A 144,179-nucleotide genomic window follows, 5' to 3' on the forward strand; every position below is an offset into this window, starting at 1 on the left:
AGAATTTAAGCTAATGCGACCGCTTGCTGGGTTTTATTTGACTTTATTTTCAGAAAAGACAAGTTAGGGAGGGACTGGGAAAACGACACTGGATATCAGGGACTTATTATCTCAGCTTAGGTACAAAATAATATATGTCACACATATTCTCACCCTTAATGTACAGAGAGGGCAGTTGAACTTCAGAGCATTGAAATGACTGCCCAAGGTCTGTGGAAAGTAAGCAGAGAGTCCAATATTCAGACCCCAGCTAGTTTGTTTCCAAACCCCATGCTCTTTCTATGACACCATGCCGCTGAAGACTTAACATGGAAACAGTGTCCAAGAGATGATTTAACTTGACTTCAATGTTACATCTACCTGTTTCAGATTTTAATAAGCTTATTTAGGAATACTTTCAGGATTATCTAACCCACCCACAGTCCATTGCTGGTAAAATCCAGACCGATGAATATCTTTTCATAAGGATTTTATTCCAAGAAGAGAGAATCCATTGCCATGTTCAATGCTAGGAGGATGGAGAACACACACTGGGGCTCAGCTGTGCCTTCTTCACTCAGGAGGTCAGAGTAGGCTCCTCACGTGGGTCAGACTTTGGGGAGACTCTGAGGGAACTCAGCCAGCAGGGACTTGATGAGAGGCTAGCTTTCCCCTGAGCACTTTGGGGTATGTTCACCCATAAGACAGAACACTATTCTTGAATGTACTATTAACTTTAGTAGTTCAGAAAAGAGGAAACGTCAATGTGAATTGAGTGTTTGGAGAAAATTTCATGACCAAGTGGATTTTAAACTTGGCTTTGCAATAGGAGAGGGGTTTTCACAGAAAACAGAGGACAAGAGGATGTAGACACAGCCCTGGTGGAGGGCTGCCCTCAGGCAAAAATGCAGAAACAGCCATGAGCCAAGTTGACTGGTGCATAGTGAAAAACGCTGGAGTAGTGGAGTCAAAATGACAGTGAGGGCCTTAAAGAGAGAAAAGTGCGATTTATCGTGAGAACTAGACCATGGCTATTTTAGGTTTTAGAAGAGAAGGCTGAATAAAGTTTTGTTTTGGGAAAGTTGCACAGGGAGAGATGGGTGTTCTTGCCCAGGATTGACTGTGATCCACTGACTCTTTGGTCTTCAGGGAATGCCCATGGAGGATCTCAGGGTGGCAGAGTTCCATACTTTTGGGCCACTGCAGTGGACATGCAGCTTGTACAGCTCTCAGTGTTCCCTATGGATATGTCTTGTTCTGTCTGGAGGTGTGGGAAGAAGTAATATTCTGCGTAAAGACTCACAGAGACAGATAATCCTGCACGTTGAGTCCTAGGCAGAGAAATCCTAGTCTCAGAAATCTATTTCATGTTTATGACAGCCTGTGATGGGTCCCTGTTGCTGGTGGAAGTCTTCTTGTTAACAGAATCTCGGTGATGCGGCGACTCTAGGGTACTTTTCCAATAATGTTCCTGACTTTCCCACAACTGTCTTCCCTCGTCTTTCTGCTGCAGTTTCTGAAGCAGGTCCCATTCTTTCTTACCTCTGTGCCTTGCTTATGCTGATCCCTTAGCCCCCAAAATCTGAACGTCTCTCCTCCTTTCCCACTCCCATCTATCTTGGCCTTTAATTTCTTTCTTTCCTGTCCCTCCCCAATGGGAGTGTTCTTTTTCCAATGACATTTGTCAGTGCTGCCTTGTCTTTTGTAGCGTAGCCGTTTGACTTCCTACATGCTCTTGGCTGTGAGGTTATGGAGGCAGCACTCACGTTTGCGTTCCAGCGTAGGCTCGACCAGACTGCCTGCGCTTGCATTCTGGTTTCACCTCTTGTTAGTTACACAGCCTTTGGGCAGTCGCTCTTCGTGCCTCAGGGTTCTCAGCTGTAGAACTGAGGTGATAACAGTCACTGCCTCATAGTGTAATTATGAGGAGAAATTGAAATCATGCCTGTGACTCATTTAACCTAATGCATGGGCCATATCAGTGTTCCATAAATATTGCTGTCATTGCTATTCTGATAGCTGCTTGTTTATGGCACACGTATAATAACTAAACATTGAATTGACTTGTGTTTAGGAAGTGGTTATCGTATTTTCAGGGGTTGGAAGGAGGGAGGAGGCCCCCGAGCTCCTGCATGATCCAGACATGGGGCCACGGGGTCTGGGGAAGGGGCTTGGCTGGAGAGTTCTGAGGAGGAGGGTTTGTCCTCACATTACTGGTTCTCATAGTTGCATGGCCCCCATGGCTCCCAGACAGACATGTTTTCCTGACCTCCTCAGGCTCAAGTAAGGCTGTGTCACCAGGGTCACAAACCACTCTCAGCATCACAGTTCTGTACATTGGTCTGTCCTGAATCATCTCTTTTTTAAATCCAGTGGCTACACTTTTCAAAAGCTCTAGTCAGGCAACATCATAGAGTCAGTGAGTAGTATAGGGCCTTGGGCAAAGTATATAGCTGCCAAAAAATTTTCCCTTTTAAATGTTAACACGCACGTACTACATTCCATTATTAGACTAATGCAAACCTCACAAAATTGCTAGGTCCGAGGCTCCCCGTCTGTAAAATGAGGGGGCTGTATGTGGTGATCTTTGAAATTTGTTCGGGCTTATACTAAACGGTCTGCGTGGGCTCTGATGCAGAGTGGACAAGTATCCGCATGGCAGTTCAGACCCTTGCAGCTGTCAGGCCGTTGTGAATACTGATGAGATAATGTGGGCAAAAGGCGTCAGTACCCAACAGGCCTCCATACACCTTAGTTTTCCTTTGCTTCCTCTTTTAGTTCAAAATTCTTTGTCATTGTGATGCCAAACAAACGCAGTAGGTCAGACCTGGTCTGCAGGTCTTACTGGTTCCCAACATTTCTTTTTTTTCTTTTAATGTTGTGTTTTATATTGGAGTACAGTTGGTTAACAATGTTGTGTTAGTTTCAGGTGTACAGCAAAGTGATTCAGTTATGTATATACATGTACCTATTCTTTTTCAAATTCTTTCCCCAATTAGGTTGTTACAGAATATTGAGCAGGGTTCCCTGTGCTATACAGTAGGTCCTTGTTGGTTATCCATTTTAAATATAGTAGTGTGTACATGTCAATCGCGAACTCCCTTTTTATTTATTTAATTTTTTAATTGGAGTGTAATCGCTTTACAATGTTGTGTTAGTTTCTGCTGTGCAATGAACTGAATCAGCTCTATGTATACCTATGTCTCCTCCCTCTTGGACCTCCCTCCTACTGCCCCCCCCAGTCCCACCCATTTAGGTCGTCACAGAGCACTGAGATGAGCTTCCTTCTCTGTTGTTGGTCGATGAAATGAGAAAAATAAGGACAAGAAAGTGAACTTTTCAAAAAGATAAATTCATTCCATTTTAAGAGTCTGTGTCCACAATGAAATAATGATAATAGATCATTATTTATTTAGTTATTTGTTTAGTTTTTCTCAGTGATACACAGGTTATAAATTTAGGTCCCTTGGCCTAAGTTTTTCTTGAATTTTCACTGATCCATAAAAGCAAATGACCAGGAATAACAGTAGTTGAGCAGAGCTTTTAAAATGATCCGTGGTAAAAAATCAGGTTTTTGTAAAAACAAAAATTTCCATTATGTCACAGACTGAGACTTTTGTAAATTTAAAATAAAAATAAATTACTAGAAAAAGAAAATTTAAAAACATATATATACACAAACACAAACTCCAGTTTTTAATTATTAGGGTCAATGGACATAAGTTACCATGACAAGTGGCAATAGAAGCTTCTAAATATTTATCCTCAATTTTGGTACTTATTTCCTTGGGACTGGCAATAATGGGTTCATGGATTACTGGCATCACTTGGAGTGGCACCCAGGCAAGGACACTGCCCTACTTTGAGGGAGGGTCTGCCTAGCAATAGACTGGAGTTCTTAACCTGGGGTTTGTGCATTTAATTCAGTGAGCAGGTGAACTTGGAAGGGGAAAGTGTTTATGTTTTTTTCTTTGCTGAAATACTGACATTTAATATGTCTTTCAAAATATAAAGTTAGGCCACAAATCACAGTAGTGTGAGCAGTACCTAAGACTGATTCCAAGAGAGGTCATGGATACTTTTATATGTTGAAGATAATCTCTAAGTACTGTTTACACTATTTTGAAACTGCAGTAGCTATTAGACCAGCTGCTAGATTTGTTAGTTAATACAACATACATTACTACAATTTAAAAAGTATTCTAGTAACTGTAATTCAACGAAATTGGTTTCTTTTGTATGCTTATTTTGTATTTTGTCTCATGCATTTAAAAATGTAATTCTAAGGGCTTCCCTGGTGGCGCAGTGGTTGAGAGTCCACCTGCCAATGCAGGGGACATAGGTTCGTGCCCCGGTCCAGATAGATCCCACATTCCGTGGAGCGGCTGCGCCTGTGAGCCATGGCCGCTGAGCCTGCGTGTCTGGAGCCTGTGCTCTGCAACGGGAGAGGCCACAACAGTGAGAGGCCCGCGTACCACAAAACAAAACAAAACATATATATATATATATATATATATATATATGTGTGTGTGTGTGTGTATATATATATATATAATTCTAAAAAAATGTAATTCCAAGAGAGGTACCCTAGGAGGTACCGGATGGCCAAAGGGTCTCTTTAACACAAAAAAGCTTTAGGGTACCCCTCCTAGAGGCAGGAAAAGAAGAAACTATTTTGAAAACATTTTCAGAATTATTTCCTTCAAACACAGATCAGTGGATGAGATTAGGGGCCATTGGGAGAGATGGGGCTCTTCTGGGGTACCAGGATCATTTTTTTTTTGCTCTTTATCTTCTATACTTTGTGTCAGTCTTGTTCTGCTACCAGGCACAGGGAGCGTCCTCACTGCAGCAGAGACATTCAGTGCCCCAGGGGTCAGGGTGGTTACTTCTTGCCCCAAGGTCTTAGGGATGACTGCCTCAGGGAGACCTTGATTACTAATTAACTAGCAAATCTGATCCTGGAAAAGAGCTGGGCCGTCATTTGCTTTTGAACTCCATTAACATCAGTACAGTAACCAGTTACCAGGGCTGTGGCTGCTTTCTGTGGACTGTGCTCTGCCTTGATTGCCAGCCCATCCTTCAGAGAAAGAGAGCAGCAGCAGGGGTGATGAGGTATGTACCTAAACTGTGTGCTCTCTTACGACTACAGATGTATGTGTGCAAGTGTGCCTGGACTTGTGCTCATCTCTTTCAGTCAAATGCCCTTGTGAATTGGTTAAACACAGACAAAAAAACCCATCAACAACAAACCACAAAATTACACAAACACATAGTAAATAAAATTCAGCTCTTTTTTTCTTGGGATGTATGTGTGTGTGCATGTCTGTGTGGTGAAGAATGATTTAATATTCAGGGTGAGGTAACTGGTAGAAATTCTTTCTGATTCTTGAGATGAGGTGGGGGAAGCGAGGGGAAGGAATTGGGAAGTTAGAGTAGGGCATTTGAGGATGTTCCTCTAAAAGGATGTGGAGCTGTGACTGAGAAGTGGTATTTAGAGAACCCATCACGGTCAGGAAATTGAGAAATCTATATATTTCTATCCCTGTGAGTTTGGTGCCTTTATTTATTTATTTATTTATTTATTTATTTATTTTTGCGGTACGCGGGCCTCTCACTCTTGTGGCCTCTCCCGTTGCGGAGCACAGGCTCCAGACGTGCAGGCTCAGCGGCCATGGCTCACAGGCCTAGCCGCTCCGTGGCCTGTGGGATCTTCCCGGACCGGGGCACGAACCCATGTCCCCTGCATTGGCAGGCGGACTCTCAACCACTGCGCCATCAGGGAAGCCCTTGGTGCCTTTATTGATCAAGTAAAGAATTATTATGGGGAAGAGTCTAAAAGTGTGTGTGTGTGTGTGTGTGTGTGTGTGTGTGTGTGTGAAGCATTGGGGTGTGTGCACGCTTTGGTGTGTAGTGATTTCCTGTGGGGTCTGGAAGGAGGTTCTGAAGGGAAAGATTCGGCTCTGAATTGTCTCCTGTCAAAATGGAATGAAAGTGCCTAGGGGAAGGGGGAAGGTGATGGATTGTTGCAGGCTCCTCTCTGGTAAAACAAAGTAAGAGAGGGTGGTATCCTCACTAGTTGTTGAGAGTCTAGCTAAACACACGTGGGCATTCCTTTTCTGATGGGCCGTGGAGGTGAGAAGGGAGAGTTACAATTGGAGAAACAGGAGACCATGATCAGTCCCACAGGTCTCACTACAAAAAGCTTCCATGGGTTCCTGATGGAGGGTCTGAATGGCAGCTTTCAGGTGCTAAAGAGACCTCCAGATCTCCAAACTGTCTATTGCTCTTTGTCACGGTGTGGAGCAGTGTGTATGTGTGGTGGGCAGGTAGGAGGAAGAGGGAGGGGTCTTTGGTTTGCTGTGCTGAGAAGGACCAAATGATATGGAGGACCTTCTGTCCTGTACCCCCAACTGAAGATAGCTCATCGCTGTTTCACTCACGCTTCCGCAGATGCCAATGATTTTCATTATCCGGCATCCCTCACAAATGAGAGTTTTGATGGGCTAATAACGTTACTCTATGAACTGCTCCCTGAGCATGGAATACTAAGGACTAGATGGCCCTAGAAGAAGAAATTTTCCATCTAAAAATTTCCAAAACTGCAGAATGTGCTGGAGCAGATAAGCCTTTGCACTCCCTGCTGCTAGGGTCGCCGTAGGTCATAGCTGTCTTCTAGACACAATCCCTTTGGGTTCAGATGGGGAAAATGAGGCCCAAGTTTTTCCAAGGCCACACAGCTAAGTTGGGTCAAGCTGGCTTTTAGATCTTTGCACTTTGGATGTGACCAGACTAGGGAGAAAAAGATCGTTAGCTCCTTTTTTCCTTCCCATTCTCTAAATATCCGGATGACAATGTACAAAGTCAGTAAATTTTGCCCGGGAGTTTTGAGGAATAGCCGTGACTTGCTGGGGTCCTCTTTGCAAGTTATTCTCAGCCTCTGTAAAACTAACCCTCTCTTTTCCACGAGAGCTCTTGCCTGGTGTTATCAAAGGATTTTTGAAAGAAAGGCTTAGAATGCCATATGTAAATCAGCTAATGGCTATAATTCAGAAAAAAATGAAAATTGATTATCCAGTTTTTCCTAAGGAATTCAGATAGCCATCTCAGTAGTTTGGGCCCCACCTGCTTTACCCATCTACTTTGCCTAAATGATTATAACAGTACGAGGAAAATGAACTTTGGCAATTATTCGTATAACCATTTTAATTCAAGGAAAAAATTACCGTTGGAGTCTGCACAACTTATGTACAGTAATAATTTGCAGCTTTTCCGTGAGATTTTCTCTAAGCAGCCTAATTAAAATTGCAACCCTGGGCTTCCCTGGTGGCGCAGTGGTTGAGAGTCCGCCTGCCGGTGCAGGGGACACGGGTTCGTGCCCCGGTCCGGGAGGATCCCACATGCCGCGGAGCGGCTGTGCCCGTGAGCCATGGCCGCTGAGCCTGCGCGTCCGGAGCCTGTGCTCCACAACGGGAGAGGCCACAACAGTGAGAGGCCCGCGTACCACAAAAAAAAAAAAAAAAAAAAAAAAAAAAATTGCAACCCTCATTCACGTTCCTCGTCCTCCCCCCACCCAAGCTTTATTTTTCTCCACAGCATATTCATATATTTTTTGTCGCTTTTTTTCTACCCATAGGAATATAAGTCCCATGAGGGCAAGAATTTTTACGTTTTTGTTTGTTGTTGCATAACCAGCTCCTGGAAGAGTGCTTGGCACATTGTAGGAGCTTAATAAATAATTGATGAGTGAATAAATAAACTGCCAAAAGACAAAGGATTGATAAACATGGGGAACTCGTTCTCCTGGCTCTCACAGAAAATTTAAAAGTCCTGTGGGTTGTAAACTTCAAGTGAATTGACTACTACAACAGATGCTTAGAAAACCGCTTTGAAACCCCCCAGGGGCTGTGGAGACTGAAATGTTGCAGAATTCTTTCCTTTTCTTTCTGTAAGCCTCCTAACAAGAGGTTGTCTTTGGAAGGACACAGGCATCTCCCATGCATCCTCCATCCTCTTAAATTAAAAACTTTTATCATCACGAATGTGTAAGTTTTCTGTACTTGCATCATATGTGGAAGTGGGCTTTGAATTCAGACTGCCTGGACCTCAGGCAATCTGGAGTCTCTGAGGCTCAGTTAGCTCATTTGTCAAATGGGGATAATACAGTCTCAGCTTAGAGGGTGGTTGTGGGGACGAAATGAAATAATGCACCTAAGTGTTTCGCCCAGTGCCACACACGTTCTACGTACTTGGTTAGTGACCCAGGTACTATTTGACGAAAGCACAATCTCACCAAAAGCCTATAAGCTGGAGTACACTGCGGGCATTATTACATGGAATACAGAGTAGCGCTTACAAGTTCTGGCTGTGACGTCCAAAGGGCGGGCATTCAAATTGTGGCTTTACTCATTATCAGCTGTGTGACATTTGGCCTTGCTAAAGCTTAACTTCCTCATCTGAAACCGAAGATGGTAGCAATAACTCACTGGGGGTTATAACAAAGATTACATGCAATGGATTATGTAAACCTCTTAGAACGTTACTCAATTACTGGTAGCGATTATTATTAAAATTGCACAGTTTATGTTTGTCTTTGTCATATGAAATAGAATACCAAAGATTGATGACAGACTGCCAAGTAACAGTTTTTTAAAATATTTTTTCTTTGATCTTGATTTTTTTCTAAATTGCATTTCAAATTGAGATTATAGGTTTCACCACTGAGATCCATATAATTTGGGAAGTAAGGTGAATCAGATGATGCTGATGAGGGTTTTTTTGGTCTTTAAGGTTTAACGAAATGTCTCTCTTCTATAGCTAGAAAGTAATTATCGTTGTTCCATAGAGCCAGTAGCCATATTTGAATATGATGCAAAAGGACTTTTGATAGGAGGCAAACAGATTTTTTAAAATGCAAGTGATATTTTTTCAAAAGTTATATTTACCCATGTATATTAATCATTTATTGCTGCATAGCAAATTACCCCAAAATTTCACAGCTTGAAGCAATGAACATTTATTATCTCACAGTTCCTGTAGGTTAGGAATACTTAGGTAGGTGGTTCTGGTTCAAGGTCTCTCATGAGGTTGCAGCCAGGATGCTGCCCAGGGCTGTCATGTGAAGGCTTCACTGGGGCTGGAGAATCTGCTTCTGAGATGCCTCACTCACATGGCTGTTGGCAGGAGGTCTCAGTTCCTTGCTGGCTGTTGGCCCTTTCTGTAGGTCTGCTTGAGCGTCATTATGGCATGGCAGCTGGCTTCTCCAAGAAGTGATCCAAGAGAAGGAGGAAGGAGGAAGATGTAATGCCTTTTGTATCCCAGGCTTGGGAATCACACACCATCCGCTCTGCTGTATTCTATTTGTTAGAAGTGAGTCACTAAGTCCAGCCCACTCTCATGGGGTGAGGGATGGGGGGCTTGGCTCCACCTCTTGAAGGGAAGAGTATAGAAGAATTTGTGTATCTTTATTTAAAAAAACCACCATATCATGATTTTGAATAATATTAAGTTTTATTTTATTTCATAATTTACTCCATCCTCTCTCTATAGATATCTACACTATTCGCAATCTTTTGCTGTTATATATCATGTTACAGTGAAGAACCTGTATCTGTGCATACATTGCTTTCCACACATGCAAGTGTATTTTTTTAACATTTTTATTGGCGTATAGTTGCTTTACAGTGGTGCGTTAGTTTCTGCTGTATAACAGAGTGAATCAGTATAACAGAGTGAATCAGTGAATCAGTATATATATATCCCCATATATGTATAGGGATATATGTATCCCCATACATATATCCCTCTTGCGTCCCCCTCCCACCCCTCTAGGTGGACACAAAGCACCGAGCTGATCTCCCTGTGCTATGCAGCTGCTTCTCACTAGCTATCTGTTTTACATCTTGTAGTGTATATATATCCATGCCACTCTCTCACTTCATCACAGCTTACCCTTCACCCTCCCCGTGTGCTCAAGTCCATTCTCTACATCTGCGTCTTTATTCCTGTCCTGCCCCCAGGTTCTTCAGAAGCTTTTTCTTTCTTTTTTTAGATTCTATATATATGTGTTAGCACATGGTATTCGTTTTTCTCTTTCTGACTTACTTCACTCTGTATGGCAGACTCTAGGTCCATCCACCTCACTACAATAACTCAATTTCGTTTCTTTTTATGGCTGAGTAATATTCCATTGTATATATGTGCCACATCTTCTTTATCCATTCATCCGATGATGGACACTTAGGTGGCTTCCAGGTCCTGGCTATTGTAAATAGAACTGCAATGAACATTGTGGTACATGACTCTTTTTGAATTATGGTTTTCTCAGGGTATATGCCCAGTAGTGGGATTGCTGGGTCGTATGGTAGTTCTAGTTTTAGTTTTCTAAAGAACCTCCATACTGTTCTCTATAGTGGCTGTATCAATTTACATTCCCACCAACAGTACAAGAGGGTTCCCTTTTCTCCACACCCTCTCCAGCATTTATTGTTTGTAGATTTTTTCATGATGGCCATTCTGACTGGTGTGAGGTGATACCTCATTGTAGCTTTGATTTGCATTTCTCTAATGATTAGTGATGTTGAGCATCTTTTCATGTGTTTATTGGCAATCTGTATATCTTCTTTGGAGAAATGTCAGTTTAGGTCTTCTGCCCATTTCTGGATTGGGTTGTTTGTTTTCTTGATATTGAGCTGCATGAGCTGCTTGTAAATTGTGGAGATTAATCCTTTGTCAGTTGCTTCATGTGCAAATATTTCTCCCATTCTGAGGGTTGTCTTTTCATCTTGTTTATGGTTTCCTTTGCTCTGCAAAAGCTTGTAAGTTTCTTTAGGTCCCATTTGTTTATTTTTGTTTTCATTTCCATTTCTCTAGGAGGTGGGTCAAAAAGGATCTTGCTGTGATTTATGTCATAGAGTGTTCTGCCTATGTTTTCCTCTAAGAGTTTGATAGTGTCTGGCCTTACATTTAGGTCTTTAATCCATTGTGAGTTTATTTTTGTGTATGGTGTTAGGGAGTGTTCTAATTTCATTCTTTTACATGTAGCTGTCCAGTTTTCCTAGCACCACTTATTGAAGAGGCTGTCTTTTCTCCATTGTATATTCTTGCCTCCTTTATCAAAAATAAGGTGACCAGGGGCTTTCCTGGTGGTGCAGTGGTTGAGAGTCCGCCTGCCGATGCAGGGGACGCGGGTTTGTGCCCCAGCCCAGGAAGATCCCACATGCCGCTGAGTGGCTGGGCCCGTGAACTATGGCCGCTGAGCCTGCGCGTCCGGAGCCTGTGCTCCGCAACGGGAGAGGCCACAGCAGTGAGAGGCCCGCGTACCGCAAAAAAAAAAAAAAAAAAAAAGACCATATTTGCATGGTTTATCTCTGGGCTTTCTGTCCTGTTCCATTGATCTATATTTCTGTTTTTGTGCCAGTACCATAATGTCTTGCTTACTGTAGCTTTGTAGTATAGTCTGAAGTCCAGGAGCCTGATTCCTCCAGCTCTGTTTTTCTCTCTCAAGATTGCTTTGGCTATACGGGGTCTTTTGTATTTCCATACAAATTGTAAAATTTTTTGTTCTAGTTCTGTGAAAAACGCCATTGGTAGTTTGATAGGGATTGCATTGAATCTGTAGATTGCTTTGGGTAGTAGAGTCATTTTCACAATGTTGATTCTTCCCATCCAAGAACATGGTATATCTCTCCATCTGTTTGTATCATATTTAATTTCTTTCATCAGTGTCTTATAGTTTTCTACATACAGGTCTTTTGTCTCCATAGGTAGGTTTATTCCTAGGTATTTTATTCTTTTTGCTGCAGTGGTAAATGGGAATGATCTTTTATTGATCTTTGCTATTGTTTCCTTAATTTCTCTTTCAGATTTTTTGTTGTTAGTGTATAGGAATGCAAGAGATTTTTGTGCAGTAATTTTGTATCCTGCTACTTTACCAAGTTCATTGATTAGTCCTCGTAGTTTTCTGGTAGCATCTTTAGGATTCTGTATGTATAGTATCATGTCATCTGCAAACAGTGACAGTTTTACTTCTGCTTTTCCAATTTGGATTCCTTTTATTTCTTTTTCTTCTCTGATTGCTGTGGCTAAAACTTCCAAAACTATGTTGAATAATAGTGGTGAGAGTGGGCAACCTTGTCTTGTTCCTGATCTTAGTGGAAATGGTTTCAGTTTTTCAGCATTGAGGATGATGTTTTTATCGTAAATGGGTGTGGAATTCTGTTGAATGCTTTTTGTGCATCTACTGAGATGATTATATGGTCTTTTTGCATTCCTGGGATAAACCCCACTTGATCATAGTATATGATCCTTTTAATGTGCTGTTGGATTCTGTTTGCTAGTTGTTGAGGATTTTTGCATTTATGTTCCTCAGTGATATTGGCTTGTAGTTTTCTTATTTGTGACATCTTTTTCATGACATCTTTTTCAGGTTTTGGTATCAGGGTGATTGTGGCCTTGTAGATTGAGTTTGGGAGTGTTCCTCCCTCTGCTATATTTTGGAAGAGTTTGAGAAGGGTAAGCATTAACTCTTTTTTAAATGTTTGATAGAATTTACCTGTGAAGCCATCTGGTCCTGAGCTTTTGTATGTTGGAAGATTTTTAATCACAGTTTCAATTTCATTACTTGTGATTGGTTTGTTTATATTTTCTATTTCTTCCTGGTTCAGTCTTGGAAGGTTGTGCTTTTTTAAGAATTTGTCCATTTCTTCCAGGTTGTCATTTTATTGGCATATAGTTGCTTGTACTAATCTCTCATGATCCTTTGTATTTCTGTACTGTCAGTTGTTACTTCTCCTTTTTCATTTCTAATTCTATTGATTTGAGTCTTCTCCCTTTTTTTCTTGATGAGTCTGGCTAGTGGTTTATCTATTTTGTTTATCTTCTCAAAGAACCAGCTTTTAGTTTTATTGATCTTTGCTATTGTTTCCTTCATTTCTTTTTCATTTACTTCTGATCTGATCTTTATGATTTCTTTCCTTCTGCTAACTTTGGGGGTTTTTTTGTTCTTCTTTCTCTAATTCCTTTAGGTGTAAGGTTTGGTTGTTTATTTGAGATGTTTCTTGTTTCTTGAGGTGAGATTGTATGGCTATAAACTTCCCTCTTAGAACTGCTCTTGCTGCATCCCATAGGTTTTGGGTCATCGTGTTTTCATTGTCATTTGTTTCTAGGTATTTCTTGATTTCCTCTTTGATTTCTTCAATGATCTCTTGGTTATTTAGTACTGTATTGTTTAGCCTCCATGTGTTTGTATTTTTTATGGATTTTTTTCCTGTAATTGGTATCTAGTCTTATAGTGATGTGGTCAGAGAAGATACTTGACACGATTTCAATTTTCCTAAATTTTCTAAGGCTTGATTTGTGACCCAAGATATGATCTATCCTAGAGAATGTTCCATGAGCACTTGAGAAGAAAGTGTATTCTGTTGTTTTTGGATGGAATGTCCTATAAATATCAATTAAGTTCATCTTGTTTAATGTATCATTTAAAGCTTGTGTTTCCTTATTTATTCTCATTTTGGATGATCTGTGCATTGGTGAAAGTGGGGTGTTTAAGTCCCCTACTATTATTGTGTTACTGTCGATTTTCCCTCTTAGGGCTGTTAGCATTTACCTTATGTATTGAGGTGCTCCTATGTTGGGTGCATAAATATTTACAATTGTTATATCTTCTTCTTGGATTGATCTCTTGATCATTATGTTGTGTCCTACTTTGTCTCTTGTAATAGTCTTTATTTTAAAGTCTATTTTGTCTGATACGTGAATTGCTACTCCAGCTTTCTTTTGATTTCCATTTGCATGGAATATTTTTTTCCATCCCCTCACTTTCAGTCTGCATGTGTCCCTCGGTCTGAAGTGGGTCTCTTGTAGACAGTATATATAGGGTCTTGTTTTTGTATCCTTTCAGCCAGTCTATGTCTTTTGGTTGGAGCATTTAATCCATTTACATTTAAGGTAGTTATTGATATGTATGTTCCTATTACCATTTTCTTAATTGCTTTGGGTTTGTTATTGTAGGTCTTTTCGTTCTCTTGTGTTTCCTGCCTAGAGAAGTTCGTTTAGCATTTGTTGTAAAGCTGGTTTGGTGGTGCTGAATTCTCTTAGCTTTTGCTTGTCTGTAAAGTTTTTAATTTGTGCATCAAATCTGAATGAGATTCTTGCTGGATAGAATAATCTTGGTTGCAGTTTTTTCCCTTTCATCGCTTTAAATATGTCCTGCCCCACCCTTCTGGCTTGTGGAGTTTCTGCTGAAAGATCAGCTGTTAACCTTATGGGAATTCCCTTATATGTTATTTGTTGCTTTTTCCTTGCTGCTTTTAATATTTTTTCTTTGTATTTAATTTTTGGTAGTTTGATTAATATTTGTCTTCACGTGTTTCTTCTTGGATTTATCCTGTATGGGACTTTTTGCACTTCCTGGACTTAATTGACTATTTCCTTTCCCATATTAGGGAAGTTTTCACCTATAATCTCTTAAAATATTTTCTCAGTCCCTTTCTTTTTCTCTTCTTCTTCTGGGACCCCTATAATTCAAATGTTAGTGCGTTTAATGTTGTCCCAGAGGTCTCTGAGACTGTTCTCAATTCTTTTCATTCTGTTTTCTTTATCCTGCTCTGTGGTAGTTATTTCCACTATTTTATTTTCCAGGTGATTTATCCGTTCTTCTGCCTCAGTTATTCTGCTATTGATTCCTTCTAGAGAATTTTTCATTTTATTGTGTTGTTCATCATTGTTTGCTTGCTCTTTAGTTCTTCTAGGTCCTTGTTAAACATTTCTTTTATTTTCTCCATTCTGTTCTCAAGATTTTGGATCATGTTTACTCTGAATTCTTTTTCAGGTAGACTGCCTATTTCCTCTTCATTTGTTTGGTCTGATGGGTTTTTACCTTGCTCCTTCATCTGCTTTGTATTTCTCTGTCTTCTCATTTTGCTTAACATACTGTGTTTGGGGTCTCCTTTTTGCAGGCTGCAGGTTTGTAGTTCCCGTTGTTTTTGGTGTCTGCCCCCAGTGGGTAAGGTTGGTTCCGTGAGTTGTGTAGGCTTCCTGGTGGAGGGGAGTGGTGCCTGTGTTCTGGTGGATGAGGCTGGATCTTGTCTTTCTGGTGGGCAGAACCATGTCCAGTGGTATGTTTTGGGGTGTTTGTGAACTTATTATGATTTAGGCAGCCTCTCTGCTAACAGGTGGTGTTTTGTTCCTCTGTTGCTAGGTTTTTGGCATGGGGTATCCAGCACTGGAGCTTACTAGTTGTTGAGTGGATCTGAATCTTAGTGTTGAGACGGAGATCTCTGGGAGAGCTCTTGCTGATTGATATTACATGGGTCCGGGAGGTCTGTGGTGGAACAATGTCTTGAACTTGGTTCTCTCACCTAAGAGACTCAGGCCTGACACCCGACCGGAGCACCAAGACCTTGTCAGCCACATGGCTCAGAAGAAAAGGGAGAAAAAAAACCAGAAAGAAAGAAAAATTAAATAAATAAAATAAAGTTATTAAAATAAAAAATATATTATTAAAATAAAAATATAAAAAAGTAATTAAAAAAAAGAAAGAAGAGAGCAACCAAACCAATAAACAAATCCACCGATGATAACAAGTGCTAAATCCTATTTAAAAAAAAAGCAAAAACGGACAGACAGAACCCTAGGACAAGCGGTAAAAGCAAAGCTATTCAGACAAAATCACACAAAGAAGCATACACATACACAGTCACAGAAAGAGAAAAAGGAAAAAAATATATATATTAAAAAAAAAGGAAGAGAGCAACCAAATTAATAGACAAATCTACCAATGATAATAAGCTCTAAATACTAAACTAAGATAGACATAAAACCAGAAACAAATTGCATGCAGAAAGCAAACCCCAAGTCTACAGTTGCTCCCAAAGTCCATCGCCTCGATTTTGGGATGTTTCATTGTCTATTCAGGTATTCCACAGATGCAGGATACATCAAGTTGATTGTGGAGATTTAATCCGCTGCTCCTGGGGCTGCTGGGAGAGATTTCCCTTTCTCTTCTTTGTTCGCATAGCTCCTGGGGTTCAGCTTTGGATTTGGACCCGCCTCTGCGTGTAGGTCACCTGAGGGCAACTGTTCTTCGCCCAGACAGGAGGGGGCTCTGGCTCACTCAGGCCGGGGGGAGGGAGGGGTACGGAACGCCAAACGAGCTTGCGGTGGCGGAGGCCGGTGTGACGTTGCACCAGCCTGAGGCACACCGTGTGTTCTCCCGGGGACATTGTCCCTGCATCACGGGACCCTGACAGTGGCGGGCTGCACAGGCTCCCAGGAGGAGAGGTGTGGATAGTGACCTGTGCTTGCACACAGGCTTCTTGGTGGCTGCAGCAGTAGCCTTAGCCTTTCATGCCCATCTCTGGTGTCCCTGCTGATAGCCACGGCTTGCGCCCACCTCTGGAGTTCGTTTAGGTGGTGCTCTGAATCCCCTCTCCTCGCGCACCCCGAAACAATGGTCTCTCGCCTCTTCGGCAGGTCCAGACTTTTTCCTGGACTCCCTCCCGGCTAACTGTGGTGCACTAGCCCCCTTCAGGCTGTGTTCGTGCAGCCAACCGCAGTCCTCTCCCTGGGATCTGACCTCCGAAGCTGCAAGTGTATTTATGGGCTAAATTTCTATAAATGGACATCCAGATTATGGGTGTAAATAACTTGAGTAGCTTTTGCCAAATCTTTATTGAGCATATAGCGTTTATAGTTTGACTAGTAAATGGTGGGTGACTCTTTCTTCATAGCGTGTAACCAAGTATGTTAATAACCATTTGGGAAAATTTTAAATATTAGTATGAAGAACAGTCTCCTATTTCACAGCTGTCAGCAACCACCAAAGAGAAGGAGACATGGTCACTTCCATAGGCATTCTGATAACTCTGCTCCTTGCCAGTGAACATGAGATCGCTCTTGATCTCATTAGTTACTTTAATTATATCAGGCATGGAAGGCTATTAATATTTATGGAGTTTTACATGCAAGATTAGTATTATGGAATCTCTTATAAAGCCTTTGGGAATGTGATGTACCGGGGACAGGACAGGTATGAAAGATTAGAGCTGGGTCATTTACTTTAGAAAAACCAAGGCAATCCTTGTTGTAGAGAAGGGTACAGCCCGATTTCCTTTTGCATGTTAAGAGGGTATTACGGTGACAAATAGAGATTTCTCATCAGTGTATGAAAAAGGTTTCTTCTGCCTGAGGACCATCTGGAGGTTGTGTGAGGACACATTGATTGGGGGGACAGTGAGGCTGCAAGAAAATATCAAACAACTAAATTGAGCTGAGGATTTAAGATTCGCAAGCTGGGGATTTTTGAATGAAGACTTCAGGGAAGAAGAGAAGGGATGTGCTTTCTGAGTAAAAATAGTGTGATTTACAAGGCAGCCTGGGAGAGGAGCCGTGAGTGGGCTGGTGGAGAATCGGACTTTGAATGGGCAAGATTGCTGCTCATAGCTCCTGCTGCTGCTTCCTAGATTTCTGCACCTGTGTCTCAGGTACCACGTGAGTCACCTGACACATGGGGCCGTAAAGCACTTAGCAGATAGGAGTTCATATCAGAACAAGTTCATAAGGACAGCTGCCAGGAACGTGCATCTTCCACTTTACAAAGCACTGAGTAAGGTGGGGTGCCACCCTCACGGAGAGAGGGATTGACACGGTTCTTAGGAACATGCTGTTTCGTACCCAAGAGTATATTCTCTATGGTAAGTAATAAATAAGGATATGTAATGCTTTATTATTTAAGATGTTTTTATTTGATTCTCACAATAAGAAGATGATGATGGATAGTAGTAGATATTCTTAGTTCCATTTTTACACACCAGAAAACTGAGATTCCAGAGTGTTAAATAAATTCCTTGGCGACCACAGCAAGAAATAGTAGGGCTAAAAAGCAAGCTCAGGTCTTCTCAAGCTGTGCTTAGCATGCTTTCACACTGAGAAAGAGAACTTGGGCATATAATGAAGAAGGAAAATGCCAATGATGTGTTTGGCACAGGGATCTTCTGTGGAAGAGAAGAGTGAAGTAGCAAGCGATTTGGGTGACTCACTCAAACATGACATATAAAAGCTGTTGTGAATTTTGTAGATCTTCTCGTTCAACCTCTTTAATTTGTAAGTGAGAAAACAGAGAACCAGAAAGCTTAAGTAAATTTCTTAAGGTCATCTGGCTAGTTATTTTCAGAATGAGGAATAAAATTAAGGTCTTCTGATTTTCAAGAAAGAGCACATCCCTTCTCTTCTTTCTACCGTACATTGCCTTTACTGGGTAGAAGGAAATAGTGGTATTGGAATTTAAGTCCACTTAAGGCAGGTGCCATCATTATATCCTCTAAAGTGCCTTCATGGTGTACTATAATTAGGAAGTATTCAGTCAAGGAATAAAATGTTATTGGTCAGTAAGTATTGATTATGTAGATTCTGCTTGTAGGTATTTAAGAAGAAGCAGGCATAATTCTCACACCCTAAGAGCTTACAATTTGAAAAAGAAAAGGGGTGTTGTAAACCTAAGAAAGTAGACATACCTTTGGGGGAAAAGCCTTAGGAAAACTTATCCTTGGTCACAAATGGGCTGAGGTTAGAGAGGGCGCATTGATATACTGGAGAGACTGGAAGAGTTGGGAGGGGCGCTTTAATGGGGTTGAAAACTTTCAAGGAGCCACCCATCCCCCACTACTCCCTCCAAATGCACTTCATTTTTCTTTATTACTGTCTCCTACTTCATTTTTGTCCCTTATTGCACTGTCCTTAATTTACACCTGGTGTTCCCCCTCCCCCTCATAGGATAATGCCATTCAATGTTATTAAATCCACTGAACTCAAGGTTTCCCAAGTGATTCTCAAACAGGAGTGGAGGGGAAGTGAATATCAAAGTGATCTAGGGAACTTTTAAAACCTACATAGAAGGGCTCCAGATGGTAGACTGATCACAGGATTTTACCTTTTTTCCTTTCCAGACTTCCCTTGACATTCTAATAAAGATGTACTAAATGAAGTGAGTCTTCATATGCATGAAGAAAAGCAGACAGAACCATTGTGCTGGGGATTCAGAGCAGAGAACAGCTCAGCTCATAATCAGCCTGGGAAAGGGGGTCTGCAGTGGAGTTGGGGGCAGTTCTGAGCTGGGAGTAGGAGGGTACAGAGAGCAGGACAGGGATGTGGGGCTGTGTTCAACTGTGGTTGGGCTTAAGAAGGTGCTGTGAAGAGTGTTGTTTTCCAGAAAGTGCATTTACTAGGATATATTCTGGTGAAGAATATAAACTATTCATTTATAAAGAGATGGTTTTCAGCTATTTCTTTGTATGTTATAACTCACATGAAGGCCATTACTGGTTATGAGCAATCGTTACGCAGGTCAGATGGAGAGGGAAGTAGCTGTATATTCTTAAAAAAAATCTCCCTGGAGATATTGATGTACCACTCCTTCACACTTCAGAGATTGATTTAAAGAAAGCTTGACTTGGATCCTTTTGTAAAATAAATAACTGCCCTCTAGCTTATATTAATTTTTAAATCCAAATTTTATTTTTTCTTTCCTTTTCCCTAGCGCCCCTATGATTACTGGTGAGGTTCCTGGGATGAAGGCACACTGTTCCCCATTCCTTCCCCACCTTTCCTCTTGGGAAACAGGAACGAGGACCCTGCAGTACACGCATGGCCAAAGGATCCTGTGGTGGTGTTTCCACTCAGTCTTGCTCCCCAGTCAGCAAATACTCGCTTAGAGCACCTGCCAGGTAGCATGCACTGAGGCATGGTGGAGTTCTTGCCAGCACTGTCCACATCACAGAACACAAGGAAAAGGGAAAAAAAAACAATTATTAAGAAAAAGATACAGTGATAACAGACTTAGAGAATGAACTTATGGTTACTGGGGCGGGGGTGGTGGTGGGATAGACTGGGAGATTGGGATGGACATAAACACGCTGCTCTGTTTAAAATAGATAAGCCATAAGGACATATGCTATAGCACAGGTTTGTAATAACCTAAATGGGAAAAGAACTTGAAAAAAGAAAAGATATGTGTCTATGTATAACTGAATCACTATGCTGTACCCCTGAAGCTAACACAACATTGGCAATCAGCTATACTCCAATATAAAATAAAAATTTTAAAAATGATACAGTGATTTTAAAAAAAGGAAGGTGGCATCACTAGGCTAATTGAAAGGGATCTGGATTTCCCGGGGCGGCAACTGCCGGCAGAAGAATGTCCCTGGACTCCGCCCTGGCTCCGCTCAGCTGCCCCAGAGCCAAGGGGATCGGCATCTGAGGCTCTCAGGCCGAGAGATGACTTGGGGAGGGGTAAGAAACTCGTACTCACTTTCCTCTCGTAGCTTCAAAGTTAGTAGGGAAGACAGATTCTCCTCAGGGTTATAAATCTAGATAGAGTGCTTGGGAGCGAGAGAGGGAGGGTTATTAATCTGAAGTCCTGGAGGAGATGTGTGACCTGATAAGTGGAGAAGGTGCTGTCGGGGAGTGTGTGTTCCGAGAAGCCGGTCCCTGGAGCGCAGACTGGTAGTGGATTTCAGCTCCACCATTTGTCTGTGGTTGCTGACAAGTTTTATACCGTTTTGACCTCTGTTTTCTCGTTTATAAAATATCTGCCTTTCAGGGTTATACAGATATCTAATCAAGCTTGGAAAATACCTGGCACATAGAAGACCAGAAACTTAGTGATAATGATTATTAAGAGTCAGATGGTAATAGATGACACGCCATTTAGTCTCATAAGCAATGGAAACCATTTTAAACTTGTGAGGCCTCAAAACCAGTGGCCCATTAGTGTAGATAATTCTGCTCCTTCCACTCTCTTCTCTCCTCTTCTTTCTCTTTACACTTTTCAGTATGTCTGATTCTAGATACGGCTAATGTACAATTTTTCATAACTTGAGGAAATACAAGAAGCTAGTTAGGTCAATGAAACTCATTTTAGGAATCATTCCAATCGCACCACTCAACTTGACAATGGATTTGTTTGCTTCTTCTTTTGACAAGATATTTCTCCCTCCCTCTGGTTTGTGTATTGATTGTGACTAGCTGTAGGTTTCCCTCCCTATTGAACAATGCATTTCTGCATTAAAGTATGACTCTACGTAGTTTCTCATGCTTTTGGAGAAGTGCTATATCTGTGACCACATTCTTGTACAAAACATGAAAGACGGTGTGCCCTCCCCTAAGAGACAGTGAAGTCCTTCTAAAGAAGGACAGTAGTGGGGTCAGAGGAAGGAGGTACATGCAGTCATATCTGGGCCATCCAGGGGAAGGATGTGAAGGGAGTGATGGGGGGTTTATTTACTTGCTGCCCATGGAGGGTAGAGCCACAGCTCAGTCCAGAATCAGAATTGATCCAAACAAAGGACCAAGTCCAAGGATGGAAGCACTGGGGAAGATTTCTAGAAAGGACTTCATGTGAGGCATAACCCCCATTTGAGTTTGTGCATGGTGGTCTGTGCCTTCCTGGTCAAAGACTAAGGGAGTCTGCACAGAGGCCCGGGTGACACTGATGGTCCCAGTGGTCCCTGCTTTAATAGCTGTCCGGTTTTTCTGTCCTCAAGTCCTGTTTCTGTGTCGATCACAATACTCACCCTTAGGAACGTGGTATTTTATTTCTTCGTTCAGACACGTGCTATGTTGCTATGCTCCGTATCTGGACAAATGATATCAATATTCATCCCTCTGAGCAGTTGAGTTGATCTCTGGGCTCCCTGGGTTTCCCTGTAACCTCCCATAGCCTGGAAAGAGTAAATGTGGATGACTTTGCCGAATCCTTCCTCATGAATAAGAAGATACTTCAAAGCCCAATTTATGGTGGATCTTTGAATATAAAGGATAATGTTTTTAGGTTTTGAACTTCATGAATCTTTACTTCAAAGCCAAATTTTGGCTTAAAGTACTCTAAATTTAGTATCCCAACAAGAGGAGCTTCTTGTGTTCGATCTCAGTGTTCTATATACTTGAAGAGCACGCAGGATTCCTAGTGCATTACAGGGATACTACAGTTTGTTCAGCAGGGAGTCAACAGCGAACCTATAATAGATGGGGTTCACTGCTTTTGAAACATGATTGCATATCAGAATCATCTGTGGAGGTTTTTAAAAAAATCAGATACCCAGGCCTTAACTCCGGAGATTCTGATTCAGTAGGAGTGGGGCAGGGGCAAGTGCTGAGTGTTTGATTTAAACTTCTTGACAAAATATTCTAATCCCTAGCTAGTGTTCATAATGAGTCTAACATAGATAACTGTGTAATTTCTGTATTTTTTTTGAAATTAAAAATCCTCAAGGACCCCTTGGGGCTCCAAAGGCAGCACTGGTCAAGATGATCCATAAGGTCCCTTCAATTCTGGAATTCTAGGTTAAATTTCACAGACTCTATCCAGATTAGTTTCTAAATACTGTTGCCACTAAAAGGAGCCAGGACTCCTTAGAAATGTTTGATTTGAGACGAGGGGCAGGAAATGTACAAAAGGAGCCTAGGTTATCATGTTAAACCAGCAAGCAGGGAAAGTACCAAAGTGTACCAAGAACCACCTTGAAGAGACTGTCAATGGGTAGAGATGGGACAATATGAGCGTTAATAATAATAACATCAATGGATTAATACAGATGAAATGTATTTAAATCTATGAGTTCATAAAGATATTGGACCAAAAAAATCTCATTGATCCCCTTTGGAAGATGCTAGGGAAACTACTCCTTATTACTCCTTATTTTAAAAACCAGTAAATAGTCAAACATTTATCCTGCCTTTCCTATACAAACTGTACCTTTATGAAACAAATGATAGATGAGGGGAACTTTCTTTCTATAGGAACATTTCATTTAATAAGTGAACAAAGAATGATAAAATCACAGTGTCACTGCATCACAACTCCTAATGAAATAATGGATTGAAGAAATGCTCGCCAATGGCTGTGAACTTTTTTTTAAAAAAAGGAGACTGCTAGATTTTATGTTTCTCTTGCTGGAAGATGTTGTACCATCTATGCACCATTCTTGCTAAAAAGAAACCAACCTGTATCTGTCAAAACTGTAGATCTAATAATTTATAGGAAATACAAGGATAGAGAAACGTTGACATGCATGGAGATGCAATCAACAAAATCCGGATTGTGGGCAGATCTACAGAACAAACCTTACTGGTTAAAAAAGACAACAGACACAAATCAATTAGTCATATATAGATCTTACTTGTATCCTTATGAGAGTAGAACAAACAAACTATAAAATGCTTATCAGACAATGAGGGAAATTTTTTTAAAATAATTCTTTAATTTGATGATTAAAGAATTATTTTTAAAATATTTTAAGTGTGATAACAGTATTTTGCTTGGCTTTTGTGAAATTTCTTATTTTTAAAAAAATATGCTTAAATATTTTCAGAATAAAAGATATGAAATCTGAGATTTGCTTCAAAATAACCCAAGGTTAAGGAGAGACATGAATAAGAATAGACATAAGAAAAATAAAAGTTTTTATATTACCTTTAAAAAAAAAAGACAAAATGAGATTGGCCACTTGATAATTGTTTAATCTAGTTGATGGGTACCTGGGTGTTTATTACGTTATCCATTTCTCTTATGTATACATTTGAGCTTTTCTCAAGTTAAAAAAGTTTGCTAACCACGTGTTAAATAAAACTCGAATCTAAAATTGTTTTCTCTTTCTTTGTAGATGGCAAGAAAGAAGTTGAAAAAGTTCACTACTTTGGAGCTTATGCTCAGTGTTCTTCTGCTTGTGGTGTTTATCATCACTATTCCTCTCTTTGTGCTTTCAGCCAGAGACTCTTTGGAATCAGAAGGTAACAAGGAACTCTGGTGTTGCCCCCTCCATATGTTGCTCTTATCAGAGCAAACACCTCAGAAATGGCAGGGAAGTGATGCTTTCGTATTCACTGGTGTGAACGTGTGTGTGTGTGTGTGTGTGTGTGTGTGTGTGTATTATAAGTGTGTGTTGGGGACCACCTGACTCAAACTGTGACAGCACAATAGGTATTCACTGTAGGCCTAACTGACACTTTCGTTTCCCAATTTGGCACAGCGCAGGATTCCGCAACTGGCACTTGAAATATATTTGCTGAATTTCATTGAATAATTGTAATTTTGTTAACAATAGTAATCAACAATACCCTTACATGAAATGTAGTCAAATAAGTATATGATCAATTAACGTACCTTCAGCCCAGGTTTGGTTCTTTAAAAAAATAACAGCTACCAGAGTTTTTTTTATTAAAAGTTTATTGAACTGTTTTATTTTAACAGAAGGGCTGGATTGTGCTGAGTTATCCATAATTTCTTATCTGGGCTTCAGCTAGGAACAGCTTCCTAGGTGGGGCACGTGATGAGGGGCTAGTGTGTTGCCAGAGGAAAACCTTTGCCCCCTCCCCCTACCTCATTTTCAGTCACACCACTTCTACTTCTGTGGGAAGTTAGATTAAATCATCTCAAAGGTTGTTCAGTTCTTAAAATTCTATGATCCTGAAGATGAAACTAAAACCCTTATGCGGAAACTGACACAAATATAAAGTTCTAGTACTCCACCACATTTGAATTGGAAACCTTAGTGAAAAGAAAACTTATTAGAAGCCTCATTGTTTTGTCTTAATATTGTTATTAGCTTATTGTAGAGTGCCCTAAAGAAATCTAACATCCTTATGTTAGAATGCAATAAATGTGCCTTCTTTATTTTACTGACTTTAAAAAAAAAATTTATTTATTATTTTTGGCTGTGTTGGGTCTTCGTTGCTGTGCGTGGGCTTTCTCTAGTTGTGGCAAGTGGGGGCTACTCTTCGTTGTGGTGCGTGGCCTTCTCATTGAGATGGCTTCTCTTGTTGTGGAGCATGGGCTCTAGGTGTGCGGGCTTCAGTAGTTGTGGCACACGAGCTCAGTAGTTGTGGCTCGTGGGCTCTAGAGCACAGGCTCAATAGTTGTGGTGCACAGGCTTAGTTGTTCCACGGCATGTGGGATCTTCCCGGACCAGAGCTCGAACCTGTGTCCCTGCATTGGCAGGCAGATTCTTAATCACTGCGCCACCAGGGAAGCCCTATCTAACTGATTTTTAAGTCTGAATCCATCAATCAACTGGCATAGATTCTAGCTGCCAGTTTCTAGTTTGGTGGCCTCCCTTTACATTTTTTGTCCTATGAGATTTTACATTTGTATCAGAATACCATCACTCAGAAGTGTTCCTTGTCAAGGGATTGCCTGTTGACTGAGCAAGGAGAATTGAGGTTACTATGATTAGGGTAACATTCAAGAGAACAACATATACTGCACGTGATCTGTGTGCAAACATTTCGTGAACCAGCTGCCTGGGTGGAAGTACAGGACCAAAGCAGAATGTACAGACATCTCTGTAAAGGGCCATATACTTAGTACTCCAGATTTTGTGGCCCATACGGTCTCTGTCCTACCTACCTAATTCTGCCTATAATAACAAAAGCAGCTATAGACAATACATAAAAAATCTGGGTGTGGCTGTGTGACAGCAATATTTTATTTACAAATCAGGCTGTGACCTGATTTGGTCCACAGGACATAGTTTACCAACCCCTGGAGTAGAGAAGGTAGATTTGGTTCCCACTAATGTTGGAGTCCAACTCCTTGCTCTTGTATGCACTGTCTCATAGGGGAGGGCCTTGCTGGTAGAAGGAGATGGTGCAGGTATATGTAGAGTTAAATACAGTCAACAAGAACAAAATGAGGCTTTATAAAGTGAATGTGCACATTTCAGGGTCATAGAGCGAAGCCCAATCAGTAGTGGAGTCCATATAATTGGAGGTCTTGAGAACTATGGGGGTATCGAATGCCTGTGATATTAATTCTGTCATCTTATGTTTGCTTTTGGGATTATCCCAGGTCCTGGGACAACAGTTACCTCAGGTCCTGGGATGACAGTTACTCCAGATCCTGGGAAAAGTACCACTCCTGGTTCTGCCGAGTGCCCAGTGGTAAATGAATTGGAACGGATAAACTGCATCCCTGACCAGTCACCAACAAAGGTTTGACTTACAGACCTTGTTTTCATTTAAGAGTTTATGCCATTGGATAAGGGTTTGTTTTCTGTTTTCTGTTTGTAGCCCCCAGAGTTGTTTATTGTTTGCATTGCAATTATTGGTGGCTCAGGAAAAGAAATCCTGTATTCATGCTTATATGACAGCTCAGCCTTGGGAGAGGAAGAACTAGAAAATTTCCTTGTGTTGACAGATTCAGCAAATAAAAGTACATGCTGTCCATATAGGTTTGAATTTCAGATAAACAATGAATAAATTTTTAGTATATTTATGTCCCGTGTAAGACTTGGGACTTACTTATACTAAAAGTATATTTGTCTTTTATCTGGTAACACTACTTGGTTACTAGTTCTCTCTGACTCTGTTTCTTGGCCTCTCTCTATCTCTCTTTTTTCCTTACACAATTCTAAAAAGTTATCTAGGATCTACAATAAAAAGTCATCCATAGGCATAAAACAGTATTTCAAATAAGGATAAAGCTTCAAGAGCCAAGTTTTGAAGGAAGAGGTAATAAATACCAGATTAAAGATAGTGCAGGGGCTTCCCTGGTGGTGCAGTGGTTGAGAGTCCGCCTGCCGATGCAGGGGACACAGGTTCGCGCCCGATGCAGGGGACACGGGTTCGCACCCCGGTCCGGGAGGATCCCACATGCGGTGGAGTGGCTGGGCCTGTGAGCCATGGCCGCTGAGCCTGCGCGTCCGGAGCCTGCGCTTCGCAACGGGAGAGGCCACAACAGTGAGAGGCCTGCGTACAGCAAAAAAAAAAAAAAAATAGTGCAGGCATCTGAGCATTTACTTTTGGGCAGTGTTTCCTGACCATCACCTGAAGTCCAGCTGAATATATGATTACAAAATGCATTGCACACACCATATCAGTCATGTTTCGTGTTGAGAGTGAATAAAAACAAAATGCAGCCTTCTGAGTGAAGTCCACTGACCTGAAATGGCAGATTTGTATCAGACACAGAAAGGATGCTTGCTGCATGCGATTCTTGGGCATGTGGCACTCTCACATTTATCTCTGTAGCCATCCTATTGTTCACGGGCTGGAATAATCTGTGATGTTCTTGAGAGTTACTATTTTGGTTTGTCTAAAGGTCCTAATACCAAAAGACATTTTATTTCTGCATTTTGTTTTCTTTCATACTTCTGGAGGCTAGAAGTCCAAAATCAAGGTGTCATTAGGGTTGGTTCCTTTTGAGGGCTCTGAGGAAGAATCTGTTCCATGCCTTTGTCCTAGCTTCTGGTGACGGCCACAATCCTTGGCGTTTCTTGGCTTGTAGCTACATTACTCCATTCTCTGCTTCCATCTTCACAAAGCATTCTCTGTGTGTGTCTGTGTTCAAATTTCCCATTTTTATAAAGACACAGATCACATTGGATTAAGGGCCCACCCAACTCCAGTATGATCACACCTTAACTAATCACATCTGCAACAATCCTATTTCCAAATAAGATCAAGTTCTGAGGTACTGAGTATTAGGACTTCAACATATCTTTTCTGGGGACACAATTCAGCCCATAACTTGGACAGAGTCACAGAATGTGAACTGTGGAAAGTGAGAATGGTTACACAATTTGAGCCTTTGGTATTGATTGAAATAGCATAGATGCTGAGTCAGAGAGAACCAAGACGGCAAAGAAATAACAGACGAGAAATCAACCGTAGTGATAGACTGGGGTTTTGGGGAAGCTGGAAGTTAAGGCAGAAAAAAAGAACCAGAGCCAGATAAATAGCTTGGAGTAGAGAAAATGCCTGGGAACTGTAGTTAGGAGCAGAGTGATTGGACAAAACTAGTCAGGAAGCTCAGAGGCTATGTTGAAGGCAAGAGAGAGCACCAATATGGTAAATAGTCAAGGATCAGGAAATCCCCAGGACAGGACAAAGCAGTGAGAGCACAGAAGGGCATCAGCCTGGACAGCAAGGCTGCCAACGTGGGAAGGACTCCCAGTTAGAGCAGTTCATCTAACCAAGACTATTGCAGCATTCAGTCCCCTTCATCTGGCGTCTTACCCTGACTGAATGAATGTAACTTTCTCTTGGATTAATGAAGAGACATGCCTGCTTGGAGTAGGAAGAAATGTGTCTGAACAGAAAAGGTGGATTCAGATTTTGGAAGACCTTGGATTTCAGATAGAGGAGGTTGGCTTTTTATGTGATACATAGCAGCTAGGAGCAGCCACTTAGGGCTGAATGAAATCACGAAATGGGAAACCAAGAAGAGAGAGAATAAAAGAAATAAAGGAAAAAGAAGATAGAAGAGAAAAAGAAAAAAAAGAGCTTCAGTATGGGGCCAAATGTCATAAAGTTTGGTATTTTAGATGATAGGTTCAATAGGTAGAGGAGATAAGCTAAGTAAATACATAACTAGAATATAAAACAAAAATGTATAAGATATAAACGAAATACTATGTGGATCACAAAGCAGAAGAGATTATTATCAAGGACAAGGTGACAGTCTGGAATTAATGATAAGCAGGATTTTGACAGAGGTGAGAGGAATGGAAAGTGAATTCAGGATAGAGGAGACAATGCACACAAAGTGACAGAAGAGGAAGTTGTGGGGCACCTACATGACATATTGAATGGTCCCATATGGCCAAGATACAGGATGGGTGCCAGAGAGCATATAATGTTTAAGACTATAAGGTAGTTTGGAGCTTGATGATAGAGGACCATTCATTAATGTGCTGCTTTGCCAATAGGAATGGGATGTCGTGGTCTAGATATTGCTGTACCTAAACAGGACGTTTCCAGAAAGTTGATCCGCACCCATTTACTTGCCCCTGTCATAGTGTGCTAGGAAACTACTTGCTCAGAGCCCACCTGGAAGACTAATGCATCCTCAGTCTGTCCACTTTCCTGCAACAGCCCATCTTGTTATTGGCTATGTGAACTTCAGATGTCATTATTGCCTCAGTAATGCTTCTTTGGTTTTATAATAAGGCCGTTTAATACTGTGGTATCAAGACTGTAGTTCAGTAAGCAACCTTTGCCTTTTTTCTAAATGTTATACCCAAGTGAATTAATCTCTGACCTTCGCATGCATTCACTGGCCTGCTCCCCTTTAGTTCAGCCAGAGAGAAATACTCTGGGAACACCTTCAAGTGACCTGGTTTTTCATAGAAGGTATTTCTTAGGTATTTTGTTGTGTGTTCCAAGTATCCTGGGTGCCATATGCTAATCTAAAGTGTTGTTGAGGGGCTGATTCAATGGATAATGTTGTGTATATGTATATAATGTGTTTGTTGAAGGAAAGTATATGGCTGTGTGGAGGAGGGGAGTGGGAAGAAATTATGAATATGACACTAGGCTAGGCAGAATGTTTTACTGCTGAGGCCATTGCTATATCATTTTATCATTCCTCTCCTCTGGGATTAAAGAACCAAGAGTATAAATTTCCCAGATGATTCTTTGTTGTAAATTCCATTGTTTCTTATCCCAGTAAAAGGAGGGAATTCTGTGTCTAAAACAGGACACATAAAGGCTGTGGAGAGACACTGGACAGTACAGAAAGAACAGGATGGAGGGGTACAGGGTTAGAGGAGCCAGCACCTAGGACAGTACAGAAAGAACAGGATGGAGGGATACAGGGTTAGAGGAGCCAGCACCTAGGACAGGACGGTTGGCAGGGCTGAATGAGCAAGGTCCACTGTGGTCCCATTCCCTCCAGTGGCAGGAGATGGCTAATTCTGATTTACTCAGGCCGACTCTCACTGCACCTGGGACACTTCCTTTTCACGTGTTTGCATTTGTCCTTGCAACTTTGCTTTCTGTCTTTTAAAAATGCTGCAGTTGCTGAGGTCCTGAATTTTTTTTTAATCTTAGATATGCTGCTTCCTAATGACCTAATGATGCACATATTCCAAGGCATATGTAGTCTTATCAGTAAATTATTTTCAACTCACTGATTTGTACACATTTCTTGTTTGTGTTATTCTAGGTTCTATTTCTTATTTTTATTATACATGCTGCAAGTATCTTCTGCTGTTATGAGGCTGTGTTCACCTATTTTATGCTGTCTTGATGAACAGATATTTTATATTTTAATGGAGTCAAGCTTATATATTCTTATATTACATCATATCTCAAGGAACAATACCAGGAAGATTAAAGGCAAAAAAGAAAAAGTTATGACTTTAAGAAGAAAATAGAAGATCTAATATAATAATAATAATTAACTTATTTAGTTTAAATTTATTTCTATAAATTTTCTTGGATTTCTACTTACATAATATTATGTCAGAAAATAATGATAACTTGGTTTCATCCTTTTTAGTTTTACAAATTTTCTTTATTTTCTTGTCTTATTAGTCTTGTAGTGTTAGGACCTCCAATATATATTTAATTATAAAACAACATAGACATGGTCACCTACTCTTTTTTTCTGATTTTAAAAGGAATGTTTCTAACATTTCAGAGTTAGTGAGATGGATATTATAGGCTTTAGGTATCTACCCATTATCCAACTAAGGAACTTACTTTATATTCCCAGTTTGCTAAGAATTTTATCATGAATAGGTGATTAATTTAAATGATTGTATTGTGTACTTTCTTTAATAAGTTATGAAAAATTATACAGTGGATTTTTTAGTAGTAAAGAATCCCTGTGTTTCTGGAAGAAACACCACTCACTTATTATTTATTTAATATGCTGCTGATTTCCATTGTTAAAATTGTGTGCTCTTTTCTTTTAGGTTTTTGCATTTGTATTCGTGAATAAAACTGGATTCTAGTTTTCCTTTTTCTCTCATGTCTGATTTTGATATAAAATATTTCCTTTTTTGTTTCTTCTCCTCTCTCTCTAAATGTTAAGAAGCATTGGGGGTTGGAGGAGAAAAGGACTCCAGTGGAGCAGAGCTTGACTAGGTCATAAGCAGTGTCTTCAGCATCTGATTTCTCACAATCTCTGAGTTCAATCCAGTCCTTCTCTTTGTGTTGGTGCAGGAGCCTGTATGTATCTATTATGTAAAAAGCAAAATATCTTTACTTTTTTGTCTACTTTATCTATCAATTACTGAGGGAGTTCTTTAAAAATATTGCATTATGTACTTACTATCTTTTTCAATTTTATCTTGTGATTCTTTAAGGTTTTTCTGTAAATATTTTGAGTCTTTATTATCAGGTGTGTATCAGGTTTGAGATGTCATATCTTCCTGGTGAACTGAAGCTTTTGTCATCATGTAGTGACTCTATGTCTCCCTAATAATTAATATTGACTTAAAGTCTATTTGTCAACTATCACTATAGCTGTACTAACCCTTGGTAAGAATTCTTCTCACATAGCTGTTTTCCCCTGTTTTAGTGCTTTTGTGAGCTTAAATTTTAGGTGTGCTGCCTGTAAACAGCTTCAGTTGAATTTATTTCTGTAAATGTAATCTGATTATCCTTGTTTTTTAAATTAAGTATTTAAGCCATATGATAATTGACATGAAAAACTTTTTTCTATGGTCTCATTTTGTGTTTTCCATTTGGTCTGTTTTTTATGTACTGCTCCCCATTCATGCCTACCCTCGTATACATGTTTTCTTTCCTTATTTTTTGTATTGAGAATTTTTCCCCTTAGTTTTCCCCCCAATACTGTATTGGAAATCATACACTCTATATTATTTTGGCAGCTTCTCTTAAATTTTATTTCTCATGTTCAACTTAAAAGGACATTTTGTGTCTCATGTTTGGGTTTAATTATTTTTGGGTGCCTTCAGTCCTATTCATGTTGTCATATTTTTATAGCTTCTCTCTACAACTCTTTTCTGAGGTTTCACCTACTTTTTACTCCCTTGTCTATTTGCCCCGCTCTCTGCTTCTCCCCACATTGCTCCCCATAACTGCTTAGCTCCGCTGCAGGGCCTGGGATTTCCAGGTGGCCAAGAGGCTGTTCACTTTTCATGCTGCTTTGGCCACTCTTTGATCTTTGCCCTTTCCAGTTCAGTGAAGAAGTTATTAAGCTCTGGGGAGCATGCAGAAACCGTTCTGCTTACCACTCTTTTCGACACCTTTCCCTTTTCAGGTTATACTGAAGTTTCATCTGAGTGGGTTTTGAAAAGAAAAAACAAAAACTGCTGACTAGTTGAGTTCACAGTTCACTGATTCCATAGCAATGGAAACCACAGATGGACACTGTTTTTCGATCCTTAATATTGGTTATTATATTAGCATATGATTACCCAAAAAATTAGCATATGATTAAATCTAATTGTTCATATATCTAAGCAATTTTTTTTGTCTTACATTTGTAAAGCATTACCATATCCTCCTGAAAATATGCTCAGCAGATACTCAACCCAGACTATAGAGAAAAAGAAATGCATAGCAAGAGAACTAAGTTTTGGTCCTTGTCTTCTCAATAGCTAAGTGACCTTTGGCAGATCACTTCACCACTGTGAACTTTTACCTCTGTGGCCTGAGGTTCTTCATCTGTAAAATAATATAGCAGGGTATGTTAGTTATCTATTGCTGTGTAACAAATTATCCCAAAACTTAATGGCTTAACACAACAAACATTATTTTCTCACAGTTTCTATGGTCAGAAATCTGGCCTTGGTGTATCTGGGTGCTTTTGGCTCATAGGCTTCCAGAAGACTGCAATCAAGGTGTCTTCTGAGACTCAGGGATGATCCTTTTCAAGCTTGTGTATTGTGATTATTAGCAGAATTCAGCTGCTCAAGGATTGTTGGGCTGAGGACCTCAGTTCCTTGCTGGAGACCTCCCTCAGTTCCTCACCATGTGGGTCATTCTGCAGTGCAGCACCTCACTTCTCGCAGAGTGAGAGCTCCAACAGAGCAAGTGAAAGGGAGGGAGCAGGCTAGACAGGAGACACTCTGTAATCTAATCCTGGAAGCCACAACCCATAATTTTTGCTATAGTATTTTATTAGTTACACTCAAGAGGAGTGGTTTCCTTGTACTTTTTTTGTATTTAACCTGACTGCTTCTTCCAAATTAGTTATATGAGAAAGAGATTGTATCCATTTTAGTCTCCATGTAATTCAGTCATTAATTGTAGTAAAAGACAGGTACCTTTCTTAAATAAGAATCAGAATCTATTTGGGTTTCAAGGAACAATTACTTACTGCCTTGGGGGAAGTTAAGAGACTATATATACACACATATATATACACACACACACATACATGTATATACTGTGTATATATGTATAATATATATGTATATATGTCACATATACTAAACATACCCATTTGTAATATACACATTTAAAATTCAAAGCAAAATTGCCTTAATTTCAAAGCTTCTGAATAAAGTTAATTGCAAAGTTTTTTTTTAGAGCCCAAAGCCAATATCAGTGAAACTCCATTTGTCATTTTGGGTTACTGGTGATATAACTATATAGTAGTTTAGAATATTTAAATAAATTTACCAGGTTTATCGTGATGACAGGTAGAGAATGCATTGTGATCATATATTGTTATATGATAACAACAACAAGGAAGGATATTGGCCAGAAAAGTGAGTTTTGAGTGCAAGCACCGCATTGACTGGGATACAGCACAATTTCTTTAAATATCAGGTCCCTTATTTGTAAAACAAGGCTCATGAGACTGCAAGCTCAAAGTATATTTATCAATGATAGTGTTCTACCCATAGTGGAGTTACTCTAACTAATCTCTTATTTCAGGCCATCTGTGACCAGCGTGGGTGCTGCTGGAAACCTCAGGGACCCATAAGTGTGCCCTGGTGCTACTATTCTAAGAGTCATGGCTATCAAGTGGAGGGCAACCTTGTGAACACAAATGCAGGTAAGACAGACTCAGCCTTGAGGAAGGAGCTCCAGATCCTCTGGGGAGGGAGGTTTGCAAGCATTTATTGTAGGCCAGGCACTGGGCTGTGTCCTCTGCAGGTTGGCTCTGTACGCTGCAGAAGGGAGCTGTAGCAGCAGGTGGGGTGTTACTCTGTACGGCTACCACAGCGTGTGACAGGAGGTGGGCACTGCCCTTGAGCAAGGACTAGAGTCTATTTTGGCATCAAGGAAAAATATCACTCTCTGTCTTGGGAGTTAGGAGACATGTTCTGTTCCTGACTCTGTCTTTATATACCTTTGTAACCTTGTCCAAACATTGTAACTTCTTCGTTCCGCAAGTTTCTAACTTTTAAGAGAGGGATTTGAACTCAGTTACCTCTGAGACTACTAACGACTCTAATATAATGTAATTTTAATGATATGGAAACAATTCCAATTTTATCAATGTTTTATGAAAGTTAGCTAGCCAGTGTCAGTGTTCATGGACTAAACATCTCCCCTTCTTTCTCCCACCTCAAAATGCAGACATAATAATGAACATGCTAGGGATACTTGGGGAGGCTCTTAGCATAAAGGAAGAGGCATGCTCCTCTTCCAGGGCCTCTTGGCCTGATGGGCTTTTCTAATAAGGCCTCGACTCTCACCTGGCTTGTCACATAACTGGGGAGATGGCATCAATGCATACGATCACCTGTGGCATAACATGAAGATAACTGAGAAGGAATAATGGATGTGAACACCTCGAGGGCTCAGAATATAAAGGCTATATGAGTGATGGATGGGCTGGTGTAACGACAGTTTGGCCTTTGCGGGATGTTTCCAGTCAGATTTTGGAGAAGAGAGGCATGGTTTTTGAATAAGGTAATGACAATACCTAGCTTCAGAATCTGGCCCAAGACAGTATGTGTGTATGATGAGGTACACATCCGTGTCTCCTCTTCTTATGGGAAGTAAAGGCTTTTCGCCACCCCCTTTGACATAAAGCTTAATTGTACGTGGCTGTTTGTGAATTTACACAGCCAGCTATGAAAACTCTTTACTCCCTTCACATTAGGATTCACAGCCCAGTTGAAAAGGTTGCCTTCTCCATCTCTTTTTGGAAATGATGTCAACAACGTCCTTCTCACAGCGGAACACCAGACGTCTAACCGTTTCCACTTTAAGGTTGTAGTTTGTTTCTTTTTTTCATATTCTTTTCCATTATAGTTTATTACAAGATACTGAATATAATTTCCTATGCTCTACAGTAGGCCCTTGTTGTTTATCTATTTTATATATGGTAGTTTTTATCTGCTAATCCCAAACTCCCAATTCATCCCTCCCTACCCCCCTTTCCCCTTTGGTAAGCCTAAGTTTGTTTTCTGTGTCTGTGTGTCTTTCAGTTTTTTGAATAAGTTCATTTGTATCATATTTTAGATTCCACATATAAGTGATAGCATATGATATTTGGTTATTTAAAATTTTTTTGGAGAAGTTCTTGTTCCCTACCTGATGACTGCAGTTACTACAAAAGAGAAAAATTTGCTAATGGAGGTATTTTTCTCTACTATCATTATTCTTACTTAGCATGTGTATGTTGAAAGCATTTATAGCCTTCCTTCAGTGTGATAACTTCCTAAATGTATATTATAGAGTTCACAGGTGAGCTTTGGCTTTCATTTATTTTCCCTTTATACCATGTGAAATGATATAGGGAAGGAAAAAAAGAATGATCACAACTTTGAAAATTCTAGAGATAGTTTATGTCTGCAGACTTGTAGTATATATTTCTACCTAAAGACTAACTTATGTCCAAGTGTTAAACATCTGAATTTGGTGACATAATTTCAGACATAATGTCATTTGCTGCACAGGTTCCTGTACCAGGAGCACAGGTGTTGGGAAGCACTGGTGTTGGTAGGCATGCTTCTATTTTAGAAAAACAGAGACATTTTCATTTTGACTGTCTTTCCCTAATCTCTCTGGACAGTTAACTGACCAAAACCAGGACAGGTACGAAGTGCCCCATGAACATGTGCAACCCTTCAAAGGAAATGCTGCGGCTTCCTTGACCTATAAACTTGAGGTCTCCAAACAGCCATTTAGCATCAAAGTGATCAGAACGAGCAACAATCGCGTTCTGTAAGTTTTGCAAACCTATCTGGAGATTTAGTACGAAGGTTATGGGGGAGGGAGGTTTGAAGCCTGAAAAAGGATGCATTGCTCCAATATTCCTGAAGGTTGTGAGCCCACTGTTGGTGACCAGACTCTCTACCTCCTAATGTATACTTTTTTCTGCCTTCCTTCCTCTTCCTTCCTTCCTCCTCTTCCTCATCCTCCCCCTCTTTTATTACTAAGCACTTATTGTAGGCCAGGCACTGGGCTGTGTCCTTTTTCTCTTTCTTCCTTCCATTTGGTCATTTTTCCTCCTTATTTTCCCTTTTTTTCCCTCCGTCCATCTAACACCTATTCAGCAGTAACTCTCTATGGAGAATCTACTATACTGTACGACTAATATTCTGGTCATGTGATAGAGAGTCAAGGGGACAAATCTAAGAAATGTGCCAAATGGTACCTGCCCTCAGGAAATCCTGATCTCTTGATGTCCATGGAAAAATGTCACAGGAGGGCAAACGGGGCCGATTAAACAGGGAGTATTGAGTCTCTGAGATACAAGAACAATTTTCTAAGCAGTTGCATTCCCTCCACTCCACTTGCCCACCCGTCCCTGTGTTTTCCACCCACGTCTAGGTTTGACTCCAGCATCGGGCCCCTGCTGTTTGCTGATCAGTTCCTGCAGCTCTCCATCCGACTGCCTAGTGCTAACGTGTATGGTCTGGGAGAACACGTGCACCAGCAGTACCGGCATGATATGAATTGGAAGACCTGGCCCATATTTGCCAGGGACACAATCCCCAAAGGGGTAACCTTTCAGTATGGGACCCTTTCCACTGAATATCATAGCCTCTTTCATGAAGGTCACTCCTAGCAGTGCAGTATAACAGTTAAGAGTCAGGTGCTCGGGTGAGGCTATCTGGATCTGAATTCTGACACTGCTACTCACCAGTTTTGTGGTTCTGGGCAGGTTTCCTCTCTGTGTCTTTAGTTCCCCATCTATGAAATGGGGGTAATATACTTACTTCATAGGGTTGTGATGGGAATTAAATGAATTGATACATGTAGAGTCTCTAGAAGAGTGTCTGCCACATAGAAAATTCTCAATAAATGCCAAATATTTTTCATCACATTTTCATTTTGAACTAACTAGTTGTGGAGAAAACTAATATTGATTTGGCACAATATGCTGGTTATGGTTACCCTACTTTAGGTTGACCTTTACAAATCACCAACTTACCAGGTTTGTCAGCAAAATAGGATAAAATATCAACTAAAATTCTGTATTAATCATTCTTTGTGTGAAGAATGTTTGGGGCAGTGGAAGAATAGAAGGAGTAGAGTTTCGTTGTTACTATTTTATTTTGTTTTTTCTCTCTTGGTTTTGTTTTGACTGCTAAAACTCAAAGCAGAGGTATTTTCTAGACTCAGCAATACTACATTCAGGTCTTGTTCAGCAACTGTCCCAATTACGCAGAACTAGTGGCTGGATGAAAGGAAATTAGAGGAATAATTTATTCAGTGAATTTTTAAATATATTATCTCTATTTACCAAAAGGACTCTGAGAAAAATAAGTCTAATTTACTCCATTTAACAGACAAGGAAACTGAGGTTTGGGAAAGCCAAATGAATAGCCCAAAGTAAAAAAAAAATAGTTCGTAAGGAGCAGAGATAGGATCTAATCCCTGGCCATGCTCCTCACCATACCATAGGCCTATCAGAAAAACAGGAAAGGTGTTGGGTCCGAGCAGCTCATCTGGGATATGGCTGGTGATGCTTGTTTAATAAGGAGCCTTAGATCTTCGCTGCTTGAAGCGTGCAGTATGGGCACCACCGCGTGACAAATTTGGGCTCTCAGCTTCCTCTTCCATCTACTAAATTAGACCCCACACTGAAATGAGGTTCCTTTGTAATTTGTATGCACACCAAATTTTGAGATATGCTGTCCCAGAGCAGTGATTCTCAAACATGATTACATATTGGAATCAACCGGGGAAATTGAACAAACTATCAATGTCTGCTTCTATTCCCAGAGATTCTGTTTTAATTGGGGTGGGATGCGGCCCAGGTTGAGAACTACCGTTCTAAAGTCCGGAAGACCAGCTCAAGTTCTAATGTATGCTGTTGTAAAGACTAGAAGACCAGATATCTTAAGTAGAGCTCCATCTAGTTGCAAATTAAGAAGGTGCCCGATTTATATTAGGGCTCGATGGAGTTTTTGCAGTTGAGGTTAGGTCAAGACTCTGAGTCAAGGTCAAGCCTCTTTGAGAGAACAGCTCTTTTTTTAAAAAAAAAATTTTATTGGAGTATAGTTGCTTTACACTGTTGCGTTAGTTTCAGATGTACGGCAAAGTGATTCAGTTATACGTATACATATATTCATTCTTTTCTCATGTAGATTATCACAGAATATTGAGTAGAGTTCTCTGTGCTATACAGTAGGTCCTTTTTAGTTACCTATCTTATATAGTTCACCCCAAGCTCCTGATTTATCCCTACCCCCAACGTGTCCCCTTTGGTAACCATAAGTTTGTTTTTGATATCTGTAGAGAAGAGCTTTTTTGAACTACAGTTTCAAACCTCCTGTTCTCCCACATCCTAACATATCACAAGTTCTCACATTTCTATTAGATAAATGGTCATAGCTGGCTCATTCTATATGAAAATGCTAATTCACTTGATTAACATCAACCAAGTATAGACCTTATATTAAAAATTTGTGTCTTCTTTGACATGAATTCCTTGTCAATTACTCACATGATTAACATCGATTTCCTAAGCTCTTTCTGGCCATGTGGGGTTTATTTGTAAATTTTTGGTTTTAAATTATCTTTCTGCAGGATGGAACTAACTTGTATGGTGCACAGACATTCTTCCTATGCCTTGAAGATGCTAGTGGATTGTCCTTTGGAGTGTTTCTGATGAACAGCAATGCCATGGGTAAAAGACTAAAGGAATATTCACACACAAGGATGATTTTCAGTCCCTTTCTTACAGCATTATGATAAAGGAATGGCGCCCTTTAGGAATGGCTGAGCCGTAGCTTGGGACCTTGTATGTTCTCTGCTTGTGCCATTCATACTTCATTACCTGTTGACCCATGGAAGCCATGAGTAGAGTCTTCTCTCTTAGCTTACGATTTTCTTGAATCTGGTTGACTCTGTTGGAGTACTTACTATTATAGTGTTAAAACAGCTAACCCTTTCCTATAATCTGTTCTAAGGCAGTTTCTACCAATTTGTTCTTCTCCTTCCTCAGACTTTCGTCCAGTACAGGGGTTAATAAAAGCTCTGGTAAGAAACGGGTAATGGCTCTAATAGCAGCGTGTAACCAAGGAACCACAACTGAGCTGTGAATGTCACATCGAGACATCCAGGGGTAGCAAGGCAAAGTGGAGTGTGAGGGTCAGACAGAGTACAATCAGATTGTTTAAGACCCAATGGTATAATATCATAGGATTCCAGGAAGTAGCTTGCTTCCTTATCTTTGAAGGTTTTAGATCAGATCAATGATTCTCAACTGTTTTTCTGCTTCCACCAGTAACAACCAATCCCAGGGCAATGAATCAATCCCTACAGGGAAAGAGGAGTTCTGTCAGAATCTCCCAGGGTTGATGGTCAGCACAGGATATTGATCCCCACCCTCTTCTCAACTGGGCTTGATGGACTAGATCAGTACTCCTTAAAGCGTGACCCATGGAGTGTTCAAAGACTGTTTCAGGTCTACAGTAAGATGAGTATAAAATTAAGAGTAAACATTGCTGTAGCGTCCAAGTGCATGTATGAAACTTTTTCTAATAATTCATTTTCATGTTATTTTGTAAAAGTATCAGTTTGCAAAGAACTGGAAATTAAAAAAATAAAGATCTGATCCTTTACCACAGATTGTTTGAGAATCACTCTAAGTGATCTAAGATGATTCTAAGATACCTGATAGTCAAAGAATAGACTGAGATAATACAAGGATTGTACAGCTTCAGGTGGCTGAAAGGAACCAGAAAATAATCTGTGTCAGGCTTGGAGGGAAAAGTCACAGAATCCTAGATCCTCCGTGTGAGTTGTTCTTATGCCTGAAGAGTACATTTTAGTCGATCTTGAGACCTTTTATCCCTAATGCAAATCAAAGCTATGGGGAGACTTCATCTCTGAAAATTGCATGTGGGGCTTAGAGGGATTTTGAATGTGTAGTATCATCTCTGACATCTTTTTAGTTTGGCTCTTGCTTGATGTGAGATCTGCTGACGCTAGTACCTCCATGTGTCTAGCCAGGTTATGTTCCTTCAATAATGATGGGATATGGGGTGGGAACAGCATATTCTGTAGTTGTGAATGTCAGAGAAGAAAATATTTTTCTCTGTCCTCTTAGGTTTGGTATTTGGGGGCCTGTGAATCAGTCTAACAAAAGACAGGTTAGCAAGAGAGAAAATTAGGTTTATTTATGTGTGCAACCTGCATATACACAAGAGTGCTCGGTGAGTAACTCAAAGGGGCGGTTAGAATTTGGGACTTAGAAACAATCCTAATAGGGGAAGAAATGTACTTAGGATGAAACAAATGGCTTCTTAGAAGGGGTGAGAGGGATAAAGGGCATTTAATGGAACAACAAATGACGTTTTGGAAAGATCAGCGAGCCCTTAGGAGAGTAGTGGGGGCTGGGTGTTCTTGTGTGCTGCCAAGTTATTGTCTCAGAGGAGGTTAGTTTTGCTCCAGGGCAGGGGGTTTATGACAGCTGAGTCTGTATGGGAGGCTCTGCTTTCAGGTGGATAAGGGATTTCAGAAACTCAAACTCATTCCGCTTACAATCATTTTTATGCCCCAGTGGCTTATTCTGGACCCCTTCCTGAAACTGGTTGCTTTTTCATGAAATCCTGACACAGCAGTTAAGACACTGCAGTCACCAGTTATGGAAATCTGTCACAGAACAAATGCTTTGGCCTCTCTTGTGCTGTGAGGGTGGACTTTGATTGTCAGAGTTTGTCCCTTTTTATACAAAAACTGAGGCATTAGGATCACTTAATTAGTGTTCAGATGACTGGTGATCCTCTGGTCTAAAGCTTTGTAATTATTACTCTAGAATAAATTCTAATGTTTATGTGCTTCATTTTTAATCTTTCAAGAGGTTTCCCTCCAGCCCACCCCGGCTGTCACTTACCGCACCACTGGGGGCATTCTCGACTTCTACGTGTTCTTGGGAAACACGCCAGAGCAAGTGGTTCAAGAGTATCAAGAGGTAAACTTATAATGTTATGGTTATGACTGAGGAAATTGTAAATAAGAGCAAAGAAATGTAAATTTAATATGCAAGTGTGACTCACAAACATATGCTATTATAAGTAGCTATTATAAATGTGCTATTACAAATTGATCCGAACCTCAATGATTTATTAAAGGGCCTAGCATTCTAATATTAAGGAAATAGTGTGTTGGAAAGTGGGGTATGTTTTGTGCCCCCAAACTAATGTGTAGAAAAAGTTTTGTTAAAAATAGAGTATTTGCTAACTTCCATTTCACATCATTCTTTCAGCTCATTGGACGGCCAGCCCTACCCTCATACTGGGCACTTGGGTTTCATCTCAGTCGTTATGACTATGGAACCCTGGGTAACATGAAAGAAGTCATGGAGAGAAACCGTGCCGCACAGCTGCCTTACGTAAGTAAGGCAGCAAAAAATCCTCCAAAAATAAAAGAATTTTCTTGGGGAATAAGAACAACTCTTTATACTGTCTCCTCCTGAGTTTTTAAAAAAAATATACGACAAAAATATTTTTATATATTCACAATGCTGGACTTTATTGTTGGGCCAACCATTCCTTGAAGGAACTGGTTTTCTTATACTTACTGTATTAATAACATTCTACACAATGCCTTCTTATTTGTATTCTCAAGGCATTTCTTTCCCTAGTTTAAGGGAACAAAAGAATACAGTTTATACATGTAATAAAATATTTTTATGATTTAAGTGGCTAAATTTGAATGTGTCTAGTATATAATGAGTAGCGAGGTCTTACAAGAGATGCAAAGAGAAGCACCCAGTAGTCTCTGGAAGAATCCTCTTCTCTCCCTTACCCCATTCCCTTGGAGGCAGACACTTAGGTCTTGGAGCAAGAGTCAATTTCATTCTGGGCTCCACTATTTTCATACAAGTAAAATAAGGAAAGAGCAAATGCCAAAGAAGGCTTGAAGTAGAAGAGAAGCAACAATACAAAATGTGGTGTAGTCAAATGCGGGAGAAGTGGGAGAGACAGTCCCTTCTCTCCTTTATCTTGTGGATGACATAGCATTTAGGTAATGGATGTGTTTTGATAGCCTTAGTGATATTTTTTGTAACTGTTGTGGTTTGTTTGTTAGATTGGTTTTCAATGCCGGAGCGCCAGGCAACAAGGTAGGGTGATGCAGCTCATCGGATTCCAGGGGTAGGCTCATAAATTGTGGACGTTGTGTATTCTTTCAGGACGTTCAGCATGCTGATATCGATTATATGCATGAGAGGAAGGACTTCACTTATGATCCAGTAAATTTTAAGGGCTTCCCTGAGTTTGTTAAAGAGTTACACAATAACGGACAAAAATTGGTCATCATTGTGGTATGTGCTGTCCTCTTATTCCCCCACATCAGGTCCTTGCTCTTCCTTGTCATTACGCCTCCTCCCCCTCCCTCATCCCTCAATCCCCAGTTCCCTTTCAGTGCTTCTAGCTCAAAGCTAGGTCCCTCATTGTATTTTTCCCCTTCTTAGGATCCAGCCATCTCCAACAACTCTTCCCCAAGTAATCCCTATGGCCCGTATGACAGGGGTTCAGATATGAAGATATGGGTGAATGCTTCAGATGGAGTGACTCCACTCATTGGGGAGGTATCTTAATGGGGAGGTGGGGGCTGGTGGAGGGGCTGTGGCAGTGTGTGTGTGTGTGTGTGTGTGTGTGTGTGTGTGTGTCTGTAATTGTTTTGTTTTACATTTTCAGTTGCTTATATATGCTGGGGATCAACTTGCCCTTGTCCTTTCATCCTCAAATACCTACTAGTCATCCCAGTTCTTACATTCCCTTCACAGAAAAGTCCCTTTAAACAATAGACTTAGATACTGAATGTCCACCTCCTCACCTCACCCCCCATTCCCTTTTTTTTTTTAATTTATTCATTTTATTTATTTATGTTTGGCTGCGTTGGGTCTTCGTTGCTATGTGCGGGCTTTCTCTAGTTGCGGCGAGCAGGGGCTACTCTTTGTTGCGGTGCGTGGGCTTCTCGTTGCGGTGGCTTCTCTTGTCGCAGAGCATGGGCTCTAGGCACACGGGCTTCAGTAGTTGTGGCACGCAGGCTCAGTAGTTGTGGTGCACAGGCTTAGTTGCTCCGCGGCATGTGGGATCTTCCCAGACCAGGGCTCGAACCCATGTCCCCTGCATTGGCAGGAGGATTCTTAACCACTGCACCACAAGGGAAGTACCCCCCATTCACTCTTCAGCTGACTGCAGTCTACTTTCCTCCCCCGTCACTCCACTGATGCTGCTTTGGCACCAGTTACCTCCTAACTGGCAAATCCAATGAAATTATTTCATTCCTCTTCTTACTCAGTTTTTCTGTTATTTGGCAAGTTTGACTAGTTCTTTCTCAAACTTATTTGTCCTTGTTTTCCATGAAGGTGTTATCTGCTGGTTCACTTCTAACACCTCTGCTGACCCGAGTGCCTAGTGTCTGAGAAGAAGTGGATAGGAAGAGAATAGAGAAGAGTAATTGATGGTTAGAACCCATAACTTGTCATGGGTCAGTTGAAATTATACAGTAGTCTCCCTCATTTACCATTCCTAGGATTAGGAGTAGAGAAAGTGTGAGGAAAGGGTGAGGCATAGTTGAAGATTAGGAAAGACTTAACCATTTTTTTGAAATAAGTTTTTTCTCAAGTGACTATTTGACTCCTCCTATTTAGTCTAAATATTTAAAGCACTTTACATTCCTAATTGAAAAGGACCTGTGCCTGGGCACCTCTGTTGCCATGATTGTATTAGGAATTTCTTTGTACTCTGTTTTACTCTGCATTCATTTAACTTCCTTTGATCAATGTTTTTCTTTTCCTCCTGCAGGTCTGGCCTGGAAAAACTGTGTTTCCTGATTACACCAACCCCAAGTGTACTGCTTGGTGGGCAAATGAATGTGAGCTTTTCCACAATCAAGTAGAATTTGATGGAATCTGGATTGTGAGTTCTTAACATTTTGATTACTAGGCGGCTAACATTCAGACTGTGTATCTCTATATCATCGAGTCATGGAGCACAGGGGGAAGAGGAGGAGAGGAAAGCAAGTATGGCAATAATTCTAGGTATTCTCTCTCTTACTATTCAAATAATCTTACCAAAACATGTAGCTTAGACTTCAAAATCAGATTGTTAGAAGTGGAAGAAAGTAAACCGAGATATTTTTTTTTTCCGAGTCTAGCTCTCCTTTTACAAATGAATGAGCTGAAGTAAAAATAGGTCATGCACTCCTTACATTGTCACAAAGTACACAAATTGTTCAATTGCCCCTTCAGGGCTCTTTCACTTGGACGTGTTGGATAAACTGATCAAAGCCAAAGTACTCAAGTGAGCGACAGAACTGTGGCTGCAGAAAGGACAAATGTCTCACATGATGTCAAATGAAAACAAATGCAAAGCAGCAGGTGTCTGGCACAATTTACAGAGCTCTAGAGTTGAACTTTTTTCTATTTATAAGAGAAAGGTAGAAAATGCAAATACAAAGAGCTAAACAGATGAGGAGAGCTAAAGTGATATCAACCAAAGACATCTACCATCAATATTTCAGCATGCATGTTTCCAGAGCCCTCACTTGCACAGCTGTGGGTACATGCTTGTTCTCTCACTCTCTCTGCATGTGTTTGTATTATATATGTATATGCATTTATATGTGTGTGTATTCATAGCTATATTTGAATATTTAGAGAATGTATGAGTTGATATACATGGGACCATATAAATTGAAATATTTTTCACCTAATATTTTTGGAAATTTTTCATTTTCAATGATTATATACATATATCATTTTGAAGGGATTTTAAGAACCTTCTCCACAAAGCCTTCAATGGGTAGAGAAGGCAGGACAGGAACATCTATTTCTCTCCTTAACATAAGAACCTCGTTAAAAAAAGAAATATCTAGAATCATTTCTCTGAGTCCTAAACAAAAAGAAAGACACCATCAGTACAACATACCAGGATATGTTACTTTTTCTTAATAGTCTTTGTTCTTTGTCTTCTAGGATATGAATGAAGTCTCCAACTTCGTGGATGGTTCAGTTTCAGGATGTTCCACAAACAATCTAAATTATCCCCCATTCACTCCCAGTAAGTGCTGATTAGTTTGATTAAAATGGCAATGAATATCTGGTATTTTAAATCCATAAGGATATATATGAATAACCTGGCAAGAGATTTTTTACATAAATTGCATAGGAGAAGGAAAATGTGGGTACTATATAAAGAAAACTAGGAAAGAAAATCAAAACACTCTATGCTTTCCTAAATGAGGCATAAATTCAAAAGGGGCAATCAATCTAGTCCTTCTACCTACATCTGAGCTGTTTCTGTTCCAGAGAAGATATGGTGCAGAAGCCAGAGGTTAGTGGTTAGTTCATTTTCCTCTCAAGTGTGTACCCAAATAGGTTAGGGCTAACCAGAGAGAGACTAGGTAACCAGGTTAGGTCTTCATATGAAGGTCAAGTCTGGTAATGTCAAGAAGAACAGATGTCAGTGAAGAACAGATTTGGACCATAAAATGAAAGGAAGCCAGAACCCATTGGTAGGGTGGGAGGGAAGAGGGGGGCGGGTCAACATCAGAGTCAGTGAGTATGATGCTAGTGAGTTCTGACTGAACTTTGAACAACAGTGTATCCCAGGGTGTGGCCCTGGAATCACAGCATTTATTGTAGTTTGAAGAAATCTAGAGGCTCACAGATAAATTGTATCTTGATTAAGAAAGGAATGAGCTGCTAGAATTATAGCATCTTATGAAAACTTCCAGTCTGATGGAAAAATAGGAAATTAGGGCAGTTGGGTCAGGATCAAATGCTGAGAGACTCAGATGGGAGGCTTCATTCTTTTGGTGATAGAAACTATTTAAGTTTTAGAGGGAAACATAACAGTCAAATGGTTTTAGAAATATTGATCTGGCATTAATGTGTGCTTCTAATGTGAATTAGAAGATCAGTAGATCAGAGTTAAATAAGCCATTAAGAAAACAATTGCAATGATTAAGACAAAGGTAATTTGGATCTGAACCATAGTGGTGCAAGGGGAGCAGAAAAGATTGGATGAATGAAAGAGAGATTGGTCAGTCATCCCTTATGACAGCTTAGAGAAAGGGTGAGAAATTAATTTACGCTTTCATCTAATATTTTTATTCTTGGACCACTTAATTTAGCTCAGTTTGAAGACTTCAGATCTAACTTCAAGTCTAACTAGATCCACTTACTTCCAAATACTTGCCTCTGGTCACCTGTGCACCCAGGTGGGAGAATGTGTATGGGTCAGCACAATTTTTTTGTATATCAGAGAAACTACTGAAAGTATATATCCTTCTGATAGTGAGGAAGCTGTATGATCATTTCCAGGATGGCCACAAAAAATGCCTGCCTAGGGAGCCACAATTTCAGGTGATAGTCGAGAAACAGGGAATATGCATCTCAGGCTCTCATTGACTGATCCCTCTTTTGTCATAGGAATCCTGGATGGGTACCTGTTCTGCAAGAGTCTCTGCATGGATGCAGTACAGCACTGGGGCAAGCAATACGATGTCCACAATCTGTATGGCTACTCCATGGCAATTGCCACAGCAGAGTAAGGCCATTATTGCTATGGACTTAATATATGATCAGATTTACTTAATACATGATCAAATTCTTAGTCTCACTAGATGCCGGTTGCCAGTGTGTTATTTTTAAGAACTCAGCAAGGGAGATTGGTTCAAGATGGCGGAGTAGAAGGACGTGTGCTCACTTCCTCTTGCAAGGGCATCAGAATCACAACTAACTGCTGAACAATCATTGACAGGAAGACACTGGAACTCACCAAAAAAGACACCCCACATCCAAAGACAAAGAAGAAGCCTCAATGAGACAGTAGGAGGGACGCAATCATAATAAAATCAAATCCCATAACCACTGGGTGGGTGACTCACAAACTGGAGAGCATTTATACCACAGAAGTACACCCACTGGAGTGAAGGTTCTGAGCCCCACGTCAAGCTTCCGAAGCTGGGGGTCTGGCAATGGGAGGACGAATTCCCAGAGAATCAGACTTTGCAGGCTAGTGGGATTTGATTGCAGGACTTCGACAGGACTGGGGGGAACAGAGACTCCAGTCTCACAGGGCACACGCAAAGTAGTGTGCGTATCAGGACCCAGGGGGAAGGAGCAGTGACCCCATAGGAGACTGAACCAGACATACCTGCTAGTGTTGGAGGGTTTCCTGCAGAGGCGGGTGGCAGCTGTGGCTCACCACAGGGACTAGGACACTGGCAGCAGAAGTTCTGGGAAGTACTTATTGGCTTGAGCCCTCCGCCATTAGCCCCACCAAAAAGCCTGTAGTCTCCAGTGCAGGGTCACCTCAGGTCAAACAACCAACAAGGAGGGAACTCAGCCCCACCCATCAGCAGACAAGCAGATTAAAGTTTTACTGAGTTCTGTCCACCAGAGCAAAACCCAGCTCGGCCTACCACCAGTCCCTCCCATCAGGAAGCTTGCACAAGCCTCTTAAGATAGCCTCATCCACCAGAGGGCATACAGCAGAAGCAAGAAGAACTACAATCCTGCAGCCTGTGGAACGAAAACCACATTCACAGAAAGATAGACAAAATGAAAAGGCAGAGGACCATGTACCAGATGAAGGAACAAGATAAAAACCCAGAAAAACAACTAAATGAAGTGGAGATAGGGAACCTTCCAGAAAAAGAATTCAGAATAATGATAATGAAGATGATCCAGGACCTTGGAAAAAGAATGGAGGCAAAGATCGAGAAGATGCAAGAAATGTTTAAAAAAGACCTAGAAGAATTAAAGAACAAATAAACAGAGATGAACAATACAATAACTGAAATGAAAAATACACTAGAAGGAATGAATAGCAGAATAACTGAGGCAGAAGAACGGATAAGTGACCTGGAAGGCAGAATGGTGGAAATCACTGCTGCAGGACAGATTAAAGAAAAAAGAATGAAAAGAAATGAAGACAGCCTAAGAGACCTCTGGGACAACATTAAACGCACCAACATTCACACTATAGGGGTCCCAGAAGGAGAAGAGTGAGCGAAAGGACCCAAGAAAATGTTTTGAAGAGATCATAGTCGAAAACTTCCCTAACATGGGAAAGGAAATAGCCACCCAAGTCCAGGAAGTGCAGAGAGTCCCAGGTAGGATAAACCCAAGGAGAAACACACTGAGACACATAGTAATCAAACTGACAAAAATTAAAGACAGAGAAAAATTATTAAAAGCAACAGGGGAAAAACAACCTACAAGGGAACTCCCATTAAGGTTAACAGCTGATTTCTCAGCAGAAACTCTACAAGGCAGAAGGGAGTGGCACCATATATTTAAAGTGATGAAAGAGAAGAAACTACAACCAGGATTACTCTACCTGGCAAGGATCTCATTCAGATTCGATGGAGAAATCAAAAGCTTTACAGACAAGCAAAAGCTAAGATAATTCAGCACCACCAAACCAGGTCTACAACAAATGCAAAAGGAACTTCTCTAAGTGGGAAACAGAAGAGAAGGAAAAGACCTACAAAAACAAACTCAAAACAATTAAGAAAATGGTAATAGGAAAATACATATCGATAATTACCTTAAATGTAAGTGGATTAAGTGCTCCAACCAAAAGACACAGGCTCCCTGAATGGATACAAAAACAAGACCCATATATATGCTGTCTACAAGAGACCCACTTCAGACCTAGGGACACATACAGACTGAAAGTGAAGGGATAGAAAAAGATATTCCATGCAAATGGAAATCAAAAGAAAACTGGAGTAGTAATACTCATATCAGATAAAATAGACTTTAAAATAAGAATGTTACAAGAGACAAGGAAGGACACTACATAATGATCAAAGGGATCAGTCCAAGAAGAAGATATAACAATTGTAAAAATATATACACCCAACATAGGAGCACCTCAATACAAAAGGCAAATGCTAACAGCTATAAAAGAGGAAATTGACAGTAACACAATAATAGTGGGGGACTTTGACACCTCACTTATAACAATGGACAGATCATCCAGATAGAAAATTAATAAGGAAACACAAGCTTTAAATGATACAACAGACCAGATAGGTTTAATTGATATTTATAGGACAGTCCATCCCAAAACAGCATATTACCCTTTCTTCTCAAGTGCACATGGAACATTCTCCAGGACAGATCATGTCTGGGGTCATAAATCAAGCCTCAGTAAATTTAAGAAAAATTGAAATCATATCAAGCATCTTTTCCGACCACAACGCTATAAGATTAGAATTAAATTACAGGGGAAAAATGTAAAAAACACAAACACAGGGAGGCTAAACAATACGTTGCTAAATAACCAAGAGATCACTGAAGAAGTCAAAGAGGAAACCAAAAAATGCCTAGAGACAAATGACAATTAAAACACGGATGCAGCAAAAGCAGTTCTAAGAGGGAAGTTTATAACAATACAGTCCTACCTCAAGAAACAAGAAAAATCTCAAATAAACAATCTAACCTTATATCTAAAGGAACTAGAGAAAGAAGAGCAAACAAAACCCAAAGTTAGTAGAAGGAAAGAAATCATGCATATCAGAGCAGAAACAAATGAAATAGAAACAAAGAAAACAATAGCAAAGATCAATAAAACTAAAAGCTGGTTCTTTGAGAAGATAAACAAAATTGATAAACCATTAGCCAGACTCAACAAGAAAAAGAAGGAGAGGACTCAAATCAATAAAATTAGAAATGAAAAAGGAGAAGTTACAACAGACACTGCAGAAATACAAAGCATCCTAAGAGACTACTACAAGCAACTCTATGTCAATACAATGGACAACCTGGAAGAAATGGACAAATTCTTAGAAAGGTATAACCTTCCAAGACTGAACCAGGAAGAAATAGAAAATATGAACAGACAAATCACAAGTAATGAAATTGAAACTGTGATTAAAAATTTTCCAACAAACAAAAGTCCAGGACCAGATGGCTTCACAGGTGAATTCTATCAAACATTTAGAGAAGAGCTAACACCCATCCTTCTCAGATTCTTGCAAAAAATTGCAGAGGAATGAACACTCCCAAACTCATTCTATGAGGCCACCATAATCCTGATACCAAAACCAGACAAAGATACTACAAAAAAAAGAAAATTACAGACCAATATCACTGATGAATATAGATGCAAAAATCCTCAACAAAATACTAGCAAACACAATCCAACAACACATTAAAAAGATCATACACCATGATCAAGTAGGATTTATCCCAGGAAAGCAAGGATTCTTCCATATATGCAAATCAATCAATGTGATACACCATATTAACAAATTGAAGGATGAAAACCATATGATCATCTCAATAGATGCAGAAAAAGCTTTTGACAAAATTCAGCACCCATTTATGATAAAAGCTCTCCAGAAAATGGGCCTAGAGGGAACCTACTTCAACATGATAAAGGCCATATATGACAAACCCACAACCAACATCATTCTCAGTGGTGAAAAACTGAAACCATTTTCTCTAAGATTATGAACAAGACAAGGTTGCCCACTCTCACCACTATTATTCAACAGTTTTGGAAGTTTTAGCCACAGCAATCAGAGAAGAAAAAGAAATAAAAGGAATACAAATTGGAAAAGAAGAAGTAAAATTGTCATTGTTTGCAGATGACAAGATACTATACATACAGTATCCTAAAGATACTTCCAGAAAACTACTAGAGCTAATCAATGAATTTGATAAAGTAGCAGGATACAAAATTAATGCACAGAAATCTCTTGCATTCCTATACACTAACAACAAAAAATCTGAAAGAGAAATTAAGGAAATGTTTACCATTTACCATTGCAACAAAAAGAATAAAATATCTAGGAATAAACCTACCTATGGAGACAAAAGACCTGTATGCAGAAAACTATAAGACACTGATGAAAGAAATTAAAGACAATACAAACAGACGGAAAGATATACCATGTATTTGGATCGGAAGACTCAACATTGTGAAAATGACTATACTATCCAAAGCAATCTGCAGATTCAGTGCAATCCCTATCAAACTACCAATGGCATTCTTCACAAAACTAGAACAAAAAATTGCATAATTTGTATGGAAACACAAAAGACCTTGAGTAGTCAATGCAGTATTGAGAAAGAAAAACGGAGCTGGAGGAATTAGGCTCCCTGCCTTCAGACTATACTACAAAGCTACAGTGATGAAGACAGTATGGTACTGGCACAAAAACAGAAATAGAGATCAATGGAACAGGATAGAAAGCCCAGAGATAAACCCACACACCTATGGTCAACTAATTTATGACAAAGGAGGCAAGGATATACAATGGAGAAAAGACAGCCTCTTCAATAAGTGGTGCTGGGAAAACTGGACAGGTACATGTGAAAGAATGAAATTAGAACACTCCCTAACACCATACACAAAAATAAACTCACAATGGATTAAAGACCTAAATGTAAGACAAGACACTGTAAAAATCTTAGAGGGAAACATAGGAAGAACACTCTTTGACATAAATCACTGCAAATTATTTTTCACCCATCTCCCAGAGTAATGGAAATAAAAACAAAAATAAACAAATAGGACCTAATGAAACGTAAAAGCTTTTGCACATCAAAGGAAACTATAAACAAGATGATAAGACAGCCCTCAGAATGGGAGAAAATATTTGCAAACGAATCAACGGACAAAGGATTAATCTCCAAAATACATAAACAGCTCATGCAGCTCAATATTAAAAAAAGAAACAACCCAATCCAAAATGGGCAGAAGACCTAAATAGACATTTCTCTAAAGACATACAGATGGCCAAGAGGCACATGAAAAGCTGCTCAACATCTCTAATTATTAGAGAAATGCAAATCAAAACTACAATGAGGTATCACCTCACACCATTTAGAATGGGCATCATCAGAAAATTTACAAACAACAAATGCTGGAGAGGGTGTGGAGAAAAGGGAACCCTCTTGCACTGTTGGTGGGAATGTAAATTGATACAGCCACTATGGAGAACAGTATGGAGGTTCCTTAAAAAACTAAAAATAGAATTACCATATGACCCAGCAATCCCACTAGTGAGCCTTTACCCAGAGAAAACCATAATTCAGAAAGACACATGCACCCCAATGTTCTTTGCAGCACTATTTATGATAGCCAGGTCATGGAAGCAACCTAAATGCCCATCAACAGACGAATGGATAGAGAAGATATGGTGCATATATACAATGGAATATTACTCAGCCATAAAAAAGAACGAAATTGGGTCATTTGTTGAGACGTGGATGGACCTAGAGACTATCATACAGAGTGAAGTAAGTCAGAAAGAGAAAAACAAATATCGTATATTAACGCATATATGTTGAATCTAGAAAAATGGTACAGATGAAGACACATATAGAGAACAAACGTATGGACACCAAGGGGGGAAGGCAGGGTGGTGGTGGTGGGATGAATTGGGAAGTTGGGATGGACATGTATACACTGATGTGTATAAAATAGATAACTAATAAGAACTTGCTATATTAAAAAAAAATCAGCAATACAGAAAAAAGAATGTAAAAACAAAATTCGGCAAGATAAGTATGGTTGTTATTATTGAATGAAGAAAATCCTGATCACATTGGGAGGAAGGAATCCAATAAGTATTTGTGTACTGTGTATAATGAAAGAAAGAATGAATAAATGAATGAATGAAAGGTTGGAAGAAAGGGAAGTAATTTGACCAAGGTGAAACAGCTAATAAAATGTAAGAGCAAAATTTGGATTCATTTCTGCATGAGTCCAAGGCCCATGTATTTTCCTCTCTGCCATACTGTTATAGACTGGTGTATGGAGGGTTAAGTAACTTATAGACTTCATGTGCTTTGGGGTTTTAGGTACTGGCTCAGTATCCTTCTACTGAACTTTGAAATTATGGAGTTAATAATGTACATAAAATGTCTAAAACAAAACAAAATATAAACATACTCAGTGGTACAGTCTGCTCCCAACAGCAACTCTAACTCTACAGGAGAGAGCTAGAAGGGAAGAGTGCGGTATTAACTTGAGATCCTCGATATTATCACTCTGTCCTCTGGGCTAAGGCACGCTAAGGTCACACATTGACTCCCTAAGTCTCTCTCCCTCTCTAGAGCTGTCAAGACTGTGTTCCCTAACAAGAGAAGCTTCATTTTAACCCGTTCTACCTTTGCGGGGTCTGGCAAGTTTGCAGCCCACTGGTTAGGAGACAACGCAGCCACCTGGAATGACCTTCGATGGTCCATCCCTGGCATGCTCGAGTTCAGCCTTTTTGGTATCCCAATGGTGAGTCCACATCCCAGTCCCCAGAATGCCTCATGCTAGAAGTTTTTCAAATGATAAAGCTCCCCTCTACTGCCCTCCATGGCCCAGGGATTTAAAGTCTGGAGGGTTATGTGCTTCATCCACATCAGTATGACACTGATACCACGACATTCTTTCCTGTACTGCCTTATAAGGATAGAAGGTGCAAGCTTGAAGTGGTAGTGTTGGAATTTTTTTTTTTTAAGTACAACATACGCACAAAAAAGTGTACATGTCCTTAAGGTTACAGTTGGCATCTTTTAGTTAAATTTAGCGTATCTGTTTATTGAGCTCTTACTTCGAGCAAGGCATTGAGCTAGGTATGCATGGTGAGGGTGGAGAGAAACATAAATATAGTAACAGAAACACCTTCCTTCCGCACACCCCCAAAGTCTCTCAGTCTCTCTCTCTCTCTCTCTCTCTCTCTCCACACACACACACACACACACACACACACACACACACAATTATGACAAGCTAGGGTAAAAGTGCAAACAGGAACATATCATTTAAATGTTAAAAGAAATCCTGAGAAAAGTACTTAACAACTGTAACAAGATTACAAGGAAAAATGGGAGTCCCGGGAGGGAGTAAATAGTAACTTCATGCAAAAGATGGCACTTGAGTTTAACCTTGAAAGTGGGTATGTTTTATCAGACTGATGGGGAGGAGGTCATTTTAAGACTGAGAAATTTTAAGACTGAGACCAGCAAGTGGCAGAATTTGAGTGTCCCTAAGGATTGGAGTGTAGGACTGAAATGAGAAATGATGCTGGAAAGGTGGGTTGGAACCAGGTTTTGAGGTGTTAGTAGGGCAGGCAGCAGGAGACCCTGGGGATTTTTGAATAGATGAATGACCTGATCAGAATTAGGCTTTGGAAAATTAATTCTCCTAGTGCTGTGGTCAAAGTAATAATATCAACGGTATTTCTAGTTGCTATTCACCAAAAAACTATTGCGCATCAAGTGTTTTACTTCCATTATCTCATTTACTAAAACCCTAGAGTGCCCACTTTAACAAAATGAGGAAACTGAGGCACAGAAGTGTTAAGTAATTCATTTGCATTCACCTGGCAGTACAGAGTGGACATAGGATTTAGCCCAGTTCCATCACACAGAAGTAGCCTTCTCAGGAAGAGGTTAGTACAGCCAAGTACAGCTGGTAGGTCCCTGGTAGAAAGCAAAGCCCAGGAGCAGGGGGTGGTAATGGAAGTGAGGTACACATGCCGTCGCTGTCTGTGTGTCCTTCCAGGTGGGTTCTGACATATGTGGCTTTACATTGGATGCTTCCGAAGAGCTCTGCAGGAGGTGGATGCAGCTGGGAGCGTTCTATCCATTTTCCAGGAATCACAATGGCCAAGGCTACAAGGTAAGTCTCCCAGGAGATATGATCAAAATAGACTTGGTATACATGAGGACTGGATCTACCTGCATCCTGTCCGGGAGATCCGTTGAGCCAGCTTCCTACCTGGTGCTTCACGTAGGCTAACTGGGACCACCGTTTGCAATTAACCAGGACTCACGATGCACCATTAAAATGCCCTCTGCCGACACAACCCCTGCTACCTCTACCGCGGCAGTCAAGGAAACGGCGAGTGTGTGAAGGTTTTTAATCAAACCTTTATACACTTTATTTGCATTGCTCATTTTGTAGTGAAAATCAAATGAGGAAATACTTCAAAGTTATTTAAATGGCAGTCTACTGAGAGCACCCATAGAATGAATGAGGGGGGATGCAGTGCAGGGTGAAGAATGGCCACTTAACTTGGTGGAATGATCTCCCTTTGCCCAACCCTACTGCTCAGAGGCAAAGTTTGCAAGGTAGGCCCCAGGTCTTGCAGGAACAAAACTCTTGGTTGTGATGAATGGGGTCTGATATCTCCAGAGGCTTTTCTTATTTGTAACCAGGTGTCAATTGCAACCTCTCGTTTCTTCCCAGGCCCAGGATCCTGCCTCCTTTGGAGCTGACTCTCTGCTGTTGAATTCCTCCAGGCACTACCTTACCATCCGCTATGCTCTATTGCCCTATCTCTACACCCTCTTCTACCGTGCTCACAGCCAGGGGAACACGGTGGCCAGGCCCCTTCTGCATGAGTAAGTTCACCTAGCCCAAAGGAATTTTGTTAATGTAACTGGGTGACATTGACTGTATCATCAAATATAAGAGTGAAGGGACTTCCCTGGTGGTCCAGCGGGTAAGACTCTGCACTCCCAATGAAGGGGGCCTGGGTTCAATCCCTGGTCGGGAAACTAGATCCTGCATGCAAGTCAAAACCAAGAATTCTCACTCAACTAAGAGTCTACATGCCGCAACGAAGATCCCGTGAGCTGCAACTAAGACCGGCAGCATCCTAAATGAATAAACAAATATTAAAAAAAAAATGAGTGGGGCATCCCTGGTGGTGCAGTGGTTGAGAGTCCGCCTGCCGATGCAGAGGACACGGGTTCGTGCCCCAGTCCGGGAAGATCACACATGCTGCGGAGCAGCTGGGCCTGTGAGCTATGGCTGCTGGTCCTGCGCGTCCGGAGCCTGTGCTCCGCAACGGGAGAGGCCGCAACAGTGAGAGGCCCGCGTACTGCAAAGAAAATGAGTGAAATTAAAAAATCCAAACAGTTACTCAGATATATTTTTTTAACTTGAATAATGAGTTGGTATTTGCAAGGCTATTGCTGCCTATGTACTATTTTAGGTATATTTAAGTATTATAGCCTGTTCCCTTTTGGGGAGACAACTAGACTAAAAGTTGTGGAATTTGGGGTCTTTGTTCCACCAACTAACTCTATACCTTAGACAAATCGTTTAAGTTCTTTCATCCTTAGTTTCTTTAACCTTAATTTAAAGGATTTGATAGCTTGAACCTGATGGTCGCTTTTGTAATGCACCATGTTCCAGCTCTAGGTCATTTACATACTAATAAGAATAGTATGGAGGATTTTCCTGAATTCAGAATTTTTATTGTCAGCCAATGAGTATCTCTAATTTGACTCTAAAAAAAGAACACTTAAGAGACTTTCCTTAAAGCTGGCCACTTAGTATGAACTGATGCCTCTATAATATTAGCCGGCAAATAGTTCTGGGGTTTCCAGGCAACCCTGTTTCGGGGCTGGAATCTCGGGGAAGCTACTGTGAGGCACCGGGGAAATTTAAGCTTGGTGGAGATTTGTAGTAGGAGAGTGTGTGTCCTCGCTTCCTAGCTAATGCTGTGGGACCCTCTGGTGGCTGCAGAGTGAGTAGCTCTGCAGTGGGGTTTGCTTTCTTATGACCGGCCCTGGCAGAATAAGGAGCCGGAAGCCTTGTTTAGAAACCCGATTATTGAAGATGGTGCTGGGAAGTGTACGGAACTGGCTTGAGACGGAGGCTGTGATTTAGGTGAGGACCCTGCCCCAGTCGCTCATGCCTTTGGTAGCATTTCTCAGGGCTTGAACAGTGGGAACAGTAATGCTCTGTGTACATGATGCAAAAAAAAAAAAAAAAGCATGAAAATAGAGATATTAGGTTGAACTATGTTTGATGCTATGTAGATAAAAGCCTCAACCAGTTTTATTGGTTGGCTTTTAAGTGAATTCATTCTAACAGTTTTGAGCACAGATATTCTGAAAGTCAAAGTGCTTGGATATTGGAGGATATACTTGCTGGTCATCAATGGGGGCATCTTTGAGGTCTATGTTGGTCATATCATAGAAAAAGAAAAAAGTAACCCAGGTCTCGCTCATTAAAAATTAACAAAATAATTTTATAGTCTACGAAAAAGAGACTTTTTCTTGTCAAAATCAAAATAGAGTTAATTCCCTTCTGTGTCTGACATTTTAGGCCCTCAGGCATATATTATTATAATATATATTATATATTCATTATTGTGGGTAAGTTCTTGCTATCTCCCAGAATTCTCTATTAAAGGTAGGTATCCTAAAAGAGAAAAAAGTTTTTGTCTGCTTTTTTTGGGTGATCAGATCTAGTTCCTTTTGGATAGTCAGCTGAAGTTTTAAAATGTCTTGCTTGTTTTACTTATTTTTTTAAGGGAGATATGACAAATAAAATTATAGCCTGGAACCTGCCTTAGCATAGAGATACTGAAATAGGAACTTCCGTCCAAATTGGGGAAAGAATAGGAGGGTGCAGGGGCTAGGGAAAGTGGATCTGCCTGCAGGAGTGGGGAGACAGGGATTGAATAGGTGTCACGGAATAATTTTGGGAATTTGCCCCAGGCAGGGAGCCTGCAAGTCTTAGACAGGCTTGGGGGAGAGCTGCCAGAAAGCACCGGCCCAAATGTCATTGAACATTTCTCTCTCTAGGTTCTACGAGGACAGCAACACTTGGGATGTGCAGCAACAGTTTTTATGGGGGCCCGGCCTCCTCATCACTCCGGTTCTGGCTGAGGCAAGTGTTCCCGCCGAGACACACTGGTAGTCCCTGGTCTTGCTCCTGGTAACTCCAGACTCCTCTCTTCTTGGAACCCTTTGTCCTCTTTCTATTCCAAACCCATTTCCAACATCTGTGGCTGGGGCAGCCTTGAAGACGGTGTGTTGGAGTTTGGGGAAGATGGGTATTTGATGGGTACACATTTTTGTCGCTAGAAGTCTTTTGTCCTTGACCAAGTTTCCAATCAGTATAGAAGCATCTACGGGTGACTCTGGGTTTAAGAATTGTCCTATGTGTTGTCAGATTCTCATAGCAGATCATGACTTGTTCCAGGATGCAGAGGCAGGAGGGAGCAGTGACCCAGCACTCACTCTAAGGTCAGGGTGATCTGGGTGTGTTTGTTGTCTCTGCCACTTGGTACCAGTTCCATCTGGGGGAAATTATGTGCTGCTTCCTCAGCTGTAAGATGAGATAATAATAGTATGTATCACTGGAGAGTATTGGGAAGATTAAATGAGGTACGCAGTGTAAAGCTGGAATTTTTTTTTAATTATTCAAAATCCCACCCTCCAGCCCTGCCCTCTCAAGCCCAGCTTCACAGCACTGATGGCTCACGGCACTGCACGTCCTTTCCTCCAAGCAGAACTTGCCTCTCAACCAGTGAAGGGAGTCCCAGATTTTCCTGGTTCTTGTTTCATCACTTCTATGCACCGTCGTGTCCTTCTTCCTGTTTTCCACCTGGCTGCAGTTGACTCTGCTAACTGGTCTGGTTTGTGTCTAGCGAGGCTGTATTAGTTTCCTGTCGCTGCTGTAACAAACTACCACAAATGCAGTGGCTCATAACAACAAAAATCTATTATCTTACATTTCTGGAGGTCGGAAGCCCAACATGGGGCTCACTGGGCTAAAATCACCATGTTGTTGGGGCCGGTTGCTTCTAGAGGCACTAAGGGAGAAATCCATTTCCGTGCCTCTTCCACCTTCTAGAGGCTGCCCGCATTCCTTGTTCTGTCTCCCTGCCTCGCTGTCATCACATCTGCTTCTGTGCCTCTAAAGCTGGAATTTTTACCACAACACCTATTTCAATACTATGATTATTATTCCTAATATGGTTCCATCTGGGATTTTTCTTTGAGTGGCAAGGTTATTGCCTCTGTTAGAAGAAAAGCACAAGTTGGTAGAGAAAAGAAAGGCCATTTATGCATTCTCAGTATGTGATTAAGAAGTTTTATCCCCTTCAGAGGCTGGGCCATAAAGGACAGTAGTTTGTTTTAATTTCAGGGTGCAGAGAAAGTGACAGCATATGTGCCTGATGCCGTCTGGTATGACTATGAGACTGTAAGTAGCTTTGACTTTTCTTAAACTCTTCAAGCTGCATAGACAAGATACGTCTGGGTAGACAGAAACATCTATCCATGCACTGAGGAATGTTTCTGTCGTGTTTGCAGTGATTTCATAGCAGAGTCAATAAAGTGAGACGAAGTCACTCGACATCAGTCATGATGAAATCTGAAAAAGATACTTTCATACACTTTATTCAGCAGCAAGATAAAGATGGAAGTAGAATGTCTCATGGGCAAATATTGGGGCCGATGGACAATTTGAGCCTGGTTATAAGTGAGATTCTTGTTCAGAAAACTATCCGTTTGTATAATGTATGTCAAATAGCCTCAGCGTGATATATGTTCCCCAAGCGCCCAGCTGATCACAAAACCCATTGTTCTTAAGTTCTTTTCCTTTTCTTGCTTGGTGCCTGACTAGATAGCAATTCAACTAGGTGGGAGAAGGAAAGAGCTGGAGATAACTCCGCGTGTGGTTAAGAGGTAGCGGTGATGTGCTCATGCCACTGTGTTTGATTTGTCTGCGTGCGTCAGGGGGGCCGTGTGAAATGGAGGAAGCAAAAAGTGGAGATGGAACTTCCTGGAGACAAAATTGGACTTCACCTTCGAGGAGGCTACATCTTCCCCACACAGCAGCCAGCCACAACCACTGTGGCCAGGTATAGCATGGCTGGGAGTTTCCTTTAAGGGGGAGGCTGACACACCTAGTTGTTTCTGTTCCCATCTGTTGCCCATGTAGAAGATGCTGAAGCATTACGTGGAATGTGGGGAGGAAGGGCGTGTGCGTGTGTGTGTGTGTGTGTGTGTGCGTGCGTGTGTGTCATCAAACTCTGTTCCCTGGATTTCTTTGGGCCTCTTCTGGGGAAGCTGTGATTTAAAGCTGCATCCAAATGGATTTTGAAAGACCTTAATCCTGTCCTTCCTTAACCCCCCCGACTTAACCCCGCCCCCCGCCCCGAGGGTGGTGAACCTTGCTAGTTTTCCTAGGAATATGTCAGTTTTAGCCCTGAAAGTCTCATGTTTTGGGAAACATCTCAATTCTGGGCAAACGGGGTCTGTTGATCACTCCACCTGCCTTTATCAGACCATCATTCTACCGTGCTATGCACTCGACTCCTCATTCTCATTTCTAGGGAGTGGGGTCCACTTTCCACTCCCCTATAATCTCAATTTCCTGTTTCTTTCTTCCCACTGAGCCATTCTTTCTTGTGATGCAAAACGGGGTTCAAAAATTACTTCCTGTGCACTTCAAATCTCCTTCATGTCACTCATTCTCCTTGATGATTCTTTGATGTTCAAATTATAGACTCCATCTGTACTAAAGAGGCACACATTCACATCTGTGTCTCTAAATGTATTAGCTAATTTGCTTTTAATAGATGTACTTTTTGGAGGTTAGAAGTCTTTTTCTTTTGAACCTTCCTTACTGCCATAATCTTTCAAGTTTAAACTTTTGTGATACTGATGGAAAATACTTACATATCCAAATACCACCTGGGTTCCTTTTCTCTAACTATTCAGCTTCATGCTCTTCTGCACACTGATACCAAAATTGTCTTTCCAAAGTGAAGATCTCAATTTGTTGCTTCCCAGGTTAAAGTCTAAATTCTATGATTAGTAGGTTGTTCAAGGCCAATCATAATCTGGTTTCAAGTTAACCTGTGTCTCCTGACACACCTTACCACACACCTATAGAACAGCCATGCCAAAAATCTTGTTATTCTCCAAACATACTCATCTATTTCCCTGCATCTGGGCTTTAGCACTTCTTACTCTTCTCAGCATTCTTTGCTTGATACATTCTTAATCATCTTCCAAATTACACTCTGATTTCATCTGCGAGAAATCTTCCCCAACAATTCCAGCAGAGGGTGTGCTGCCACTTCCAACTCTCTGGTCATTTTTTTTTTTTTTTTTTTTTTGCGGTACGCGGGCCTCGCACTGCTGTGGCCTCTCCCTTTGTGGAGCACAGGCTCAGCGGCCATGGCTCACGGGCCCAGCTGCTCCGCAGCATGTGGGATCTTCCCGGACCGGGGCACGCACCCGCGTCCCCTGCATCGGCAGGCGGACCCTCAACCACTGCGCCACCAGGGAAGCCCTCTCTGGTCATTTTTTAATACATTTTTCCCCTTAATATTGTTAAGTATTTCAGTCTTAGTTATTCTGTACTTTGTAACTGAAAATTCTATTATCTAAAATCCTTAGTGGAATCTAAATCTATTGTTAGTTGTTTTTGCCAACTTTCTTTCATGTTGGCTTGTTACCTCGTGTATTTAGTAATTTTTTGGTTTTTCAAATGTGGTGATCTCAAGGATCCAAATAGGTCTCATTCCCCCAGAGAGGATTAGCCTGCTCTTTGGTTGCAAGCCAGGACTGCTGTCAACTTGGGTTTCACGTTAGCACCCTTCAGGGACCATGTGTTTAATTTATCTAGGGCCAAGTAGTATTGTAGTGGGTGAGCCCTTAAGAGTATGTAGTGTCCTCAAGAATATCTAGGCCACCTACTGCTCCAAGTGTCACTGTGGACTCCTGTAAGGATTTTAACTTTTGTGCCACTCTTTACTTTCTGTTTGGACTACTTGGTGAATATGTTTAATCTTTCTTACCATATTTAAGGTCATCAGTGTCGTTCTGGTCTATTTGTTTTTGTATCTCTTAGACTTCCTAGCAATGAAAGCTACTCAGTACATGCGTGTTAAGTGAAAGCAGGTGATTTTGTTGACCCTGGAACCTGGCTTGCACAGGGCACAGTGGAAGGCTGACCTATGAAAGAATATAATAGGGAGTGTGAGGGATGCAACAGGAGTAGGAAATCGGGAGGTGGTCTAGAGGAGGGGTGGAATAAGGAGAGATTTAAATGCAGTTGCTCCTTCTTTCTCCCTCTTTCTCTATGTGCATCTATTTCAGCATCTTTTGAGTAGTGTTTTGTGTTTTATATTCTGAGTTATAAAGCAGATAATTAGAATGTTCTTTTTCTCTCTCGAAATGAACTGATAATAAATAATCAAATTAGGAAAATTGCCATTATATAGATGGACCTTATTGTATTTTCTTGCTTTCTGAGTCAACATGGTTCTTAGGCAGGGAACAAATATATCCCCCTGACTGCAGTCAATACTTCTCCTGCATGTATCAGCTGTAAAATGATGAGGCTGAACCAATTATTGTCTCGGATTTCTTTCTCTTCTAATAGTCTGTATTCAAAATAATAATAGCATCAGCAGGTTTTATTGTAGCTATTGCAGTGATCCTGGTGATTAAATTCTTGCCTCCTTCATAGATGTTTATTGCTAATGTTTGGAGTGGTGCTCTCGCCTGTGACATTACTTCTAGAAAGTGATGCCCCTGTTGCTTTTGCCTTTGTGCCTGAAGAAAAGCAGAGCCATCTGCTGCTAGTGACTTGTCCCATTTGAAATCTGATAGACTCCTTCACAGCTCATTTAGCAAAATTCTTTGAGTCCCAAGTCTTTGCCTCTCACATAAATCTTGTTTCTCACAGTCGAAGGAACCCTCTTGGTCTTATCATTGCCCTGGATGACAACAAAGAAGCAAAAGGCGAACTTTTCTGGGATGATGGGGAAACGAAAGGTGAGCACAATGTTGCCGTTTCCAAACCTGCATCTTTGAGTTACTCCTGCTGGTCATTCAGCGGTGGGAGAAATCTCACCAGGCCCAGTAACATCAATCACTTGAGAGGAGAATTTTTATTTCGGTTGTGCTGTTCAGGAATAGTGGTAGTTGGACCACAGGGGAAGGAAAACACATCTCTACCTCTTAGAATTCTCCCACTGGCCAGCTGCATATAGAGGCTCTCATTTTATTATCAAAGGGCACCTGAAAGAAATGTTTTCTAGACTGTTTCTGCCATTCAGTGCAGACATCTTCCCTCCAAATACTTGTGAACAAACGTGGATGATGTGTAAAACCTACCTGTGCTAGTCAGGCAGTGAGAAGACACCTTTCTAGTGCACCCGAATCTAGCCATGCTTCTTAATCTGTCTCCAATACATTAAAGATTCTTGTGGCTCAAGCTTAGGAAATAGCTTCGCTTGAGGCATATGCCTTGGAAGCACTTGGAAGGGAACCTTTTCAAGGTTAAGGTAGGAAGGAAAAGTGAAAACAGTGTCTTGGCCTTGGACACTCTCTCTCTAATCTTGTCATTCTCAACATGTAGCTTCAAGGAGTGCCAGGATGAAATCTGTCCTTCTGTAGTGGGCAGGCCAGAGTCTGACTTGTTTTAATCTCACTTTCAGATACTGTGGCCAATAAAGTCTACCTCTTATGTGAATTCTCCGTCACCCAAGTGAGTAGTATATTTTTATGAATCTTAAGTGTGGGCTTTTGTCTGACCGTTAGCTCATATGTGTTTGTGTATGTGTGTAATTTTATTTGTAGCTTCATTTATGACAATAGGTGACCACATTTCAGTTTATGACTTAACACCTAATAATTGAATCATTAATGTTAGTAAAAGGAGGCAATGATATGGATAAATCAAAGCAGTCTTTTTAAATGAAGTTTTAAAAAATTTCTCTCTCTGTATGTGTGTTTCTCTCTCTCTCCTTTTTCCGCCCCCCGCAGGGGAAAAATAAGTTTGTACTTGAGCACACATTAGTGGAGACAGCTAAGAGCCATTTGGAGCAGTTTTGAATATCCGGTCTAGGGTGAAGTATTGGAGTGATTTGAGAATCTGTGTATTTAAGGCAGATCCTTGTACTTAACTGTTTTGCAGAACCGCTTGGATGTGAAGATTTTGCAATCAACCTACACAGACCCCAATAATTTAGCATTTAAAGAGATTAAAATCCTTGGGACCCAGGAACCTACCAATGTTATAGTGAAACACAACGGTGTCGAAATTCAAGTTTCTCCTAATGTCACTTATGATTCTAACCTCCAGGTAAAACCCCATTTTGCTGAGATAGTTTGTAAAGAATTCTTCATCGCTTATGATGTTCCTTCTTGCCAAGGTTGCATGGGTTTCTTTTTTTTTTTGCGGTACGTGGGCCTCTCACTGTTGCGGCCTCTCCCGTTGCGGAGCGCAGGCTCAGCGGCCGTGGCTCACGGGCCTAGCCACTCCGCGGCATGTGGGATCTTCCCAGACCGGGGCACGAACCCGTGTCCCCTGCATTAGCAGGAGGTCTCTCAACCACTGCGCCACCAGGGAAGCCCTGCATGGGTTTCTGAAGGACCAGAGCACACTCTGAAGACTGGGGTGGGGAGTCAGAGGGTTAGGACAGAAAAAAATAAAGAGTGGGCCAGAGCTGGGATTAACAAAGGAGCTGCTGAGACATGGGAGGAGGTAAACTGGTCCTTTCATCTTTATTCCCTTATCTGTCCCTCAGTCTTCTGTCCTCTCTGACTCGAACAGAAGAAGAGCGAAGTCAGGAGTGTCAGGAACAGGATTGGAGGAAAACCGGGTCTGAAAGCTGCTGATTGATTGATGCTAGAAGGGTTGAGGTGGGAGGTGGGATTCCAATTCATTAAAATTTCGAGGTGCTTTTTTTTTTTTCTTTTACTGTATTGAGCTATATAGATTCTCACTCCAACACATACATTTTTAGGAAATATTTTAAGTCAAAGAATTGGATAAGCTTAGCTAATGGCTACTCACTTGGTTAGGTGATAATAATAAAATAATTTTCCTCACTTTTAATGAGGCCTGAAGTTCCTGGATAGGCTGTAACCAGCTCCTCTGAAATCTTAGTGTTATGAGGAATCCTTTCCCCCAACACCCCCTGCTACAGGTGCTCCAAATGATCTGGGATTGGGAGCTGCTGGGTCAACGTGGTTTGTGAGGGACCGTCCAAATTTGGAGAAAATAAGTAAATTTAATCTTCTACTATAATGATATATTGGTTGCATTTGACATTTTGTCTTGACAACATACATTGAGGGTGCATACATTATAAAGTTAGAAATAAAGTATTGTGTGGCTAGTTGTGTGTACAGAAAAGTGCAAGCCATTTGAAAGATGCACATATAAAAGTAAACTAATTAAATGTTTGATAAATATATTAATAAATATATAACCAAAGGAACTCTTTTATTGTTTGAATTTAGGTGGTGGAGAAACACATGAAACTATTGGGAAGGGGACAGGCAACCCAACCCTCTAGGAAATGTTAGTGTATATTCTGCCCAATTTCATGTTCAAAGCTTAACGGAGTAATTGAGCAAACCTTTGGAGACATCAGGGCTAGAGCTGGACCTTGAAAGGTGGTACATCTGGTAGAGATTTGTTCAGCTACAAGTGACAGGAGACTCAGCAAATTGGTATTTTAAACAAATTGGGATTTTTTCCCTTATGGGACTGGAAGTTTAGGAAGTAGTCAGTTGCTGGCATTGGTTCAGTGGCTCACGGTTGTCAGGGTTGAGGTCTTTTCTTCTCTTGTGATTAGAAATGGTGGCTTAATTCCAGTCACTCTAGCCTTGTTAGAGAACAAATAAAAATAAACAAAGAAGAAGAAGCTGGAAGGAAAAGGGAAAGGTGAAGGTGAAGGGAAGGGAGGGTCAGGCCCTTAAATCAAGAAAGAAATACTTGGCCAATGGACTTGCACTTACCTATTAATGGCCACAGCTGTGTTACATGGCTTCAAAAAATTAGTTCTTAATCGAGAACTTTAGTGCTCTAAACTGAAATAGTAAGAAGGGAGTTTTACAGAGGGCAGGCAGCTAGCAGTAAGTTCCCCAGATAAGCACCATTTTCCTAGAAAGGGCATTTGCTTAGATAAAGCAGTCAAGGTGGAAGTATCAGAATAAGCCAGTCTCGGGACTAAGAATAGCCTTCTGTTAGTCTGTGAGTACCGAATAACTAGAATGGGTAGGATCCACTTTTGGAAGGGGATCAGTTTGGACAGATTAACTTGTGGTCAGATTTTGGAGGGTTTTAGGTGCCAAAATAAGAAGGATCTGATCTGATTCTCAAAGGGTCTCATATTGATCCTTGAGTCCATATGTGCCATTGTGAGAGCATTGTTCTGGGGTCGGGTTTGAGGTACAGGGAAGAGCAAGATGAATGTAGACTGGGGAGAGGCTGGAAGAAAGATGATAATCCTTAGCATGAGATTTTATGCCTCTAGACAAATGAGAACTTTCACTATGGAAATTACTAATTAAAGAGGAGATGACCATAAGAAAAACACATAGAAAAATATTAAATGTTTGAATTAGGGGATGGGACTCAAAGAAAATTTCAAGTCTTGAGGCTCTGAGCTTGGGGAAATTAAGAGGTTGGGATGTTAGAAATGAAGGAAATGTAATGATTTTGCCAACTCACCAATTTTGCAGTTGGTGAAACTGAGACCCGAGGAATTGAAATAGTTTGTCTAAGTTTCCACAGCGGAATGGAGGGGAGAACCCAGGCCACACATGATTCTTATTTCTGTGTTCTTGCCCCTACTCCAGACCAATGGGGAATGCTGTTTGGGGAATGGAGGACAAAATGATGAGCTCAGTATGGGGTGACACCACGTGCTTGTGTATGCTGTGCTACAAGGGGGCTGCAGGAGAGAGCCTTCCTGACAAAATAAGGGACAGAAGAGGAGTCAGGGGAGGAAAGAAAGGGGTGATTACAGAAGGTTGTAGTTGACCTGATTCTTTTCAAAATGTTATGTACAAATTCTGATAGAACTGTGCCATTTCCCCTGTGGTTACTGGTTAGATCTCTGCCCTCTCTCGCTTTGTGTAAGCTCCGGTGCTATGTTGCTTAGATTGTTGAAAGTCTGGTCTGATTTCTATTTTCTTTCCTAAAAGAAGTTTCAGACCTTACAAGGTCTTTGTCCTGAGGGTACATTTGCTTGATACTTTCCCATTCTTACAGGTGGCCCTTATCACAGAAATTGATCTTGTCCTGGGAGGAATATACACGGTGGAGTGGGATGTGAAGATAAGGGATGCAGAAAAAATAGACTGTTATCCTGACGAGAATGGTGCTTCTGCAGAAAACTGTACTGCCCGCGGCTGTGTCTGGGAGGTAACCATAGTGACGGTGTTAATGTACATCAAGATCCCAGGATATTGAATATAGTTCCCTGTGCTATAGAGTAGGACCTTGTTGTTTATCCATCTTCTATATAACAGCTTGCATCTGCTAGCCCCAAACTCACAATCCATCCCTCCCCCACCCCCCTCCCCCTTGGCAACCTCAAGTCTGTTCTTTATGTCTGTGAGTCTGTTTTGTAGATAGCTTCGTTTGTGTCATGGTTTAGATTCCACATATAAGTGATACCATGTGGTATTTGTCTTTCTCTGTCTGACTTACTTCACTCAGTACGATAATCCCTGGGTCCATCCATGCTCCTGCAAATGGCATTATTTCATTCTTTTTTATGGCTGCGTAGTATTCCATTGTATATATGTACCACATCTTCTTTATCCATTCTCCTGTTGATGGACATTTAGGCTGTTTCTGTGTCCTGGCTATTGTGAATAGTGCAGCTATGAACATAGGGGTGCATGTATCTTTTTGAATTGTAGTTTTGTCTGGGTATATGCCCAGGAGTGGGATTGCTGGATCATATATCAACTCTATTTTTAGTTTTTTGAGAAACCTCTATGCTGTTTTCCACAGTGGCCACACCAATTTACATTCCCACCAACAGTGTAGGAGGGTTCCCTTTTCTTCATACCCTCTCCAGCATTTGTTATTTGTAGACTTTTTAATGATGGCCATTCCTAACATTGTGAGGTAGTACCTCGTTGTAATTTTGTAAAATCCTCTACACTTAATCTACAATTTCACAAGCATAGCACCAGTGCCTATATATCACTACTTAAAATCCATAGAAAGGACAGACTTCCAAAGTAACCTGAGTTTTTATCTGGATATGAAGAATAGGTAAGGATGGGAGTGGGACTTTTTTTTGCAGATATTTTACATGGAGACCAGGAATGAAAACTGATATCACTACCAAAGAGTATATAAGAAAATGACTGGGTTTATCTTTATCTCCCTGCAAATTGCCTTTTCTAGCCCCTTTATATCTGATAATCTTAGAACTCATGCTGAGCTGGATTTGGCTTTACTTTTCAGGTATCCGGTTCTCCTGGAGTCCCTTTGTGCTATTTTGTCAATGATCTATACTCTGTCAGTGATGTTCAGTATGACTTACATGGGGCCACAGCTGTCCTCTCCTTAAAGTCTTCGTATGCCTCCTCTTTGCCCTCCGTACCCGTGAACTCCCTCCGTCTGAATGTGACCTACCATAAGGATAACATGCTACAGTTTAAGGTATGTGTTTACAGTATATGTGTCAAGTACCTACTTGGCACTTTTCATTTCCATTATTCTTTGCTAGTCAAGGTTACAGAACTCTGAAATCAGTCTGCTCTTCTAAGTTAGCCATGCTACAATATACTAGATCATTATCCTAAGTGTAATCGGAGACCGTTGATGGACCAGTGACACCTGTTCCAAATTGCACTTTGAAACGATTTCTGTGTCTACTGTAAGGAAAGTGGTTGGGAGGTCAGGAGTGAAAAAGGAGAGACAAGTTAGGAGGTTACCAGTTAGGAAATCCAGATGAGGGACTGAGCTTAAACCAGGTACAGAAAGGAGATGGAGAAGTGGACATCTTTGAGAGAGTGAGAAGTAGCATTATGGGATCTGGTGATTAATTACATGTAGTCTGTGAGGGAGAGAGAAGCATCAAGACGATTACCATGTTTCTAGCTTACGTCTTTATATGGATGGTGGTGACATTAACTGGAATGGGAAAACTGAAAAGGTTTGAGCTTAGGCAAAATAAAGTGATGAGTTCAGTTCTGAACACTGAATTTGGGATATATGAAATACCTACAAGAGTGTACTGATCTCTTTCTCTCCCATGATTTAATTACATCTCAGGACAAGCGATGGGCTGCTTTTGATATCTTTTTCATTATTGAATTGTAAGTTTCTCAGGGACAGGAATTTGTCCCTTCATCTCTGTGCTCCTGAAATGTAACACAAAGCTTAGGAGATAGTAAGTTCTCAAAAGTTTATTGAGAGAATAAACGAAAGACTCAGGCCAGTGTGGCATTGCTTGAAATGTTCTTGACAATCTGATATCAACCTGGACAGTGAGCTCTTTCACATCTTCTAATGTAGGGATGATACTCTTTCATCTTTCTATCCTCACTGTAACACTGGCAAGTGGTAAGCGCCTAATGGGTTTGAAATAAAGGAACTTGATCAAGTTTCCAGGTTTAATTCTTTCCTATTCTACCTCCTGATTATATAGCAGCCTCTCCAAAATATTTGCCTCTTTCTTTTAATTCTCTGTGCCTTTGCATTTATATCTCTGCCAGGAAGCACTTGATTTTCATTCTGTGCTTGTTTAATGACTGAAAATCTTTTTAAGACTCAGCCTTTTCCCTCATGAAACTGTCTCAGTCTTCCAGAAACATTGTTAGACATTTCCTTTCCTATAACCTCACAATACTTCTGTATAGCTCTACGTTAACATGTATCACTCAGGTAGTGTGGGCACCTCTCTTTCACTTTCCATTAGTATGTGGACTTCTTAAAAGCAATAACTGTGTCTTACTCAGTTTAGTGATCCTTGTGTCTAGTACAGTATCAGGTAAGAATATAGTAGGTACTCAGTGAATCAATTTAGACCCCATTTTTAACAAGGACATCTATGATTATTTTAATCAAGTAGAGTTCATGGGTTTTTTTTTTGGTTTCTTTTTTTACATCTTTATTGGAGTGTAATTGCTTTACAATGGTGTGTTAGTTTCTGCTTTATAACAAAGTGAGTCAGTTATACATATACATATGTTCCCATATCTCTTCCCTCTTGCGTCTCCCTCCCACCCTCCCTATCCCACCCCTCCAGGTGGTCACAAAGCACCGAGCTGATCTCCCTGTGCTCTGCGGCTGCTTCCCACTAGCTATCTATTTTACGTTTGGTAGTGTATATATGTCCATGCCACTCTCTCGCTTTGTCCCAGCTTACCCTTCCCCCTCCCGATATCCTCACGTCCATTCTCTAGTAGGTCTGTGTCTTTATTCCTGTCTTACCCCTACATTCTTCATGACATTTTTTTTTTCTTAAATTCCATATGTATGTGTTAGCATACGGTATTTGTCTTTCTCTTTCTGACTTACTTCACTCTGTATGACAGACTCTAGGTCCATCCACCTCATTACAAATAGCTCAATTTCGTTTCTTTTTATGGCTGAGTAATATTCCATCATGTTTTTTGGGGGGGATTTTTTTTCAGTTCAGAAATGTTTTCAGGTATTCACATACAGTCACACACCACACACAAAGTAATAAAGAATATATTCATAAATTCCAGACTGATTTCCCAAGGTAGAACCAATATCAAAGGAATGTGTTTATGTAATACAGGCTTTAAAAATGAGATATGACAGGGGCTTCCCTAGTGGCGCAGTGGTTGAGAGTCTGCCTGCCAATGCAGGGGACACGGGTGCAAGCCCTGGTCTGGGAGGCTCCCACATGCCGCGGGGCAACTGGGCCCGTGAGCCACAACTACTGAGCCTGCGCGTCTGGAGCCTGTGCTCCACAACAAGAGAGGCCGCGATAGTGAGAGGCCCGCGCACCGTGATGAAGAGTGGCCCCTGCTTGCCACAACTAGAGAAAGCCCTCACACAGAAACGAAGACCCAATACAGCAAAAATAAAATTAATTAATTAATAAACTCCTACCCCCAACATCTTCTTTAAAAAAAAAAAAAATGAGATATGACAGACTCAGATCAAAATAGTAAATGTGACATTGTTCTTTGATTTGTTAATTAAATTTCCAGTATCATGAGCTTAAAGAAGACAAATGTAGCGTTCAGACTCTTTGTCAAAGACATCAAGTTTCTACTAAGAGTACAGGTTTCAAGACAACTATACTTGCCTAAAATCTGTTTCCTCTGGTCCTAGATTTATGATCCCAACAACAACCGGTATGAAGTTCCAGTCCCTCTCAACATACCCAGGGTTCCATCCAGCACCTCTGAGAGTCGACTCTATGATGTCCTCATTAAGAAGAATCCTTTTGGGATTGAAATTCACCGGAAGAGTACAGGCAGTGTAATGTAAATGGCTCTTAGTCTGACTTGGAATTGATGATTACCTGTATCATTGCCAGGTCCATTGTCCTCGGGGATATCTTGCTCAAAGCAACACACTGTCCATTTCCAGATTCATGAACAAGTTATGTCCTTCTGTTCTTATGAGAAATCTTTAGTGCCCTGGGAGTAATTCCTGAGGCAGCTGCATGTACCTAGGAATTCATTCAACAAATGTTTATGGGGTGCCTTCTCCATAGTACGTGGTTATAGAAGATGAGGTCTTTCTTTTTATGACAAAAAATACTAAGGAAATAACAAAAATGATTTAAGTTAAAATATGTAGCAGTTTAGATAGTGACAACTGCTATGCAGGAAAAAGAACAGGGTAATTGATAATTATGGGGAGGTTACTGCTTTTGATACTGTGGTCAGAGGTGGTCTCTCCAAGGAGGTGACATTTGAAATAGGGCCTGGATGAGCAGAAGCAGCCTCCCCCATGGAGATGGGGGAGGAGTGAGAACACTTCAAGCAAATTGAGTAGTCAGTGCACAGACCAAGAAACAGGAGCAAACTTGCCTTATTAAGGGGAAAAAAGTCCAATGTGGTGGCAGTAGTATCGTAAGTAAGGAGGTGAGTGGGGGGAGAGGAGGCTGGGGTCCAGGTGGCTTCAGATCAGGAATGGCCTTGAAGACGTCACAAGATGCTTCAATGAGAATCACTGAAGAATTGCAAACAGGGGTTGACATGATGTGAGATGCTTAAAAAGTAATCATTCTGGATGCTGTGTAGAAAATGGACTGTAGTGGGGCAAGGGTGGAAACTAGGCCTGCTGTGAAGTGGTAGCAGCTGAGATGGTGAGACTGATTGGATTTGGCATTCTGGAGGGACCACTAGAAGGAGGTAGTGATAGAGGAAAATAGAAGAAAGAACTGGTTCCTGGGCTTGTATAGCAAGGGAGTCTCTGATTATTTTAATCGTATAGACTTTATGTTTTGTGTGGGAGATCAACAGGGGGGTTCTGGGTGGGAGGAGGAAATCAAGAGTTCAATTTCCCTGAGAAGTCAGTTGCTTGAAGCTATTAGAACAGCCCATTTCTTTTGCAAACGTACCCTTTTGTGTTGCAGTTGGGACTCTCAGCTCCTTGGCTTCACCTTCAACAACATGTTCATCCGCATCTCCACGCGCCTCCCCTCCCAGTACCTCTACGGCTTTGGGGAAACTGAGCACACAGCCTTTCGAAGAGACTTGAACTGGAACACGTGGGGAATGTTTTCCCGAGACCAACCCCCGGGGGTAAGGGCAGAGCATTTGGGATCTATGTCTTTGCCTCTGTCCACCCACACTGTGTATGCTTCATGTTTCATCTTTCCAACACTCAACTTGGATGGTCACATTCTGCTTTTAGTCAAGTGGGCCAATTCTCGGCTTTCTTTGTTTCTTATGTGTTTATTTCACAGAGAAGACTAGACACACCTTATCAATCAATTTGTTGAGTTTCTTTCTCAATCTCTGTCTGTTTTCCCCCTTTGTCTTCTAACCTCCTGCCACTTCTCCCCATGACTCTCCCAGTACAAGAAGAATTCCTATGGTGTCCACCCCTACTACATGGCACTGGAGGAGGATGGCAATGCCCATGGGGTCCTGCTGCTGAACAGCAACGCCATGGGTAAGATGATGCTGGCATCTCCCCTTATTTTTGTGAATCAGTCATCCTTGGGGAACTTTAGAATGTGTTTGATCATGTGGCCCCTGAAGTCAAAATTATTATCTTGTTGAGAGTACTTTTTATTTTTTTTCTTCATTCTCTTTAGCAGTTCTGTTTATTTCAATTCAGTAACGTGTAGTAATAAGGATTAACTCTTATTTGGCATAAACAACATAAGAAAGGGTAGCAAAGCCAAGCAAGTCCCAAGTATCCTGGAGGTCAGCCAGTGGGAGCCACTGATATAATTTGAATTAGTGATGAAGCTGGGGGTCAGAGCACTCACTCTGGGGGTACGAGGGTGTAAAGAAAATTTGCGTGGTATATTGGAAAGGGGATGGAAAATCAGGAAGTGGGGTTAAAAAGCATGCTTGTGAAATCGGAATATGGCCTCTACCTGAGTTAATAGTATTATATCAACATCAGTTTCCTGGTTTTGACAATGTACAATGGTTATGTAAGAAGTTATCATTGGGGGAAGCTGGGTGAATTGTCCAAGAGAACTCTTAGTACTATTTTTGCAACTTCTTGTAAGTTTTAAACTATTCTGAAATAAAAATGATAATAACAATTTTAAAAGAGCAGAAGGACAAAACATATAATAAGGTAATAATTGCATGAAAGGGAAGAAAGTCCAGGCACAGATTACCCTGCAGACCTTCACTTAACTTTTTAAATTCTGTGTAGGTATAGTACAAAATACCTTCTGTCAGTACTCTACAATAAGGAGGCATAGGAAGAGGGAGAATGTATGAATTTCAGGGGTAATTTCTCACTTGAAGGTTTCCATATTGATTGGTATTTTCCTACATTTCCAGATGTGACATTCCAGCCCTTGCCTGCCTTGACATACCGTACCACAGGAGGAATTCTGGACTTCTATGTCTTCTTGGGGCCAACTCCAGAGCTTGTCACTCGGCAGTACACTGAGGTAGGAGGGAATTCAGCTAGTTACCAAGTATTTATACAGCACATTCTGTAGTTCTTAGATGATAACTAGAATTGTTGGTCTTTCTGGGGGACAGGTAGGCTATAGAATAAGGAACAATAAATACATCCTGATAACCATTATATTCGTAGCCTCTCAGAGCATTGCAGACTAGCAGAAGTATCAAAAGTAGTGGTGCCACTGGCGGTAGTTGGTAGTGACAGTGGTAATAGTGGTGATGGTGGTGGTGGTGGTGGTGGTGGTGGTGGTGGTGGTGGTGATGATGGTGGTGGCAGTGAGGGTGGTGGCAGTGACAGTGGTAGTAGTGGCGATGGTGGTAATGGTGGTGGTGGTGATGATGGTGGTGGCAGTGGTGGCAGTGAGGGTGGTGACTGTGGTGGTGAGGGTTGTGGTGGTGCTGATGATGGCGATGGTAGTAATGGTGGTGGTGGCAGTGAGGGTGGTGGCAGTGAGAGTGGTAATAGTGGTGATGGTGATGATGATGGCAGTGATGATGGTGGTGGCAGTGAGAGTGGTGGCAGTGAGAGTGGTAATAGTGGTGATGGTGATGGTGATGGCAGTGATGATGGTGGTGGCAGTGAGAGTGGTGATTGTGGTGATGAGGGTTGTGGTCATAGTGGTCCCAGCAGTTGCTTTGGCAGCAGCAACAAACACAGACATAAAACTTACTATACGTCACTGATATATTACTTGTTGCATGTCAGAGCACTTCACATACGTTAACTCATTCAGTCTTCACAAAAACACTATGAAAAAAATATATTATTATCCTCAATTTACAAGTGAAGAAACAGATATAGAAGAGGCTATTCCACTTTTGCCCCGAGTCACATAGCCAGCAGAGACTGGATCCCATAGGGTCACCCAGACATTTTGGTATGTTGCTTCTGAATTTCGTGTTCTTAACCAGTAAGCTGGTCTGCCACTAGGAATCAGAGCAAAATCAGGTTTTCCAAAACTCCTGGGGAGAGAGGTCAAGTCTGGCAGGAAGCTTCCTCCAAGTTATCTCAGTGGCTCTGCATCCTCTTAGTTTCTCTCTGGATTTGAATTTGTTGATTATCTAACTGGGGACACTGGAAAAATATTCTTATTACTTTGTGTACAACTTTAACCCAGATTCTTCTTCTTAAGGACTAAATTTTCTGTTTATTTTCTAGTTGATTGGTCGGCCAGTGATGGTTCCTTATTGGTCCTTGGGGTTTCAGCTGTGTCGCTATGGATACAAGAACGACGCTGAGATTGGTAGCTTGTATGATGAGATGGTGGCTGCCCAGATCCCCTATGTACGTTGTCAGTCTGTGGGGTACTGGCTCTGGGACCGCATGGCCAACCCTTGTCTCTGTATCTGGATTAGTTTGTCTGATTTTTATCAGGTTCTATAAAATTACAAAGTACTTTCTCATACAGTATCACACTCAGCCTCACCCCTACCCAGTAGTAATATAAGGGGAGGGGGGGTTGTCATTGTCCCCAACTTGAAGAGTCACAGTGATTTGCCAAAGGAGGAGGGCATTGGGTCAGCCCGAGGGCTCTTTCTGCTAGATCATGCTTCCGTTTCTTTCACATGACTTCACAACATCTAGTCAAAAACATTCTTGCTACTGCAAAAATGTTGCCCAGAGAGTAGTTTTGCTTAATTAAAAGAAATTGACCGGGTTTCCCTGGTGGCGCAGTGGTTGAGAGCCCACCTGCCGATGCAGGGGATGTGGGTTCATGCCCCGGTCCGGGAAGATCCCACGTGCCATGGAGCAGCTGGGCCCGTGAGCCGTGGCTGCTGAGCCTGTGCGTCCGGAGCCTGTGCTCCGCAACGGGAGAGGCCACAACAGTGAGAGGCCTGCGTACCGGAAAAAAAAAAAAAAGAAAAGAAATTGACCCAAATTCAGTCAGACCACTGTGTGTGTAGCTACAACCTCAGTTCCAACGCTGTGCTGCCACTGCAGCCCAGTGTTCCCATTAGCTTTGAGCTAATGCCTGGTTGAATGTAGGGATCTTGGGACTGGTTTCCAGAGGAAATAATTATGGAAACAAACTCCACCTTCACTTGAAGATGAGAGGGGTCCACTAATCAGAGAATTGGTCCCATAAACCATTTACATACTTAATTTTATTCTATTGATTTTTCTATTGTTTATGATTGTTCCTACTAACGGAAAGTATAGCGTGCAATATTTTATTCTTAATAAGAAAGCTGTGTCTGATAACCCCCAGGATTAGTGATTCCAAAGCAATTACAGTTGCTTTTGTTTGTTTTGTTTTAATGGGCGTACTATCCATGTTGTATTAGTACCGGGTAGTTTACATTATGTTATTTTTTCTGAGTATGAGCCACTGATACCAGGGGCAGCCTCTGGGGATGGGGTTGTGGCCACAATCGCTCCTTGTATTGGCCCTTCACAAGGCACTTCCATCTGCTGCTTTCATTTATCTCACAGCCTTGCCAGTTCGGCATTATCATCCTATTTTTTGCAAATTTAGATTTTTTCTATTTTACGACTCAAAATTTGAAAATTAGGTGAATTTTCCAGAACCTAATACCTAACAAATAACAGAGGTGGGATTTGAAAGAATCAAAAAGATGCCGACTGAAATTCACCATTGGTTAGTGGAACGTTGTTCTCACGTGGAACCTGGGCTTTTGCAAGTTTCCTTTGTCCTCCTCCAGGACGTGCAGTATGCGGACATCGACTACATGGAGCGGCAGCTGGACTTCACCCTCAGCCCCGAGTTTGAGGGGCTTCCAGCTCTGATTACTCGAATGAAGGCCGATGGGATGCGGGTCATCCTCATTCTGGTGAGTCCCTGTGTGAATGGGCGGAGTCTGTTTGGAAGAGTGAATGGGATTTGGTGCAGAAAACTTTATACTTGTGTTTTATTCCATGCTATGAGTAGAGAAGTTGAGGTTCAGTAAGAAAAGTGTATTTCCCTGGATTCACAGAAGCTCTACAGCTCAGGTGGAAGCTGATGCCTCCGCTTTTGAAGAGTTCTCCATTTTTCTACCCTGGCTTTGGTTTTCTCACCTGACCTGTGCTTTGATTTCAGGACCCAGCCATTTCTGGCAACGAGACAAAGCCCTATCCCCCTTTCACGCGGGGTGTGGAGGACGATGTCTTCATCAAAGATCCGAATGATGGAAGCATTGTTTGGGGAAAGGTATGTTCTGAGTAGTGATCCACTAATCCCCACACTGTTAGTGTGTTTGTACTTTTTTTTCTTTTCTTTTCTGTTTGGACTCTGAGGTCAGAAGTTGTCATTTTCTCTATCAGTATTTGTCACCACTGTTAAGGAATTTTAAAGGAATGTTTGTGCATTGTGAGATCCACTTTTCTTTAGATCAACCCTACAAGAAAATCAAATTATCACCTGTAGGACATGGTTTATAGCTTCTTAGGAAATGCTATATGAGAGAGATTATCTAGTGCATTGCTTTTAAACATTTTTCTCTTCACAGGTCTGGCCTGATTTTCCCGATATTGTTATCAACAGTTCTCTAGACTGGGAAAGTCAAGTGGAGGTAAAGGGCCTGTATGGATGTTGGATGAAATCAGCGTTGCCAGGAAGGTGCAGCCATACTTAGGATACTGGACATCCCCATGGCATGGGCATGGGCGCGAGATGAGGAAACTTACGTAGGGAACATGTCCTGTGTGTCTGTCTGTGTGCCAGTCACTTTACATGCAATATTTTACCCCACTTGGGAGGTAGATATTATTATACTTTGCATAACTAAGACTCAGAGAGTTTAAATTACTTCTGTCCATGCTTTTAGGTGACAGAGTGGTGATTTCCAATCCAAGGCTGTCAGATTGCAAACATCCATGAAATTTCTGCTGAATGATACCTCGAAGAAACAATGCCTTTTGCCTGAATTAGTGTATTTATTGTTGTTTTCATTACTGTTGTATTTGCAGTTGTTTTTGCCTTGCGTATCCCTTTTAAACAGTCTCCCACCCCTGTCTTTAGTGATTGGGTAATTTTCTCTATACCTCTTTTTTTTCATGGACAGGCTTTTCCATCTTCTCTCTTACAAATCCCCCCATCTTTCCTTGGGTTTCCCAACTTTGATCTTATCTCCCAGTTTCCAGCCATCTGTTAAAACTTGCAGTCTCCTGGAAACAGGTTCTTACTTGTAATGGATCTCAGATGAGGATCCAAGGAAGAGAACCTAGCTTGCTGTAATCTCTGTTGCTTCTCACAGAAGATCACTTGAAGTTTCATGGTCCAGGCAGCCCACGTGGACATAGGAATCCACCAGAGAAGTTCAGGGTCATGGGCTCCTTGACTTTATTTATTTAGTTTTTAGTATTTTCCGCCAGCTTAATGGCGTTTAATTAACAAATAAAATTGTATATATGTAAAGTGTACAATGTGATAATTTGATATACATATATATCATGAAATGATTATGAGAATCAGGTTAAGTAACGCATCCATCATTTCACGTAGTTGCCATTTGTGTACTGTGTGGTGAGAATGTTTAAGATCTACTCTCTTAGCAACTTTTAAGTATACGATACAGTATTATTAACGACAATCACCATGTTGTACATTAGGCTCAGAAATGTATTCATCTTATAAATGAAGGCTTGCCACCTTTGACCAGCATCTCCTCATTTCCCCCACCCCCTGACACCTGGTAATCACCACTCTACTCTCTGTTTCTATGAGTTCAACTTTTTTTTTTCTTTCAGATTCCACATATAAGTGAGATCATACAGAATTTGTCTTTCTCTGTCTGGCTTATTTCACTCAGAATAATGCCTTCTAGGTTTATCCATTTTGTTGCAAATGGCAGGTTTTCCTTCTTTCTCATAGCTGAGTAATATTCCATTGTATGTATAGACACCACACATTCTTTATCCATTCATCTGTGGACAGACACTTAGGTTACTTCAACATCTTGGCTACTGTGAATAAATACTGCAGTGAACATGGGAGTACAGATATCTCTTCAAGATGCTGATTTTGCTTCCTTCAGGATATATCCTTCAGGATATATACCCAGAAGTAGAATTGCTGGATCATACAGTAGTTCTATTTTTAATTTTTTGAGGGAATGCCATACTGTTGAGTTGGCCAAAAAGTTTGTTCTGGTTTTTCCGTAACATCTTATGGAAATTTATATTCCCCCCAGCAGTGCGCAGGGTTCCCTTTTCTGCACATCCTTGCCAACACTTGTTATCTCTCATCTTTTTCATAAAAGCTGTCCTAACAGATTATGATTGCGGTTTTGATTTGCATTTCCTTGATGATTAGTGTTGCTGAGAACCTTTTCATGTACCTGTTGGCCATTTGTATGCCTTCTTTGGAAATATGTCTGTTCAGGTCCTTTGTCCATTTTTAAGTCAATATATTTGTGGGTTGTTTTTCTGTTTTTTTTGCTATTGAGTTGTATAAGCTCCTTATATACTTCCGATATTAACTCATCAGGTATTTGATTTACAGATATTTTCTCCCATTCTGTAAGTTGCCTTTTCATTTTGTTGATTATTTCCTTAACTGTGGAGAAGCTTTTTAGTTTGATGTAATCCCACTGGTTTATTTTTGCTTTTGTTGCTTGTGCTTTTGGTGTCAAATCCAAAAAAATCATTGCCAAGACCAATGTCAGGGAGCTTTTTCCTGTGTTTTCTTCTAGGAGTTTTATGGTTTCAGGTTTTCCATTTAAGTCTTTAATTCATTTTGAATTAATTTTTGTGAGCAGTGTAAGATAGGAGTCCAGTTTCATTCTTTTGCATGTGGATATCCATGTTTTTCTTTTTTCTTAGATTCATCCCCCCCCCCGCCCCACCCCACCGCTTTCCCCCCTTGGTGTCCATACGTTTGTTTTCTACATATCCACGTTTTTCTAACACTGTTAACAGAAAACTGTCCTTTCCCCATTTGTGTTCTTGACACCCTTGTCAAAGATTAATTGACTGCAGATGTGTGGGTTTATTTCTGGGCTTTCTGTTCTGTTCCACTGGTCTATGTGTCTGTTTTTATGGCAGTACCATGACTTTTAAATCAGTATGCTGGGGAGAGGGCCACTTCAGCAGTCAAGAAGTTGGCTACCACTGCGTGAGCCCTACAGTGCATCGGCCATTAGAGGCAATACTGCCACCTTGAGGGCATTTGGAAATCTGTGGGACAGTTTTGATTATTGCAAGGGGAGCACCAAGTGACATTTTGTAGGCAGTGACCAGGGATGCCCAATTACAGGGGATTTTCCACCAAGAATTTTCCTGCCCTAAATGCCAGTTGTGCCCCGATGAGAAATACTTCATTAGGGGGTCTCAATGTTTGTTAGGTAGCACATAAGATATTCTCAATAGATAGAATGATTTTAACTATTTATATTAATAAGACCCACTTGATGAGATGAGTGGGCCTGAGGCCACTGGATCTGAAGCTTAGATGTTTAATACAGTAAGCCTGGCATGGAGCCTAGGAATTGCATCTTGGTAGCACACAATGGATTGTGGTAAGTAATCCTGGGACCAGACATGCAAGTGGGTACATCATGAATTGAGGACTAGGGAAAGTGAGGACAGAAGCAATGAGGCAAAGGTGGAATACAGACAGGAGTGAGGCAGAGCCAGTACCTTGGAGAACAGCAGAACATTTTTAATTTCATGGGTAAGGGTCAGAGCACCTTTAGTGGGGTTAATAGATCATAGTCAAGTTTCTCACTTGTATCTCATTTGGGATTCAGTTATCACTTGGACACGGCTGGTATTGACTCTGTTTATTCCAATTCTCCACTTCCCTCCTCTACTCCATGTTTCTAACCCTGCCTGAGCTGGAGCTCTCTGTTTCTGGTGAAAGGTTCTATTTTGTTGGGTCCATGTTTCTACCTCCATTTTCTAACAAAAAGGCAACCTTGGCATGCCTCCCTTTCACGAGATGCTCAGTGGTGTGGCTCACTACCTCAAAAGTTCTCTGTGAGCTGGATCCCTGTACACTAATCCATTTCTGGTTTGTTCTTTTTGGCCTTTTTTCTAGACATTTGGATTCCACTTGCCTTTTGCCTATCATGTTTAGGTACTGGAGGTTCCCTAGACCAAGTCCTTTTCTGTTTTTTCCTCCCCACCCACACTTTTGCCACCAGCATTATTTAACTTTTTAACTCTTGAAATGCACTGATGAACACAGAGGAACCAATTTACTGAGACATACAAACGACCATAAAGCTCCATAACAAGCATCATAGCTATATAGAAATTTAAGAATATTTGCTATTGCTAAGTGGTGTGAATTTACAATTATGCTCTAAACATTTATCTTATGTCAGCTACTAAGCTAAGCATGGTTGGGGAATACAAAGGTCAACAAGGGCCTTGCTCTCAAAGGGGCTATAGTTCAGGAGTTATACCTTGGGTCCATTTTCCAGGTTAAAATAAAGACAGTTTTTTATTATTTGAAGAAGATAAGAGAAAGGGGAGTTGAAACTTCCTCTTTGAGTCCTCCCAATTTAGTTGACACACAACTGCACTTTTCAAGTGATTCTGAAACCATAGAAAACCCAGATACATATTAGTTAGATAGTCTTATGTAATAAAGTGCAGTCTTACCTCTCACCCTTTTTTCCTACTGGGAATGAGATAGGAGAGGATCAACTGGATGTTTCTTTACAGCCTGTTGACAATGCATCTGCTGTCTTCCCCTTTCAAGCTGCAGTCTCCCTGGCTCATGCTTTGTCTTTGAGGAGTGCTTAGGAAATCGCAGGACAGAAGTTGAGGGGTGGGTGTCTAACGATGGAAAAAGTGAGTTCAGGGTGTTGATGGCTACCATTCATGTTGATACAAAGAGGAAAACAGTCCGTGGATGCTTTCCAAATGGTAAGAAGGTGTCTCATTTGTGCTCATTTGTGTTCTTTGAGCTCATTGTATTTCAAATAAGCTAAGAACATTACTTAAGCCCATAACTTTGGATTAACTATCACCACACAGTATAGGCTTTGCATGAGTTAAGCTTTTAGGAAATGCCTGTTTTCTGTCTAATATATTTGTTTGGGACAAATAAATTGTATTTACTTTTTACAGCAATACCGAGCTTATGTGGCCTTCCCAGACTTTTTCCGTAATTCAACCATCACATGGTGGAAAAGGGAGTTGAGAGAAATGTACACCAATCCACGGGATCCAGAGAAGAGCTTGAAGTTTGATGGCATATGGATTGTAAGTGTGTGTGTTTGTGTCTGTGTACATGGGGGTAGGTGTGTTTCTATCTCTGTGTACCTAAGCATATGTATTACTGATCATCAGAAGGGGTAATAATCATCCAAGACAGACTTTGGACATATCAGACTGCAGTTCCTCCAATCTGGAGTGGACCATTCTGATACTCCTCATACCTTGTACCTTGTCTGAAGTTCTTGCTGTAGAATTCCAAGCTGATTACCAGGAATTCCTTGGAACTGAGCCTTCCTCACACCCTGAGTGAGAATTTTTTTTCAAATCCACCAGCCAGTCATTCTGTAGGGCTTAATTGATCTTTTTCAAGCTGGATTTGATGAATCTCCCTGGGCTGGTATCTGTGGAATTACTGGACGGTGAACAATTATTCTCTGCTTCCTTGTCTCTGAGTTAACAGTATATAATTCTTTTTAAAAGTAAAGTATTCCTATGTTGGACATTTCTAGGATATGAATGAACCGGCAAGCTTCGTGAGTGGGGCAGTCCCTCCAGGCTGCAAGGATGCCTGTCTGAACCACCCTCCCTACATGCCATGTAAGGACCCTTGGCCTCCTCTACTGGCAGCACCATGGCTGCAGGGAATGAGCTGCAAGAGTCCAGCAGCCAGACATTTATCCTGATGTTCAGGGACATCCTGACTGACACTCTGGTTTTGGGGGGACCAAAGACAAACACACTCCAAGAACTTTACCCAGTTGGGTGTGGGCAAGTTATTGGCCCCTTTGGGTAAGTTTCTGAAATTTTTTTCAAAAAACAGTTAACTGTGGTGATGTCTCCAAAGGATCCCACAGCTAGGTGTCTTACTTCTTCAGGCTCATGTTAATCCCTCCACAGGAATTTATTGTGTCACCAGTGGGTGGAAAGTAATGGCCTCACCTTATCATGGAGTCAATGACTTTGGCGTTGTACTTGTGTTCATATCTTGGTTCCGGAAATTATACTCTCTATGAGTTGTGTGACCTTTAGCAGATTACTTGCTATTTTCTAATCTCAGTTTTTTAAACTGTTAAAGGAAGATAATGATATCTTCTCCATAGAACTATGATAAGAATTACATAAAATAACATACATGTTAAAAGCCTAGGTTGGAGCCTGTCACTCAGTAAGTGTTTGACAACTGCGTTCTTCCCCATGCCCCTGCTTTCTCCTGGGGAACCCTCCGGGGCCCTGGATGTTGAAAACACCTGCGAGTGCCATTGTAGCTCAGAGCCGTGCATGTTTCCATGCCCCTGGGGAGGAGAGGGACCCATGCAGGGGTCAAGTTAGTCTTATGATCCAGAGTCCAATCCCATGAGGAGAGGTCAAGGATAAACAGGATCAGGCAGGGGTGGATTTCACATCACTAGATCTTTCTCCTCAGATTTGGAGTCCAGGGACAGGGGCCTGAGCAGCAAGACCCTGTGCATGGAGAGCCAGCAGCTCCTGCCTGACGGCTCCCCGGTGCGGCACTACGACGTGCACAGCCTGTACGGGTGGGCCCAGACCAGACCCACGTACGAGTGAGTCATCAACTGCCTTCTCCAGTCGGGACAGCCTGCAGGGACGGCCAGGGACTGATGAAGCTACACTGCTCGTCCTTTCATTCCCTCTTCCAAGAGTTAAGAAGACTTTAATTATAACTCTGTCGCAATTCTCATTTATTAAATACTCATGAGCATGGAGCCAGACCCTGTGATCCTAGTTAGCAGGACAGATGTAAATAAGGCGTGGTCCTTATTTAAGTAAGAGACTAATAGTCCTAGTGGAGGAAATACACGTGGAGACATAAGACATAAGACACCACGCAGCGTGGATGATGCTATAATAACTTTACTTATTGTAAGGGAACACAGAGGACTGGATACCTCTTTCCTTTTTTTCAAAAGTGACTCACCTCTATTAGAATTTATTTTTGTCACTCTTGTTGGGTAGCCAACTGGTGTTCTACTTAATTATCACTGTCCCATTTTGTGTGCTCATTCCATGCTTAATAACAAATGTCCTAAGGAAAGCCTTATAAAGGAATTCATCTTCTTCCTTCCCAAATATATAAAACTAAGTATTGAGTAAATAAATAGCAAAATTCAGTGATTACCTATTATTTTTAGGTGATCTGGTGAGTTTATTACATTGTGAAGTTTTTTTTATATGAAACACTATAAAGCACAATGTAAAGACACAACTTTTAATATTATCACCATCATATGGATTCAGTCAGTGAGGAACCTCATGGCTTAGATTTCCATATTCCCTTCTGTGACACAGGAGATATTTTGTCACCATGCCCTAGGCTCAGGAGCTCTGGGAGGAGAAGGTTTGTGGCCTTTCCTCACCTGCTGTGCCCTAAATCACTCCCTTGTTCCCCTCCGAGCAGAGCTGTGCAGGAGGTGACGGGACAGCGAGGGATCGTCATCACTCGCTCCACTTTTCCTTCTTCTGGCCGCTGGGGAGGACACTGGCTGGGTGACAACACGGCCGCGTGGGACCAGCTGAGGAAATCTATCATTGGTGTGTGGGCTGCTGGGAGAGGAGAGAAGTTGGGGTCTTCGATCAAGGCTTCTCCAAGGAGGGAAGAGGAGGCAGGTCATGAGTGCCTTGTCTGACACAGCTGTGGTTCTCGTTGCAGGCATGATGGAGTTTAGCCTCTTCGGCATATCCTTTGTAAGCGTCCTTTGGATTACTCCTAATCACCAAGCAGATGGTGATATCTTTCAGAAATCATTAACGGGCCCATTTTATTCTACCCTGTTTCAGACAGGAGCAGATATTTGTGGATTCTTTCAAGATGCTGAATATGAAATGTGTGCTCGCTGGATGCAGCTGGGGGCCTTTTACCCCTTCTCGAGGAACCACAACAGCATTGGGGCCAGGGTAGGACATTGAGCTCAGAGCTCAAAAGTTCTGTGTTACCAGGAACACAGACTCCCTTTTTGAACTACAAGTAATGTAGTCTATATTCCCCAAGGACATCTTCAAAACCGTTAAACCCTCATGTTTCTTTTTTTAAATTTGATATACTTATATATTGTGAAATGATTATCACAGTAGGGTCAGTTAACACCTCCATCATGTCACATAATTACCATTTCCTTTTTGTTGTGAGAACATTTAATATCTATGCTCTTAGCAACTTTCAAGTGTATAATACAGTATTGTTAACTGTGGACACCATGCTGTACATTATATCGCCAGAAATATTTAATTTATAACAAGAAGTTTTTACTCTTTGACCAACATCTCCCCATTTCTCTCACCTCCCAGCCCCTGATAACTACCATTCCAAGTCCTAAGAGGGAAGTTTATAGAAAAAGGAAAGATATCAAATAAGCAACCTGACTTTACACCTCAAGGAGCTAGCAAAAGAAGAACAAACTAAGCCCAAAGTTAGCAGAAGAATGGAAATAACAAAAATCAGAGCAGAAATAAATAAAATAGAGACCAGAAAATAGATCAGTGAAACTAAGAGCTGATTCTTTGAAAAGATAAACAAAATTGACAACGCTTTAGCTAGATTTCTTAAGACAAAAACAGAGGAAGCTCAAATATAAATAAAATTGTAAATGAAAAAGGAGCCATTATAACTGATACCACAGAAATATAAAAGATCATAAGAGACTACTATGAACAATTATATACTGACAAATTGGACAACCTGGTTGAAATGGATAAATTTCTAGAAACATGAACCTACCAAGACTGAATTATGAAGAGCTAGAAAATCTGAACAGACCAGTAATGAGTAAGGAGATCAGTAATCAAAAATCTCCCAACAAAGAAGAGCCCAGGACCAGATGGTTTCCCTGGTGAAGTCTGTAAAACATTTAAAAAGGAATTACTGCCAATACTTCTCACCTCCAAAAAATTAAAGGTTTGGGAACACTGCCAAACTAATTTACAAGAACAGCATTACCCTGATACATAAGCAGATAAGGACACTACAAGAAAAGAAAAAGAGGCCAATATACTACAAGAAAAGAAAAACAGGCCAATATCCCTGATGAATATAGTTCTAAAACGTTTTAACAGAATATTAGTACAATGAATTTGACAGCACACTGAAAGAATGATGCATCATGATCAAGTGGGGTTTAACCGTGGGATGCAAGGATGGTTCAATATATGCAAATCATGTGATATACCACATTAATAGAATAAAAGATAAAAGTCATATGATCATCTTAATAGGTGCAGGAAAAAAAAAGACTTGACAAATACAACATCCTTTCATGATTAAAAACTCTCAACAAATTGAGTATAGAAGGAATGTACCTCAACATAATAAAGGCCGTATATGACAAGCTCACAGCTAATATTATACTCAACAGTGAAAAGTTGAAAGCTTTTTCTCTTAAGATCAGGACAAAGACAAGGGTTCCCACTCTCCTCCTATTCAACATAGTACTGGAAGTCCTAGTCAGAGCCATCAGATGAGAAAAAAAAAAGTATTCAAATCAGAAGGGAAGAAGTAAAATGGTCTCTGTTTACAGTTTATATGAACTTATATACAGAAAATCCTAAAGATGTCACCAAAAAACTATTAGAAACTAATCAATGAATTCAGTGAAGTTGCACAATATAAAATCAACATACAGAAATCAATTTCCTTTCTATACACTAACAGTGAAATACCTGAAAAAGGAATAAAGAAAACAATCCCATTCACAATAGCATCAGAACACAATAAAGTACTTAGCAGTAAACTTAACCAAGAAGGTGAAAGATCTGTACACTGAAAACTGTAAGACATTGATGAAAGAGACAAGTGGAAAAATATTTTGTGTTCATGGAACAGAAGAATTAACATTGTTAAACTGTTCATACTAAAACCATCTATGAAGTCAATGTAATTCCAATCAAAATTCTAATGTGATTTTTCACGGAAATAGAAAAAAAAAATCCTAAAAGTTGTATGGAATTACAAAAGACCACAGACAACTAAAGCAGTCCTGAGAAGGAACAAAGCTAGAGGCATCAGGCCTCCTGATTTCAAACTATATTATAAAGCTATAATAATCAAAACTACATGGTCTAGTAATCAAAACAGTATGATATTGGCATAAAAAATAGACTAATAGACCAATGGAACAGAATCAGAGCCCAGAAATAAACCTTTGCATGTACTGTCAACTAATATTTGACAAGAGAGCCAAAAATACTCTGTGGAGAAAACATAGTCTCTTTAATGCATGATGTTGGTAAAACTAGATAATCACAGGCACACTCACAAAAATAACTCAAATCTTACCACACTCACAAAAAATTAACTCAAAATGGATTAAGACCTGAAACCATAAAACTCCTAGAAGAAAACATAGGGGAAAATCTACATGACATTGTTCTTGGCAATTTTTTTTTTGATATGACACCAAAAGCACAAAGAACAGAAGCAAAATTTTAAAAGTGGGACTACATCACACTAAAAAGCTTCTGCATGGAATCAACAAAATGAAAAGACAACCCACAGATTGGGAGAAAATACTTGCAAACTATGTATCTGATAAAGGGTTAATATCTAAAATATATAAGGCACTCATGCAACTCAATAGCAAAAAAAAAAAATCTGATTTAAAAATGGGCAGAGGAACTGAATAGACATTTTTCCAAAGAAGATATACAAATAGCCAACAAGTACATGAAAAAATCCTCATGTTTCAATGAATCAGTATTCTTTCAGTTTGGGCATTGTACCAAATATATACCCCACCCCCCATTTCTTATGGGGAATTTTTTCAGCTGTCCTGGGAAAGCTTCAGTGACCTCTTTTGGTCTATTAAAAATATTCTTTGAGTCTCATCTATAGTCATCGTTGGTTTAGCTTTGTTTGATCTTCATTTGGAATAAATGTTCAGTTATCTCCTTATGTCCCCCAGGTCCCCTAAGTTGAGCCCTGAACACTTTTTTTTCTCCTTAGAGGCAAGACCCTGTGTCCTGGGATTCTACCTTTGTGACTATCTCCAGAAGTGTTCTGCAGACCAGATACACCCTGTTGCCATATCTGTACACCCTGATGCACAGGGCCAACACGGAGGGCAGCACTGTCGTGCGGCCTCTTCTCCATGAGTGAGTGTATAGCGAGGATACCAAAGACTAAGCGATAATTTTATTCTGTATGGTGGCAGTTGAAGAAAACAATTTTTCCAAATTAAAGGCATGACTGCCTTTGCCGAAAGCTCTCTAGGCACAGACTGTATGTTATTACTCCTTTTAGCATGGTGTCAGTCACACCGTAGATCTTTGGTAAAAGACTACTGATTTTTTTTGAAAAATTTCAGAATGATATACAGTACAACACAGAATAATTTCTTTCTAATTTGGGCCTGTAAAGACCTACGTATCCTTTATAGTAGCTCAGGTCACGAATCCAGGGGGATATCTGAGGAATGGAGACCATTCTTGTGTTAAAATGTGCTGTGGTTAAGAAACGTGTGGAGACATTGATAGGTGAGAACGTGTCTAAATCCAACCATTTCTGGGGTTTGAAGAACATGACATGTAGAAAGTGAGCATGTATCTAATTAAGGTTGACCTAGGGAAAGAATAAAGGATGGCATAGGATGTGGCTGGATTTCCAACTTGGGTCTGAACTTGAGGAGTTTCTTCAAGGCCTCCATCTGGAGTCCTGTAGGGGTCCTAACTGTGGTACCTTGGTTTCCCTCTCCAGGTTTGTGTCAGACCAGGTGACCTGGGATATAGACAGTCAGTTCCTTCTGGGCCCAGCCTTCCTGGTCAGCCCTGTCCTGGAGCCTGTGAGTATGGAGGCCTCTGATGAATAGAGGATCCCAGCTATGAGGCCAGTGACTAGTCGAAGAGAAGAGGCCTCATCTGATGGGGTCCTGAGATGTGGTTTCTTATTCTACCTCTGTCTCTTCCTCTCCCTCTGAGCTGAAGTTCATTACTTAGGTGTTCTGGTCCTCAGCTCCCTCATCTTTAAAATCAGTATAACGAATTCTGATTCATTGGATAATCAAGAAGGAAAAAACCCTTTGATACATTTGAAGATATAATCATTTCTTCTTTAACTGAAAGAAGGAGTATGAGTCAGGTGGAGACAGTACTATAAGGAAATCCTTGCTATCCTCTATCACCATTAAAACAAAACTTTTCGGGAGGATTGTTTGTGTATACTTTTGTATACAAAGCAATGTGTATACTTTTGTTGCTGGCTAGCTCTTCCCTTCCTCCAAAAGGGGTCCTTAGGCAGCCATTTCTTTACTTCATTCATCAATGATTAGGCTTCTGATTAAAATAACAGTTAACTGGATCTTCTCCAAAACTTACTGCACTAATCATAATTTCTGAAGTATTGGTGCCGTAAACCTACAATTTTTTTTTCTGCTCTAGACCCAGCCTCAGTTTGTCTCTTTAGAGAGGGTATGGGATAAGTCTATAAGTAAATGATGATTTTTTTTCCCCCCTTAAGTCCCGGATCCCAAAGGGTTTTACAGAAGCCACCATTTTTGGTTAGGCAGATCTCCCCAGTTTGAGAAGGGATCCAAGAAGGGAGCCTTCCCCAACACTGGTGACCTCTAGAGAGAAGAGGCCTGTGGGTCCAAGGCCATTACATTGTTTTGACCCCTTTACTCTGCAAATGGTTACTCTGCCCTAGAGAGCTGAGCCTACTGCTCATGCCTTGTTTTTTTTGTTGTTGTTTAATTTTAGAATGCAAGAAATGTCACTGCATATTTCCCTAGAGCCCGCTGGTATGATTACTACACGGTAAGTTTTTCTGATTGTTTCTATACAACCTGGGGAAATGATAGCATGCACAGGCTTTAGAATCTGACAGACCTCAGGTCAAATTCTGGCTCCGTAACCCACTTGTTGTGTGTCTTGGACATGTCACTTTTAACCTTGTAGCCTCATTTTTCTCACCTCCACATGGGGAAAGACCGCTTCCTCACAGAATTGTTCTGAAATGTGTGAAAGCATCTCCTGTAGTGCCTGGCTTTCTGTGGGTGTTCTTTATGTGTTAGTTTTTATCTTTCCTCATACCACCACTATTCACAGTGGTGTAAATGGTGGACACTGGTAAATGCTTGAAGTTGTGCTGGAAGCTATGTTTTTTGTTTATATTCTCCCTGCTAGACTGGAAGTTCGTAAGTATTAGGAGCCTTTTCCCCTCTGTCTTTTTACATAATACCTTCTTTTATAGCATAGATGCCCAAAGAGGAGTTGTTAAATGTACTTTCCTAAGGTAAGCAAGGCCCTAGGCAGTATGTAAAATGTACACAGAGGTATAAGGCCTGACTTTTGTGAGCTGGTGTAATGCAAATGCATTTAGAATGGGGAAGGAACACAGCCTTCTCTGTCATACGACTTTTCTGGGCTAGTCTGAACCCCAGAGACTAAGTCGGGAAACAGTCTTTCATAGAAGCTTCAAGCAGTGTTCTTTCTTTTTTTTTTTTTTTAATTTTTATTGGAGTACAGTTGATTTATAATGTTGTGTTAGTTTCAGGTGTACGGCAAAGTGAGTCAGTTATACATATACATATATCCACTCTTTTTTAGATTCTTTTCCCATATAGGCCATTACAGAGTATTGAGTAGAGTTCCCTGTGCTATACAGTAGGTCCTTATTAGTTTTCTATTGTATATATAGTAGTGTAATTATGTCAATTCCAATCTTCCAATTTATCACTCCCCTCCCTTACCCCCGATAACCAAAAGTTTATTTTCTACATCAGTAACTCTATTTCTGTTTTGTAGATCAGTTAATTAGTAGCCTTTTTCTAGACTCCACATATAAGCGATATCATATATTTGTCTTTCTCTGTCTGACTTCACTCAGTACAACAATCTCTAGGTCCATCCATGTTGCTGCAAATGGCATTATTTTGTTCTTTTTTATGATGGAGTAACATTCCACTGTATATATGTACCACATCTTCTTTATCCATTCCTCCGTTGATGGACATTTAGGTTGCTTCTGTGTCCTGGCTATTGTGAATAGTGCTGCAGTGAACATTGGGGTTCATGTATCCTTCCGAATTATGGTTTTCTTTTGTGTATGCCTAGGAGTGGGATTCCTGGTCATATGGTAGTTCTATTTTTAGTTTTTTAAGAAACCCCCATACTGTTTTCCATAGTGGCTGTACCAATTACTAGAGAAATGCAAATCAAAACTACAATGAGGTATCACCTCACACCAGTCAGAATGGCCATCATCAAAAAATCTACAAACAATAAATGCTGGAGAGGATGTGGAGAAAAGGGAACCCTCCTACACTGTTGGTGGGAATGTAAATTGGTACAAGCAGTGTTCTTTTGCAGGGACACAGACAAGTCAGAGTTTGATTTGTTTTTAATAAGTTTATTAATTTAATTCATTTTTGACTGTGTTGGGTCTTCATTGCTGCGCACAGGCTTTCTCTAGTTGCGGCGAGCGGGGGCTACTCTTCGTTGCGGTGTGTGGGCTTCGTAATGTGGTGGCTTCTCTTGTTGTGGAGCATGGGCTCTAGGCACATGGGCTTCAGTAGTTGTGGCACGCAGGCTCAGTAGTTGTGGCTCACAGGTTTAGTTGCTCCACGGCATGTGGGACTGAAACTGTGTCCTCTGCATTGGCAGCATGTGGGACTGAAACTGTGTCCTCTGCATTGGCAGGTGGATTCGTTTTTTTTTTTTTTTTTTTTTTTGTACGCGGGCCTCCCACTGTTGTGGCCTCTCCCGTTGCGGAGCACAGGCTCCGGACACGCAGGCTCAGCGGCCATAGCTCACAGGCCCAGCCGCTCCGCGGCATGTGGGATCTTCCCGGACCAGGGCACAAACCAACGTCCCCTGCACTGGCAGGTAGACTCTCAACCACTGCGCCACTTGGGAAGCCCGGCAGGTGGATTCTTAACCACTGGAGCACCAGGGAAGTCCAGAGTTTGATTCTTGAGGAAGAATCGTAGGTAGTGTCCTCCTCTCCTGACTTTTCTGAGCAGAGCAAAGCAGCAAACTAGAAATACAGCAAAAGGATAACAGCAGGAGGACAAGAGGCAGAGCGTGCTCTGGGCCCTTTCAGCCAAGCCATTTGTAGTGGGACTGGGTGAAAACCCTGCAAGGACAATGGAAATTTTGTTCCTTCTCTTCTCTGTCTTATGGAGCCCTGAGTCCTCCCTGACACGCCCTTTTTTCCTGAGCTGGATCTGTCCCCTAGTCGGCAGGTTAAGACTGCTCTGTGCTTCCCAGCGAGGGCTTTCTGGGAGGGAGCAGCCAACTTCCTTTAAGTGAGTGAAGCCTTTGTCCTGAGTTTGCATGTTGACTGGCTTAGTCACTAACAGGCAGTCACTCTGAGTACACTGAGGCTCCTGGGTGCGGGGCCAGGGCCAGGGTGAAGCAAGTAATGTGCCTAGGGCACACGGTTTAAGGAGGCACTCCTTTTTAAGGCGGCCCCTGTGTTTGCAGGACGCTGACAGTAAGTGCCTTCTGAAATGGTGCATCCTAGGCACCTGACACATCTCACTCTAGTCCCAACCTTGCCCAGGTGCAAACCACCTTACTGAGCTCTGGGTGTGGTATATACTGGAAAAGTTTCCCTATGGAGTTCACCATCTAATCTGGAGCTAATATTTGCATGTTATAAACACTAATACATATGTACATAATTATATATACCATATAAAAGAAAGTGGAGTGTGAGGGCTATCATACTATTAGACCCCTTGATTAATTCACCTAATAACATATCTTGAAGATCTTTGTATGTCAGCACTTGAAGCTCTTCCCCATTCTTTTTAGGAGCTGTGTTATGTTCCATTGTATGGAATCATTTAGCAAAGCACCTCAGCTAGGATTTTAATTTGTTTTCTTGTTTTCTTTTTATAAGTAATGGTGCAATTCTGTAGGAAATATCACGGAACATATATCTTGGTGTAAGTTTTGGTCAGTGAATTTGCTGGGGTAAAGTATTTGACATTTTGACAGATGTTGGCAGATTGCTTTCCAAAAGGTTTTATCAGCACCCAGTCCCACTGACAGTTTACAGAAATGTCAGTAAAATATACTCAATACTTTAAAAGATGAAGAGGAAGGATGTATTTCAGATGTTAGCAAAAGCATGGAAAAATTTGCACCTGGTAAATAGAATGGAAACTTAGGCTCTCCACTTGGAGCAGATGATTCAATCAGATCCTGTTTCTGAACTGGGTTTCTTTGTTGTCACACAGGTTATTATATGCTTAAGTGAGGTAGGAATTTATGTATAGTTCATATAATTCCTGTTTCTACAGTACCTAAATTTTCACCTCTTCCATTCAACAGAACATTGTTAAACCTAAATTTCTATCTTGTCTGTTCAAGAGAGCATGTCTTTCATGTGCTCCACTCCCACCCATCACCCAGTGGTTTTCTGAATTTCTAGCCAGAGAAGATGCTTACCACAAGAATCCTTAATAAAAGCTGGCAAAATTTCAGAAACAACTTACATTCCCATCAGCACTTGATAAGAGTGTTCATTTCCCTAAGTCATTGTCAGCTTTGAATATTCGTTTTTTAAAATGTTTATTTTTATTTATTTATTTATTTATTTTCTGGTACGCGAGCCCCTCACTGTTGTGGCCTCTCCCGTCGCGGAAAACGGGCTCCGGACGCGCAGGCCCAGCGGCCACGGCTCACGGGCCCAGCCGCTCAGCGGCATGTGGGATCCTCCCGGACCGGGGCCCCTGCATCGGCAGGTGGACTCTCAACCACTGCGCCACCAGGGAAGCCCCTAAAAAGAAATTGTAAGGTGCAATCTAGGAAACTACCCAGAAAGCAGAACAGAAAGGGAAAGAGATAGAAAGCAGGAGAGGGAAAAATGAGAAAGTCCTACTTGTCTTGAGAGCTACCACTATAGCTTGTAGACTGTTTGGGAGCGGGAGAGGCATGGAATTACTCTGACTTGGCTTACTGATTACCTGTTTTAGTGCAGATTAAGAGCAGACGGTGTGTGTGAATTAAAGTTTTGATGTACTTCACTCGTGGCCATTTTGTTTATTTGTTTACAGCGTAGAATATATATCGGAGTTTTAAAACAGTGCTTCTCAGTCATATTCAGCGACTACGCAGCTGATGAAAATGCCCCTTTACAAAGTCACACTGGGTTGTCATTTCTTATTTTAATAATGCTGCTTTTAGATTTGATCTTATAGTCATGTCTTTATCGATATTTTAACAGGAATTTTTTAGGCTAGCCTGGTCAGAAACTATTTAAAGGAAACAAGCCTGTGACTCATTAGGTCCTGGAAGGGAAATCATGAGAAGGTAGCGTATCATATTTAGCCACAATGTATAGTAGAATGAAAAAAAAAAAACATTGAGAGAAATCAAGAATTTGGTAGAAATATAACTGACGGTTTCACATGTATCAATTTTCACTTGAAGGTAGGACAATCAATGGAGGAAAAGTCCAGCATTCGTAAGATACTAGAATAAAGTGTCATTAGAAAGCATATAACTCAGTTTTCTCATGATATCAGTAAGAAAACTGAAAAAGCCCAGAGATGTGGGCTGGAATTTGTATTAAGTCCTATAGACTTATAGACTTATAGACTCCTGAGGCCCCCTGAGGCAGGCCCACGAAACAGAGTCCACCCCTGCGAATGTGATATAGATTGAATCTGCATAAAATGAACACCGGGGACCAAAAGTGAAGAAATGTGATGGCAGCTGTGCTCCTTACCTCTAAAGTGGTGATTCTCGAAAGGAGGGACCTACCTATCAGGGGACATTGGCCATGTCTGGAGACATTTTTGGTTGTCACAGTGTGGTGGGAAGTGGGGGAGATGCATCTAGTGGATGGACACCGGTCAACATCTAGAAATCACAGAACAGTGCCCACAGCACAGGGTTATCTGGCCCAGAACGTCCACAGTGCTGAATTCGAGAAACCTTGCTCTAGGCTGAGAACGTGTGGGAGGACGGTTTCTTAGGAATGGAGGCTTATGGCCTGGGGTGAGAGATGCTTCTCCCTGTCACAGGCAAGATCAAGATGTGAAACATAAAGGAAGATGTAATGAGTTAAAGATAAGGATTTGTGAAGTAAGGCAGTTCACTTTAATTATTTCTGTCAAGTAGGAGTCAAAGATGTTAGTGAGGGTAGGGTGGGGGGCAGTGGAGGGAGACGGAGGCGGAGAGGGGACAAAACAAAGGGAACTTGTCTTTGGGGGAGTGAATTGGGAGCTGAACAGAAAGAAAGAAGCCTCGCTCAGCCTCCTCTAGCAGTGCTTCCTACGCAGAAACAGGATGTGGGGTAAGGGTAGGGTGAGAGGCAGCTGTGATCTCATGGGGTGTGTACAGCAGAAGCCCCCAAAGACAAGAGACCCTGACGTGATGCCCTGGCAGCAGCTCTCGATCCCGTAGAGCAGCTGGGCGAGCGTGGAAAAGTGTGATAACAGGTCCTGAACAGGCAGCAGGTTCTGAGCGTGGACAAGATGTCTGGTAAATGCATCATTCGGGCAGATGTGTTCTCTCCATCACCTTCTTCTGGCCCACAGGGTGTGGACATTCAAGCCCGGGGAGAGTGGAAGTCCTTGCCAGCGCCTCTTGACCACATTAATCTTCATGTCCGTGGGGGCTACATCCTGCCCTGGCAAGAGCCTGCACAGAACACCTACTTAAGGTGAGGGAGGGCGCCACATTTCTCCCTTCCACGCCAGGCAGCCCAGATCCAGGTGACGCCCACCAATCTGTAAACCGCACCCTCAGGCCCCAGAGCACTTTTACTAAACAGTTTGGTTTGCTTGCTTGCTTGCTTACTTGTTTGTATTTTAGCCTTTTTTGGATTCTGTACTCTGAACAATTCTTAATTACCAGCTATTTTAGATCTAAGTGGGTGTGCTATTAGGTCTCATTAGTGACATTTGAGGTGGAAGTCAAACAGGAGAGCAACCATGGTTCATGCTAGTTTTAAAAGACTGGATCATAATTGACTCTTTGCTAAGAAAATTACTGCTGAAAAATTGTGTAAGCCATATGGCAACTGAGGCTGAGATCCCTTACATGCGAGATTTTAAAATTCTAGACCTAACCTGTAGCCTATGTATTCTAGACCTATATAATAATTGATAATAGCCGACAGCAGGTGAATGCTTGCTCTGTGCCTAGAACTGTACTAATATGGAGATTTTTATTTGGAGATTATCTATTTTTCCTAACAAAAGGAAAGATAAGCCCTATGGTGTAAGTACTGTTATCATCCCCATTTTTCAGATTAGCAAAGAGAGGCTTCAGGAGGCTAAGTGATTAACTCAGAGTCACACAGTTAGTAAGGAGTTAAGCAGGGACTAAAATCCATGTATGTCTGATGTCAGACTAAAATTCTTGGAGCCCTACTCATTTTATCGCAAAAATTCTGTTGAAAACTGAAGAACTTAGGACATCTGTAAACAGAACTCACGGTACATGTGGACATTAGGTCATGAAAAAAGAAAGATTGAAGCACTAGGCTTTTCCTCACAGTGGAGAAAGGAAGGAAGCCAGTGAGTTTGCTTGTAACTTTTTGTAGAGATTGTAGATCTCCTATGAGCTTATACAGCCTTAAAGGAAAATTCCCTTTGATTCATTCATTCATTCCTGACATGAAGTCGTAGAGCTTATGGAGACAGAACTAGAACTAGATCCCAAGTCTCCAGAATCCCAGTACCCAGTCTTTATATCATGAATCACTTCCTTTATGTTTTTATGAAGAAGCTTGGTTTGTGGCTGTGGCTTTGTTTTTACCCAAAGTCTCTTTCCTCTGTCATTGCAGCCGTCAGAAATTCACAGGCTTCAAGGTTGCCTTGGATGATGAGGGGACTGCTGAAGGTTGGCTCTTCTGGGATGATGGGCAAAGCATTGGTGAGTAAGGGCCACCTCGGATTCATTCATATCAATACCATTGGCTAGGTTCCTGGATACCTTATAGGGCTGCTATTTCCTTTTCTGTGTTAAGACAATCGTGCACTTTTAAATATAGCCATTTGTTACTTTTAAGTGTATAATACATGATCCTTGTGCCTCATGCATATGAAGCTTAACTCTGAATCTCTCACCGTTATCCAGCTGTCCTAATCCACTGTGGAAAACAGCAGTGTAGGAGCCATAGGGGGAGTTGCTTTGTAGCCAACTGAGCTATACTCCCATATCTGGTTTATGTTCAAGGGCACATTCCCTAATTACATGTCCCAGTGAGAGAGGCAGTGCCTCTATCAGCTGTGCTATTTATTGGGGGGAATCTTCCATTAGGAGTTTACAGGAATTAGTAACCTCTCAGGAGGATGTCTCAAGCACCATTAGTAATTTCTAGGCCCAGTGATACCCAATAGAACTTTCTGCAGTGATGGAAATGTTCTATATCTGTGTTGTCCAATATGCTAGCAAGTAGGCATATGTGGTTATTGAGCACTTGAAACATGACAAGTGCATCTGAGCAACTGGAGTTTAAATGTTATTTAATTGTAATTAAGTTAAATTTAAATAGCTACGTTTGGCTAGTGGCTCCTATCTCAGACAGCACAGCTCTAGAGGATAGCCAATGCCTTCTGACCGAGTGACCAGCAACTTAGAAAGAGGCAAGTGTATGGGGAAGAGTGAGAAAGCCACCGAGGTAGGGTGTGGGGCGGGAGTACCTGTAACAAAGCTCTGGCTAGTCCACCTTTAAGGATATTCTCCCTGGACCTGCGGCATAAATTAAGGATAAAGGACAAAGAAGTCTATTCTCTGGAGATGGCATTTAAAAAATTGCCTAAGACCTCTCAAGATAAACTGACCAATTACACACCAGTCTTGGTGTTTGTGATGTGGTGTGCATGCACGTGTGTGCAGATATGTGAGTCTCTAGCAGAAGGAGTCTGGAGATTCCGAGGTGACTACCAAGATGTTGGGAATCACAGACCACAAGAAAGAGAAGTGGACTAAGTGTGGTGTTAGAAAACTGTACTATATGAGGCGACTCTCTTAGACAGAGGCATCTGTATACACTCACTTCATACATTTTGTGTAAACTGAGGTTGGAGCCAGAGTCTGACTAAATCTCCCAAAACGGAACTCTGTAAAGAAGAAAAATAAGATAAAAAACCCAAACAAAAATCATCCCTACTTTCTCAACCAAGGTAACCAGGTAAGCAATTAGAATTCTAGAGCATGTTCCAGATCATGCTTACTTTGTTCTTTGTTTGCAGATACCTATGGGAAAGGACTCTACTACCTGGCCCACTTTTCTGTCAGCCAGGTGAGTGTGACTGGGACTGTGAAGGGAGAATATAGAATTCTACTAGCTTACGAAGATGCTGGGAATCATGACATAAATCCACCTAGAATTCCTTCACTGTTCATCTTACTAATTTGCAACTTCCCCATCCTCTAGACTTCAGATAGAGATATAATATGCTCCCCGGAAGTCTTCTGTGATCAAGCCCATTCATATTTCATCAGTAGCTTATTCCAGTTCACCAAGCACGGATGGACAGGCTGTTTTGATGTTTCCTAGCCCTTGTTCCTATGTCACCTTGGAACGGTCAGCGTATTTTGTGACTTCCTCACATGTGGAATATAAGGTTCCCAATAGCTGAGATTCTTTGTCTTCCTAGAATTGGGATGATTCTAGAGACCCTGCCAGGGCTTAAGCAATGCAGGTTTGGATGGTAGTTGACAAAAGGAAATAGAATGCTAAAATCATGGTCTCACTATGCAAGGTCACAAGAAGGGGGGGCTCTTAAGTTATCTCACTTCATGGTCTACATTTGCGCCTAAAAAGAGGTTGTGAAAAATTTGAACAAATTTTGCTGTTTTTCCCCCCTCTGGTTTCTTTTATCTCCAATTGACAGAATATAATGCACAGTCATGTAATTTTCAACAAATACATCAGCGATACAAACCCTTTGAAACTGGGCTACATTGAGATCTGGGGAGTGGGCAGTGTCTCCGTTTCCGGTGTCAGCATCTCTGTGAGCGGCGTGGTTATAACACCCACCTTCTCCTACAACTCTACAACACAGGTTTGTGACCAGTGAAAAGTCCAAATGGTATTTCCCAACCCTGAGCTACCTAGGGCAGTTCCTTCCTGCTTCCCTTCCAGATGATACCCTCTCCTGCAAAGCCCTTCCCGAATCCCTCTGTGTTCCGTGTGTCAGAGAGGACAGCACGGAGGTGAAGGGAAAATTCAGGGTTTATCATCATTTGGAATTGATGGTCTGGATCCTTACTTGTCATGTACTCTTGTCTGCAAACCTATGTAAAACTTTGTCTTTGCCTCAGAGATCTACTTCTCAAACAGCTTGAACTACCATATTTCATCAATTATAAGACACCATCAGTTAAAATTTGCTCCTTTATTTCCCGTGCCACAAAGAAAGAAAAAGTCTTACAAAAGTATGATTCTATGTTTTCCTATCACTTAAAACTTCTATTTTAAAAATATAGAAAGCTTTACAAAATTTCTTTAACCAAAGATTTTTATCATTTTACTATGATACTACAGAGGAAAATGTTGGGTGGAGATACGTGGACATTGATAAATCTGCATCAAGGTAATTTAGGAGAGGGAAAATCTAAATGTGAAGAAATATTAGAAACATCTTAACTGTTTTATATCATTTAAGTTTTTCTTTTATTATGTAAATTTCTAGGTAAATATTTTAAATTATTTTATTTGATTTATTATCATTTAGAAGAAAAATATGTGGCCCGAATTGGTTAAGATATTTCCTCTGAACTGTCAAAGGTGTTGGTGATACAGCATTTCATAAACATTCTTTCACTGCTGTCAATGCAGTTTACTCCAAAGCCACTAAGATCCTTTATACAAGTTTTCATCGTAGCATATTTTTTTGATTTTACTGTCAGCCAAGATACATATTCCTTTCTAAAATGATTCTTAAGTGGTTTACAGTCCATCCATTCGTAACACCAGTAGAAGCAATGAAGTTCCCACGTGTACAAACCGTTGTCAGGAGGGCTACTTGTTCGCAGTAATTCCAAGCCTGTTGATTGTAAGACACATTCTGATTTCATGAATGTTAAATATGTGAAAAATCTGCACATTGGGTTTAATGCAGTGTTGTGGTTCCAGTACCTAGCCTCATGGTAAATGGGCTCTTTCCTTGTGTGCTTACTTCTTGCTTTTTTCAGAACTTTCTTTTTTCATAATCCTTCCTGATTACAAAGCCTGAAATGCAAGTTTTCCTTCATTTTGTATTTTTTATTTGTTTCCTCATTTTTGTGGTTTTCTTGTCAACCAACTTCCCCAACTCGACCAAGAGCTTATAAAGGACTTTGCCCAATTGTGTTGCTGACAAACAAGCTAACTACTGCACATGCGGTGAAACTTTATGGAAAGTGTTTGCCTAGAAAAAAACACTGAAATATCAGACTCTTACTGGGCAATCATCAAGGCGCCATAAGGGAAGAGGAGAAGCAGGCAATAAAAGGAGGGCTCCGAGGAGATTTTCTCCAATTTGTGCCGCTGTTTCTCTGCAGTGGTTGTGTATTTCATTATTTAGGGTCTTGTTGTCTTTTCCCTACATACTGAATGATTTTTGTACTCCAAGGGATTAAGAAATACCCTTCTCACCTGAAAATCTGAGGGCAGTCTGGAAGCTAGGCAACGACTTGTGAAAGTGTGTATGGACCACTGGCTTGTATCTGATTTGCTTGACTGCAGGAAACTTCAATCACCAGATGCCCAATGCTTTTTCTTTGGTTCCCAACAGGTGTTAAACATTGATGTGACCAGCAGAAACCTCAGCTTACACAATTTCACTTCATTGACATGGAGAGCACTCTGAATTTTTAGAGCAAGATCCTAACTACGAATGGCTTTGATACTACTTATACTTCATGCTCATAAAATTATTGTGTGTTGCCAGATCATGCCCAGTACAGCTAAAATATTTTCTTGGTTTTGTTTTATGTTCTGTCTGTGTTTTAGCCCTGTGCTATAGGCAGTAGGGAGGTGTGGAAAACTGCGGGTTACCTTGATGTCTCTCTGTGATTAGTATGGTACTGATGGCTAAGCATACATATACTGAAGACGCACTGGGTCCATGATGAAGCATGTGTGCGTGTATATGTGTGTGTGATTAGGGGATGGGCCCACTCTTGCTAAATATACAAGCTACAGCTTCCCAGGATAGTTTGGATCCTAGAGCTAACTAACTCATCAGAAAAGTATCCAGAAAGAATATCTGCCAGGTAGTTATAGGGAGATGAGATAATTTGCTGAGACCATGATATAAGGGGAAGAAAAGGCAAACGTAGGGAAGGTAAGCAGGAAAGATGAGAGAGAACAGATGATGAGGATAAAAGTGACCATGACAAGTAAGAAGATAACATACAAGTGTTAGGAATAGCAGCCTCATGGGAAGGAGAAGGGAAGAGCTAGCTCACTTGAAAACAAGAGGAGGGGCTAGGGGAAATCCTTAGCCTATGGGAATAGGGCTGGGGTGAGATTTAAGCAGGCAAAGTTGAAGGAAGGAATCTGAATGTAAAAAATAACTTGTTTGCTGTGGTGTGCTTAGAAATATGTAAACCTTATTTCTCTACTCTGTGCCTGATGTATATAACCACAGTTCACACAAATGCATGCAACTCATGTGCCAACTGAAAATAGGCACGCACATTTACAAAAGATTTTGAATTTTGTGGTAATTTGACCGTGGGTAATCTCTCTTCGGCATTAAAACTTCTTTCTGTTCAGCAAAATCCCTTTTGAATTTGTCTTGTTCTCTTCGGCATCAGAGTTCCTGCAGGCTAATCCACCAAAGAAATGATCAGGTTTATGGTTATTCACCCTTTTCCTTATGCCTCTGGCATGGGTTTTTCTTAGAGTTAGGTTTGTGGGAGGGTGTGCTTGGATGTTTGTTGTTTTTTTAATCATCATAGAAGTTACTATACTTGGTAACATAACTCTGGCAAAAACAGAATTTGCAACACTGTTGGTTAAAACACTAGGTGGTTAGATTTTGGGAGAAAGAAATTATATACTAATGTTCAACAGGGATATTTACTTTTAGTATTACTTGAAAATGAGTGTATTAGAGATGAATGTGTTTACTTTCCTACGTCTTTTTCTATCTTTCCCTTTTTTTCATTGAAGTATAGTTGATTTACAATTTTGTGTTAGTTTCAGGTATACAGCGAAGTGATTCAGTTTTATATATATATGTGTATATATATAACCTTTTCAGATTACTTTCCATTATAGGTTATTATAAGATATTGAATATTGTTTCCTGTGTTATACAGTAAATCCTTGTTGATTATCTATTTTATATATAGTAGTGTGTATCTGTTAATCCCATACTCCTAATTTATCCCCCCTCCCTTTCTCCTTCCTTCCTTCCTTCCTTCCTTTCTCTCTTTCTTATACCAGGAAGCCAGATTCTACTTGGTTACTCATGTGTCAGTGCCTCCATAAAAATAATATAGGTAAATTAGCTTAGTATTCTAATTATCAAAATAAGAGGCTTTTGGATGAGAGCTTGCACTAACTAGGCAACTAGTGAAACATGGAAAAACAACCACAGGAATCCTTTGATCAAAAAGATGGGAAACTTGTCAGCTATCCTTTGATTAACCCGGGAAGGCTACCAGTAGGAAAGGATTATTTACTTGATATATGAGAAATATTTTATGTTATCATCAAGGACATATTGCTAGAAGTTGGCTCTGGTTGCTACAAAATGCTCAAGGAGAAGATTTCTTACTAGAGAATCCTGATTGCCAAGTCTCTGAGTGAAGCATGAAAGACTTTACATTTGTAGCGTCAAGGGCCCTATTGACAGTCTAGTGGCATCTATGGAACCCCTCCTAAGAATGATGTTCTTAAATGCATAAAGTAAAATGCATACTATTGTAAAGGAATCCTATTATATTAAAATGCAGTTACGCAAATATTAAAAAAAATTAATATAGTAATACATGAGGTGTTTTTAAAAATTATCACATTAAGTAACAAGATCTAGCAAGTGGATCTAATGTCATAACGTCAGTGTGATGAGCAGCATAAACAATATTTTGAGATATCTACAATTTTTTTTACACTTTATTTTTAATCGACGTATAGTTGATTTACAATGTTCTGCCAATAGCTAACTTCACTGTTCCTTCTTACTAATGAAAAATGGTAAGATACTGGCTCACAAGCTTGTCTCTTCCCTTCAAAATGTCTCTGTTACTTTTTCATTGGTCAACACAAGCATGTGACCTAATATCTTCCAGCTGCTGGTTAGCAAGAAGGGATGGTGAAGGTAGCTGTTTTCTGCACTATAGGAAACACATTATAGCTGGGATTGTCAGTTAGCATTTAAAGTGAGTGATGTCACAAGTGCACACAGGGTGTGGGGAGTTAAGAGTAAACTGTCACACAAAGAATAGAAAGATTTGTGTAACAATAAATCTCCTTTATTGATCTTTTGCCAACATATTGTCCCAATCTGAAATGAGATCCAGGTGCATTTTCCCTTTTTACAAAGGCTTTCTTGTACTAAAGCAAAAGATACGGTGTCTATGTCATTCTAGGAGTTTATAGAGGCAGAAACCAAGTTTCTGTGCGTGCTTGTGTGTGTGTGTGTGTGTGTGTGTGTGTGTAAGTTCATGCACATTATTTTATACGGGAAACATATTTTCTGCCAGTGAAATTAATCCAAGGGTACACTATAGCTTGCAGGCTGGAGGTTCTCTGCTCAGAGTGGTCAAAAACTCCTGCTTGGAAAAGCTGACGTTTTTCTAAATTGACTTTTTTTTCTAGGTAACTGTGTGCCTTTAAAAAAAAAGTTGCTCCATTTTCATACTCTTTTTGTATAGATCTTATGCTTGTTTCTTTTTTTTAAATTAACATTTTTATTTTGAAATAAGTGTGGAGAAAAGTTGCAAAAATAGTATAAAAACTTCATTATATTCTTCACCTAGATTTCCCAAATATTATCCATAAACTATAAATTATTTACCATATTTCCTCTCTCACACACGTGCACACGTGCGTATAATTTGAGAGTTTGTAGACACAATGTCTCAACATCACAAAATGCTTTCGTGTGTATTTCCTAAAACACAAGGACATATTCTTACATAACCACAATATAATCAGCCAAGTCAGGAAGTTAACGTTCATACAATGCCACCATCTAATGCAAACACGTTAGTCAAATTTCACCAATCATCCCAATAACGTTCTTTACAAAAAACACTAAACAACAACGACAACAGCAACAGGTAGTAATTTGGATGAGGAGCACACGGTGCATTCATTTTAACTGGATTTTTGTTTTTGTTTTTGTTTTTTTGCGGTATGCGGGCCTCTCACTGTTGTAGCCTCTCCCGTTGTGGAGCACAGGCTCCGGACGCGCAGGCTCAGCGGCCATGGCTCACAGGCCCAGCCGCTCCGCAGCATGTGGGATCTTCCCGGACCGGGGCACGAACCCATGTCCCTTGCATCGGCAGGCGGACTCCCAACCACTGCGCCACCAGGGAAGCCCTGGATTTTTTTTAAGTTTACTGTGGAACTATACCTCAGCCCCTCTTTTTCCTTCTTGATTTTGACGTTTTCACAATTACAAGTCAGATCTTTGTAGAATATTCCTCATTTTGGGTTTGTCTAATATTTCCTCATGGTCATAGCGAGGTTGTACACTTCTTGGACAGATATTACGTAGAATTGATGTTATGTGTTTCCTGGTATGCCTGTCAGGAGGCGCATGATGTCTGTCCATGACTGGTGATGCTGATTGGCTTACTTCCTTGAGGTGGTGTCTGCCAGGTCTATCGTAAAATTACTATTTCCTCTCATCATAATTAATAACTATATAGTGAGATACTTTGAGGCTATGTAGCTATTGGGTGACTCTCCTATTTTGTCACCCATTGATGATTCTTGTCTGATTCAATTTATTACTATACATGTATTAAATGGTGATTTTCTAACTTCACATTTTTTTCTCTATATTCATTACTTGACATTAAAAGGGCTCTTCTTTCTTTGCTATTTATTTTTTGAGTGATGCTTGGTAAATAGCTTCTTCCCTGAGCCCCCCCAGATGCACCCCTTCTCTGAGATCCCCACACATCCTCACAATCCAGCAACTAAAAGTCTAACTCTTGGAAATCAGGGGGCTTCCAGGGCTCCTCTTCACTGGCGTTCACTCGGACTGGTCAGTGCCTGTGCCGTGGCTTCAATATGTGAAGCCAGAATGGGATTCCTGCCCATGCAGGAAATAGACTAGTTAAGGGCAATTGAACTTCTGGTTCAGTGGTCCTCAATCTCGGATGCATATTGGAAACACCTGGAGAGTTTAATCATTCACTAATGCCTGGTCGCTGCTCCCATCACCCAGGTGACTCTGATATGTGGTCAAGGTTGGGTGTCACTGCCGTGGTGGAGCAGTGGAGTCGGGGAGCCTGCTTGTTCGTCTCAGCTAAGTATAGCAGGAATTTAAACGTGATGAGAATTCTAGCAAACAGGAGTAAGAAACTAAGTTATCAGCTTTATGAAGGAGAGGGAGACAGAGAGACAGGGGAAGGAGGAAGAAGCAGAAGGAGGAGGAGAAGAAAAATAGAAGAGATGGGAAGAGAGGAGAGAGGGAGGGAGAGAAATGGGGCAAAGTATAAACAATGGATAAAGCTCATTTTAGGGCATATGGGAATTCTTGCGACTTTCCTATAAATTTGAAATTGTAACAAAATATTCTTATTCCTCAGGAAAGACCAAGTCCTTGTAAACATTAGCCTGTGGGTCCTCTTGTCATCACAGAAAAAAGTAATGAGGGAATACATCCCTTATTTGCTCTCCACATTTAAGATGGAGTTTTGAGTAGAGGAGGTGAGATGCAAAAAGAGTTACAGTCTCAGAGTCACTCAGAGCTGACCTGAACTTAGAGACCACTGAGGGATGAGGAATGACAGAGAACCATCTGCCAGAAGGTTCTAGGAGGAAGTTGGGGTCATCCCTTTCCACCTCAACTCTGAGCCCTTCTTTTTGTAATGTATCATTAGGCTTTCTGGAAACTGCAGTCACAAAACACAAACTGGAGAAACACTTGAGGTCATCTAATTCACGCTCCTACCCTGTATAGGAATGTTTTCAAACATTTCCCCGTCTAATATATATGGATAATATCAATATAAATGCATCCCTTTTAAATATAGAAACAAATCATTCTCCATAGGTTGATATAAATATAGTTCCTCTCTGGAGGCAGTCAGCAGCAGGGGAAATGATCCATGGCACTGGGAAAGACTCAGAGGTGGATGCTGTGAACCCAAGGAGAAAATGGCCAGCCAGGGGCTCATAGAAGCTTCACCTCAGCTCCACAAGGGCGGGGGGTGTGTGTGGGGGTGCCTGTCCATTTCCTGTTCATTTTGGTGGTTTCTGTTCTGACCTAATGTCAAGCTCACAGAGGATGCTCAGTGAATATGTGCATGGCGACTAAGTGCTGAGATCAAGAGATGGAGAGGAAAACAAAATGAAAGAAGGAAGGCTTAATAAGAACCAGAAATTGAAGTGGGTACAGAGGAGAGGAACTGCACAGGGCCATGAGCTATACAAATGGAGCATTAGAAGATTCTGGCTGCAGAACCTTGGAGTAGCTGCCCAGCTGACTTGAACTTGTCAAGACAGACCTGAGAATAAGGCTGTAGCACAGACCGAGGTTTGTCATCAGAAACCCAGCCAGGAGGTTCTTCTTTTTTTGTCTTTTTGTTTTTACCTAAAAGATCGAGGTCGAAAGAATTTGCCTGGGGGGGCTTGGAGTAACACAGATTGGAATAGAAATGTCAGACTTATTTGTTAATTGGGCAAACCAGAGAGAAAAGGTCTCTTTTGATTGTTTTAAGTTTCTGTCTAGATTCATTTTTATCTGTGTGTTTCTTCATGCTGTAGAATGTAATTTGTGCACTTCAGACTGCTGCCAAAGGGCCTCAACCATGTTTTAAGATTATGACCTAAAAGAGAGCCTTCATTTCACTTGAATGTTAACAGAGAATCCCAGCAGCGAACCCAGAAGATCCCTCTGGCTTCGGGTAAGCTGTGTTTTCTTCTTTGCTCGGCCCCCCAAGCAGTGGCAAGGAGTTTACGGAGGCTAGATCCCTAATCTCCAGGGAGTTAGGATCCCTCTAAATACCTCGGAATATTCAGGGTAGGGGTCCCTTCCAGAAGTTAGGAACCATGAGCAAGGCGGTTCATGCACTAGCATGCCCTTGACCTGTTCTCAGAGCCCAAGTCAGCCTCCCTGGCCAGTTAGGCTCTTGACACCTGGCGATCTGAGTGTTGAGAAAGTGATACCTGTTGAGTAAATAAAGATCATCTGACAGTGGAGGCACAGGTGAGGCAAGCAAGGCCTGCATTAGATGTTGCAGTTTGGGCAGCCAGGCCCTCCAGTGCCCTCTGGATGCCTTATCCTGAGCCATTCAAGAGACCTCCCAGCTGCCTCTCCTGGACCAGAGGCTCAAAGGAAAGAGATGGCAACAGGAAGCGAGTTGCATTCTATTTAACTTGGTGTCTTGAGCTTTGTTCCTTGTAAGCAGAGCACCTTCCTTTACTGCAAATCACACATGTGGCTTGCTGCCTCTGCCTCACAGGACAAAATGGACAAAACTGTCAGAAGAAAAGAGAAACCGGAGCCCCTCCAAGGCCAGCATGGGCTGAGGAGGGGTTACAGGGCTCCCCCCTCTGCATTCAAGCCCCCTCCTCCCCACGCGGCATCCCCTCAATCAAGCTGGGGCACTGGACTGCTCAGAGACCCATTACCTCACCCAGCCTTGAGTCTAGATTCTGTTAGAAAATGTGTGGTCCCACCAATGCTTCTAAAGCTTTAAAGGATGGATTGCCGAGCTTGTCATGGGAAAGGCTTTAGGGACTCAGTGTCACGCCCAAGCCTGCAGTTTCATGGCCGAAGTCATGAGAAGGGCACAGATGGAGGACTTTGGGGGCCAAAGCAGAGGGAGTTTCTGTGTTTGGTGATAAGGGGAGGCCTGAGCAGGGAGGGGCCTGAGTACGTGGCATGAGGAAACGGTATCAGGCTCCAGCCCGCAGGGTGGCTAGGAGCCAAGACACGGCCCCCTGCCCAAACAAGAGGGCAGTCAGGGGGAGGCGCCTTGGTGTGGCAGTGCTGGAGCCCGAGAGGGCCATGGGGCAGCCCTGAAGCCTACAGGGGTTCTGTCCTGGGGCTCCGCTTTGCCTCTGGAGGACTCTAAGCAAGGACCCCGGGGAGCAGGGATGATTTCCGGAATCCAGCCTGTTGTGTTTTCCACTAGCTCCTGCAGGAGAAGGGAGAAAATGGGTGAAGGTGGAAGCATCCCCACCTCCTTTCCTCTCCTAAGACCTTACTTGGTCATCCCCAGTACTTGCAGCCTCACAGGCTAACTGGGAGACTACCATCCACACCCACAGCAGCATCAGCACTTTCTGCTCCCTCAGCTTCTCCTTCTTTGACCCAGCGTTCCTGCCATTGGCATTCATACCCCTCATTCTTCTCTTTTCCGGCCTCGTCCAGTACCCTCCCACTCCCCTCCATCCCTAACCCTGGGAGGGTGGTGTCTCCTGGGACACTTACATCAATGGTCTTTATTATCACCATCTGCTGGGCCTCCTCGCAGGCCTTCTCAGCCTTTTTAATGTTCTCCAGAGTCCACTCCACATTGTTCATGGCCATCATGCCCTCCATGGAACTGTCATGGGCAGGAAGAACAGACACTAGTTTAGGGTTGACTGAAAGCTTTGACAAAATGTGTATAAAATAGCCTCACTTTTGTTAGCATCAGTTCCATGTTGGCATAAACCATAGGAATGTCTTACAACTCAATGGCACAACTGTGAGCTTGGCAGGAGAAATATCATCAGAGCTCAGAGAAGAGGATTTTTAAAAGTGAAAAAGAGAAAGTTCTGGGCTTCCCTGGTGGCGCAGTGGTTGAGAGTCCACCTGCTGGTGCAGGGGACGCGGGTTTGTGCCCCGGTCCGGGAGGATCCCACGTGCCGCAGAGCGGCTGGGCCTGTGAGCCATGGCCGCTGGGCCTGCGCGTCCGGAGCCTGTGCTCCGCAACGGGAGAGGCCACAACAGTGAGAGGCCCGTGTACCGCAAAAAAAAAAAAAAAAAAAAAGAGAAAGTTCTGACTCTTTAAAGAAGTGTTTCTTAATCTGAGGGCCATGAAGTCCAAGAAGGTTGATAGGGTGACTTCAGGGAAACTATAAATGTCCTGCAATTATATGTGAAATAGGATGTGTCTGCAAAGATGTGCATTTTTCTTGGAAAGGAGTTTCAGCGCTTTCATCAGAGTCTCAGGGAGGCCCCTTAGTCCCAAGTAATTAAGGGTCACTACTTGAAAGTAAACAGTCTTTGAATCAGGTAGTGCATGAGAAAAAGGCAGACAAATACTTTGTACACAAGTGATCTGACTTCTAGAGGTCACTCTTAAGGGTCTTATCTTTCAGGATGACTCACTCTGATGCCTCCTCCCCCAGGACATGGGCCACGTAGATGATGTCAGCGTACCCCATGCAGCTGGAGATGTTGTTTCGGATATAGTAGAAGAGATAGATGAGGCACATCTCATTAACGGTGCTGGGACCCCCCTGGAGAAGAAAGAAAGAGAGAGAGAGAGAGAGAGATGGAGAGACAGAGATACACAGGCATGCAGAGAGAGGGGAACAAGGTAGGCAGAGACTAGATCAGGTGATCATTCTACCAATGAGACTGTTTTCCTTTTCCCTTAACCTTGAGCCAGCTCACTAATTGTTATTTACTACTTCTCACCACATTTGCTTTCTCCTCCTGTGTTTCTAATTGGTGGACAATTATTGATATTATTTCCAAAGAAATATCCCACGTATCTTCCCCATCCTCTACATTTCCATTGCTATTGCCCTGGTTTGAGAAAAGATGGTTGAGAAGATGAGATAAGATACCGAGTTTCCCAAAAAAACCACTCCCTTTGAGCTTCCCTGGAATTCCCCATCTCTACATGTCAAAAGCAGGACCCATTCAAATATGTCACATGTTCAGGTCACTGTAATAGGACCTGATGAATTTTTTCCCCTGTGAATTCCCCTAGTGCGTTTTCCCCATTCTTCTCTTACGGTGTATTTTACTTTCTAACTTGTGTTGTAATCATTTGTATGGCTGTATTTTCTTCCTTGGAAGCATGCAATCCATTTTGAATCCTACAGACACTGAGACATTCCTGACACACAAAATATGGGCTCCTTGTGACCATAATAATAATAGCTAACTCTGACAATGTACTAAAAGTCGGGCAATGATCTAGATGTTTTAGGCGTGTTAATCAACTCTCCCCCAAATCTTATGAGATAGATAGTATTAATTCTTTTGAGAATTAGGAAACTGAGACACAAGGAATCTGAATAACTTGTCTAAGGTTATAAAGTTATTAATGATCATGTTGACATTCAGACCCAGGCGATCAGGCCCAGAGTCCACGCTCTTAGACACTATCACATGCTTTCCTTTCATAATCTTAGTGGGTCGTTGACAGAGAAAACGGGAATCCTTGTACCCATCTTACAGTCATGGGGATGTGAGAGCATGAAGCCCCATGTGCCTGGGTAATACCGTTGGAGAAAGAAAGGGGCTTCAGCTGGAATAATCTGAGTCACGTGATGGCCAAGGCCAGGGATGGGGCTCTATTCTGAGGCTACTGTCGTTGACCACGATGGGGAGAGAGGTACTTACAAAAGTCAAGGAGTCGCGGTCCAGCGTCTGGTAGTGACACCCTACCAACAATTCATCTCCCTGTGCAGAGCGAAACAAAGGCTCAAAGTAAGACACAGAGGGACTGGTACAGTCCTCTTGGCTAACAGTAGTGAGTGCTGACCCTGCCTTCCCCCAATGCCAGCCATGCCTCCCCCCAGGCTACCACTGGCTTGATGGCCACTCAAGAAGGTAAATCTCGAGTCTCCTGCAGATTCAAGTCATAGGAATCATCTTTCCAGATTGTTCGGCATTGTGTTCCATTTCTGGAGGGGGACAAGGGGAGGGGACAGGAATAAGGAGAGGATGAAGCAGGGAGGGGGTCTATCAACAAAGAAGCAGCGTGTGCGGTCATTCTGTGGGCACAGATTGCCCGTAAAATGAAAAAGCTCCCTCCACTGTCATATTCCTGTCATCACTACTCTAGGGATAGTTCTAGCTTCTCCTACTCCCAACTGAGCATAACGTCATGCCGCAGAATAAATAATTATTGCTAACATTTATTTCCAAATACAGAAGGGAGAGCTTCCAATCCGTGTCTTCCTTACCTGTATTGCACGGCCTCCAGAGTGCAGCCAGCCAAGTGGGTGTGGAGCAGGTAGCTGCAGACCTGGATGTCAGGCACTGGGGCCCCGTTCATCTGTGGCAGGGAGGAGACCACCTGGCTTGTTAGGAACTCTCGTCTGGCCCCGCTCCTCGGTTTCCTCCTTTCACATCTGACACCTTCGTCTTATGACTGAGACACACCCCTTTAGTCCCTACTGGACCTCCTGGCCCCTCTTCCTGCCCCCGCAGCCCTGCCTTCCTGCCTCCCCCGCCCCATTCAGGTGAGCGATTTTCCTGAGCACCAGGCAATGGTCATTCTCCAAATCTGGGGCTCAAGCTGTGTCTTGTGGGTCACAGCAGATTTGCGATGGGGAACCGGGAAGCTCAGGGGAGGAGGGATGCCTCCCAGCTTCACCTCGTCAAACTTCTCTGCCTTACACAGCCCATAGGACGTGAAGGACTCGGCACCCGGGGGTATGAAGTGGATGGGCAAAGTGCAGAAGCCCAGCTGCAGGACACCCATGTCATATTTGCGTAGCTGCGCCGTGTAGTACACTCGAATCCCCGAGGAGCCGTACACACCTGGTGCAGGAAGGACCAATCACAGGATGCAGGACACCGTGTCGCACGGTGGGGAGGAAGAGGCCCTGGGAAAGTGGAGGAGGGGGCGGGGGGGCGCTGCCAGCAGAAGAAGTAGGCGTGCATTCTGCATCCCTTCTCGACACCTAGAGGGCTCAGCCAGCCTCACCGCCGCTCTCCCGTAAATGCTCTAGGCGCTCACCAGGAAGACTGTGCAAATTGCTGTAGTGAATCTCCAGTCGGACCCACTGGGGGTCCAAAGCCATCCCAGTAGAGATACCCACGTCACCTGGAAACTGGTAACTCTGTTGGATGGAGGGTGATTTGGCGGCAAGAATGGCTGGGAAGTAGGTGCAGGGACCCGGGCCTGCCCTTGTCTTTTGGCCCTGGTCCCAGACCTCCCGTTTCCCCACCTTCTATCAATCCAACAATCCCAGTTGCCCAACCACACGTGTCCCCTTAGCGGCTGATTTCTCTCATCACACGACTCACTGTGTCCCCGACAGCCCAGCCCACGATGACCTGTGAGCAGAGGGAGGAGGCGGGGTCAGCCCCGTAGCAGTCGCTGATGCCCTTGGGCAGAGCACTGGTGTTGCCCCAGGCGGTACACCAGGATGTGGTGCACCGTCGTCTCCTTGTGATGGACCAACTTGGGCTCAAACTGGGCGGGGGACGCAGGATAGAGTGTGGTCAAGATCTTCTGGGCCATGTTCTTATCCCCTCTGTTCCTTTTCCCCAAATAAAACTATGCCCGTCCCCACTTCTTTCTCTTTCTCTTTCTCTTCTGTTCCCTCTGTTTTTTTTTTCCTTCCCCAACCTATCATTTCCCCTGCACTCAGTCTGACTCCTCTCTCAGCCCTCACCCTTTTAAAATCCGTTCCTGATAGCACAACACACTTGATCCAGCCGGGAACATCCCAAGACTTTCTACTTTCCCTTAAGAACCTCATCAGTTCTCTATATTTGAGCATGTGATCATGCCTCGTTGGATTCACTCTCTAAAGAAAACAATGGCTCCCACACATTTGCCACTCATTGTAAGGTCACACTTTTATTTATTCGATCAAAACTGAAATCACTCAAATGTGAAGTCAGATGACCGACTTGAGTTTCCTCTAGCCAGACTTTCCCAACTTGACAGCCTTTGGCCACGTCTCCCCAGCCTGCACCTCCTCCTAGGCTAAGAGAACACAATTCTGGGCCCAGGACAGGACTTATACTTTGTTCTTTGCAAACACTTATTAACCAATGACCGTCATCAAAATCGCTGCTGCACTGTGGGGCGTGAATAAAACAGCGCTGGGAGCTCTAGTTCTGGGCTCGGGAAATCACGAAACTGCCACCTCCACCAAACCTGGCCTGGCCCCCGTGTTCTCCTGACCACCTCCCTCCTTCATCCTCCCAGCAGTTTTCTGAGCACCATCTCTTCAGAGTCAGCCATGCCCACTGCCTGTCTCGACCACCTTGACAATGTCCTGAAGTCTGTTTCATGGAGATACGGTGCTTCTTGCCAACGATGGAGAGAGGGAGGAAGGGGCAGGCGTACGTGGTATCATCCTCTGGGATGAAGAACCGGACAAGGACACACAGAGGCTGAGCAGGTGGTAGGGAGGCTCCCGGAGAAGCAGGGGGAGGGACAGGTCGGGGAAGGGTGGCCACTTGAGGGCCAGTTTGACCATCCTCGGGGGACCAAGGGGAGTCAGAGGAACCTCAGTTCCAGGAGCGTACTGAATATTGGGTGCAAGAGGAAGGTCTGGATTGAGAGGAAGGTGGGCAGTGGCTGGAGGCAGCTGGGTGGGGAGGAGGGGCCCTACATCAGTGATCTCCAAGTCATGGACGATGGTGTCCTCGGGGACATCGAGATCATCGGGGTGGACAATGTGGAGCAGGAAGATGGACTCACAAAAGTACGCTCCCGATCCAGCTTCAGAGTGTCATCTGGGCCGTAGGTGGCAAGCGCCCTCACAGTGTCACTCTGGGGCATCGAGGTGCTGCAGCCCACGAGCAGCACTTTGCACGCACCCACACCCAACCACCGACACGAGCCACTTGCACACATCGACACAGTGGAACTTACAGGGACAGAGTAAAGGGACAAACTAGGTGATTAAATAGTTAATCCCACAAGGGGATTGAAAGTAGAGAAGAAAGCATGGCGGACCCCTGTAAGTGAGCGATTACTCAAGAAAGCAGGTTTACTTAACCACAAAACCAAGCAGGCTTGCTTAGCAACAAAACCATGCAACAGAAGCATGAGACGTGCCCCAAAACAATAAAACAATGGTGACATGAGACCCATATCCTTCCCAGAGAGCTCAGTAAGTTAATGAGCCCTAGGACATGCTCTCTGCACACATCAAAAACAATAATTTATGGAAAGGTAACATGTCAAAGTGAAAGACCCTCACTGTACTGAGACCTGAAATAATTTTTCCGTAGTACCACGACAGTCCTGGCTTGATCATGTTGGGACAAGAAAACTCCCCTGCCCAACCTGGAGGCAGAGCTGATGATGGAAGCTTGTGTCTACTCAAGAATGAGGAAGAAGTTGGTCTTCTCCCCCTCCCCAGTTTTCCTTTGATTGTAAAACTGTAGACCACTGAGTTCTCTGGGGTGGCACCCTCTCACCCACCTGATATAAGCCTCACAAGCTTCCTATTCTAATAACTCACTTCTTATCTGTCACTTTGCCTCTCCCTGAATCCTTTCTGCACTGAGACATAAAGAGCCAGAGCTCCTTGGAGCCCCCCAAAATGCCACCTAGCGGTTTCAGAAAGGAGAACACTTCAGGCTGGGGGTCAGAACTAGTCAGGTTCCAGTTCTGCCTAGAGGCTGACTTGCTGGAGATGTTGAGTAAGTCACACCCCCTCTCATGTCCCCTCTCTGAGCCTGTGTCCACATCTGGTTCATGACACTGAAGTTCAAGGAGATCAGACAAGGTTCTTCAGGAGGGGACACTAGGGAGGGTGGCATGGGGCTGAGTCAGTGGGAGGCCACCTGTAGAGGGCTGGTGGAATCAGAGGCGGCAGGATTGGGGCCGTGCCTGGGAAGGCTGAGAGAGATGAGGGCCCTGGAACCAAGACTGGCTGCCTGACAGGCACGGCCATTCCAGGTTGGGGGTGACTTCACCTCCTAGAAGGAAGGCTGCTTGTGAGCAAATGCTCCTCTCTCCTCCCTCTTTTACAGTGATGTCTTGGTCTTGAGGGTCGCAGGAGCGGAAGGGCCTGGAGGAGCGCATGGTGGTATAGATGGTGTCTTCTGTCAGTGCCAGCAGCTCTGCGTCCTGGCTCCCTCCCCCAGAGCGTCTTCATCCACCAGGTACTGATTCTAGGGTCCAGGAAAGGTGAAGGGGTAAGAACCAGGAGCCCTACGTGGTCACGGATTCAGAGTAGTCTGGGTCCATTTAGCCCCAATAAAGTGCCAAATTAGCAGAACCCAGGTCTGTATTATAATTTGCTCCTAGGACAGAGCATAGCATCAAGGGGGGATTCGTGGGGAAGAGGGATGGACAGTGTCTGATGGAGTTTAACCACTTGACCTTGCTTTGCTTCTCCCATTTCAAATCTCATCTCCATAAATCCTAATGTTCCTGTATCCCCAAGTCTTAAAAGCTCACTTATTCTCTGAACTGTCTATGCTATTCCTCTTCTCATGGGGCTCTTAACGTGGGCACCTCGCCATATAAATGAAGTTCAGATTGAGTGAGACTGGGAGACGCATGAGCTGCGTCTTCATCTGTAAAATGGGGGAAGAGTGATGCTGTGAGGTTTAACGTGCAAAGAATTTGGACCAATGGCTGCTTAACCAAAAATGAGTAACAATTTTAAGCTATTATTGTTGCAGGTGCTGATGTTGTTGTTAGATTATTTTACGTTGTGGTCTATTTGACTGATCCTAAAGGTAACTGAAGATGAGGACTGTGTACCAAACAGCTTTGACTCTCCCCCCAGTGACCTGCACCGAGACCGTGGTCCAGGACTCTCTCTCTTTCAGTCCAATGGCTCCATTCCCTTGGCAACTTAGAGACATGCAGTCTGGAAGACCTAGATTCAAACTCTCCAATGGACCATTTCTGTAGGGAGAGGTCAGCCATCAGTTGGTGCTCTGGGCCTGGATGTGTTTGGGAAATGCGGATCCTTCCTGGACTCAGAGCCACCCTCCACCCAGCAAGAGACCCTCACGCTTGGGAGGGAGTCACCCTCATACTCACCGAGAAATAGACATTGCCGTCTGGCGAGACTCCTCCAACAACCAGATTGCTTCCCACCATGGTGTAGCGATTTGTGATACCCAAGCCCACCCAGCCAGCTGTCTGGACCTGGAGCTCAAAAGTGATGATCTCAGCCTCAAGGTCAAAGTCCCAGTGCAGGAAAATAACATTAGAAGGATCTAGGAACATGGAATAACGCAGACGTGATGTGAGGCCCAGGTGGTTGCCTTGAGAGGAGGTCAGCAGGGCCATAAGTAGGAGAAGCCGAAAGAGAAGGGCACAGGCCATGGCTCCTGGGGTCTGAAGCATCTCTCCTTAGATGGACACTCAAGAAGTATGGACTTATATGTACCTCTGCCTGTGCTAGGCACCGTGCCACGGGGGAGGGACAGACTGGGGCTCTTCTGATCTCATTATCTCTGGGTTCAGAGTGGTGCCACTTACATAACTTGGAGGTGTAAGGTGCCCAGAGAAGGTTGCCCTTGCCCTGGAGTAGGGACCTGGCATGAAATTCTTGGGAATGAATCACTCAGTCTCCTCCCTCCTGACCCAATACCAGTGTCCTGCCCATGGGGACCCTGCAGAATCAAGGAGGTTTTATTTCTCCCTGCCTCTCTCTCTATTTCTCTCTCCCTCCTTCCATTCTCTCCCTTTCTGCCCCCACCATCCCTGTATCCTTGGATGTTCTTACTGAGCGCTCTGGCCTCTGGCACATGTCCCTCACCCCAACTTCTTATGGGCATTTTCTATTTTGTCTCTATATAGAAGTGATGCACAGACAGGGAGTGGGACTCCAAGTGGCCCTGCCTTCCAGCCTCCCTACAGTGCAGGAGGAGAGGAGGTGTTGGGAGATGCGGAGGGGAAGGCTATGGTCTCCATCTCCTGGAGGAGTCTTTACTACTAATCCCTGGAAGGACATGTAGAGGTGAAGGAGCCATAATCAGCTTTCCAGATGGGCACGTCTGAGGCAGCTGCAAGTTTCTGCACGTCGCTGGGGAGGAGCAAAGAGGCGGAGGAGAGGGAGAAAAGGGGGAATAAATGTGAATTTGCCTTTGGGATACTCTGCATGTTGCCCTTCCTCCCGCAGATTGCCATTTGGAGACGTCACCTTCGGGGACCCTCCACTGGAGTCTTGGCCAACTTCCCCGCTGGCAAGCTCTTTGGTACGAGGCAAACAGAAGGAAGGCAGAGGAATATTAAAATATCAGAACACCAGAGTGAAAAGGAACTTTAGATCCACTTGATTTTCAAAAAATTCCAGTCCACTTAATTTTTTGATGAGGAAATGGGAACATCAGGGAGTAACATGCGTAGTGCCCGAACCCCCATCCCGTCGGCGGCAGAGCTAACTGCGAGGCCATAGGGGCCCTGCCCCCAGGATGGTGCTCTTTCCATTATTTCCTTAGGTCACAGACACCCATAAGCCACGCAGCCCTCTGGAGGCATCTCTAACGTGGCTTGTCCTGGTGGAGGGAGCTGGTGTCATTTGCTGGCTGCTCCTTAGGGAGGGGACCAAAGTCTCTAATCCTAGAGTTCTTTCTTCCAGTGTGAGTGACAGAGCTGATAATCATTTGACCCTCAGTGTTCTTCCTCCATCAGACAGTGGAGAGGATCTGAAAAATTAACAAGGATACATGCCTCGAGGGCCTCCTCCATCACAGAATCCGGACCACACACCTCCACACAGGAATCCAGCTTAAGTGAGGGCAGGAAGAAGCTGGCACCTCTGTTTACGCCTCCATTCAGGCCACGCACGTTCTTCTCATTACCTACGGAGCCCATCAAAGCTGGTAAGGACCCAGCTGAGGTTGTTTGCAGCTGCTGTGAGCACCTGAGTAGTAACTGGGGCGCGGTGGGGAGAAAACACCGTTCCCAAGAGGGCAAGCATACCACCCACCTCTGAGCAGGCAGAGAAGGTAGGGAGCTTAGCAGCCACCTGGAAGGAAGAGGCTTACTTTGGCCCAGGACGGGAGCCTGGCCAAGGCCAGAGGATGGAGCCTGGGGAGTCACCGACCTTGAGGAACCGGAGCCCGGGGAGGAGATAACAGGGGTGTCAGAGACACTGTGATCCCAGTCGCACTTGGGGATTAAGACAAATGGAGAAGGGGGCCGGGAGATAGGACTGCCAGCCCCGTAAACCAAGATGGGTCCAGGATCCGTTTTCCTGCAATCCGCTCACCGGCCAGAGTGCTGACCACCACAGCCCCAGTTATGGTTTTCTCCCCTCTCCCAGCCCCCTTTCCTTTAGTCATCCAAATCCCAGAGTTGACTCTCAGAAGCAAACCTCAGGATTAAGTGCACGAGGCTTGTGAGGACACACCATCTCAGCGTGTCCTTTGGTCTGGTATTCAAGAGGTGTGATTTGGGCAATGCTTCACAGAGCTCATCTCTCTCCCTCTCTGGAGTGACGGATGTGGCTGGGAATATAGGTAAGGGGCCAAAGACAACAATGACTCAGCACATGAGATCGGAGCAGAGGTTACCCGAGGGGAAGGGGACATGGGGGTGGGTGAAGGGAGTCAACTGCACGGTGATGGATGGTAACCACACCTGTGGTGGAGATCACTTTGCAGTGTGTACAGGTGTTGAATTATAATGCTGTACACCTGAAACTTACGTACAAAAAAAATCAGATTCCCACCTCCCCCCCAAAACAGGGAATCAGCGCATGTTACTTAGAATGTAGTGCGGTTGACATTTTGTGCGCATTTAGATGACGCAAATTTGAAGGTGTGATATAGACGATATTCATGAAGTTACACACGGAATTGTACATAATGAAAATCCGTATTTTTAAAAAAATCAGGTGCCACACGGTTTCAAAGCTTGCGAGCCAAGTGAATTGTAAACTGTATTATACCATCACCAAATGCCATCAGTGACTGTTATCTTTGGCCAGACGCGTGTGAACCGTATTGCTGCATGTATTAAAACTCCAGCAGATTAGAAAAAATAGTGACTCTGGGAGGCACAGACCCCCAGGATGCCAGGCCGCTGCTGGGCCGCGACACACAGACTCTCTCGGAAGATGGGTCTGCAGCCTCACCCTGCTCTAATTCCCTTCTCCATTTATGGAGTGTCCTGACACCAACTTGACTATTGTGCAGCCCCAGGTCCTGAAAGAGTAAAGTTTTGTTGCTAGACCCCTCTGTGTCTCCATAGTTCTGTCTATAACATGCTGAGGTTGTAGCCACGGTAGGTGTGGGTCTTTTAAATCTCATTTCCCAGATCATTGGTTACCAAAACACGAGGCCTCTTATCAATGTTAAAAAAAGTATGAGAACTCGTGATTTGAATCTCAGTTGATGGCTAAGTGATAGGAGATTAAAGACCGATAAAAGCCACTATATGTTTTTATCGGAAGTTTACAATTGCAATAATAGAGGTCAACTCATTAAGCGATTAGTCTCTGCCAAGTTTTACTCTCAGAAATGTTCATGTATGAATCCACTTACTCCTATGAAAAGGCTTTCATTATTATCTTCATCTTACAGAGGAAGAAACCGAAGTCCAGGTTCACACTGCCAGTAAGTGGCAGCACTGTGAGTTGCTGGGAAAATACAATTAAAAACAAAATCCCCTCCCAACTCAGAAAATCTCTCCACAAAGGTAGAAGAGAAAGAAAACAGTTTTATTATTGAATAATCATTAAGTCAGAATGTGATACACACCACAAGCATTTCGTTAAGGGATTGCAGAGACAAAAAGAAATTTCGGCCTATCATACAGACCAGCAGATCAAACCCACTACACACGTGTTCTCAAGATAAGCAATAACTAGTCCCCAAATGAGAGGACTCGACAGGACCTTTTGTTAATCCACAGTTCACGCTGAAGTCACTTGGTAATTGGGCTGTCTATCTGTGTTTGCAAATTGGCTTTACCAAAGGAGAAATAGACATGTTATATCTTTATGATGAAATCATTTTGCAACTCGGTGCCAGCCGTCTGCTCTAGACTAAGTTAAGCTCATCTTCCTTGATGTTTATATTCCGAAGAGATGGTTGCAGGTCCTTGAGAAAGACATTCCTGGGTCTTGATGCTGGCAAGAGGTGATTTAGCTTTTAAGAGTGTATGCATTTCAAAGAGACAGAGAAAGAACTTACAAGTTTTCTACAGTAAATGCTCTAAGAAAATGGAGGGGAGGGAAGTCTCTCCCCTTATTTTCAACAGGAGAACTGAGCCTCTTCCATTTGGTTTGTATTTGCTTTTACAGAGGAAAACACAGGCCACTGGAGATGAGTGTCCATTGCCGACCACCCAACACTGACCTGCAGCAGCCTCTATGCCTATGAGAAGATGTCTTTGTTCAGTCTGCAAGTGTGCCTTCATTGCAATGAGTTACTTTAATTCCTTGCAAAAACGTGAGGCACGGATTCAGCACGGAATCTCTGCGAAGCAGCTAAGAGGGTGCAGGGCCAGACACCTTCACTAAGGCCCCCAGTGAGCCTGAGGAGTGTGTACGAGTGAGTGCGTGTTGGCGTGCCGAAACAGGAAACTCCAGTTTGAGGTTTGAGCCTCAGTGAGAAGATAAGATCTTGAGTTTCCTGGAAAAGCTGCTCCCTTTTGAGTGTCGGGCCCAGAGAGTCTCAGACACTAATCACCACCTTACAGGCCAAGATCAGCTCTCCTGCCTAGGCTGTCCCTGTCCCGTGGTCCCCCGTCCCACTGCCCTGCCGGAGAGGCCCTGGAATGGCCCTGTTTCCCATCCTGTGGGGCTGGGTTCTCATGGGTGCAGTGAGTACAGGTCAGAGGCCAGACAGAGACAGCCACTCGGTGGCTTGAGGGACGGAAAAAGGGACTGGGTCACTGGGGCCCCTGTGGGTACAGAGGTTTTGCTCCCTGATCCCAGATCTACATATCTCCTCGCCCTGTGTGAGTGCCCGTCCTGTTCCCAGCAGCCTCCTCTCCGCCTTACTCATAGGACCCCCTCTTCAGGATTCGGCTATAACTAGTTATTTCTGGCAGTGACCTTTAGCTACTTTTACTACCCCCAGGACCTTTAGCCTGGCCTGCTTGTGTGTTTCAGATGCCGACACAAGCTTGGTGGAGCAAAGCCCCAGGTGGGTCCTGGTACCTCGCGGACAGGCTGAAACCCTGCGCTGCATCCTGAGGAATTCCCAGTACCCCTGGATGAGCTGGTACCAACAGGATCTCCAGGGGCAGCTACAGTTGCTGGCCAATCTGCGGAGTTCTGGGGATGAGACGGTCATATCCCTTCCTGGAGCAGATTACCGGGCCACGCGGGTCAGTGAAAGAGAGCTGAGCCTACACGTGGCCAATGTGACCCAGGGCAGAGCCCTATTCTGCACCTGCAGTAAAGACACAGTGAGACATCCTTCTTGGGCAAATGAATAAAAACCACCCCTGGTTCCCAACCACAGACCCAATGTCCTCCTCTGCCCTGACGGTCACCCAGCCTGCTTCCTCCCCACCCAGAGACTCCCTTCTGGCCTCTTTACTACAAGCAGACCTCCCCTGCCACTTTCCCACTGCGCTTCAGAGACACTCGGCAAAATGAGCACAGCAATCGACCCATGGGCTCTGCAGGGCTGGGGGCAGCCTTGACTCTGCCACTTGGGGCTTTGGGGAAGACCTCATCTCACTGAAACTTAGTTTCTGTGTTTGCAAAGTACAGACAGTAACTCTACCCAACTCAGAAGGTTACTTCTAGGATTAACGCAATTCAGGTGAAGCCTTTAGGAAAATACAGAGGCACGTAGGAAGCACTTAATCACTGTTAGCTATTTTCTCCACAGTATGCGTGTGTAAAAGGCATATTGCGGGCTTCCCTGGTGGCACAGTGGTTGAGAGTCCGCCTGCCGATGCAGGGGACACGGGTTCGTGCCCCGGTCCGGGAAGATCCCACATGCCGCGGAGCGGCTGGGCCCGTGAGCCATGGCCGCTGAGCCTGCGCGTCCTGAGCCTCTGCTCCGCAACGGGAGAGGCCACAACAGTGAGAGGCCCACGTACCGCAAAAAAAAAAAAAAAAAAAAAAAAAAAAGCATATTGCATTTCAGTACCAGTATCAGTGCCCAGAGGGGTGCTGAAAAGAAACCCAGAGAAATTCTGGGAGCTCAGAAAAGGGGTAGAGTGAATATCTCAACGTATGACCCCCCACTCACACCGCTGGAATAAATAAGCACACGTTTTTTCCAATTAGATCCACATTCTCGGCACTCAGCACTGCCTAAATTTCTCACACCTCAAGCTCAAGTCGATCTTTCTAAAATTAAGATCCACAGAGAGGGCCTGACCTAGAAAGGACCAGCGTCTGGGTTCCATAGTGGAGGATTTACCAAATATTGACCTAAAAGCCGTGGCTCAGAACTGGGTCTGCAGCCTGAGGAAGGGCACACATGGAGTGAGGGCAGAACAAGGAGACTCAGCCCCAGACAAATGGCCGGGAACCAGCGGGAGAGGCGTTATGAGAGAGAACCCCATCCTGAGACCCCTGCAGAGATGGGAGACCGTACCGCAGCTAATCCACTCTGCTTCCAGCTCGGAGCTTCTCCATCCTAGACGGTGTGGACCACGTGAGCAGGTAACTGGGGTGCAGGGTGAGAGTGAGTGAATAAGGAGGCATTTCAAAGGCAGCCCCGTCTCTGATGGTGGGGTGGGTGGGCCTGTGGTTTGCAGTGCAGAGCTGCAGGCACTTGCTCTTTCCTCAGTGCTTGTGGGCAGTGAGAAGTTTTTTCCATCAGGGAGCGCCATCTGCCCACGAATCTCCACGACCTGCACCAAGGGCATGACAGCAGCCATAGGTGTTGGTCTTCTCTCAGCCCCTCTCAGGTGTGGTGGTGAACACCTGCCCAGCTCTAGAGGACAAGGACAGGGATGAAGAGGAGGTCGAGAGCCTGGCCCAGAGCCCTGGGGGCATCTGGAGACCTGTGTTCTCTCATTTCTCCAGGAAGGGTACCTCTGTTTGAGAATATCACTGGGAGGTCCGCAGTCAGAGGCCATCGAGAGGCGGTTTAATACAGAGGAAATGGTAGGGCAGGGAGGCCCTGGGCCACCGGCTCTTAAAGGAAAGCTGGGGCTCTCTGCTGGCAGTTCTTAAAACAACTACAGCCAAGCATCTGGCTGGAGTGATGGAAAGGACCATTGCTCCGATGGGTTCCCTTCAACCTCAATCCCTGAGAGCTCTCTGGCGACTTCCTGGATGCAATTCTGCTCTCTCAGACCCTGAACTATGCCTTAATACTCTTGCCTGTATCCTTGATTCCATGGTGATGAAACTAGCCCTCGCAGAATGGCAGATGGTAGGGGTTCAAACGATGCTTTTTGACTGAATGGATAATGTTATTCCCTGGTTACTCAGGAAATATTGATCAATGTCCTGTGAGTCTCCCGTCTTCAGGTTGATAAGTGATTTGTCCGTTTCTTTGCAAAGTATATTTAATTTCATTTTCTCCTTCAATACTTTCAAATGCTCTGTTAGGCAAGTACATACCACCATTTTTTTAAAATAGGGAAATGGATGCTCAAGAGTTTGTATGACTTGCCTGACGTCACATAGCTAATAGTAGTAGAACCAGGTCTCAACAAACAGGAATTCTGTTTCTATGTCTAGGACTCTCAACACCTCTCTCTGCATAATGAACACATTACTACTGGGATGGGGGAGCTGTTACCTGGCCAGCATCTTTGCCCCCCTCCAGAAAGCCGATGCACATAACATTGCTAGTGATGTGGGAATTCCCTGGTGGTCCAGTGGTTAGGACTCGGTGCTCTCACTGCTGGGGCACAGGGTTCAAACCCTGGTTGGGGGAAATAAAAAACATTGCTGTGATGCCATCAGGAGAGGCTGTTTGGCAAACATGGTCAGAGAATGCAGGGAAATCTACACACCACGTGGAGTAGGTCAGGTGAGTGGCCCAAGAAGAAGAGTGAGGAAAGGGCCAAGCTAGTCACCCTGGATGCAGGATCAGACTGGAATAGACAGAATTGTACTGATTAAATCTAATCACTTGGAGAGAAAAGCAGTGTATTTTCTGTTCGTGTAAACCAGCTTCTGCCCCGTAGTTGTCTTCACGGTTTGGGTTAGTCTGAAGATCGTGGAATTGAAGGACTGGCACGTGAATACAGTCACCAACGACAGCTGTCTACTTGTTCTCCTTTGTCTCAGTCACTCTCTCAATCAATCAATGTATAAAAATGCCTGCTCAGTTGTCAGTATTTTACTACATAGGGTGTGACTTTCAAGAAATATGAGGCATGTTTCCTCTTTACTTCCTCCAAATTTTACCCCTCTTATTTCCTTCCTTATTCTTTCATTTAGAAGGTCCTCAGAGAGCAGAAAGCATGAGCTCAAAATTTTGCTTGTCGAGCGGCAAAGAAAGGAGTTATATATCTTTGTGTAACATCTTGGTTGTAATTCAGACTCCTGAGCGCCAAGCAGAAACACAGCTAGTATTTAAGACCCATATGCCATCGTTTCAGGGCCCCTGAGTAGGGGAGGAAGAGGGGGTCTAATGTGAAGGTAGGGGATTAAATACAGGTGGGCTTGGGGAGAGGGGAGTTGATAATGAGTTAATAATTGTTAGGGTGTCAGGATCCACGTAAGGGTCCCTTGAGCTTTAGGCATACTCACTGAGTGCCCTGGTGGGAGCTTGTTGATGATAAACTGGGATGAACTGGATAAGCTGGGTTTGGGATGAATCCTGACACGTTTGGACATGAAAATAGTTTTCTTTTTTTTTAAGATTTTTTTTGATGTGGACCATTGTTTTAAAGTCTTTATTGAATTCGTTACAATATTGCTTCTGTTTTATGTTTTGGTTTTTTTGGCGGCGAGGCATGTGGGATCTTAGCTCCCCGACCACGGATCAAACCCGTACCCTCTGCACTGGAAGGCGAAGTCTTTACCACTGGACCACCAGGGAAGTCCCAGCAAATAAGTTTAATTCTAATTGAAGAAATAAGCACAGATGTAAAGAAATGGTGACAGATTCCCAGTCATCCCTTGGTAAAGGCTTCAGTGGAATTATGATTTCTTGAGTGCCTACTATGTGCTAAGTATTATGCTACATGCCTTACATAAGTTATTTATTCCCAACAATCCAGAAAAGTATTATGGGTCCCATTTGAGAGATAAATACACTAAGGCAAGAGAGGTTAAATTACTTAATTACTTGCCCAAGGACACACAGCTAGTAGCTGTTGAAGCTAGGATTAAATACCAGCTTGGATCCCAAATCCACACTCTCTCAACTACACTAACCCTAGGTCACTCTTTGGGGGAATCTATAAATTAAATGAACTTGCGGTGGTGGGGCAGATGGTAGGAGTCAAAGAGGGGGGATGGCGTTGACAATAACAGGAAGGATTCAGCTAAGCTAACGCCAAATCATACTGAAGTGAGGGTAGAAGGGCAACCAGGCAGGCTGTCAGGGCCAGGTGGCCAGTAGAGGCGTGGCAGGCCAGGGAAACTAAGTGTATGGCAGGCACTTAGCAGCAGGACGTTCTGACAGCAAGGAGCTGGCCTCTTATGAGTTTCTAGCACCACCTGGGGAGAGTAAGGCAAAGTCCAAGCTTATAGGAGCCAGAGAATCAGACAAGGTTGTCAAGTCAAAGACAGCATTAATGCAACTGGGATACAAAGGGTGACTTTACTGCAGGAACAGAACAGAAGCCCAGTCATTAGAATTGGGCCCGTTAAGGTAGAAAAATGTAATAGCAAGTTTGGCTTGGTGATGAGTCACTTGAATAAGGAGGATGTTTAAACTCCTTTCACAAAGGACAGCATTGGACCCCGGTCTTGGGCTGCTGTTGTAGATGGAGCTCTGCGGATTATAGACGAGCCAATTAAATTAATCAGGGTAGGGGTTTGGGGCTTCAGAGAGCCAGGGACGAGCAAGTATAGACTGGGGGAAAGACAAGGGGAAGACATTTGTCTCTATGGCATATTGGTTTAATTTTGGTCAGAGTAGCTGCCAGAAAGCCCAAAGTAAGATAATCAAGCTGCCTAGTGCTGTGTGAGTTTTCAAAGGGCCTGGGAGTGATGGCCTTGGGGTTTCTTGTTAGTGTCCAACCCTGGCCCAGCTTCTCAAAGCCCCATCTTTAGCTTCCGCTGGGCAATTTGATTCTATTCCAATTGTTTGAGCCAGTGACTTTAAACCAGGGCTTTTTTTTTTTCCACCCTGGTTCCCTATTGAACAGGGCTCACTTTATGGTTTCTCAGATCCTCCCATCCTTGAAGTAAATACACAAAGGAAGAAATTCTAAATTAAGTTCTAAGACGTCTTGAAAGTCTCATCAGTGCAGTAGCTGGTGTTCATTTCTGGGCACAAGAACAAGCTCCAGCCTAACCTTCACCCAGTTTTTGTGAGACCCTATCCATTCACATTTAACTTTGGGGATCTTTTCAGCCTTGAGAATGGTGGTTTTGGGCTTATCACCAATCCTGACGTATCGTTAGCATTTGAGGAGGATATCAGGAGTGACACCCCTATTTTCTTTACATAAATTCTGAACAAATTGAGAGAGATAAAGGAGTAGGGCAGATGGAGAGGGAAATTTCTAGCAATGTTACTTATGGAGCTGATAGAGAATGCGGCTTAGATACATGACAACAGGATGCCCAGTGCTGCAACCTAAAATGAGGAAGACTCATCCCGCCCTTCAGGATACTGAGCGGTAGCCTCCGTCCTATTTTCTGTTAAAAACACAAAATGCAAATGAACAGAGAAGCCTTGAAGAAGAACGTTGTAGGTGTCACATTTTCTCCTCCTTCAGTGTCATTTATCTCCTGCTAAAGAACCTCTTACATTTTAATGTAACTTGCTAAAGGAACATAGACAACGTCAAGTTATTAATTTCACCTGCTTCTCTAACTCAAAATGGATATGAATGATATTACATGATGATGTTTTGGGGCCTTGAAGGGGATTCTCTCAAGGGTTCTCCATAAAAACAGGATCCCCAGGAATGAAATTGACAGGAAGTTCAAGTTCTTATTTGATTTACATAATCAAAAAACCAACCAAAAAACCACACCAACAGATCTGATAACAGTGGACCGATGTGAGTCAATGTGCGAAAGAATCACAGCCTCCTCTCTCGCTCACAGACCTGTTAGTTATATTAACTGTTTCGATGTCCCTTGAGCGGAAGGGAGCTGGAGAATGGACTCTATTCTAACACTGAGAGGCTTCGAGCTTATATAAAAGTGACCAGTGTCTATTTGCCTGGCAACTTGTGCTCCACGGACAAGAACATAGCTTAATTTTTTGAGGGAACCTGAATGAGTTCTAATTGGTGGTGGGGGGAAGACATGGTCCGTGCCAACCTCTGATCAGAGTGGGGCTTATGAAAATTGAGCGATTCATGGATTTTTTTTTTTTAACCTAAGTCTTTCCTAGAGCAATTCAATGGGGCTCTGGATTTATTTCCTTATTTCCTGTGTGTACTGTTGCTGGGGGAGGTGCACTTTTTAATCTACAACTGGTAGAATTGCTACAACTATTACAATCTCTCCCTGGCCTGTGACCGGAGGACTTACCTTGTAGAAAACGCTAAGAGGAAGTTGACAGAAACTTCCTTTAGTAAATCTAATGCATGAGCACATTGCCGAGATCAGTACTACCAACACAGGCTTGAACTGCGCTGGGTGGTAATTTCTGTTATAATGCCATTCAGTTCTTCAGCTTGGCCCAAGTCAAAAGAGTAGTGGGGAACGATAGTGTTTGATTATTGGGTAATCAGGTGGTAATGCCAATTATAGGTGCTGTTCCATACGTAGCCTCCTTACCAGAGCAAATAAATACAGTCCTTCATTCTTGGTATGCAACTATTGACCTAGCAAGTGCATTTATGTTGTTGTTGTTTAATAGTTTCATTGAAATATAATTGTCATATGATAAACTGCATATATTTAAAACGTACAATTTGATGAGTTTGAAAGGTTTGTTAAACATGTGATTAAATCGTCACCACAACCAAGATAATGAACGTATGTATCACGCGTAGAAATGTTTCCCTTTGCATTACCTCTCCCTCACTCCACTTTCTGCATCCTTGCCTACACTAGACCACTGCCTTGAGTCACTGTAGATCTGTGTGCCTGTAGATAAAACTGGAGTCATACTATACGTATTCATTTTGTCTGGCTTATTTCACTCAGCTTAATTATTTTGAGGTTATCCATGTTGATAGTTGTATCGAATGTTCATGCGTTTATATTGCTGTGAAGTATTCTATTGTACGGCTATACCACAACATTTTTTTATCTGTTTACCCATTTATGATCACGGCAAGTGCATTTTTGTACGTTGTCTTTGAGAAGTTCAGAATTACTTAGCTTTCATTTGGCAGAAACAGCAGTATATATTTCACCTCCAGAGCAATCATGATTGCTCTGGCCCTGTACCTGAATGTAATCTTTAAGGGACTTGGCAGTCTCAAAGGGTACCATACTGGTCTGCTGTATTGATGATATCATGGCGATAGGACCAGACAGCAAGTAGCAAGTTTCCCAGATGTCTTGGGAAAACAGATGTATGGTAATGAGTAGGTGATGCAACAAGTAAAAATAGAATCACCTGCTTCTGCAGTGAAGCTTGTGGGTGTATGATTGGTTCCTCCACTGAAATGAACGCATCGTTGAAACTTGTGCTCTCTACCATAAAGAGTGATGTCCGAAGGTCTCTAAATTTTATGAGCAACATATATCTCATTGGGATATCATGCTCTGAGCCATTTAATGAGTGATCTAAAAAGTTGCTAGTTTAGGGAGAGACTAAGTCAGAAAAGATTCTCCAGCCTGCACAAGTTGAAGTACAATTGGTTCTGTTTCTTGGGTTTAAACTCTGTAGCTCCAATAGTGCTAACAGTATTTTTAGCAACCTAGATGAAGTGTCTGACAAAGCCTAATAAGAAAATCAATACAGAGATCCCTAAACTAGGTAGCAAAGTCACGGTAGCTTTTTGAGAAATAACTTCTGGTTTGCTACTAGGGTCAGGTGGAGATTAAATGCCAGACTGCCGACCACCTGTTGGCCATGATACTTGCTCTAGGCGGGGCTGCCTTCCTCTCCTTGTCGTTAACTTGGCTATGCTCAGTAGCATTACGTTCTCAGTTAGAAACGTAAATGGAACAGAGGTAAATCAGGCCCTGAGTGTCCAAATTCGTTGCATAAGCAATTGCTCTGGGCAACCTTTCCTCAATCCACACTTATGACCTCAAAGAGATTTCTCCCTGAACAGTTCGCTGAGGGTGAAAAGACTTCATCTTGATTATGCATAACTTTGGTTGATATATTGGTCCAATTGCACGTGTACTGTTGTGATATTAAAACCCTTCAGAGGGATGCCATGAAGGAAAAAGGAGAATTGAATTCTTCTCAGGAGACAAGAGTTCAGTCAACATATCTAGTTCTCTTTCTTGAGGTCAAGATTTATTTGAATTTCTTAGGAGTGGCTGGTGGTCTGCCCTGGTAGGCACTCAGAAAGAGCAAGATGGGGGAGGGGATAAGTTATTTGAGGAAGAATTATGTACAAGCGTTTTTCAAGGTCAGCTTGGAGCAGGAAAATGTGTCCCATGAGAATTCTCACCAAAATGCTCTCACTGCAGAAGACTTTAACGATCAGATAGACAAGCCTGTGTACTCTGAAGTCCTTCCTCATTGTTCTGAGTGGTTTTTAAATGGCTCTACAAACAAAGTGAGCAATGGAACCGAACGGAGCATATGCAGAGACTTCTTGCAAAGACCCAGTTTGCCAGTGTCAGTGACCAATCTCACCCTTAATATAATGATGACATATCACTGGTATCCCAGGTCTCCCACCAGCCATGTGGTGGGAGATGAGTCCCTTTTTGTCATGGAGGGAGTAGCTATTTGTTCTTACTGCACATGACATATTCTATTTTTTTTTTTTTTTGGCTGTGCCACGTGGCTTGTGAGATCTTAGTTCCCCGACCAGGGATCAAACCCACACCCTCGGCAGCGAAAATGCATGGTCCTAACTACTGGACCACCAGGGAATTCCCGACATATTCTAGATTTGGATTTTCTTTCTTTTGCCATCGTCACTCTCAGTACCACCATCCTTGAATCCCTTATATATTCCACAAAAATGGAACGTACTTTCCAACCAAGGAAGTTACCTTACAGTGGTAGCAGTGAGACAGTAGGCTGATGCCCATGGAATTCAGTGACCTTACCATCTGCTTCATCACCTAGGATCAGTTGGCTTTGTAAGATATCAGTATGATCTGTTGAAACTGTAGCACCATTTCAAACGGAAACATCTACAGAGGCTGAGGTGCTTTCCTGCAAAAACCATCTGTTTCTTCCAAAGCAAAAAAAAAAATTCAACTAATAACATACATGAAGGTGAAGTGCTCACAATAGCACTGAATAATCCACACACAATGTTGCTGTTCAACACCGCAAGCTAGGCTTTATTGACTTAGAGGTTTTAGAACCCTAGTGAGCACAGATTTACTGCTGGAACTTCTGCTTCCTGAGAGGAGTTCTCTTCTTGCCTAGCTAGACCGTAAGGGTGTAATAGTCCACTGGTAATGGCCACAGACAGAACTCTCTAGAACTCAGTTTTGTTTTTGTGGTTTTGATCCTCAGTCAACTGACCAAAGGCCACTCCCCATAGAAAACTATCAATTAAAACTCTCAGGCCGGGCTTCCCTGGTGGCGCAGTGGTTGAGAGTCCGCCTGCCGATGCAGTGGACACGAGTTCGTGCCCCAGTCCGGGAAGATCCCACATGCCGCAGAGCGGCTGGGCCCGTGAGCCATGGCTGCTGGGCCTGTGCGTCCGGAGCCTGTGCTCCTCAACGGGAGAGGCCACAACAGTGAGAGGCCCGCCTACCGCAAAAAAAAAAAAAAAAAAAAAAACAACTCTCAGGCGGTAAATGGAGCTGCAGAGGTGAAATGAAAAGAAAAGGAAGGAAGAAAAAGGCAAGAGTGATAACTGGGGGAGAATGCAGTTCCCGGGGCAGCTGGCATAATAGAAAGAGCCCACGTGCAGGTATATTGGCAAAATCCATCCTGGACTCCCTGTTCATCTGCTATGTCCTAAGCCCCGGTTAACTTTTGTATTAACCTCTCAGAGCGCAAGTCCCTACTGAGAATCCTGCAGAATGAATGTCCAGAGTCTGTGTCTGGTGCTGAGAGTTGTGTTGGCAGGGAGAAACCAAGCGCCATTCCTCCAACAACCCCCCTCCTTAAACCTTCTCCCTTCCCTGTGACTTCTATGTAGCGCCATCCTTCTCAGACTTCCGTTTGCCGTGTGTAACTTGCCAAAATCACATGCTATTGAATTCTGTGCAAGTAGTAGGGGTTTTGTCGCCCAAGATGGCAATCGAGTGGCCTTTTTTTTTTCAATAAGTCAATGGTCGATTCGTTAGAGAGGACACAATTGCCGCTCCATAAATTCCAACTGCCTAAGGGGTATGTAGTTTGCCATGATCATCATTAGGTGAGATGGGAGGGCTGCCATGTATAATCACGGTACAGGTAGGTACCAGTCACCCACTCTGTGGGGCAGGAGTGAGACAGGTATGTGCGATGCAACTCAGGACACTGATTAGATTTAATTCTGAGGCTGGACTTGGGGACAGGTGGTGTCATATGGTCTAGAATTCCCATCATGAGAGCTCAGTTGTTCGGGACGGTATTTTCAATCCAGGGTATGTAGTTAATGATTCTGGTATAGATGCCAACATCGGCTCTCAAAACACATCCATCTACAAAAGTCAGGATTCCTTGAAGCACCCCATGGCACAGGGCAGGGGCAGCTGTGACTTCCTGCCAGGGAAAAGGAAACTGGGTTATCTTTCTGGCAAAGGACACAATAAAATGGGAAAATTAAGGCATTGAGAGTACATTAACTTGCAGGGCAGCCTCCTTCCTGGCACAATGCCCACGCACATCATACTATCTCTGATGTTGTAGGTTTTATAGGCTTCGTGGCACTCAGTCTTGGAAATTACAGAGATATTGACATTCTGCAGTGAGTCGGGGTCCTTGTCTAGAGGAAAGAAAGAAATAGAACTTGAAGAGTTATGAGATACCAAACTTTCTTTTTTCTTTTCCCTCTTTTTCATCTTATTTCATCTCCTGGTAGAAAGGAAGAGTTCAAACACTGAGAGAAATCACAGCTATGACCACTAAGACCATAGGAAATGATCAGATTAACAATTTCTCATGATACAAAGTGTCTATCTACTTATAAAAGAGATTAAATTCTTGGAAGTTAGATGTAAATATACGACATTTTTGCAATGAAATGAAATAGATTACTTAAAACATTTCTGGCGATTCAAACGTTTAAAAAGTGTCCTTTGAGTTGGAATCTTATTCATTCAATTTTATTTTACTTTTTGAGCTTCCATGTTTTTTATTTGTCCCATATTTTACATTAATCACTGCCTCCTTTCTAATTTTTTAAATTGAAATATATTGACGAGAAACACTTTATAAATTTAAGGTATATAGCATATTGATTTGACACATTTGAATACTGTAATATGATTGCCATTGTGGCAACAGTTCACCTCTACCACCTCACATAATCATCATTTCTTTTTTGTGCTGGGAAAAATTAAGATCTAGTCCCTCAGCAAGTTTGATTATAATACAATATTGTTATTTATATTCACTATACTGTGTATTAGATTTCCAGAACTTATTTATCTACTAGTTGCAAGTTTGTACCCTTAAACAAGGTCTCTCCTATTCTGAGAGTTTGAAGGAATTTAGTGAGCTCTAAGCCTAATTTTTCATTTAAAATCACTCAAAAAGTGGTTTTCTTAAACCCATAAAACTAGGATTTGAAACTAAGTCTCTTCATTCCTAATTCAAGTTATTTCCTTTATATCAGTAGTTCACACATACTATGAACTGTGCAGACCCATAACAAAATGTTTCCAATCTGCAACAAAATGAGAAAAACAAGAGCAAAGTAGTATCTCCACAAATGTTAGTTTTCTTGCCAAAGATTCCTCTTTAGGAGGAAGTATTTTGGTTTAAGATTTTGTTTTTTTTAATGGGTGTGTGTTTATTTGAGTGTCTTTATTTGAAAATAATATATTAATTCTTTAAAAGAAAATGATTGAGATTCTTTGCCTTATTTTCCAGCCCAGCAATAATTGTATAGCTCAACATTTCTTTTGGGAATTTTTTTTTGGAAATGCTTACTTAACTACCTCATGAGCCAGATCAAAATAAACTGCAATTTTTTGTAAGTTACATCTCTTTTTGACTCAAGTGACATACCCAGATGAATCAAACGTACTGCTTAATAGAAGGACATTTGCCTATTTCCAAAACTCAAATTGTCTCTCAAAGGACAAGGAAATTCTACATTTTTTTTTAATTGGAGTATAGTTGATTTACAATGTCGTGTTACTTTCTGCTGTACAGAAAAGCGAATCGGTTATATATACATATATACTCTTTTTTAGATTACTTTCCCATATAGGTCATTGCAGAGTATTGAGTAGAGTTCCCTGTGCTATACAGTAGCTCCTTATTATTTTATATATAATAGTGTGTATATGTCAATCCCAATCTCCCAGTTTATCCCTTTACCCCTTCCCACCCCCCCGGCCCCCGGTAACCATAGATTGTTTTCTACATCTGTGATTCTATTTCTGCTTTGTAAATAAGTTCATTTGTACTATTTTTTTAGGTTCCACATATAAGCGATATCATATATTTGTCTTTCTCTGTCTGACTTCCTTCGCTCAGTATGACAATCTGTAGGTCCATCCATGTTGCTGCAAATGGCATTATTTAATTCTACTTTATGGCTGAGTAATATTCCATTGTATATATGTACCACGTCTTTATCCTTTCCTCTGTTTATGGACATTTAGGTTGCTTCCATGTCCTGGCTATTGTAAATAGTTCTGCAATGAACATTGGGGTGCATGTATCTTTTTGAATTATGGTTTTCTCTGGGTATATGCCCAGGAGGGGGATTGCTGGGTCGTATGGTAGTTCTATTTTTAGTTTTTATAAGGAACCTCTGTACTGTTCTTCATAGTAGCTGTACCAATTTACATTCCCACCAACAGTGTAGAAGGGTTCCATTTTCTCCACACCCTCTGCAGCCTTTATTGTTTGTAGATTCTTTGATGATGGCTATTCTGACCAGTGTGAGGTGATACCGCATCGTAGTTTTTATTTGTATTTCTCTAATAATTAGTGACGTTGAGCATCTTTTCATATGCTTTTTGGCCATCTGTATGTCTTCTTTGGAGAAATGTCTATTTAGATCTTCCACCCAGTTTTCGATTGGGTTGTTTGTTTTTATGTTATTGAGCTGCATGAGCTGTTTGTATATTTTGGAGATTATTCCCCCATCAGTCACTTCGTTTGCAAATATTTTCTCCCATACTGAGATAATGTATTTTGTTTTGTTTATGGTTTCCTTTGCTGTGCAAAAGCTTTTAAATTTAATTAGGTCCGATTTGTTTATTTTTGTTTTTATTTTCATTACTCTAGGAGGTAGATCAAAACAGATCTTGCTTCGATTTATGTCGTAGAGTGTTCTGCCTGTGTTTTCCTCTAAGAGGTTTATAGTATCTGGTCTTACATTTAGGTATTTAGTCCATTTTAAGTTTATTTTTGTGTATGGTGTTAGGGAGTGTTCTAATTTCATTCTTTCACATGTAGCTGTCCAGCACCACTTATTGAAGAGACTATCTTTTCTCCGTTGTATATTCTTGCCTCCTTTGTCATAGATTAGTTGACCATAGGTGTGTGGGTTTATCTCTGGACTCTCTGTCCTGTTCTATTGATCTATTTGTGCCAGTACCATACTTTTTTGATGACTATAGCTTTGTAGTGTAGTCTGAAGTCAGGGAGCCTGATTCCTCCAGCTCCGATTTTCTTGTTTTAGAGGATGTTACACTGGGTGATATAAGCCAGAAACAGTAAGACAAATACTATCTCACTTAAATGTGAAATCTAAAAAAGCCAAATGCATAGAAACAGACAGTAGAATGCTGGTTACCAAGGACTAGGGGGTGGAGGATATAGGGGTATGTTGATCAAAGGATACAAACTTTCAATTGTAAGATGAGTAAATTCTGGAGGTTTAATGTACAGCATGGTGACTAGAGTTAATATTGTTGTATGGTGTACTTGAAATTTTCTAAGAGAATAGATCTTTTTTTAAACATCTTTATTGGAGTATAATTGCTTTACAATGGTGTGTTAGTTTCTCCTTTATAACAAAGCGAATCAGTTATACATATACATATATCCCCATATCTCTTCCCTCTTGTGTCTCTCTCCCTCCCACCCTCCCTATCCCACCCCTCTAGGTGGTCACAAAGCACTGAGCTGATCTCCCTGTGCTATGTGGCTGCTTCCCACTGGCTATCTATTTTACATTTGGTAGTGTATATATGTCCATGCCACTCTCTCACTTCGTCCAAGCTTATCCTTCCCCCTCCCCATGTCCTCAAGTCCATTCTCTAGTAGGTCTGACTCTCTATTCCCATCTTGCCCCTAGGTTCTTCATGACCATTTTCTTTTCTTTTTTTTTTTTTTTTAGATTTCATATATATGTGTTAGCATACGGTATTTGTTTTTCTCTTTCTGACTTACTTCACTCTGTATGACAGACTCTAAGTCCATCCACCTCACTAGAAATAACTCAATTTCGTTTCCTTTTATGTCTGAGTAATATTCCATTGTATATATGTGCCACATCTTTATCCATTCATCTGTCGATGGACACTTAGGTTGCTTCCATGTCCTGGCTATTGTAAATAGTGCTGCAATGAATATTGTGGTACATGTCTCTTTTTGAATTATGGTTTTCTCAGGGTATATGCCCAGTAGTGGGATTGCTGGGTCGTATGGTAGTTCTATTTTTAGTTTTTGTTTTTTGTTTTTTGCGGTATGCAGTCCTCTCACTGTTGTGGCCTCTCCCGTTGCAGAGCACAGGCTCCAGACGGACAGGCTCAGCGGCCATGGCTCACGGGCCCAGCCACTCCGTGGCATGTGGGATCTTCCCGGACTGGGGCACGAACCCATGTCCCCTGCATCGGCAGGCGGACTCTCAACCACTGTGCCACCAGGGAAGCCCTCAATAATTTTTGAATGAACAAATGGTGAGGATGTTGCTAAATTTCTCATCATGTTTACAGTTTATGTGATAAAGAGATCAGGGGCCACAGCCTAAGTTTTTAGTGTCATTTTTGTTTTTAATTAATTCTGTTCAAGAACAGGAAAGATAGAGCTGTGGATCCAGTGTAGATATCAAGAAGCTACTGCACTGAAGGGATGGAGGGACAGAGGAGCCTCAGTAGCTTTCAATGGTGTTTATGATCCATCTTGCATAAGGATTAACTTCTGTGAAGAATCCTTCACTTCCCAGGGTGACACTTCCTTTTGCCCAAGTCAAGATGCCATGCAACCTCCCACCGCAGATGGCTGGAGCTGCTGAGACTTCCTGCCAGAGAGAGGGAACAGGAGATCAATAGTGCTTGGTCCTCATGGAACAAGAACTAATTGCAAGAAGTGGCACACTATAGTAGCAGAAGCATCTCATGGCCTGGAATCATTTTTCTTGAGAGGTGACAAAGCCCTCTTCACATCCACGCAGGGCTCACCTCTCTTGGTTTGAATTTGACCAAACCGAGAGCAAGTAGGAGGAGAAAGGACAAATGGCTCTCCACGCCGCCACCCCCCCCCCGCCACCGAATCTCTCCCACTGTTAAAGGAAGGCAGGGGAATTGATGAGAAATCCAGAGACTGAAGAGAAAGAGTAGAAGGTCTCCAGGCCTCCTTGTTGGGCACCATTTGGTTTCCCATGGGCACCTCTCCCCGTCGTGGACCCCTTGGTATCTTCCTGTCTGGGGAAGGGAAAGATACCTTATTTTCAGATAAGGTCTTTAGAGGTTGTCCCACACACATGATGTTTATTGCCATTCTTTCATCTTGCATATTCTGGCACTCATCGTAGGGGAGAATATATTGGTTTATCCAAGTCAGCATGTCAGGGTCACTAACTGTGGGGAAGAGAAATGAAGTCCAGGGTTACTCTCCTCATCACATATACTCTTGTGATCAGCCTCTATTTTGTGAATACATTAATACCCGAGAATATTTATGGCAGGTATCAGACATTCCATCCTTCTTAGAGTCCCCTGTTCAGTATCTCTGTGTCAGAGCAGTGGATTCAGAGCATTACGTGAGCCTTACGTCAGATATCATCAGATCTATAATTCTCTCTGTAGTGTGCATAACTTAGAAAGCTTGAAAAACCCACAGGAAAGTTATGAATGATTGTGAGAAGAGAGAGACACAAAGCCATTGTCCCCAAGAAACCTTCACTTTCGGCACCTACTTCATCATCTTTACATTTAATCATAAAGGTAGAAAACTATTTTTAATGTGTCTAAACATGCTTTTTTAGTGAGATAATTTATAAATGGATTATTTATAAGTGTATGTGAGTGTATATGTATAATATACATATATATTTTCCCCTAAGAAGTAATATTGCCCATCTCACTAATAGCAATTGTTACTATACTGTTAACCTCAGGATGTAAGGAGTATAACCAAGGCATTATATAATTTTAATCTCTGGTAGAGAGTAACAGGGAGGAAGGAAACAAAACATTAACCAGAGATTGCTCAGGCTAAGCCTAGTGTTACTTACAGAGAAGGATTTTTCTGATATATATCCAATCTAACGTCTTAAAGCAGATTAGACCAGAAAATGTCAAGTCAGAAAAGAACAAGATGAGTTACGTTCAGTTTTAAGTTTTTATGGAAATTGAACTGAAATACATAGAACAAGCTAGGTGAAAGTAACCTAGTTACTTGAAATAATGAACTCAATAGATATTGGGAGGCTGGCACCAGAGAGCTTGTAGAATTGGTTTGTGACTATGATTCTGACATGCAGAGCCTATGGGATAAAACATTTATGTAGTTTTATTTTGTTTTCAAATGCTGTGTAATGAATTACTTTGTAAAATGTGATACAGTTACTTTGAATAAGACTTAAAATCTTCAATTTGTTCAGAAAATATGTTCACTTAGATTCCCTGGAATGTTGCTTCTAAATTGAAAATGAAGTTGCCAAATACTGAGAATACAAAAGTTCCCACTTTCTACTTTTGTTTTCACGAAATAGACCGATAGACAAAACAGTCTCCCACTTTTTTTTTTTTTTTGTGGTACGCGGACCTCTCACTGTTGTGGCCTCTCCCGTTGCGGAGCACAGGCTCCGGACGCGCAGGCTCAGCGGCCATGGCTCACGGGCCTAGCCGCTCCGTGGCACGTGGGATCTTCCCGGACTGCGGCACGAACCCGCGTCCCCTGCATCGGCAGGCGGACTCTCAACCACTGCGCCACCAGGGAAGCCCCAGTCGTCTCCCACTTTTTATTTTTACAGAACATATGAATTGTTCTGTAACTACCAGAGAAGGGTTTAAACCTGATTAACACCCATGACAATTTGCCTCAGTGAACAGGCTTTGGCAAGCCAATCGATCAATGCCACTTTTTAAAGTCAGCAAATCAGACTCGCCTCCAATAAACATGCTGAGTGCCAACCAATCAACAACAATCTCACCCAGGTAACCACGCCTCTACAGATGACGTCAACTTTCTTAAGCCCCTGAAAGTCTTCCAAACCCTGTACGGAAAGCTTCCCACAAACCCCATATAAGCCTAGTACTCTGCTCCTTGAGACTGTTGTCTGCTCAGCATTGCTTTTCTATAATAAGCAATAAATTTAGCTTTATCCGTTCATTTCAGATATCAAGTGGTGGTTCCAGCATCCTTTGATAATACTGAAAGAGAGTATAATGGTAGTGTAAGGCCCTGCAGTAATCCCTCTAGGGTCAAGAGCGTTACCTCATAGCAGCTATTTCCTTCAGGTATATCCGTCCATATGTTCCCCAGCGCCAAAACCTTCTCAGGATGAAGAACACAGAGTCAAAAAACACTTACGGTTTTTATATTTACTCCAGGTCCAGGTTGGGATAAAGCAGGAATCATTAAATGGTAAGGGTTCCATAGCTATGGCTATGGTTCCCACTTGGTTGTTGAGTGCAGCCGCCTTAGACAGTTTTATCATCACCAAGTCATTCTTCAGAGATCCTGCGTTGAATTCAGGGTGGGGCACCACCATTGAGTAATTCCGCACCTGCTCTTTCTTATTTTTGATGTTGGGTTGATAAACTCCCAATCGGATTTTAACACTATGGAAGAAAGAAGGCAGGCAGTTGGAAAAGAACAGGGTCACAGAACATCAGAATTGCAAGAAGTGTCAGAGGTGACCTCCTCCAGTCATCTTAATTTTATCTCTTAGACCTGAGAACTCAAGTGACCGGCCTTGGTCTGTAAAATAGTAATAACAATAGTTTATAGGACTGTTGTGTTAGACTCAATGTATAGACATGAAACCTGACATGGTATCTGCCACCTAGAGCATACTCAGTGCAATCTAGTTGTGATGATGGTGATGATGGTGGTGACGGTGATGATGGATGATCTGAATGAAGAGGTAACAGAGATGGCACCACAATGCATCATTGCAGAGGCCGTTGCCTGCGCTACACTGTCTCAAGCAACTCTTGAGCAAAGCACATTGTACCCTTTGTTTCTGGATATTCTTAGGCCCTTCCCAGCTCCTCTTGGGCCCATATCATTGTATTTACCATGTGCTGCCTACACTCATTGTAGATTCACAAGACTCTTAGTAGTCTATCAGGACTCCCATTTACCATCTTCCATTACATTTCCCGGACAAATTAAAAACCCACAGGCTTCCAGTGTCAGGAGTCCAGTCACGTAACAGACACAGGAGCCACTGCCTACCAGAAATAGTTCATGCGTTAGGCCTGGCTGAGAGAAGAACATCCAGTTCACCAGCTCCAGTTCTTGGAGGGGATGAACTGTCTTTATTTCCTTTGTATCTCTCATTAACACACAGAGCACGGCTTCAATCTGGGTCTGAGTAAACTGTCTTGAACAACCAGATGGCTAAGAGTTCTGAGTTAGAAATGACCCTTATCTACTCCTGAAACTCTGGCTAGGTCCCAATCATACAACAGTTTCTCACACACAGCAGAGACACTGAGGTTTGTAAGGGACAGCATCATCTCGTGCAGAGCTCCTTTGCCCTTCTCCTGTTACCTGCATCGCATGGCTTCTGCTAACACTTGGACCTCAGCCTGGGAACACCCACCCCTACTCATTACACTCACTCAGCACTGGTCTGTCAGTTTGGCAAACACTCAATTATCTTTACTGCTTCAGAGACTCTGTACACTATTCCCTCTGCCTGGAATTTTCCCCAGGATTTATTCACTTGGTTGCATCCCCCTCTTCCTGTTGGTCTCATCTCTTCAACTAGGCCTGACATGATCACCCTAAGCAACGTAGATATCTTGCTTTATTCCTGTATTCTTCAGCTTGGCACTCTTTTTAATGTTTTATTTGGGGACATGTATTTGTTTGGGCTTACTTCCTCTACCAGAATGTGAGGTCCATGAGGGAAAACGAATTTCTGTCTTGTTCCCTTGCTGTTTTTTCAGTGCATTAAGCAGTCCCTAGAATATAGTAAATGTTCAATAAGTATGTTGAATGAATGAATATTATTTACTCTCTGTGAGAAAGAGTCTTCTGACAGCTTCCTCTTCATCTCCTCCTAAACCACCCAAGTGTGTATTATTTTCCCCATTGGGAATACGACCCTCTCTCTTCCTGGGGCTTCTAATTCCCTAGGATGCCATTAGAACTTGCTGGGATGCCTCATGAGACCTGATTTTGTTCGAATAGAACCCTCATGGCTCCCAAGAGCAAATGGATACTTACGGTAAGGGGCAGTGAGCAGTGGTCAGTACCCACTCAGGGTGAATGAGAGACCCCACACAGGGTTCCGGGAAGGACTGAAGATAGACCATGTAAGGAACAGTAAAATCTTCTTCTACGTTCATCTTCTCAGTGTTAGAATCTTGGGCCAGAATGACTCCTAAAGAATCAGTGGGGTCACAGGTAGAAGGAGAGACAGGGCAAGAGGTGAGAGTTGACTAGGATAGTTTTTGCCACCTTAAGGTTTTCAAGGACAATGTCAAGGTCTTCAAGTTATTTTTAAATATTCTTTTAAATCAAAGGGCAATCATGCATGTCACCTGAGCTCTACACATGAAGAAAACTGACACATGTCTTTGCTTGAGATGGAGGTATATTAAAGTTCTATGAAACTAATGCAAAGGCTTATCTGAGGCTGATCAAAAACCCTGATTGGCAGTGCTGTGTATTATAAAAATGAAAAAAAAAGACTTACTACTTTAAAAATAATAGTTTAAATTAACTTTTGCCAGGAATGAAAGGAAAAAGTTAAATACTGCCTGACTTTGGTGGTGAAAGGAGTGGAAAAGCTTGGGATAGGGCCACGAGGCTCTCAGAGCCCCTGACCCAGCCCCCCTTCCTTTCCTGCACTCACTCCTCCAAAGTCCATCTGCCCAGAGAAAGGGAAGATATACTTTTCTGGTGTCTGTCCAGGAGACTCGGCAATCTAGGAAATCACACACTCAAGAGTCCTGGGAGAGTGTAGGGGACTTATAGTGACGTATCCTAACATGCTCACAGGCACTGGAGAAGCTCAGAGAGACTGCTGGTGGGGTGAGCTGTGCATTGAGATTGGTTCCTTTCGTTTGCATCAACAGTTACTTGAAGGAAATGCCCACCAACTCCTCTCTCTTCAGTTGTGGCTAGCTACCTCCCTCTCTGACCCTCCCACACACCACCGCATATCTACCTAAGCAGCAACAAGACCCCAGACTCACCAGCTGCGCTCATGAGTGCAAAGATGAGATAGCACTTCATGGCAGGCTGGGATCTTGCCAGGAGCAGACAAGTCAAATCAAGCTGTCAGATGTCTCAATCTTTAGTCCAAGCGTCCTTGGCAAGAACAGCGGGGGGGAGAAAATATTAAGTCGGCGGGTAGGGGAGAAGCAAGGCTTTTACAGATGTCTTCAAACGAGCCCTGATCAAAATCCAGTTACATAAGTCACACCCGAGATCTGTCTCTGATGTGGGTGAAAGGGAAAGGGGCAGACCAAGTCCAGCCCCTGGTGCCTCTTCTCTGACCCTAAAAATCTCAGGAGTACCTGCTGACATTCTCCTCCCCTCTCTGTGACACAGTCTTTCTTTGTTGTCCTCTCCTCCCTTTGTGACTGTGAACCTCTCTCCCTGCCCTCACTTGCCATCTCCCTTTTCCTCAAGAGTCCCTCTGCCCCTCTCAGAGACTCTTCAAACATTGGGGTATGAAATAGATTTAACAAATCACCCTCCCCTCACCATTTTAGTGACGAGGATGCCGTAGGCCTCGTGGAAGTTAACAGCCAAGTCAGGACTCGGAATGGTGTTTCCAGATTTCCCCTGATGTGTACAACTTTACCTGAGCCCTGTGTTCTCAGAAAACAGCAGTGGGTGAAAAATTCTTGGAAATTCTGTATTCTGAGAAATGGGTCATCACAAAGAATGACCCTTCCCCATATGAGTTTGAAAAGGCTCCATCCACTCTCTCATGGCTCCCATAAGACCTTGGATGACTCCTTTGTGGACAAGGTCAGCTTTTGTGTGACAAGGTCAGCCACAGACCTTCCCGCCTTTGCCTGAACCACACGGACCATCCAGCTCCCCGTTCTTTCTCTCATCAATGATTAGCTGAGCTTAGAACTCTTTTCCCCCGCCCCAATCTAACTACAACTAGAGATAAACACTTCCTGTTCAGCTAACTGAGAATTCCCCTGATTGCAAAACAACCTCAACTGTTAATCTCCCCACCTGTAACTTGTCTACATCTCCCTACAAAAGTCTTAAGGCGAAAGCATCCTGCCGATGCACTCTGATCTCCAGATCTGGGATGTTCTTCTTATTGCAATAATCTGAATAAAATCAATCTCCCTACCTGTTCAGTTTCTGTGTTTGACACTTAGTACTCTTTTTAATGCACCCCACTCCTTCTTTTTATAAGTTAGCCTTAACTTTCTGACTGCCCCCCCCCCGAGATATGTAACAAATAGTGGTTTCAACCATGGATATTGGTCTATAGTTTTCTTGTGTTGTCTTTCTCTGGCTTTGGTATCAGGGTAATGTTGGCCTTGTAGAATGAGTTGGGAAGTGTTCTCCCTTCTTCGGCTTTTGGAGGAGTTTGAGCAGGGTTGGTGTTCATTCTTTGAATGTTTGTTAGGATTCTCCAGCTGAGCTGTCTGGTCCCGGCGTTTTCTGTGTTGAGAGGTTGTTGATTACTGACTCAATCTCTTTACTCATTATGGGTCTGTTCAGATTTTCTATTTATAAAGTGCTTAGAACAGCAAGTTCTAGTGGTAAATAGTAAGTGCTATATAAATGCCTGTTAAATAAAATAACTATAACCTTAGGACCCCCATATTTTCCAGGCCTCTGGGGACACTTTTTTATCTATGTCCAAATATTGTTGTAAGTCCTTAAATCTGTGTAACATTTCCATGTTTATTAATAGCAGTGAGGAGCATAGACTCAGGAGTGAGGCTCCTATAGGTAGGGTTCAATTCCTGGCTTCAGGACTCTCTAGGTGCCTTGTCCTGATAAAAACATTTAACCTCTTTAAGCCTCAGTATTCTAACTTATAAAATGGGAGGAATATTAGCACCTAATTCATAGGATGGACATCTTGTTTGCTTCCAGGTTTTGGCAATTATAAATACAGCTGCTGTCAACACCCATGAGCAGGTTTTTGTGTGGAGATACATTTTCAGCTCCTTTGAGTAAATACCAAGGAGTGTGATTGCTGGATCGAATGGCAAGAGTATGTTTAGAAAGTTTCCACAGCTTAGATGGAATGTAAATTAAAAAGGGATTAGACTGAGCTACTTAGAAAAAATGGATATTTTTAAGACTAAATAAAGACTTTTCTAGTTGCATTTTTTCAACAAGGCAGACATTCTTCCTTGACTTTTAAAAGTAAGGCTAAAATCATACCAAGATAGTAAATATCTTTATTTTTTAAAGGTCTTTTAAAATTTGATTTTAACACTAAATTTACTTGCCATAAAAGATACATGATTAAACTAGTTTTCATTTAAATAATGAATTAAATAAGATTTCTAGGGAAAAAGAGGCTTCTATTTGTCTTATTAAAGCAAATATTCTTAGATAAATTCATCTTGAGTATACCTTGAAAATTTTTGCTCGTTAAGGGGAAAACTAACAGATTATGGAGTATACCAATCTGAAGTGAAGTTACTTCTATCCAGCTTATATATCCCATATGAAAAAATATTTACATAAGTAGCTAAACTTCCAAGTGCAAATATTGCTTTATTTTACATAGCTA

General features: G+C 42.2%; 3 protein-coding genes across 3 annotated transcripts; 1 reads left to right on the top strand and 2 right to left on the bottom strand.

The window, feature by feature from the left end:
- Positions 1 to 23,642: 23,642 nt before the first annotated feature.
- LOC136127961 (maltase-glucoamylase-like) lies at positions 23,643 to 100,612 on the top strand. The gene is made up of 47 exons (XM_065883596.1): positions 23,643 to 23,769; positions 25,826 to 25,968; positions 33,616 to 33,736; positions 34,793 to 34,902; positions 35,708 to 35,859; positions 36,469 to 36,640; positions 38,674 to 38,773; positions 40,950 to 41,062; positions 41,357 to 41,482; positions 42,284 to 42,415; positions 42,566 to 42,682; positions 43,905 to 44,018; positions 45,077 to 45,161; positions 46,535 to 46,652; positions 53,186 to 53,357; positions 54,627 to 54,743; positions 55,314 to 55,468; positions 57,668 to 57,752; positions 59,016 to 59,072; positions 59,609 to 59,733; positions 62,574 to 62,662; positions 63,328 to 63,377; positions 63,807 to 63,974; positions 66,897 to 67,049; positions 68,109 to 68,306; positions 70,959 to 71,113; positions 72,214 to 72,382; positions 72,659 to 72,755; positions 73,610 to 73,722; positions 74,898 to 75,023; positions 76,403 to 76,531; positions 76,780 to 76,890; positions 77,189 to 77,251; positions 81,759 to 81,893; positions 82,358 to 82,445; positions 83,272 to 83,410; positions 84,265 to 84,398; positions 84,517 to 84,551; positions 84,645 to 84,761; positions 87,802 to 87,950; positions 88,552 to 88,636; positions 89,550 to 89,606; positions 95,345 to 95,469; positions 96,598 to 96,686; positions 98,009 to 98,058; positions 98,654 to 98,824; positions 100,538 to 100,612. The coding sequence occupies exons 1-47, from the start codon at positions 23,643 to 23,645 to the stop codon at positions 100,610 to 100,612; spliced, it is 5,511 nt and encodes a 1,836-aa protein (XP_065739668.1).
- Positions 100,613 to 107,835: 7,223 nt separating this feature from the next.
- LOC136127962 (putative DBH-like monooxygenase protein 2) lies at positions 107,836 to 116,147 on the bottom strand. The gene is given in 17 exon segments (XM_065883597.1): positions 107,836 to 107,948; positions 107,951 to 108,077; positions 108,374 to 108,488; positions 109,259 to 109,389; positions 110,507 to 110,566; positions 110,694 to 110,790; positions 111,073 to 111,164; positions 111,486 to 111,652; positions 111,852 to 111,954; positions 112,142 to 112,252; positions 112,254 to 112,312; positions 113,140 to 113,242; positions 113,464 to 113,549; positions 113,552 to 113,624; positions 114,834 to 114,946; positions 114,949 to 114,976; positions 115,860 to 116,147. Coding segments are annotated over 17 exon segments (1,866 nt in total).
- Positions 116,148 to 136,136: 19,989 nt separating this feature from the next.
- Positions 136,137 to 141,685, bottom strand: LOC136128498 (probable inactive serine protease 58). The gene is made up of 5 exons (XM_065884325.1): positions 141,646 to 141,685; positions 140,672 to 140,828; positions 138,803 to 139,053; positions 136,709 to 136,845; positions 136,137 to 136,286 (listed from the first exon to the last, which is right to left on the bottom strand). The coding sequence occupies exons 1-5, from the start codon at positions 141,683 to 141,685 to the stop codon at positions 136,137 to 136,139; spliced, it is 735 nt and encodes a 244-aa protein (XP_065740397.1).
- Between the last annotated feature and the right edge of the window lie 2,494 nt (positions 141,686 to 144,179).

Source organism: Phocoena phocoena, chromosome 9 (assembly GCF_963924675.1).
Source record: "Phocoena phocoena chromosome 9, mPhoPho1.1, whole genome shotgun sequence".
In the NCBI taxonomy this organism is placed as follows: Eukaryota; Metazoa; Chordata; class Mammalia; order Artiodactyla; family Phocoenidae; genus Phocoena; species Phocoena phocoena.

Coding starts and splice junctions, on each gene's coding strand:
- LOC136128498 (XM_065884325.1), bottom strand. CDS start 141,685: ATGAAGTGCTATCTCATCTTTGCACTCATGAGCGCAGCTG. Junction 139,054..140,671: donor ACTGCTCACTGCCCCTTACC/GTAAGTATCCAT, acceptor TTTCTTCCATAG/TGTTAAAATCCGATTGGGAG. Junction 136,846..138,802: donor CTGGAGTAAATATAAAAACC/GTAAGTGTTTTT, acceptor TCTTCCCCACAG/TTAGTGACCCTGACATGCTG.
- LOC136127961 (XM_065883596.1), top strand. CDS start 23,643: ATGGCAAGAAAGAAGTTGAAAAAGTTCACTACTTTGGAGCTTATGCTC. Junction 84,552..84,644: donor GCCTCTTCGGCATATCCTTT/GTAAGCGTCCTT, acceptor ACCCTGTTTCAG/ACAGGAGCAGATATTTGTGG. Junction 98,059..98,653: donor CCCACTTTTCTGTCAGCCAG/GTGAGTGTGACT, acceptor TCCAATTGACAG/AATATAATGCACAGTCATGT.